Genomic DNA, 140,227 nt, shown 5'->3' on the forward strand with positions numbered 1-140,227 from the left:
ATGTCGGGTTGACTGGGCTAAGGGATGCCCAGAGAGCTGATAAAACATCCTTTCTGGGTGTGTCTGTGATGATTAGCATTTGATTCACTGAGAGATTAGGATTTGGTACAGTAGACTAAGGAGCTGCCTTACCAGTGTGGTCAGGCATCATGCAATCCATGGAGGGCCAAATGGATCAAATGAGAGAAAGGGTAAATTCAGCTTTCTCTCTTCTTGAGCCAGGATGTCTATCTTTTCCTGCTCTCAGACCCACAGCCCCTTATTTGCAGGCCTGCAGATTCCAGCGGAATCACACCAGTGGCCCCCCTGGTTCTCCAGCTTGCAGACAGCAGATTATAGGACTTCTCAGCCTCCATAAAATGCCTGAGCCAATTCCTCTAACAAATCTCGTCCTACATCTATTTCTATATACCCTGTTGGTTCTGTTTCTCTGGAGAACCCTAATGTAATCATACTAAATGAAAGGAGCCAGACCTGAAAGGTCACACATTAGTATCATTTCATGTATATGGCCCATTCAGAATAGATAAATCCGTAGAGGCAGAAAAGCAGATTGGTGGTTTCCAGGGGTTGGGTGCCGGGAGGATGCAGCGTACTTGCTTAATGGGTTCGGGGTTTCTTTTAGGTAGATGAAACTGGTTTGGAACTATGCAGGAGGGGTGGTTAGATAAGGATGTGAATGTACTAAATGTCACTGAATCGTTCACTTTAAAATGGTTAATTTTCTGTGATGTGAATTTTACCCCCAAAGAAAGAAAACAAGTGGCATGACCCTCCTCTACTCAGCACTCTGCAACAGCTTCCCAAATGCCTCAGAGTAAAAAACCAAGTCCTTACAAGGACCCACAAACCCCCTTCCCCACCCCCATTTGATCTGGTCCCTCCTTATCTCTGTTTTCCCTGTACTCCCCTCCCTCTCACTCCACTCCAGCCACACAGGCCTCCTTACAGCCCTGCTCCCCCCTCTGCCTCGGCTCTGAGCATTTGTTCCAGCTGTTTCCTCTAGCTGAGATGCTCTTCCTACAGCTTGGCGACCGTCCTTACCTCTTCCACATTGTTGTTCCAGTCTCCCCCTCTCTTAGAGCAAGGAGTCTTACCCTGCAGATGATCTCATCTTTCTTTGGAGGGCTCCAACAGCAGATTCATTGGCACTGATTGAAAAATTCCTAATTGACCAGTTAAGACGACATTTCTGGGGGAGGTTGAAACAGATTAAGGATTAATCCCCAAGCCACTGTTTATGAATTCAGTCTCAATGACACTATTTCGGGCCAGCGGTTTCATTTTTAACAGATCTCATCATAAGGTAATTATGTTAACTTCTTCTTAGTCTCCTACTAGATTCCATTCATCTTTCTGGTTACAACTTAACATCACTCGCATTTGGATGGGCTGGGCTGGGTTCATCTGCTGTGAGCCAGCATTGCACCTTATAGATTACGACTATCCAGACTGGATTGTAACAATGACCTAACCATCTGTCTTCTGTGAGAGTGAACATGAGACCGATTAACAGGAGAAAATCAAATTTAGTTTCATACTTAAGGGGAATCCATACAGACATGGAAATTCCGAAGACACTGAGGAACATGACACTTCAATGAGCTAGGGGGTAGGGTAGGGCTCTGAGGAAGACTATTAGCAGGAAGGTGAGAGATGTCTGGAAAATAAAATTTGCCATGTTATGAGGATAAGTTTAGGTAAATTGGAATGTCTTATTAAAAGTTCTCTTCTTGTTGGGATTGGGAGGGAGACAAACCATAAGAGACTCTTCATCTCATGAAAAAAACTGAGGGTTGCTGGGGGGGGCGGTAGGGAGAGGATGGTTGGGTTATGGACGTTGGGGAGGTACGTGCTATGGTGAGTGCTGTGAAATGTGTAAGTTTGATGATTCACAGACCTGTACCTCTGGGGCAAATAATACATTATATGTTAATAAAAAAAAAAAAGTTATCTTCTTGGATGCCTGGGTGGTGGGTCCATTGAGCATCCAACTCTTTAAAACAAAAAATTTTATTCATTTATTTGACAGAGAGAGAGAGCACAAGCAGGGGAAGCGGCAAGGGAGAAGGTGAAGCAGGCTCCCCACTGAGCAGGCAGCCTGATCGACTGGGGACTCAATCCCAGGACCCTGGGATCATGACCTGAGCCGAAGGCAGAAGCTTAACTGACAGGGCCACTCAGGTGCCCCTGAGCATCCAACTCTTGATTTTGGCTTAGATCATCATCTTAGGGGTCCTGAGATTGACCCCCTGTTGGTCTGCACACTCAGTGGGGAGTCTGCTTGAGGATTCTCTTCATCTCCCTCTGCTCTTTCCCTCGTGCAAGCATGTGCTCTCGTGCCCTCTCTCACTCTCTCCCTCTCTCAAATAAATAAATAAATCCTTAAAAAAAAGAGAGAGAGAGAGAGTTCTCTTCTTGGTACAGGCTCTTTCCACTGTACATTTAGGAGATAAAGAGCTTTTCCTGAATCTGGTTTTATTTTTTTTTAAGACTTTATTTATTTATTTGACAGAGAGAGATCACAAGTAGACAGAGAGGCAGGCAGAGAGAGAGAGGGAAGCAGGCTCCCTGCTGAGCAGAGAGCCCGATGCGGGCCTCGATCCCAGGACCCTGAGATCATGACCTGAGCCGAAGGCAGTGGCTTAACCCACTGAGCCACCCAGGCACCCCTGAAACTGGTTTTAATTCAAAATAATCTTCATGCCAAAGTGGTCCATCTTGGAGCAGCCTGCTCTTGGTCCTTCCAAACAGATGAAAGGACATGCTTTCCAACCAGGTCTCCTTGAGGGAGGCTTAGAGGACTCTGAACTAGTGACAGATTGAGGACAGCCCTTGGACAAGGCTTTGATTGTCACTATCTCTTGGATGAGCAAATTTATAATCAAAGCAGTTAAGTGTCTTGCCCATGCAAACAGCACGTGAGTGGCAGCCCCGGGTTGTCATCAGTCTACCTTTTCACCAAAGCAGAGCTTCTGTGGAGGTATAGGGGATGGAAGATACTACTGACCTTCACTGTGGGGCCACCTCCCCCAGGAAGTCTCAACAAATACCCTGGGGGACAACCATTCTGTTCCCTCTGGATTCCCAAATAGTTTATCATTTTCTGTGTTGTAGCATTTTCCACGCAGCCCTGGCTTTAAGTGCTGTTCTCTGCCTTTCCTCTGAACTACACACTTCCCAGAGCCAAGCCTCAGTGAGCATCCCTGGGGAGTCACTAGGCCCAGGTTAGAATCCCAGCTCCACAAATGACTAGCCGCGTCACATTGGTCAAATAACTGGACGTCTCTGGGCTCTCCCGCTCCCCAAAGTGGGTAAGTAATGTCACCAGTCTGGCGGGGCTATTGTGGAATGAAATCCATCAGGCAAATAAAGTGCTCAGCCTCAATTTTGTCTCGATGTTCTGTTTCTCAACAAAGCTTTGGCGACTGGTTGGAATTTGGGGGGAAATGTCCAGATCAGGGAATTGGAAGCTCTGACTTCTGGCCCTGAGTGGCCGTGTGACCTTGGCCAAATCCCCCTACATTCTCTAGATCTCGGCCGGGGTCTGAGCACTGCCCTAGGTTCTCCTGGCTAGGCCCTTCTTGGCCCGTGACATTCTAAGTTCCAGGAGCGAATGAACTTGGGGGGTGGGGTTGGAGGAGGGAAGGCGGGGCGAGTCGGATTGGCCTCTGCGCGCCACGTGTCCCGCTGGGGAGCCGCCCGCTGTCCTCCCGGCCAGCCCAGTTCTGCGGCTGCTGCTACCGCTGGGCTAACGGGCTCTCACCCTACGAGCTCCTCGTCGGCGCCCGCGTCTGCCGGTTCGCTACAGGAAGCCTCCGCCGCGCGGTGAGTGGGTTGAGGCGGGAGAGGGGACCGCATCAGGGGACCCTCCCCCCTCCTGGGGGCTGCAGGGAACGTGGGGACCAGCGATAAACGCCCAGTCATCGCCGACCTGTGCCTCCCGCGGGACTCCGGGGTGGGGCGCAGGCAGGTGGCTGGCGCGGGCAGGTGGGGGACCGCAGGGGCGGGAACCCGAGAGGGTCGCTGGCTGCACGTGTCTGGGGGAGCGCAGTGGAACCAATCTAGGGCGGCGGGAGCTGAAGAGAAGGCTGGGGGGATGGGAGGGGAACGGGGAAGGGGAGTGGAAGGGAGGGCACGGGGGGACGGGGCTGACTCTGGCGCGGGTGTGGTCCAGGGGCCGGGGGCATTCGGGCGGAGGCAGCGCTGGATGCTGGCCGCGCTTTGGCTGGGGTGGGAGGCTGGAGAGACTTCGAAGACCTGGGGTTGGGGGCAACCGGACTAGTGCGGGGTGGGGGGGGGGAGTGGGGGCGGGTCTAAGGACCGCAGGGAAGGGTGTGGGTGAGGCCTAAGACTGAGGCATGCAGGAAGAGGCAGACCCTCCACAGTGGCTTGTGTGTGTTGGGAGTGGGGCTCTCGGAGTGCAGACCCTTGGGGGACTGGCTTGTTCACACCCCAGGAGACCACCTCTCCCCTTTGAACCACTGCGGGCCTGATCAGGGACTCGCAGCTGGGCGCTCAGGGCATATGCCCCACCCTTCTTCCTGCTCCCCGGAAGCCCAGTTTAGGCCTTCCCGAAGCTTAGGTCTTCAGATAACTCCCAAAATACCAGCAATAGACTGAAGTGCCCCGAATGCAATCCCAGCTCCTCCATCAACCTGCAGCTGTGACCTTGAATCAGTTTTCCTTCTCCCTGTCTCAGCGTATTCCAAGTCCGGAGCTGATAAACCCAGCCCCTCTCCGTGGAAATGATGGCTGTCGTTAACATTGATTTACTTGTCAGCTGCAAGGAATGATTACAGATTTGGGAGGTCTTCATTACAGACTTGCCAAGCCTGGGCTATGCTGGTAGGCCCTGTAAGGGGAGTGGAGGGGTCCTTTGGGAAGAGAATCTAGCCTCTGCTTCCTTCCTAGCCCCTCCTTTTCTCTAAAGCCCCGCGGGTCTTCTCTGACTATTCCAAATTTGGACATATGGCTCCGGGGTTGGCCAAAGGACTCGGGTTTCCTCAGCCTGCCATTTTTTTCACTCACTTCCCCCTTCTGCCGCACCCAAAGCGCACCTGAAATTGCTGACCCCACTGACCCAGAAGGGATATCCTGCCCTGCTTTGCCCTTCCAGGTGAATGACCCTTCCAGCTGCAGCTCCCACAGACCGTGCCCTTCTGGCTGGCAGGCCCTGTGCCATGCAAAAGGGCACTGGCCTGCGAGTCCTTGGAAAGCAGAGTTACTGTTCCCGGTGCTGGAGGGGTCCTGGGGCAAGGTTCTTCCCTGCCTGGGCCTTGGTTAACCATCTGTATTAGCAAAGGCTGCTGAACCGCCTGCCCCTTCCAGCACTGGCACTCTAGGATTCAGCTGTTCTAAGACTTAGGATTCTGGGAGTTGGGTGGGGCTGGGGAGGGAGGCCGAGGCCTGCATCCCCCTCTGCAGCTGTGGCAGTCACTCATCCATCTTCCTCTGCCTTCCACCCTTTGTTCCCAAAGTACTGGCTGCTTGGATTCAGAAACTATTTGAGGTTTCTGGGTAAGGGCAATAGCTCTTGCTGGGGCAGAATGTGGATACCAGTGTGCAGAGGAGGGGGTTGTCCTGGGGAAGGGCGGGGCCTCACCTGTGGGAGCGGACCCCGGGAAGGGGTGGAAGAGGCTCTGCAGAGTTGGGGAGCTGCCAGCGCTGGGAGCATCCGCACTGCAGCACCCAGCAGGAGCCTTGGGCCACCTGGCTCCAACCCCCCTGCCCCGCCCGGCGTGGGTGGGTGGGCACACCCACTCCCTCTAGGCCTTGGTTCCTTCCTCCCTAGAGGGGCAAGAGATGTGCCCAGGTGCACAGCTGGTAAAATGAGTTGGGGCTGCATGACTCCTCATGTTGCATTATTCTAGGACTTTCTGGGGAGGCCCAGGGGTATCACTTACCCTCACCCCACCCAGCTTCTCCAAGATACTTCCTGGGTGGGGACAAAGTGCAGGATGTGGTCTGTACCCTGATTTCTAAGCATGCAAGTCCGAGTCTTGTCTGCACCCCTGCCACCCCCACCATGGTGGAGAGGAAGTCTGGGGGGAGGGGGGCGAGTCCTCTATGCTTGTAAACTTCTTGGCTTGGAATCCTGCCGCACTGCATTTCCTTTCTGCCTGGGGTTGAGAAGCTCCCACAGGGACTGGCTGTGGAGGAATGACTGTCTTTGGGTTCTTTGAGCCTCAGATAACCCGTCTGTAGAAAAGAGGATGAGGCTGGTCCCCACGTCGTAAGATTGTAAGAAGGCAGATGTGAGAGTGCCTTGTGAACTGCAGAGTGCAGGGCACCGAGAAGCAAGGGCTGCTCTTGTCCTCTCGGAAGGGTGTGGTGCTTGAGAAGGCAGGTGACCTGAGCCTTGGGTTCCTCATCTGTAAAATGGGTGTCCTGGGACCTCTTAAGTTATAATTAAATCGTAACGTCCGTTATTTACTGAACCTTGCAACTTGCCAGGCTGAACCCTTCATAGATTGGACACTGCTGCTGTGCCCATTTTGCAGATGTGGAAAGTCAGCCCTCTGAAGTTTAGGGGAGAAATACTACTAAATGCACGTGTGTTTCCCATGAGTCATGGCCAATTCCTCAGCTCTTGGTGTGTCTTCTTTTCATCTTCACCATGACTCCTCTGAGACAAGCGCTATCTTTATCTTGTTTTACATATGAGGCTGAGTACTTGCCCAAGGCCACACAGCTCCTGAAGAGCGGGTCAGGCTTCAGTCCCAGGAGGGGCGGTTCCAGCCCCTGTCCTGTTAGACATTACGCTTCTCTGTCTCTCACAAAAGTCACCGGAACAGGGATTCAAACCCCGGGCCCATCCACTTCCAAGCCTGGGGCAGCCTCTGATGATCTAACTGGGGCCTTGCCCAGCCCTGAGATCAATGGTTCTGGGTCAGGAGTGGGAAAGACATTGCTCTCTAAGAAACCCGAGTGTCTCCTGTCTCGAGCTGGAGGGGGTGTGCCCAGGCTCAGGGCCAGGAATGGCTTTTACCCGGGCTTCATCAGAGGCTAACTCCCCGAGGCCAGTGGGGCTGGTCCTGGTATCTTCCCGCAGGCTGGGGGAGGAGCCATCAGGAAAGGGGGAGGGAAGGATCCCCAACTTACAGGCCTGGGGCCTCTGAAGTCCAGTGCACACGTCCTGGGAGGGACTAAGATCATTTTCTGGGGTACAGGAAGAAATTATTAGGCCTCTTACTACATATGCTTTTAATCTCATGCTTATAAAATATATTTTTATCATGACGAATACTCACTATTTTTTCCGTGGTTACTGGTGGCACATAGGATCAAAAAGATGACAGATTACAGCAGCAGATTGCCAGCTTTGTGTGTGTGGGAGACTCAGCTGTCTCATTTTTTTATTCTATCCCCATCTTCTACCAATGAACATGCTCAGTAAGGATTTTGTTGAAAATTGAGCTCCTGCTTAATCACTAATTTTCTTTACCACATTGGGTAAATTGTACTTAAACCTCAAGTCATTGCCTCTCCTGGCTATAGAATGAGGAATAAAGCACAGTTTGAAGACCCCTAGACTGGATGTCCTTTTATTGTGTGATTCCCGGCCCCCCCCCACCGCAAGGGGTTCACTAAAGGAGCATTAAAACAACTCAGTGCATTTCACCCAACAATCCTTATGAGCCACACCCTGTAGTAAGGGGTGCAGCAAAGAAGCAGACACAGTAATCTTTAAGGAACAGTAAAGTCGGGGGCACCTGGGTAGCTCAGTGGGTTAAAGCCTCTGCCTTCGGCTCAGGTCATGATCTCAGGGTCCTGGGATATCATCGGGCTCTCTGCTCAGCGGGGAGCCTGCTTCCACCTCTCTCTCTGCCTGCCTCTCTGCCAACTTGTGATCTCTGTCAAATAAATAAATAAAATCTTAAAAAAAAAAAAAAGAAAGAAATAGTAAAGTCATGATTCAGAAGATAGAAAAGTGATCACGTGCCAAAAATTTTATTCTAGTCACTGACTAATGACTGGACAGCCAGATGTTCTGACCAGCTTGAAAGAGGATCAGTGGACACTTTTATTAAAAGGAATGTACAAATGGAGGCAAACTGGTTTTTCTGGTGGAAGGGGAGGGAGATTAATTGGACCTTCACCAAATAGAACACTGAGCACGTCTGTAAGAATTATTTTGCATTACCATCATTTACCTACAAATTACTGAGCTGTAAAATTGCTCAGACTGAAATCATAACCTGGAGAGGTTGAAGTCGAGATTTTTTTCCTAGAATACTTTGGAGGCAGGCAGCCTCCATCTACTCAAGGGATGATGAAATCCACAATGGTTGAATCCAAGCCAGTCAAAAGTGGGTGGTTTCTGAGTGCTCTGGGGGTTCAAAGGAGAGAGAAATCCCTTTTGGCTTCCTGGAAGAGTTGAAAGAATCACCTAGGAAAATTTTTAAAAATTGCCAAAGTCCAGGCCTCACCCCAGAACTGATGAATCAGAATCTCAGGGAGTTGACCTTATGCTTTGGTAGATTGGAAAAACTCCCCAGGTGGGATTCATGAAGCCAGGATGGAAAGCTTGATGCTGGATAGGCAATGCTGGTAGAAGAGGTTCTTGGCTTGGTGGGGCAGGGAAGGGGTGAAAAGGAAAGAGGGGAAGGCAGATAAATCAGGAAGGATGTCGCAGGCCTTCAGTGCTGAGCAACAAGGGCCTGCATTAAAGGGGGTCTCGGGACACGTGGGCAAGCAGTGACACAGCTCAAGTTAGAGTTCCCAGGGCTCCCCTGGGGTACAGAGGTCTGGGGGGGGTTTTGCATGACCTTCCATGTTATTTTTGATTTTTCTCAAATTGCCTTCCTGCACAGTCTGGTTTCACCCCCTTATACCCAGCATTTCCTCCCACCCTAAAAGCACGCTTTTCCTCCAATGCATGCAAGACACCTTCAGAGGACAAAAATGCTTCTTCTTAGGCTGGTGTTTTTGTTCTGTCTGATATTCCCTCTCTCCTCCATCGGCTTCATTCTATGACATCCAGACTCTTGCTTGTGCCCACCTATCGGCCTGAACCCCTAACATGTGTCTTTAACTTGATACACGCATCACACATTCAATGGGAAAGGACAAGGTTAAAAAAAACATTTAGAAAGTTGTAATGTTGGGGCGCCTGGGTGGCTCGGTGGGTTAGACCGCTGCCTTCGGCTCAGGTCATGATCTCAGGGTCCTGGGATCGAGTCCCGTATCGGGCTCTCTGCTCAGCAGGGAGCCTGCTTCCTTCTCTCTCTCTCTCTCTCTCTGCCTGCCTCTCAGTGTACTTGTGATTTCTCTCTGTCAAATAAATAAATAAAATCTTTAAAAAAAAAAAAAAAAAAAAAAAAAGTTGTAATGTTTTTGTCCTGCACACCCATGTCTCATTGTGCCCAGAACCCCACTAATCACAAGTGACTGGGATGACAGACGCCACCCCATATTAAACATTAAATGTGTTCCTGGACCAGATGAGTATTTTACCTGCATTAGCCCATTGAATTTTCACAGAAAACCTTATGAGATTAGCATTTTCTAGATGAAGAAACTGAGTTGAGAGAAATGACAGAACTTGCCCTAGGTCACGAACTAGGAATTTTCTGGAATTTTCAAATTCAAATTTGAACTCAGGCCCGGACTGTAAAGCCTACATTCTTTATTATGATGCCATGCTGCCTCCCTTGTAAATGTTTGGGTTTATCATAATAAAAACTACCATTTCCTGAGCCTTTACTTTATAATAGGCACTGGGCTTAGGGCTTTTCATCTGCTGTTTCATTTATTTCTCAGTGTTTTGGGATAATTTTTATGTGCATTTTGCAGGTGTGGGTACTAAGATTCAGTACCTAAATCACAAATGGGAGGGGGTGGTGCAGAGCTGTGACTCACAGTAAGGTTCAACCTCAAAGCCCATACCTCTTGCATGAATTAGCAAGACCTTTCCCCTGTCCAGTTCTCGGTTTCCCTAACTCTTTTTTTTTTTTCCTTTCCTTTTTTTAAATTTTTTTTTTTTTAAGACAAGGGAGTGGTTTTTTTTGTTGTTGTTTTTTTTAAAGATTTCATTTATTTATTTGACAGAGAGAGACAGTGAAAGGAGGAACACAAGCAGGGGGAGTGAGAGGAGGAAGAAGCAGACCTCCCTCCAAGCAGGGAGCCCGATGTGGGACTCGATCCCAGGACCTTGGGATCACGGCCTAGGCTGAAGCACAGATACTGAACGACTGAGCTACCCAGGTGCCCAGTTTCCCCATATCTTGCACTTGGCCAGCGGCAAGCCACATGTCCTGCCAGCTCTGGTGTTTTCTCTCCCCCAGAGCTTTCCTCCTGGGATCAATCTGGAGCTCCCAAAGGGGAAGGAAGGAAACATGATTGCTTGTGGGCTAAAGGGCTAAGGCAGGGGCAAGCCATGGTAGCATAAAGCTAGGAGACTCTACCCTAAAATGGATTTCTGGAATGATCAGCCACGATGAGCCCTCCTGGATAGGCAGGTCAGAAGAGGTTCAGGGTTTCTTGGAGGAGAGAGGCACAGGTTTAGAGTGGCCATGGCTGCCAGTCTTGAGAAGCTATTTCAGCCAGGATGATAAAACTTGCATATTGGATAGGGGGAGGTTTGGGGGAAGAACCCTCCTGGGACTGATATCCTGAGATTCTGCTGTGAAAATCCATGGTTAGAATCTATAAAAAACTTTCTCATCCACTCTGGATATGCCTGAAGAGATAGTGATATTATCCCCATTTTATAGATGAAGAAACTGAGGTCCAGAGAGAGAACCTGACTTGTCTGAGGTTACAGACAGATTGGGAACCACACCTAGGTCTTTTTCTTTGGCCTCTCCCTAATGTCCTTCCTGTTGCAGCCAATGTCCACAGTTGCGTGGGGGCTTTGGACCTGGGGCTCGGAGGCACAGATACTGGCCATGGTCTGGGCCTTGGCAAGTCACTTACCCTCCCTGAGATGTCTTTACCTCATCCAGAAAGTGAGGGGCCTGATGTAGTAGTGGTTGCTTAAAGGGACGCCTGGGTGGCTCAGTTGGTTAAGTAGTGGATGCTTAAGAAACCCTGGGATTCTGAAACATTGTACATTAAACTTTTATTCAGCCAATTTGAGAGGTAGGGTCTAGGTTGCTCTGAGAGAGAACAGAGATCCTTGTTAAGCCAGGTAAACAGCACCGCTATGATTAGTTCCAGAGTTTTCCTGAGTCCACAGAGCCTACAGAGGTCCCCTTCCCTCCCCCCCACACCCCTAAACTGCAGTCTCCACATCTAGTTCTGGAAGAAGCTTGCTTTCTGTGTATATACAAGACTGTACTTACATGAGGCACATATAAACCGCTCTCTGAGCTGAGAATATTTTCCCAAAGACTCAGAGGCCCTTCCTCCAAGCTGTCTCTCCTTGAAAAGGAGCTCTTGTCCAGACAGACCTGGGCTGCAGCCAGCAGCTGAAGTTTCCAGCAACAAGGCCAAAGGAAAACGCTTCCAGTGTGGAGGTGCAGGAGACAGGCCTCAGCCCTCCCTGCCCATGGGACTTCCTGGGCCTCCTTTGGTCCTTGTTGCTGTGCTGGACTTGGGGGTCTCTCACAGCCGGCCCACACCGTGCCCCAGGCAGGGAAAGCCGGAGCTGGCTCCTGGCCAGACCCTGTGGTAGATGTGGTTCCCCATCCCCTGCAGGGGGAGTTTCCACTTTCTGGTGAGAGTTGCACATTTATACAGAGGGGCCCCTGGTTGTCAGGGAAATAGCAGTGTTTCCTCCAGCTCTGCTGGGGTTGCAGGCAGATCTCTGTCCTCTGCTATTCCTCCTCAGCCCCACCTCCTGTCTGTCTGTCTGCTGACCACGATATGGGGACTCACCATCAGGCACTGGAGCTACGGGCAAACACAACAAAGCCGGGTCAGAACTTCCCACCAATACAGTGAATGCCTAGTGTCCTGGGCTCTGCCCTTGGCATAAGTTAATGTCTCATCCTCCAACAGCCCTACAAAGCAGGAAAGGGCAAGCCCCAGTTTTGTCCATGAGGTGACCTTGAACTCAGAGATGAGCAATGTGTTCAAGGTCATGGAGCTAATAAGTAACAAAATGTATTTGAATCTAGTCCTGTCCATCTGACTCCAAAACCTGTCTTCTCCTTACTGTGTTGCACCGTCCCCAGCAGGATTATGGGCTGAGGTCAGGAAGGGCCAAGTTCACCTAAGTTGTTTTTTTTGTTTTTTGTTTTTTGGTAGTGGGATATGTGGGGAATGGAAAGCATTGAGCTGAAATGCCACCCTGGTTTTCTTCTAGTTCAACTCCTTGTAGGTCTTACTGAATAAGCCAGATAGAGTTCATTATTCTCATTTTTAAAAAGTAATACAGAGACATGGTTTAAAAAGATCAAATGGTACCATCCCGACTGAAATGGAAAGGACTGGCCCGTCTTTCTCCTCTTGTCTCAGGAGAATGGCTTCACTTATACCTTTGCCTTCCTGCTGGGCGTGCTCACCCGTCTGGGCCCCTTTTCTTCCCATTTCCAAGCCAGTGACAGCCCTTTCTCCATTTCTTTTTAGGTGTAAGACACTTGTTTATTTCTTCCCTCTAGATCCTGTCTCCAACAACAACCCACCCCCTTTTTTTTTTTCTTAAGATTTTATTTCTTTGACAGAGAGACACAGCGAGAGAGGAAACACAAGCAGGAAGACAAGGAGAGGGAAAGCAGGCTTCCCGCTGAGCAGGGAGCCCAAAGTGGGACTCGATCCCACAACCTGGGATCATTACCTGAGCTGAAGACAGACGCTTAATGACTGAGCCACCCAGGCATCCCTTCAACATCCTCTTTGAAAGCTCTTATCTCCTGTTTGTCCTCACAGGGAAGAATCCAGAGCCTTTACCATGGCCTCAGGCACTGGTCCCATGCCCCCATTCCCTGCTGCCCCACTAGCCATACTGAGTCCCTTGACCACCCCCCGCCCCAGTAGCCACGTGGTTCGTGATCCTCTGACCACTTGGCCTAGGCTACTACTCCTTGTCACTCTCTTCTGACCAAGCGTTATCTTTTTCCCTTACTTTTTGCCATTTGTATTTGTTATTCTTCCCCATTATAGAGTAAGCTGCAGAAAAGCAGGCTTTTAAAAATCTCTTTTATTGATTTCTCTACCTCAGTGCCAGAGCAATGCCTAATCAGAGCAAATGCTCAGGAAATGCGCACTGACTTACCCGGAACCGGAAGCTAGTCCTTCAGATATTTGCAGCAGGTGGCCCAGAGCCCTTGGAGCATTCTCGTCTGTAGAAAGTTAAGCCCAGGCTTCTGGAACCCTTCCTGGTGACTTAGCATAGAGCATGTGTGGTGCAGATAGCTTGGACTCTGGAATCTGCACTTCGTTGAATTCAGTTTTAAGCTGTGTGACTTTGGGTAAATGCACAACCTCCCTGACTTCCCATCCTCCATTTCCTCCTCTAGGGAAAGGAGAAATCTGATGCTGGGAAAGATCACCGTGTGGATTAAGTGGGACATGTGGGAAAGTGCCCTGCATGGCCTGGAAGAGTCATGTGCTCAGTGGCCATGCCCTGTCTCCCTCTCAGTTCCCAGTCCCTCTCTCATAGTGGTGTGAGTGTCTGGACCAGGCCAGTCTCTCCATTGTCTTCAGAAAAATGCATCTAGCCCCAAGGCAGGTCTGGGTGTAATTTAACCTAAAGGGCTCGGTGCAGCTGGAAAGCAGCAGGGGGAGCATACCTTCCCTTGGGAGGTAAGAAGGATGAGGAAATTGGGGGAAATCATGGAGGGAACCAGATCTCATGGGTCTCTTTCTTCCCCACAGTGTTCCCTGCTGCAGAACCTGAGACCATGGCCAAACCAGCACAGGTAAGGAGCATCTCCCCTCCTGGAGGCTGTGGTCTGCCTTTCCTGGGCTCTTATAGTCCCTAGGTCTGCTCTGCAGATCTCTGGTACCTTTCTCTAGAAAGGAGCAGGACAGGTTCTTAGGCTTTGTTTGCTCCCGTTACAAGTCACACCCTTTTCTGTTGCAAGTGCCCAGTGACCACACACAACATCCTAAGCAGAAGAAAGAGATGTGTACTGGCTTACGTGACTGACAGTCCAGGGCTTCAGGTTTGGCTGGTTCCAGGGACCCAGTTGATATTGTCAGGATTCTGCCTCTGTGAATGGAACTTACTCTGGGTGGCTTCCTTTGTGGGTGGTCCTTCCCTGATTTGGGACCCCAGCCAGCAGCCACCATGGAGGAAACAATATAATTTATGTACTTTATATCACTTTATAAAGTGATTCCAGGGCAAATCCTAGGTTTCGTTCTCATTGGCTGGACTGGTGGTGACCTGGATTCAGGTGGTAGAGTTGGTCCTACCTGAACTGCATGGCCTAGAAGTGGTTCCCCAGCATGAGAGGGTTCTCTCTGCTTTGGAGCTGGAGGTGTTCCTTGTCACATGCATCTGGAATTAAGTTTCCCTGCTTAGGACACCCCCGTCTTTCATGCTGCAGGACCACTTTGCTAGGCAGTAGAAATGGAGATGTGACAGAGCTTTTACTTTTGGGTGTGGCCAGGATCAGGTTCTGTCCTTGCGCAGAGCTGGGTGTCCTGTGCCAAGCTTCACCTGAGACTGACCCCTGTTGGCTTGCATTAGAAAAGGAGATCCGGCTGCTACAATGCTGGGATGGCGAAGGGAGAATGAAACCAAGGGACGCCTGACTAGGCCCCTTTTGCTCCTCGCTTCAGTCACAGAGCTACTGGCCATGGACGTAATAGAAATACTGTGTGATCTTGGGAGAGTTCATTACCCTCTCTGGGCCTCTGTTTTCATGACTCGTCACCCAGTGAACAAGGGCCTTAAGGATATCAATCCACAATTTTTGAAGAGCACAGTGTGTCACGTGACGCAGGATCGGTACTCAAGAGTCCCCTCCCTATCACCCTCTGAGGAGTGTCCTTTGCACAAGTGGCCTCTCTGACCGGGAGGAGAAAGTGTTAGTGGTTACGGGCAAAGGTCCAAGCCATAGCTTGCTGTTCCCCATTTTCCGTATGTAGTCATACCGCAGCTACTTCCTGGGAGGACTTCAAAGTGCAGGGTTCTGCAAGACCTGAGTGGCCAGAGCAGATCCTGGGAGAGCAGAGGGGCCCGGACCCAGGGTGTGGGTCTTTGCAATCCTGCTCCAGTGTTCCCAGCCATACTCAGGCCTGGCTGACCCGTGGTTTCTTGTTGCCACGGACCAGGGGCCTGCAGGCAGTCTGCAAGCAAGAGTCCCACGGTGGCAGGGCCTTGGGGTTCCCTCATCCCATGAGATGAGCTGGAATCCCCCACACACGGCACCCCACCCGTGCCCTGGCGGAGGCTATAAGGGAGCTACGTGGGCATGCGGGTGGAGGAAACGGGGAAAGGGTCCTGGAGAGTTACTGGGGGAGAATAGGGAGCTGATGTGCTCTGGGGGGAAGGGGATGCTGGAACAGATGGCCAGAGAGGAGAGGGTGTGTTGCGGGGGGGGGGGGCAACAAAGGTAATTTGGCACGCTGGGAGTGCAAGGGTTTGGGCAAGAGAGGAGTTTCCCAAGCCAGGGAGTCTGAGCAAGGTCTTCCTTCCATTCTTGAGCTGAAGTTGGTATCCATTGCTTCCAATTATGGACACCCCAGTTCTGCATCTTGTGCGCCCCTTTCCCAACACGTCCCCATGCACACATGCACAGAATAAGGCACTCCCTCTTTTCTCTGCTCCAGATCACCCCCCAGTTAGTTCTGCTGTGTTAATGGTGCTCTTCTCCCTGTCTTTCCTTCTAGAAGAAGGGAACTGGGGACCCACAGTTGTGACAAAATAGTGTGGGGACAGAAAGGTCCCAGATGCATGGCTCTGCGGCGTTCATGCCACAGGGATGGTCTGGGGTGGAACTTGCTGGGGGCATGAGAACACTGGGGACCGGGCAAAGGGGCAGGCGCTGGTGCCCAGAACTCCAGCCGCTGCAGAGATGAGGGCCCAGTCAGGTGTGATCACAGGAGCTCTGAGGAGGCATCCTGGCCTGGCAGCCAGCTCTCAGGAGAGGCCAAGGCTTCCACTCCCGCAACAGCTGGGATGGGTCCCAAGACCTCAGAGCCCCAGGGCCCAGGCCGCTCACCAGCTGGCAGCAGGACCTGCTGAATATTTCAGGGTGGAAAGTCCCTTCTGTGCTCTCCCATCCCCGGGGCCATGGCCATGGTGTCTAATGCCGGGATCCTGCCTGCGGGAGGAGCACAGGCCATCTAGGTGAGGTGGAGAAGTGGGGACACAGACTTCATCAGGTTGGCGTGAGGATGACTGATCGTGGGAACCCAGGCCTGGGTGATTTGAGGGCCTGTCTCTGTGCCTCTGAATGTGACCAGTGCTAAGGCCCCCCCATGTCCGCCTCTTCTAGTAGCTGTGATCCCGAGGGCCCCTGGGAGAGTTGATTATCCTTATGCAAAGACACACCTGGGAACCTGGCCTCGCTCCTCACTAAACCGGTCTCGAAGGGAACATTTGGCTCCAGCTCCCTGTCAGTCATTCCCTTCCCCCTGGAGGACATGGCCTCATCTTTCAGTGGCAGTCCTGGCCCGGCTGCCCGCTGTGGAAGGAGGGGCCGGCTGAGGTGGAGGAGCAGCAGTTGTTGGGGGGGGAGCTGGCAGGGAGCTTGGCCGGCTGCTGAGGCCTCGGCCCTTCCACCTTCTCCTCTTCTCGTTCCTTCCTGGCAACTTGGAGTCCCACGGTCTTGGCGACCTGGGGTGTCTGCACCGAGCGCTGAAGAATCTGCGCTGAAGAATCTGGGCGGCCTCCCCGATGTTCTCGCCTGCTCTTGCCTCCAGGGCTTGACTGTGCTGTTCTCTGCATGAAGCCTTCCCCCTCTCTGCTGTTCTGTCCACTGCCCCCTCCTTCGGGGCCCCCCGCTGTCACTCGTCCTTTAGGACTCAGTGTAGACGTCCCAGCCAGGAAATCTAATTCATTCTGCTCAGAATATACTTGGTCATTCATCCATCCCTGTGCCTGTCCCTCTGGGAAACATATTCAGTGGGGGCTTGGTTGTGCCAGGCTTTGTGCCAGGAGTTGGGAGGCATCCGTGAGCAAGACAGACAATCCTAGGGCTTTCTAAAGGGACTGACTCTTTTCTGGTCTGGGTGTTTGGCCTGCGTTTCTCCTGTGTCCAAGGGTGCGATCGGGTTGCAGGGGACTCACGGATGGCGGGAAGAGGGCCGTGTCCTTTTTGGTCACCCGCCCTGTCAGAACTTTAAATAGCCACCCTGCACCCACGCATGCATACCTCAGAGGAGCAGCAGCTGCAGACAAACCGGGGGGCAGCCACACGTCTGGCCAGGTCCTTCAGTGTGCGCACCGGGAGACTCAGGAGGTGGTTGGAGGCTCATCTTTGCACTTGCTTCTTACCCCTTTAAGGTGCACTGTATGTGGGCCACCCCAGTCCTGGCCCCCTCCCCTAGCCAGAATCGGCCACTGTTTTCCCAAATCACCCTGCCTCCATCTTAGGGTATCAGTGATGAGTTCTATGCTGATTTGTGTGCTTGTCTCTCTCCTCTGGGTTCAAAGCTCATGAAAGACAGGGGCAGGTCTTCTTTCTTCCTGAATCTTCTGCCCTTTGCATTGGAGCTGGCCCAGGCTGAGCACCCTTCCACCGTGCCATGGGTTCTGGCATCCCCAGCCCTCCTAGCTCTCAGCCCCTCTCCCAGCCCCTTGCTTCTCTGGGGTCATGTAGCTGACCCACATCTGACTTCTCTGTGAACCAGCCCATTGTGCATTCAGATTCAATGTCTGAGATACTCTTGCCCTGCCTCTCCTCCCTTTCACCCTGAAGACCCAGCCAGCTTGTCCTCAGATGCCAGCTGCCAGCTCAGTTTACCAGGCCCAAGGGGCATTATCTTTTCTTGGCACTGATTCTGAGGGTGGCTCCGGGCTTCCCTTGGGCCATGACCTCACCCTCAGATGCCAGTGGCTGGAAGGTTGCTGGAGCTGGAGAGCAGAGGGGACTGGGCCAGAGATCTGGGCTCTGTGGGGCCCTCAGCAAGACGCTTTCCTTCTTTGGGCTCAGTTTCTGTGTTTTTGTGATACAGATAATATTAAGTGCTTCTGCAAGTTGGAATCCCAGTAAAGGAGGCAAAAGGGCTTTGTAGACTGTAAAGTGCCATAAAAATATGAGGAGCTCCTGTAACTCTTACAGGGATCATTCCTACCCCTTGCACTCAGCCTGGCTTTCTCCTCCCTCCTGGGTCCTGGGAAGCTTGTACTGTGCTGTGGGCTGGACAGAGCCACCGTCCCACAGGGCAAGGGTGCAGTCCTCGGGATGGGCTGTGGCAGGAGGTCCAGGGAGAGCTGTCCCTACCCTTGCCTGGGCTTCCTGTAGTCAGGGCTTAATTTCGGTGGAAGGGAACTCAGCCTAGACTCTGCCTATTGCCAGGGCTGAGAGTGTGATCGGGGGGTTGGGGCTGGGAACCCCGTTTAAGGCCATGGTCAGCGGCTTACCTTCTGCTTTTTCTCTCCCCAGGGTGCTAAGTACCGTGGCTCCATTCACGATTTCCCAGACTTTGACCCCGGCCAGGATGCTGAGGCCCTGTACACCGCCATGAAGGGCTTTGGTGGGTGCTCAGTCACCAGCGTGGGGGCGTTCCCCCATGGGGGCCCAGCCCAGAGCCCGTCTGGGGGCGAGGGTGGGGATAAGGTGTGGAGATGGGCTCACTCATTCTTTTGTCTCCCGTTTTTACTATTTTTCATCATTTTCTAATGAAATATTCCAGACCAACCCAAAGGTCTAAGGAATAATAGAAGCTTCCCCTGCAGGCCTGCCACGCAACTTGACAACTAGCCCATGCTTCCTCATGGAGTTGAAAGCTCCTTGGAAGGTCCCCTCCGGAAGCTTCAGTCCTGCCTTCCCCTTGGGGGGAACTGTTAACCCGAGCTTGATGCTGATGATTCTCTTTTATTTTTCTTGTTGTTGAAAGAACCCTATCTTGGGTGTTAAGATGCCTGGGGTTTTCTAAGCCAAGTCTCACTGTGAAAGTTGGAGTGAGTCCTTGCTGCTCTCTGGGACTCATTTTCCTAACAGGTCTGATGAGGGGCTGGATCACAGGCCCTCTGAGCCCAAATGCTGTGGGTGCTGTGATCCTTCTCAGTCGGGGCTTGACCGGTCTCCATAGATCCTCCGCCACCGACATCCCTGCCTGATGAACAGAGAAGGCTGGTGCTGAGGACGGCAGGGAGCAGCCCTGGTGGGCTTCCTGGAGGCTGGTTGGGGGAGGGTCACCAGTGCCCTCCTGTCTTCCAGGCAGTGACAAGGAGGCCATCCTGGAGCTCATCACTTCTCGGAGCAACAGACAGCGCCAGGAGATCTGTCAGAGCTACAAGTCCCTCTATGGCAAGGTAACCATGGCGACCCCGGGGCAGGTGGGGCGGGCCTGTGCATTCATTCAGGGTCTCTCCTGTTGTATCCTCATTCAGCCTCTGTGCTAGCCAGGCCCCATTCAGCCACAGATACATCCATGGTACTTGCTGCGTCCTTGGGCACTGGCTGGGTGCTGGTGCCCACAGGTGAATGGGACCTGCGAGGTGTGCACCCGTGGATTTCCAGATGGTGGGAGAGACACCCCATAAGCAAGGGAACAAACAGTGCTGTGGGGAGAGGCCCGGTGCCATAGGCTTGCTCCTGCACCGCCCTCTGCTCATTACATAGCTTTGGGCAATTTCCCTGACGTCTCTACGCCCATTTCTTAGGGTTAATGAGAGCCCATACCTCCCAGACTGACACTGCCATGGGCTTATGTAGCCTGGTGCCTTATAGAGCAGGTGCTCTTTAAATGTAATTCTTATCCTAAGTGCTCCTCCTCTTTCTCCTCCATCTCCTTCTCCCTCCCCACCCCTGACCCCCGACCCAGGACCTCATTGCTGACTTGAAGTATGAGCTAACAGGAAAGTTTGAACGACTGATTGTGGGTCTCATGAGGCCACTTGCCTATTGTGATGCCAAGGAAATTAAAGATGCCATCTCGGTAAGGAAGCATGGGTCTGCGTGTGTGTTGAGTGGGGGTGTGATGTGTGGGGCAGATTCTGGTCTCTGCAGCAAGTACTCACAGAGCGCTGCTGTAAGAGGCTCAAACCCTGTCCCAGAGGAGTGCCACGGTCTCCTTCAGATGGCCAGATGTGGGACAGATGTTGGCGGGAGACAGACCTCAACGCAGCAGCTTCCAGCCCTGAGGAAGCAGGATATAGGGGCATAAAGACAAGTTGTGCCCAACACCCCAAGGCCAAGGGCATACTAAAGGAGGGCAGGAGGGCAGGCTCAGGGTGTCTTGAGAGGCGTCACAGAAGATGAGAGATCAAGTCACACCCAGAAGCCCCGGGAAGGATTTGGTTGATCAGAGTGGGAGGGTCCTTCCAGCTGGGTAAGAGGTCAGCAGAGGTGGTGGAGTGTGTTCAGGTCAGGAAGCATGGCTAGCTCTGGTTGAAGGAGAGGGTGGCTCCCTAGCAAGTGGGGAAAAAGCAAAGCCCTTCAGTGCATCTGCACTTTATTGTCTGTAAAGTGCCTTGAGCTTTGTCCCAGATGACTGTTCAACATGAATTTACTTGCCATATTGGTAAGTTTAATGATGTGAGAGATCGCCTTTTCAATCTCCTTGTGATTTTGGCAGAGCCACTGGCATCATTTCCATTTCACGGATGAGAAAACAGGGGCCCAGAAAGACATTTTTTTTTTTAAGATTTTATTTATTTATTTGAGAGAGAGACAGTGAGAGAGAGCATGAGCATGGAGAAGGTCAGAGGGAGAAGCGGACTTCCCATGGAGCTGGGAGCCTGATATGGGACTCGATCCTGGGACTCCAGGATCATGACCTGAGCCGAAGGCAGTCGTCCAACCAACTGAGCCACCCAGGCGCCCCAGACATTTTTCTGATTGTATTTATTTATTTGAGAGAGAGACAGTGAGAGAGAGCATGAGTGAGGAGAAGGTCAGAGAGAGAAGCAGTCTCCCCGTGGAGCTGAGAGCCCAATGCGGGACTCGATCCTGAGACTCCAGGATTATGACCCAAGTCGAAGGTAGTTGTCCAATCAACTGAGCCACCCTGGCGTCCCCAGAAAGACGTTTCTTAATGAAAGGTCAAAGCAAGCTGCTGGCAGAGGCAGGACTAGAACCTATGTCTTCTGAGTCTCAGGGCAGCAGCTCCAGTCTGGTGCCCGAGAGCTGTGGTAGGGGCACCCTGAGTGTTGGGAGTGTCATAGCTCTGGCCACTCTAGGAAGGCAACCCATGGTTGCTGGTGGCCTCCCATCCCAGCCCTGATTCCGATGTCCCTTCTGTTCTCCCAGGGTATTGGCACCGATGAGAAGTGTCTCATTGAAATCTTGGCTTCTCGGACCAATGAGCAGATCCACCAGCTGGTGGCAGCATACAAAGATGGTGAGATGGGCAGGAGGGGCCATTCAGGACTTAGCTATGAAATGAGGGTAATTCCAAGAGTAGGGACGCTAAGGCTACCCATCCGCCATCTTTCCTCTTGCCCTCTGATCTGTCATTTCTCCTTGTCAGAAATAGCTGCTCTGTGCAATGTTCTAGGTTCTCAGAATATGGTGGTGGGCAGAACCCATGTAGTCCCTGCCTCTTCGAATGTACAGATTAGTGAGGTAACAAGGGATACAGACAATACGCAGGTCAACACAATGATAACGCATTGTTACACAATGAAGTAACAAGAATCAGACTTTAATTCTGGAGGACGTTCTCCAGATAAGTGTGTTGGGAGGGAATGAGGAGTCCGTTGTGTAAGGAATAGGGAGAAGATCCTGGCAGGCAGAGGGAATGGCAAGCCCAAAGGCCCTGGGGCAGAAATTAGCCTAGTAGCTAGTGTGAGGCCAGAGTGGTAAAGGGCAAGGCAGGATCACACAGGGCTTTGCAGCCCAAGAGCAAGAGGCGATGCTTGATTCCAAGTCTAGCGGGAAGCAGGGGAGCCTGTGATCGGAGAGGGCTTTAAAAGTCACCCTTGTTGCTGTGGATTGGAGAGGGAGGGGGAACAGAAGCAGGGGAAATAGTTAGAAGGCTCTAGCCACTGTCCAGGTAGGTGACCACAGTACCTGGAGTAGGATGGCACAGGTGTGGATGGAGGAAGTAGACAGGTTCCATCTCAGTGTGTCAGGGGTCAGTGCAGAAACCTGTGAGAGTACATGTTGGGTCTTTCCGTGACAGCCCGGAGCCTGGATGCTGGGATCATACTGGGGACAACAGGGACCTTTATCCTGGATCCCTGAGGTCTCACGGGGATGGGACTAGAGCTTGTGTTCCTTTCCTGCAGCCTATGAGAGAGACCTGGAGGCTGACATCATTGGTGACACCTCTGGCCACTTCCAGAAGATGCTTGTGGTCCTGCTCCAGGTTGGTCCACATTGGGATCCTCCCGGAAGTTCCCTACCAGAGTGCGGGCAGAGGGCCATGGGTACCATCTGCCTCTTGTCCCAGACAGGGTGGCCTGTGAGAGGTTCCTTGGTGGCTCCTCGGGTATAAAGTCCTCCTCAGCTGTGGCTACTCCCCAACTGCCCATTTATCCTTGAACTTGAGATGTTTTCTCTCTCTCACCTGGGTGTGGAATCCGAGCATGGAGGGGTTTGCTGTGTCGCCTCTGGTTTGTGCAGGCAGGTGATCCACATATCCCTTTGCACACATCTCTGCTCTCTTGTGCCCAGGAAAATCTTCCCGTGACCTCCATCCTCTCTTCACACCCACCCCTCCCCCTCCTCTCCAGGCCTCCCTCCCACCATTGCTTCCCCAGCCACGGCTGCCACGGCTGCCACGGCTGCCACGGCTGGCACGTCCACGAGTCACCCGCAGGGATGTGACATTTCTGGGGCTGCCTGCACTGCGTCTCCCACAGCCAAGCCCTGCGGCTCCTCCCTCCCATCCCCAGAGACATAAGAAGGACCATGAAGTCAGGGCTGCAGACTGGTTTCCATTTGCCAAGCTGGTTTTTTTTTCTCCCTGGTTTTCCTACACAATGTTTTTTTTAAATATTTGAGTTAGTTACTAACATTTAAAAATGGGGAATTTTTACTCAAAAGCCAGATTTCTACATTCTTTAGAATAATGGAAAGTTCCGGCACCCGCAGGCCTGCATTTTGTATGGCTGCAGAGCGTTGGAAAACATGACCCACCCTGCTGCTTCCCCTTCACCTGCCCGGCTCCCCGGAAATTCTCGCACTGAGCAGTTTCAAGCCCAGGTCCAAGGACCACGCTTGTGGGAAGCTTTATATAGGAATTAAGCCACTTCTCTGTTTCTTTCACTTCCTCTGCTCCCATACACAGTTGACCCCAGCTGCTCCCAGGTAGTTTTCTCCATTGCCATAGCAACCCATATCCCACAGTAAGCAGCTGGGGGATTACTGGAAACAGCAGGAATGGGCAAGTGTGACCTTTGCCCCCAAGTTCAAAGTTTTGGAGAGTTCCAGCTCCTTTTCAACATCTAACACCAGGGCGGCAGTGCCACAGCATGGATTGTGAATGTGCGGGCTCTGTCTTCTGAAGCTGTGTCCCCAGGAGAGCCCAGGGGATTCATAGTCCAGAGGAGGAGGAGAGAAGCGTAGGCCTGACCCGTGCCCACGGAAGCACGATGCCCGCTTGGGCTGGCCCCATCCTTTGCGAGTTCCTTTGTTGGATGGGGCACTGAGCCTGGGCGGAGCAGCAGAAACACCAATAGCATTGTGTGCCTTCACTGCTTGTGAGCTCGGATCTCAGGGCCCAAGTCTCAGATCCTCCCTGCTGAGTTTTCTGGGTCAAGGTCTGTGAGCCCTCAGTGGAACGCCGGTGTGCAATCTTTTTAGCCCTGTAGTATCATTTTCCATGGGCATCGTGAGCCATACCAGGACCTGTATGGGGTCCTGTTCTCAGTACGGGCTCTGGCTGGCTCTGGGATGGGGCACCTAGAGGGACCTTGGTCATTCTCAGGACTCTCCCCTTTGTTCTCAACTCCAAGGATGAAGGGAAAAGCCAACAAACCCCATGATTCCCCACAAAATAGATGCTTCAGTCTTGATGTAGTGGCAGCTGAAGTCACTGCTCCAAGACCCGCCTGGGCCACCATACTTTCTCTACTGTCCTGTTTTCTCCCTGGTATCCACACCACTCCCATCTCCCTGGCCCTGGTATGTGAATCCCGTGTCCCTGTGTTTCTGCTCAGGGAACCAGGGAGGCGGATGATGTTGTGAGCGAGGACTTGGTACAGCAGGACGTCCAGGTAAACCAGCACTGACCAGGGGCTCTTGGGGCACAGCAAGGGAACCCCGAGAGCTAGTTGCTTGGGGATCCGGGGAAGGGCTGGGGGCCGAGTAATTTGCATCAAATACCAGAAATAACTGACTCATGGCCAGCGTTTTATACAGTGCTTTGTTGAAGAAAGGACTTAAATTGTCTTTCAAAGGTACGCAACATATATAAAGTTGGTGAGATATATTTTGGAGCTTTTGTCATTTGTTCCTTTATTCATTCAGTTAACTAATATGTGTTGAATACCTACTATGTGCCGGGCACTCTGCCAAGCACTGGGGGATCACTACTGATGAAAATCACACAGTACCAGGAGAGAAAGGCATATATTAGTCATACAAACACCGTCTCTAGGGATATAGCATTACATTCAAGGTGTTTTGAGCCCCACTGTGTGCATGCAACACTGCAAGGGTAGATACAGAGAATGCTAAGACATAGTCCCTGTCTTTGAGGAGCCCATGCCATAGTGGGAAGACAGGCTTATAAAGAAGTTGTTATAACATACAGTGGAGCAAAGCAATAGAGAAGTAGAAACCTATGGGAGCCTAGAAGAGGGAAGGAGGGGAAGAAAGAGGACTCCACCTTGGGGACATCAGGAAATGCTTCAAGAACAAACGGGACATTTAATCTGGGCCTTGAACGTTGAGTTGGAGTTTCCCCAGAAAGAAAGGAGGGTATACAGGTGTATGCAGAGGTCCTGAGGCTACCAGTTACTCGTATGTTCAGGGATTCAGCAGCAGCTGATTCGCTTGGCCAGCAAGTTCTGTCTCCTTTCCATGAAGTCCTTCCTCTTCCCCTTCAGGACCTGTACGAGGCAGGGGAACTGAAATGGGGAACAGATGAAGCCCAGTTCATTTACATTTTGGGAAATCGCAGCAAGCAGCATCTTCGGTTGGGTAAGTTCCAGAGAACAAGGACCTACAGCTGCTCCCCTGGAGTTGTGCCAACGATTCCATTCTTTTTTTCCTTTGCTACTAATAGAGCAGGGTAGTTACTTCACCTACAATGCAAGTACTAGTCCTGATTTTATTAGATAGTGGTTTGTGTAGTCCCTCAGGAAAGTCATTGACAGGATGCTCAACCTTCCCAGCTGAATACCTGCTTCCTGTTGGAGTGTGATGTACACATAAGTCCCTCACGTCATACATGGCCTAGCTGCATGGTGACTGGTGGTGTGCTTGACCTCCCTGCTGGCCAGCTCCTCAAAGACCAGCCCTGACTTCATGGTGGGCACTCTGGTCCTGGCCTCCCCTTCTGAAGTCCTGGCTTCTCCTGCCTTCTGGGGCACTCTCAACACCCCTGTCTCTCTGACTCAGTGTTTGATGAGTATCTGAAGACCACTGGGAAGCCAATCGAAGCCAGCATCCGAGGAGAGCTGTCTGGGGACTTCGAGAAGCTGATGCTGGCTGTGGGTATGTCCTGACCTTGCATTCCCAGGGGCTTTGGGGGATTCTGGGATTCTGGCCCAGGAACAAGAGCCCAAGAATGGGAAAGAGGGATTACATGATCTGGAGGCAAGAAGGAGAAAATCGGATGTGCAGTGAGTTCTGCGGGTTGGCCAAGGCCACATGAAGTCAGGGAGGCAGGGAGTGGAGCCTTGGGGGGCTGACTTCCTGTCACTCCCTCCTGTGAGATAGAGCAGGCGGGGCAAGATAGAGCTGTGAGCCCGGGCCCAGAGGAAGAACCAGCAGGACAGCAGACTTGTGTGGGGCCCATACCACATGCGGGGTGCTGTGTGGAGTGTTTAATCTTGAAAAAAGACCCAGGAGAGGGGCATGATCTCCACTTCACAGATAAGGAGACCGTATCTCGCAGAGGCTATGTCACTTGCCAAGGGGTAGTTCAGTCATGACTTGGGGTATCATAGGCACAGGGCACACCAGGATCTAACTAGTCGGTTGGTCGACCCAAGATTCCAACCCAGGACTTCTCCCAAATCTGCTCTTGACTTGGGACAAGTCTCCTGTCTTCTCTGGGCTTCAGTTCCCTCATCTGATAAATGGGGGTGGGGGTGAGGCCCTGCCTGACCCAGAGGCCCTCAGAAGCTCGACATGGCAAGAGGCAGTCTGTCCGAGTCTGGGGAGGGTTGTGTGCGTGTTTCCTGGGGGAGAGCTCTAGCCCCAGCCTCCTCCTCCTTCCCGGAGCTGTCCCCAACCCACTCTGCTTTAGGCAGTCAGGTTCTGGCCTGCTCTCCTAGCAGGATCCAAAGTGACGTAGCTGCCGATACCCTTGTGGCCGCAGCAGGACGAACAGAAACACCCCTCCCAGCTCTACCGCAGGTGCTGCCCCCCACCTGGGCCTGCTCCCTGCCAGCCCCCCAGCCGACTAGAAAGACGAAGTGGGTCTTTAAGAGGCACAGCCCACATTTCACCAGCCCAGTTCCTGATTTCTCGAAGTTCTGGATTTGTGTTAAAGGGGGTGGCGCCTTGGGTTATCAGGAGCCTGGATCCATCCTGGGTTTGCCCTTCGTGGTCCCTAAGGGGTAGGAATAAAGAAGGGGTCAGGCCACCCCAACCCATTCCGAGACAGCTGGAGTAACTCCGCCTCTCCTTCCCTCTTCCCAGTGAAATGTATCCGGAGCACTCCAGAATATTTTGCGGAAAGGCTCTTCAAAGCGATGAAGGTGTGTGTGGGGGGGGGGGGGGGGATCAGTGGGAAAGAGCTGTGGAGGGGGTCTCTGCCCATCCCCATGGGACTGTAGAGACATTCTGACAAGTCTGTAGGGCCCACTGGCCAAAGAGAGCCCTCAGGGGATTGACTACAGGAGAGAGTGACAGCCCTTTTTCCAGGCGAGCTCCTGGGCTTGGGTCACTGTCCGGGCGCACGCCTGCCCACCCAGATACCTGCTCCCGCCTCGTGATTGATAACAGGGTGTTATGACAGCTCTCACTGAACCCATCCAGCCAGAGGAGCTAGAAACCCACATGTTTCAAAAATATTAATTGACCAGAATGTTTCTGTACAGTGGATGTAGATTAGACCACTTTGGAAGATACTTGTCGTTGTCGGCTAAGACTCGCAATGTTTACCCCTGTGACCCAGCGATTCTACCCTAAGCATGTACATGAGAACAGTGATTCCCACTGTTTTGCCCACAGGACACACAGAAACTGATGATAGTTCTGTAGCACAACAGGACCCATGAATGCAGAGGCCACAGACCCAAGGCCCAGGAGCTCAGGCCTTCGTGGCGTCAGTCGGCCATCCCAAGGGCAAGGGAAATATGGCCCATTCTCTTTCAGAGGGAGGTCGGGCAGCTCAGCCCAGGAGAGAAGGTTCCTGTGTGCATGCATTCCAAAGAATGTGGCAGTTTCTTCTAAATTTTTTACAACCCAGTGTCCATCAGGCGTAGCAAAAGAAATAAATGCAAAGTGGTTTGTTTACAGTGTTCCAAGATATCTAACCATAAACAATCTGTACTTAGAGTTATACAGTTATGGTAAAATTGTCAAGGAAACCAAGGATGGACCTGACGTATGAAAGGAGGAAGGAAATTAAAGCAAGAGGGACACAGGGAGCTTCAGGGGAAAGGCAATGTTTTGTTTCTTTTGTTCTTAATTTTAATGTGCTAGCACAAAAATTGTATTTTTCAACCAGCTGGGGGCTGTCAGCCGTCTGGCCTCCTCTCAGGTTCCTGTCCCCCAAACCCACTTGTCTTCCAGGGCCTGGGGACTCGGGATAACACCCTGATCCGCATCATGGTCACCCGCAGTGAGCTGGACATGCTTGACATTCGGGAGATATTCCGGACCAAGTATGAGAAGTCCCTGTATAGCATGATCAAGGTGAGCGGAGCCAACAGGGTACGGAGAGGAGCGGAGGGCTTGGGAACCACGCCTAGGAGAAAAGAACAGTCCTGAGGAGCTGGGAGCCTCTTGGGAACCCCAGGAGCCCCTGCCTCATGGCACGTTCAGGGCACGTGAGACAACTCAACAGAGAAGCAAATGTCTGGTGGTGCTTATGAGTCAAGAAGCTCAAAAGGAAGGCGGACCTGGGTCAGGAAGGGCACGCGGGCGGAGTTAAGGATGAGGACTCCATCCCAAGGGCAGTGAGCTCAGGCTGCAGAAGTCAGGGTAGAACTCTTGGCCCCGGGCCACGTGATCTGTGATGACTACGATGTCCAGCCTCTGACACTCGGCCAAGAGACACATAGAGGGTTGGGTATTTTTCTTTTTGGGGGTGGTGAGTGAGATAAAGCTGTCTGAGTTCAAGCTATGTTCCTCGAGTATTATAGATATTAAATGCAACAATGGTTCATGGGAAGTGTTTGGAAAAAGCTAGTGAAAGTAAAGACAAGGCAGCCTGTTGCCTTCAGAATTTCTCACAGCCTTTAATTGGTTAAATCCATCATGAAGCTCTGAGAGAGGCATAAAATACGCTACATCCATTGGTCTGGGTTTGGCGTTTCCTGGTGTTTTGGTTCATGGAACCCTATTTCCATGGACTATTTCACATGGGGGTGCTGGGCTGGGGATGGTCAGAGAGTAGAAGTGTGCTGGGGCCGGCTCCCATGGGCTCCACGTTCAGTGAAATCCTATGGGTAGCTTGAAAGTATCCCTGTTGGATGTGTTTACACCACGGAAATTGGCAGATATTAGAAATTAGGGCTTTTTAACCTTCTCCCCTCCCCGAGAGCTGGTTGTTCAGGACTTGCCAGCACACCACTGCTTGGTGGTCTCTGCCACCCCAGACCAGAGGAGAGTCAGGATAGCCTTCCCCTATTTTGGGCTCTGCGCAACCTCCCCTTATCCGAGGGGAGCGCAAGGGTGAGAGGTTCCATTTCTCTGTCTCACTTTCTCCCCAGAATGACACATCCGGTGATTACAAGAAGGCTCTGCTGAAACTCTGTGGGGGTGATGATGAGTAAGTGGCTCCTGGACCCTGGGCTGGAGGGGGTGGCCTGAGTGGGGGGAGCGGTAGCAGGCCAGGCTCCCCTGGCCCTCATCCTGATGGATGCATGGACTGGATGAGCTTGGGGATTCCTCAGTGCCTGGTGAAAGTCTGTGAGTGTGTGTGATGGGAATGGGCTCTCCCAGACTGGGGGAGGGGTGGGGGTGTCTGCTCCCATGTGGGTGTGGACTGGGAATCCAGAACAGGGGTGTCCAAGCCCCGCTACCTCATAACTGCTTCCCATTTCATCATCTGTTCGATGGAAAAAATACAGGTGCCCGGTCTGCCTGCTCCTTTATTCAGCACATTCGTGCCCAGTATGTTCTGGGACAGGCCTCTTGGCAGGGAAGCCCTAGTGAAGCCCCCAGCCCGGTGGGACTTCCGGACCAGGGCCTACATGTGGGGTCATCACGGGATAGGGAAAGTCTCTGTGCCTGGGAACGCACAGATCTGGGCACTCTTTCAGACTGCGGGTAGAGAAGCAGAGGCCTGAGGGAGACCTTAAGGAGGAGGAGGTGAAGAGAGACTCTGAAGGAGAGTGGGTGGAGGAAAGACCTAGAGACGACCACGTTCAGCCTGGTTCATTTCTGTACCTGATGCTGCACTTTTGCTGGGGCCGAGAAGAAAAGAGGGTGAGAGGTGGGCAGGGCCTGGGGGCCTCCTGCTGGCAGAAGAACCTCTCCTGGGATAGGGGGAGCCGTGGGAGAGACGACACTGGGCGTGACTTGACCAGATTTGTGGACTAGGAGGGGAGCCATAGGTCCTTTGACTTCCTCTCCCAGAGCTTATAAGGATCCAGTGAAGTAAGGGATACGAGAACCTTCTGTTAACCTTTGACAGTGCCTTGGGGGCTGATTTCAGTTCCGCACACATTTACTCAGCATCTTGTAAGCCCAGGTGGTTTGCAGGAGGAGAAAGCGAGGGGACATGGCCGTAAGCTGGTAACTGAGCTTGTTTGAGAGGGGAGAGTTGGGTAGAAATCACTCAAATCACGAGGGAGAAAGGGGAGGACAGAGTATTCAAGAAATCCTCTCCTGCTGGGAACATAGAGCCTAGAAGGCAGCTGGGCAGACCGAGCGTTGCAGGGGGTCTCAGGAGAAGGTAGAAGGTTTCTAAAAATGGAGGGGAGGCTCTGGATGGATGAGGCTTGATAGGAGGTAAAGCAAGATGGATTTACTTCAAGTGTGTGGCTGTGTGTGTGTGTGTGTGTGTGTCCTTGTCCGTGTGCATACATGGCTGTTGCTGTGTGTGTGGTCTTGCCCACGATGACCTTCCCTTCTATCCTCTCCCCAACCCCCTCCATTCCAGTGCTGCTGGCCAGTTCTTCCCGGAGGCAGCGCAGGTGGCCTATCAGATGTGGGAGCTTAGTGCAGTGGCCCGAGTAGAGGTCAGACCCTCCCCACCTCCTGCTTGACCTCTTGACCACAAGCTTCCGGTCTTCTGCTCGCACCTTCCCGCTGCTCCGGTTGGCACCCAGCTGCCCCCTGGCGGCCAACCTGAGACATCGGTTCTCACATCTGAAGCTTCTTTGTCTTCCAGGAGTGATGAGTTTGGTGGGCGGGCACTCTGCTGTGGGCCTCTGATTCCCGCCCTAACTTCTAACACGCAGGGGAGCGTTGGGGGCCCGCTGAGTACTAACAGGGCTTGCTGAACGGAGACATGTCTGGTTCTGTGGATGGGCCTGTGTCATCCTGGGTCAGACAGTTGGCCTCTGGAGGCTTCCAGATGATCTGTCACCCCTCAGGGCGCTGGGTGACTCGAGGTTGTTCTGACCATCCTGAGACCCAGGGTCCACGGACGTACTGGGGGCTAACCATTCCAGGGACTAGTAGCCCTTGGTCTACGTGAAAATGATTTGGCACGTTGCATTCTCTCTGTTACTCATGGAGCCATTTTTGGCAGGTCCCTACCTCTCCCGGCCTCTGTCTCCATCTTTCGAGCGAGGTGTTAGACACGGCAAACTTAGTGCCTTCCAAGGGCTCTTGAGCACTGATATTCTAGAACAGCATTTCCCAAATTGCAAGCCAAGAAGTGTCATTGCAGGTGACTTCAAATTACTTAAGAAATGAATTCTTTCGGGTGAGGGGAATCTTGGGGGCATTTGGTAACACCAAACCTCACATAGTGAGAGAGCGACTTTTCAATCCCAACCTCCTTCCTCATTCTGTCAGAGGGAGAGTCTGGCTCCATGCCACCCTCACTGGCTTTCCTTTTTTCACAAACTGAGCTGAGAGAGCTAGCTTCAAGTTCAGAGCTTTTGACAAGCAACAGCATCTGGTTAAATTTGGTGATATTTGACAAGACGGTATTTTCTCTTTATTACATTTATTTTCATGGGTTATCATCCGTCGATGGCACTTAAGACCAATTTTCTCTTTATGATAGTGATTCAAAATTCTTTTCATTCATTAATCCACATAGCAAATATATTTTGAGTGCTTACTTCTGTTGTAGGCACTCGGGATCCATCCAAGAACGAAATGAACAAAGCTCCTTGCCCTTCAGGAGTATTTAAATACACTTAAAAGTGAATGCATTTAAGTAAAACAGAAAAGAGGTTGAATTCAGTAGAATTGAGAAATAGAACAGGGCATATGCAAATAAGGAAACACTGAGAACCCCACTTAGGAGAGACTGAATTTGGGAGATTCTGTTCTGGGATTTCAGACATTTTGGTTGCCTTTTCAGGGGATGGGGATCTTAAAGAGGCAGGAGGGCCTTGGGGATAGGGCAGGATTCTGACAGGGACTGGGGAGGCCCCCGCGCAGCTAGGGCAGGGCTGACTCCTGGGGCAGGAAGCTGGCTTGACCAGCATTTGCCCTGCTCCCAGGTCTGGGTCTGTCTCTTGCCCCCTCTCCCTTTCTCAGCTCTAGGGCAGGGGTCTGTCTGCTGTGCCTTCACCCCTGCCTCTTTCCCCCGAAGCTGCTTGGTTTGGAGCTCATGGGGAAAGCTTCCCCTCTCTTGCATGCTCCTCTCTTGGCCTGGCCCCCAGGGGGGCCTCCAGACACCTGCTGAGGCTCTTTCTGCTTCTCGCAGCTGAAGGGAACCGTGCGTCCAGTCGACAACTTCAACCCTGATGCTGACGCCAAAGCACTGCGGAAGGCCATGAAGGGACTTGGTAAGGGGACCAGGAAGGCGTGGGTGGATTTCTGGGGCAGCAGGTGTGGCAGGCTGGGCAGTGGGCTGGGCAGGAGTGAGAGCGGAGGCCTAAACTAGGGTCCACAGAATGAGGAGGGTCCTGGCTCCATGAGTCTAAGCAGGAGTGAGGGGGGTTGTAAGGACCTGGGAATGAGCCCTTCCTAGAGACCAAGGTGTCCCCCACAGGAGCAGTGTCCTGGACTAGAAGGAAGTACTAAGTCTTAAGGCCTGGGTTCTCCCCCTGGCTTTGCTTTCAACTCACTGTGACTTTGGGCAGGTCCTTCAATGCCTCCAAAGCATCCATTTCCCGCACTATAAAGTAAGAGCTGCAGACCCAATTCTGGGATGGGAGTGCCCCCTACTAGTTCCCCCTTCAGAGCCCCTGTTTGGAACTAGTGGGAAGAACTACTCTGTGGGTGGATGGCCTATTCTCAGAAAGGCCATCGGGGACAGGATCCGGGTTTGGCCTCCAACACTTTGCCCACCCCTGACCCTGCCCATCTAACAGCACCTCCCAGAGACCTTGGCTTAAATCCTCCCCATCTGGGCCTCCTCTCCATTTGTCTCTTGGGAATGATAATAGCCCCCGAGCATGTCTAGGACTGAGATGACAGGTGCAAGAGTCCTTCTGAAAGGTGGAGTCCTGTGTGGAGTCCGAGGTTGAAGGCATTCATCCAGGAGTTCAGAGGTGGTATCCTGATGTTCTCAGAGTCAACATGCACTGGTTACAAGGACTTGGGCTCCAGCTCCCGGGAGCTGAAGAGAAAGGACACGGGGTCCCCATGGGATTTAGATGGGCAGGTTGGAAGGATCCCTTAGTAGCTACTCGGCCCCTTTGTGGCGTAGAGGGGACGGGGGAAGTGGGCTGTGGGTCTTCCTCTGAACCATGCAGCTTTGATGATTCAGGAACTGACGAGGACACCATCATCGACATCATCACGCACCGCAGCAACGCCCAGCGCCAGCAGATCCGCCAGACCTTCAAGTCCCACTTCGGCCGGGTGAGGCCTCAGCCAGGCCCGGGGGGCTTGGCTCTCACAGCCAGCGCCCAAGTATGGGCGGTCCTGGGGCCCCTGTGGTCATGTGTTCTTGGAGTATCTCCCTCATTGGTTTTGGGCTGCCTGCAGCACATTCTGTCCGTCCCCCAGTTCCCCAGGATCAGCACCCGTGGGGATGGCTCAGTGTGGGGCTGAGATGAGTTGCTTTCACACAGCATTTTCTAGATCTCGAGTTCCAGAGGCTTCAAGGCCCCAAGGCTGAATGAGATTATTGTGCCTTTGCAGCTGGCGAGCTTCCCCCACAGTGGGAATGATGTCCTTCTGCCCTCCCCGCTTTCCTGTTTTCCCTCCTTGCCTCCAAGGAGAGCCAGTCTTCCCTCTGCTTGGGGTTTTTGCCATCCTTTAAATAGTAAACCTCAGCAAAGACAGGGGTGGGTTCCCACTATCGCTATCCCCTGCATTCACCTGGAGCCCCTGATTCCTCATTCCATATCTCCTCCCTGTCCTGGGTCACTCGGGAACACGTGGTAATGCCTGCGTGACCTGGGCCCCCGTCCTTCGTAGGACTTGATGGCAGATCTGAAGTCTGAGATCTCTGGAGACCTGGCGAGGCTGATTCTAGGGCTCATGATGCCACCGGCCCATTATGATGCCAAGCAGTTGAAGAAGGCCATGGAGGTATGGTGGGGGCACCAAAGGGATGTCCAGTATGCGGGTGTTGGGGGGACCCGGGGGCTCCCCACAAGCACAGGTGTGGATTGGCCATAGCTCCTTGGCAGAGCCCTTCCCACGCCCAATTCCAACTAGTGTGAACTACAAAGGGGATAACAGAGGTACAGGACTCCATCTGGTTTTAGACATGGCTGAATCCAGGGACTCAAATAATGTTACGTGGACTCTTGTCTCTCCCCTACCAAGGTTGTCTGTCTTCTGTGGTGGCTTTGCTCTCAGAAAGCCTTTCTCCTTCTTGTGGTAGGATGGCTTGTGCATGTATGTCCTTCTTCCCAGAAGTTCCACCAAAGTCCTGGCTTCCGCTCTGGCTGAAGTGAGGTCACATGCCCAGTAATCAGTGGTGTCAGGGGATCTCAAGGAGCAGCTAGAGAAAGCAGGATGGATCTGGAAGGGAAACAACAGCAGTCAGAGCCTGTATTCGAACTCACTGTGATGTTGGGCCCCTTATACTTTCTAAACTTCCATGCCTTCACCTGTGAAACAGCAGCGATCATCCCTGCCCTTCAAGCATGGAGTGGGCCAGGCAAGGTCATGGGTGTGAAGGACACTGTTAACTCTGAAGACCTGCCCTTGCGGTTGATTAGCAAGAAAGGATGTGATATCCCAGCCCAGCTGTTGCTAGAGCTGCTTGATTTCCCAAGGGACCAGCTGTATGGGGCTCCTCTCTGTCATCAGAGCATTTAGCGACCCGTCCTGGGCTCAGCTCCTTGTCTCACCAACTCACAAGGCAAGGATATTGTCTTATCCCCATTTTACAGATGGGAAAGTCTGGCTCTGAGCCTCAGTCCCTTGATCAAAGTCACAGCGTTACAAGGTAACAGCTGGGATTCAGACCAAGTCTGTCTGGCTCTGGAGCCTGAGACCACGAGGACTTTGGGCCCCTGGAGGATTCAGAGAAGATCAGACATTTTCCTGGGCAAAGAAAATTGAGGTTCTCGTCCTTTTAAAATGCCTAGACAAGAAAAGCAAAGGATTTGAAAACGCGGAGTTTAGAGGTTGAAGGGAGCAGTGAGATAACCTGACCCGACCCTTCCCTTTCCCACAATGGGAAACCGAGGGAGGCTGAGCACACCCAGCTAGCGGTCCGGCTAGCAGACCCTGCCCTAGGGAAGGGGCTAGACCCTGGGTCTTAGGATGCTCTGGGAATCAGGCTGTCCTCCCCCATATGTCTGCTTTGAATAAAGCACTTGTGAAGATCTCCATCAGCCTGGGAATCAGGCTGTCCTCCCCCACATGCCTGCTTTGAATAAAGCACTTGTGAAGATCTTCGTCAGCCTCAGTCTCCTTCAGGTCAGGGCCCCAATGGACTGGCCACCCCACGGGAAGTAACCTCTAAGGGCAGTGAACGTGCCTTTCCTGTTTCTTACAGTTGTGGCTGCAGCGGCTTGTGCGGCGACTGGCACGTTGCAGGTGTTTAACAGATACTTGAATCTATCGATCTATCCATCTCCTTTGCCTCCCTCCCCTCCCCCAGCATGAGGACATTTGAGTAGCTGTTTCAGTCCAAAGAACCTAACGGGTCTGTCCCTAGATCACTCCTCAAAGGCAAATAACAACTCCAGCATGTTTTTCCCTTGAGGCACGGAACCTTTTTTCTTCTGACAAAATAGTATGTGAGACAATCTACCCAGAGGAAAAAAAAAGAAATGAGAAATCGCCTGTGATCCTTCACCCATCCAGAGACCACAGTCACAGTTATACTGTGAAGCATGAGCTCTGTTGTTTTTATACATTTACACATAAATATGTGCAGAGACATATGTGTGTGTGCCTTTTTATATACACGTGCCTATAGGCCATATTCTTTGCTTTTTAATTTTGGTCCAAAGCAGTTCTCATGGGAGGTTCTGGAAATCTTGACAAGTCGGCATGTTCTGCCCTGATTGTGCTGTCTCTGGTCTGGGGGTGAAGAGAAAATCCAGGAAGGCCTGGTGATCCGAGCATTTGCCCCCTGGATGGTTGCTTAAACAGGGGCCTTCTTGGCCAGGGCCTCTCGAGTCTCTGCATGGGGTCAGGGCTGTGGTTAAGTCTTCTTGGTCTTGACCTTGTAGGGAGCTGGCACAGATGAAAAGGCTCTCATAGAAATCCTCGCTACTCGGACCAATGCAGAAATCCGGGCCATCTGTGAGGCCTATAAGGAAGGTGAGTGTGGGAGGCCTTGGGGTCAGCACCGCTGGGAGGCAGTGGGAGAAGCACCACCTCACCCCGCAGCTCTGCCGTTCTCCCCTCTCTTGGCCACGACGCTCTGCTAAGCCCATGGGTATGCCCAGCCCTGTGTCTGAGGAAAGGGCGCCACAGGCAGAGAGTCCCAGCTGGAGGCGGGGAGTGAGGAGAACGTGTCCAGGCTGCTGGGGAGCAGGCAGGCAGCCTCCTGGATGGGCAGAAGGTCAGAACGTTATTGTGAAGAATCTTCAGTATTAGTCAGAAATGTTTAAACTTTTCTCCTTGTCAGCAGCTCTAAAGTGGCTGAAATTTTGAGCGGGGGACTGACAGGGCTAGAGCTGTGGCCAGAGCGGGTGGGTCCAGCCCCTGTCCGATGGGTGGGAAGGTAAGAGAGGGAAGATAGAATGACCATGAAGCAGGAGAGGCAGGGTTCCAAGAGCCCTCAGCTGGGATGGGGGCAGAGGCGATGGACTGGGGTGTCAGTGTGTCGCGACCCATAGTGGCATGGCCGAATGCTGCTAAAAACCAACCGCAAACGCCTTCATCCCCACCACCCCAGCCAACATGCTCTGGCTCAAGTCTTGAGCTTCTAGAAGCACGCCCCATCCTTAGCCAGCAGCTGCCCACAACTCCATTTCTCTGTTTCAGACTATCACAAGTCCCTAGAGGATGCTCTGAGCTCAGACACATCTGGCCACTTCAAGAGGATCCTTATCTCTCTGGCCACGGTGAGTGAGTTCATGGCCCCAGGTCCCACCTGTTCCCCCAGGGGCCCTGAAGGGGGGGCAGGGAGCTAGGAGCCCACCCCTGATGAAGAAAGGGTGTCCTCTCTACTTGCCTTCTCCGTCCCACCGCTGAGGCTGTGACTGGCTCGTGTGAGGCCTTCTCCCGCTGTTTACTTTTCAAAGCTGGCTTGGGGCCACCTTCTCCAGGCAGCCCTCCCTGGTGGCCCTCAGCCTGGCTTTCTGGGTCCCCAGTTGACAGGACGAGGCCATGTGGGCAACCCACGTTACCTGCAAGTATCCTTCACCATTGCTTGCATTCCTCCAGCCCAGACCCCAGGGCCTGACGCATGGTATTGAAGCTGCCTGTGTTTAAGTCGCCTTGGGCTGAGTGCCTTCAAATGTAATGTTTACCACAGCCTTCCCTCTGAGGGCAGGATCCCTGTCCCCATGTTATAGCTCGGGAAGAGGGTTCTGAGAGGCAGAGAGGCTGAGTCAAGGGTCCTGTGGCTGCTGAGGGCCAAAGAGGGTGGATGTTTGGCAACTGACCTTTCTCACGGGTCCTGTTGCAGGGGAACCGTGAGGAGGCAGGAGAAGACCGGGACCAGGCCCGGGAAGATGCCCAGGTGAGAACCGTCCCCTCCCCCTCCAAGTGTCTCCAGCTGATATCCGTCTTGCCAGGCCTTGGCTGTTCGGGAGCGGGGAAGGCTGTTTTAATTGGTGGATCCTTAAACTCAGGGACCCCTTGCCCCTTTCTACCCTTAGAAGTGAGACTTTGAGTATTTCCACAACTTTCGGAAGGATTCTCATGAGTGTGATGCTGGTCTTATGACATCCTGTGTGAAGAGTAGGCTGAGAGACCCCAGATCTTCAGAGCTAGAAGGGACTTACAGATCAGCCAGGTCAAACTCCTTATGTTACAGTGGGGGAAAATGGAGGCCCAGAGCGGGGGAGTAACTTCTGGAAGTCACACAGCAAATCAGTGGCCTAGGTAGAATTGAGCCGGAGGGAGCAGGTCTGGGGGCCTGCTGGAAGGGGGCCTGGGTGCTAAAGGTCTCAGTTTCTTACCTATGAAATGGGACCAAGGTTGAGGGACATGTTCTGAGAGAGCCTAGAAAGTGAGTTCATCAAGGGCTGGGATCTTTGTTTTGTTCACTGATGTATCCCAAGTGGTCATATGGTCAGAACTCAGCCAATATTTGTTATTAAATGAATAGGGAGTCAGGGGTTCTCTTGGGTCACTTGGCTGCTCTGTTTCTGCCATGCCCCTTAGGCTGGGAAGCTTGAGGTCTGGAGATGGTTTCTCATGGAGGGTAGACAAGCCCAAATCCCCTAAGGGTCATTATGGTTGGGCAGTCCCTCCTAAGGCCATATGCACTGTCCCCACTCACCTGTGCCTTGCTCTATCCAAGGGTATGGTTTCTAGGTGGCTGGGGTGTGATTTGAACCCAAGCCCACCAAAGCCTATGTTAATACAATTTGATACCTTCCCAGACCCAGTACGGCAATTTCCCCGCAGCCTCCAGACCAGGGGGCTGCTGCTTTCCAGTTGTACAGCCCCCAGTTCAGAATGCAGCTGTCCGAAGCTACAGGGCTGCATTTAAGTGTGGTTTTCCAGCTGCATATGGGTGTGTTTACAAGGACTAGCCTGGAACCCAGACCCTAGGGAGGCCCTTGAGGCCACGTTTCATTCGCTTATTCAACATGTATGTATTAAGTACTACTACAGACTGTCCCATTGCACCCTGGAGGGCCTTTGAACCTGGCTTCCTCCTTAGAGCTCCCCCCAAATCCATCCTCTACCCTGAAATTCATCCTCTAGGGAACGCTTCCGCCTGGGGCCTACCTATGGGGCTGTGCTTCCAGTTGTTGCCAGCAGGGGGCAGTGGTGGGCTGCATCCACACCTTGCAGGCGCGGAGGGGTGAGAGAGAACCTGGGGAGCAGAAGCAAGGGAACCCTGCCCAACTCAGCTGCCCATCCAGATTCACAGGTGCTGGACCCGGATTAGTCTTAGTGTGGACTCATTTTCTCGGAGTCAGAATATTTGGTTTCTAAAGTAAGACCTATCCTTTGTAGAAACTCTAGAAAACAGATAAGCTTAAACAAATACATACATACATACATAAATTCATAGCCTACTAGTGACAGCCCTTGTTAATATTTTGGAAAAGACAACTTGTCTTTTTCTGTGTACATAGAAAAGTGGATCTCTGATTTAGAACAGTTAGAAATTAATATTCCGCGAATACCATTCATATTATTTTTAAAAACCAACGTCACTTAATGGCCATGTCCTATTCCACTTAAGAAGCTACTATCAAGCTTTATTTGGGCAGCGCTCTTCCCAGTCACCAACTCTCCCCTCATATGCAGGAACGTTTTCCTTAGCTAGGTTTCTAGAGGTGAAACACGGACGCCTGAGGAGAATGTACACAGAAATGGAAGGCGTTCGATCTGCAGAACACAGGGGGACCTGGTCCTTTCTGTGTCATGCCTCCTCCTTCCCACACTCTCCGCTAGGCGTCTAGCATACCCCGAGGTCTTGGAGGTCTGGGTCTGCGACCACTGTGCGAACGAGTGTGCCGAGTTCACCTTCCATCCCATGGGGATCGCTGACTGCTTCCCTTCCACCCTCCGTGTTCCAGACAATAACACAGACAATCTAAACCAGAGGGAAGTGAAGACCTGTGGCCAGTTTGGGATGATTCGATCCCCGGGCTGTTATTTTTGAATATACAGTTTTGTTGAACTAGAACCCAAACACGATGCTTTCAGCCCATTGAAAGCCTCCACCTTAGTGGCTCATGGCATCATCACGGACGTGCACAACCATCACCAGTCCATTTTAAACCATCTCATCACCCCCAAAGGGACCCTGAACACGTTCCTTGTTTCCTCCCTGCCCTCCAGTCCTGCATAACCACTAACCTACTTCCTCTCTCTGTAGGCTCACCTATTTCATATAAATTGTGTCATACGATACATGGCCCTTCATGACTGGTTTCCTTCCCTTAGTGTGTCCAACATTCGTATTTAGCCTATATCGGTACTTCATCCCTTCCCGCTGCCAAATAATACCTCATTGCATGGCCGCATCACCTTTTTTTTGTCCATGCATCAGCTACTTGACATTGGACTACTTCTCAAGAACAGCGCTGCTTGCTGTCAACACGCGTGTCCATGTTCTGCGTGTACGTATATTTTCATGTCTCTCGGGTAGATAGAAGTGGAATTGCCGGGTCATAGGATAACTCTGTGTTTAGATTTTGGAGGAACTTCCCAGGTTACTTTTTGTAGCCTATTAGCTAGGCTAATAGGGAAAAGCCTTTGTGTTATTTGAAAAATTGTTTTGTTTTGTTTTGTTTGTTTATTTATTTATTTATTTATTTGACAGACAGAGATCACAAGTAGACAAAGAGGCAGGCAGAGAGAGAGGAGGAAGCAGGCTCCCTGCTGAGCAGAGAGCCCGATGTGGGGCTCGATCCCAGGACCCTGGGATCATGATCTAGCCAAAGGCAGAGGCCTTAACCCACTGAGCCACCCAGGCGCCCCTTAAAAATTGTTTTAATAGCCTACTGCGTTTATCATATTGCACATATCATTACAGATGCTCTGACAAAACAAATATGTCTGGGGTCCTCTGACCCAAAGAAATGATGGATGGCACTTTAGATTCCTATTTATTTGCCTTTTTTTTTTTTTTTTAGAGAGCGAGAGAGAGAAGGTGGGGAGGGGCAGAGAGAGAGAATCTTAAGCTGGCTCCATGCCCAGTGTAGAACCCTACGCAGGGCTCCATCTCATGACCCTGAGATCATGACCTGAGCCGAAATCAGGAGTCAGACACTTCACCAACTCAGCCACTCAAGTGCCCCCTTTTGTTTGATTTTTAAAATATCTCCCTCGGGGCGCCTGGGTGGCTCAGTGGGTTAAGGCCTCTGCCTTTGGCTAGATCATGATCCCAGGGTCCTGGGATCGAGCCCCGCATCGGGCTCTCTGCTCAGCAGGGAGCCTGCTTCCTCCTCTCTCTCTGCCTGCCTCTCTGCCTACTTGTGATCTGTCAAATAAATAATCTTTAAAAAAAATAAAAATAGAAAAATAACATATCTCCCTCTCTTTAAAAAACGAACAAACAAAAAACAGGTATTTTTTAGCATCACTTTTTATAAATGGTGGTAAAATGCACATAACACATAATAAGGCATGACACATCGTAAAATGTGCCATCTCCACCATTTTCAAGTGTACAGTTTAGTGACTGTAGTGCATGTCCCCCTTGCTATGCAACCATCACCACCATCCGTCTCCACAACTCGTTTTCTCTTGTAAAACTAAAACTGTGTCCTCATTAAACAGTAACTGCCCCTCCCCTTCCCCCAGCCCCTGACAACAACCAACCGCTTCTACCTTGTCTCTCTGAATCTGACTATAGGGACCGTGTGTAATTGCAGTCCTGCAGTATCTACCCATTTATCACTGGCTTATTTCACAGACCATAACGTCCTCAAGTTTCAGCTAGGTTTTTAATACAGAAAGGGATGAAAAAAGTCCAGAAGAATCCCGTGATCCCCATGGCCCCGATAACTTCTATTGAACATTAAAATAAAACATCGAAAGGACACATTTGCTTGTTGAGAAAATGGAAACATAGAATTTCAGGAAAAATCAAATGCAAAAGCTTTCCCAGTCCTTCTCCTCAAAGGTAACCACCTTTGACCATGCCTATAGCATGACTTCCCAGCAAATATGTAAGAGTGAGGGTGCCTTTACCTTTTCTTATCCAGATAAAAGAAACACTGTTGCAAACAATGTGCTCTGCTTTTGTTTGGCTTAATTTAAGGGGAAACTCTCCTTCTCAGTACTGTAGACTCATTCTTTTGAATAGCTTTGTGGATTTCCATTATTGGATAACCATAGTTTGTTTAACAAATCATCTATTGGTAGTTTCCAGTTTTTCCTCTATTACAAAGAATGCTGCGGTGAACACCCTTTCCTGCTATCTTGAAAGGCTTTGGCCCGTGTGTCAGTAAAGGCACATTCCTAGTGATGTCATTGCTTGATCAGATGTCATGTGCATTTAAAATTTTGAAAGTCGTTGCCAACATATATAATGAGAAGAGCTTTCTAAAGTGTAAGGCTATTGTGAAGTTTATAAGGAGGATGGTTGGGGTCTGCCCAATAGAATCAAGGGCTCAGCAGAGTTTCAGGGAGACAGGCAAGAGCAAAACCCAGTCTGGGGCCCCCAGGGGGTGCTGTATTTTTTTCCCCAGACACTCCAAGGCACTACTGCTTGCCTAACAGCGTCATGTTCTAAGGACTCAGCATAACGCAGTGACCAAGTCACCCTTGTGAGATGACTGGACCGCTGGCATTTCCCCCACCTGGTTTTGGCTGTGCCCCGCACCAGTCTCCTGCCCTCCCAGCCTCAGCTTCCCTGTCTCTCCTGACTGTAACACGAGGGGGTAAAATGATGGGTCTCAGACCCCTGGTGGTAAAGGATGTGGGGGATTCAGGGCTTCTCTTCTCACTTCTGGGCCGCTCTGCGGAGACAAGCAGGCTGAGGGCTGGAGTCACCCTCGGTGGCCGGGAGTGACAGTTAGAGTGCCCTATTCTGTATCCTCCCCAGCCCCTCAGGCAAACACTTTAAAATTAATTCCCAGGCCTGTCCCCATTTGGGACTCCAGCCCAAAGATCAAGGAAAGGTGTTTTCCCTCTTCCCTGCCCACCCCCCCCCCCGTCCCCAGGGCCCCAGAGCCACCTCTCCCGGCCTCCTCTGACTCAGCCTTCCCTCTCTCCCTCCTCTCTCTCCTCCCTGCTCTCAGGTGGCTGCTGAGATCTTGGTGAGTGACCTGTTCTTCACGGGGATGTTCGTGGCTTCTTGAGTGAGGGCTGAGTGGCTGTGTCTCTGGGTGGGCTGAGCGGCCAGTCAGGCAGTGGTTGGGGACCTGCCCGTAGGTTCTCTCTCTCCCTTTCACAGCCTCTTAAGAGCCCCACTGGGTAAAAAATGGGCCAGGCAAGTGTTTCCCAAATTTTAGCCACTTACCTCCCACATGATTTGTGCTATATACCACCAGCTTTTGAGTATTTTTCTTTAAATGTATCCTTTTTAATCTGAAATGAATTATTTTAATGTCAATTAAAATTTAATGTCGATATGAACGGGACTAGTGGATGGCTGGAAGGTCCTCGTGGAAACATATATATGCAGCGTGTTATATGTTTGCCCATCTAGACTCTTAGGGAAACACTTGGCTAGGCCATTTTCCTTGCAATGAACAAACCCACTTCCCCAGAGGGCCTTTCTGGAGGGCTTGAGAACAGAAGGACTCTGCGTCCCCATGCCCAGTGCTTGTTTGCGCTCCCTTGGGCCCCAGTCTTAAGGCCCTGAGGCCAAAGCAGAAGTACCCGGTGCAGAGCACCCCCGTGTCAGTCCAGAAGGCTCCTGAGAACTGGACAAGGGGATGGAGGGTTAGGGAGGAAGGGGCCAATGTCAGCCTCCTTAGTTGGGATGACCCAGTTTCTGACCATCCTCACCCCAGGCAAAGACATGAAAGTGAATAATAACCAAGGCTTTCTGGTGTCTTCTCCCAACCTGGGATCCGCAGGAAATAGCAGACAGACCCAGCGGAGACAAGACTTCCCTGGAGACCCGTTTCATGACGATCCTGTGCACGCGGAGCTATCCGCACCTCCGGAGAGGTGAGGCCTCAACCCCTCCCCTTCCCGATGCTGCAGGAAGGCCCCCAAATCTGATGGGAGCCTCTCCGCTCTCTGTGGCGAGAAGAACCAGGTGTCCACACACCCATTCCTTACCCAGCACCGGAATGTTGTGGCTGGTAGGGAGTCTGGCCCTGGCTCTGCTCCTGACCCTCAGCCTCGGGCCAGCACCCATTACCTCCTTAGGGAAGCAGGTGGGATGCCTGGGATACAGAATGGCTGGTGCCTGTCAACCCCAAGGCCACTCCAGTAGACTGTGGTGGCTGCCTCCAGAGGTTCAGGGTCATGACCCTCTGGCAATGTCTCCCAGGAATAAGGCCACAAGGCGTGCTGATGGCACCAGGACCAGCCACATGTCTCGGGGCCCCAGGCGGCCACATGCACAGGGCGCACCTGACATTAGTTCATGAAATGCCCTGGCCACTAGGACATTTATGGCTTAATATGGATTTGCCTGGCACTTTTCAGTAAAATACATAAGGTACATTAGCATAGTGGCTGGAAGAATGGACTTGGGAGCCCAATTGCCTTGATTTGAATCTCCCCCTTATCAGCTGTGTGACCTTGGACAAGTTAGTGAATATCTGGGCCCTCACTCCCTTATCTGCCAATTAGGATTTTAGTTCTACCTCACATGATTCCTAATAAAGATACAGAAAATATAATGCATGAAAAGCACTTAGCATAATGCCTGGCAGGTGGTTGACTTCCTCCGTGTTTTCATTATGATTACTTACATTAATCTCGATCCCAGCTTGACACAGGAGGAAGGGGAGGCCCAGAAGGGGGTAGGGGTTCTCCCAAGGCCATTCAGTGGGAGGCAGAGCCTTTACCAGGACCCCAGCTCCTTTTGCTACCCCAGCCCACATTCCTAGAACTCGTCCGTTCCTAGAACAGCGTCTGATTTGACACAGATTTGGCTCTGAGCCCAAGGCAGCCTCGAGGTCAGAATTTCCCTCCCAACCCGATCGTGCCCAGCGCACTTGGGCCTGGGCTGCAGCCGCACCTGCTGTCCCTTTCCCCTTCCCTGGGACATGGCCTGGGAGGGGAGCTGGGTGGGCGGGGCAAGGGTGATCTCCCCCAACCCTCTGAATTGAAGCTCACCCCCCACCTGTGGGGCTTCTCTTGGGGCCAGTCTTCCAGGAGTTTGTCAAGATGACCAACTATGACGTGGAGCACATCATCAAGAAAGAGATGTCCGGGGACGTCAGGGACGTGTTTGTGGCCATCGGTAACTGATGGATGTCCCGGGAAAGGGCTGGGGGTGCTGGGAACTTGGCCAGATTCCCTGGACAGGTGGCCTTGGCGGCTTCCAGAGCTCCTCTTACTGGAGAGTAAACCCCAGCATTGTGGGGGTCCTGTCAGCATGTGGTAGGGGGTGTTAGTGTGAAGACTTGTTCCAGGCTGCAGGGCAGGATGATGGAACAGGCTCTCCCAGGGGAGGTCATGGGGAGGGCAGGGAGAGACCCTGTGTTCTGCAGGACCAGGGTGTGCACACCCACGCATGCATGTGCACTTACACACACACACATGTGCATACCATACCTGGAGAGTTAGGAAGGTTGGTGTGTGGCTTCCTGAGCCAGTACATGACACACCCCAGGTGACTGTGTCCTCACAGACACACTTTTATATCCAGAGTCATTCTGGATTTCAGATACTGGTATCTGACTCCTGTTCCTTAAGCTTCCTGAGACACCCCTGTGTAGGCACTGGAGCCTTGAAATCCAGCAGCTGCAGAGGGCTAGAGCCCCCCAGGCCTTGGGAAGGGGCTGGGACTGGTACAGCCAGGCAGCGTTATGTGGGGGGTGGGGGTGGTGCATGGGGCGCAGGGCTGCCAGTGCAAGCTGGAGTGGGCAGGCTCTGGAGGAACACAGCCCCGGGGTGGGAACAGTGTTTTAAATCACACCAACAGACAGTCATCCGCAGGCCTGGTCTTCCTGTCCATCAGTTGCTCTCCAACATGAGGCTGCCCCAGAGTAGGCAGACCCAACCATGCTGGTTTGTACTAAAACCAGGAGCATCCCTGGCGGAGTGGGACAGGTTGGTCACCTCCCTTCAGAGTTGCAGTCTGAGCGCATCTGGTATGGGCCATTCGAGTTTGCATTTCTACCAAGTTCCCAGATGCTGCTGCTAGAGCCATCCAGGAACCACGCTTTGCGAGCCAGTGCTCAAAATATTTCTGGGGTCTGAATCTGGGGGGTGGCACCTAAAACCCAAGTTTTCAACAGGTTCTCCAGTGAGTCTCAGGCCCTTTGAAGTTTGAGGCCCTGTGCCTTGGGTTTCTTCCCTTTGAGTCCTGACTGATCTCTGTTAGCTGCAAGCCCTGTAGCAAGAAGGGAGTTGTAAGCCAGTGAGAGCCAAGCTGAGGGATGGGCCAGAGGAGGAGGAATCGGGAAGGGGGAGTAAAGGTATCAGGCCTTGGGTAAGACCCTGGGACTGGCCGTGACCTTCCCAGTCCCAGGCTGGAGGGAGAGGGGGTGGGAGAGGCCAGCTCAGCCCATGGTCTAGGCACACCGCCTCTGACCAAGTTCCCTGCATTTCTCTCGTCCTACCAGTCCAAAGTGTCAAGAACAAGCCTCTCTTCTTTGCTGACAAACTTTACAAGTCCATGAAGGTAAACAAACTTGCTTGTTTGTTCCCTTCCCTTCAGGTCCTTCTGCCCACCCACAAACACAGCTGTGTGCGGTCCCCCCAGCCCCAGCCAGGACTTCTGGCCACTGTTTCTGCCCCCTTGATGCTTAGCAGCATCTGCCCCATGTCTGACTCTAGGATAGTGATTTTGTCCCCTGGGGAACCTTTGGCCATGTTCAGATGCATTTTGGTCACCACCACTTGGAGAGTGTCACTGCTGACATTTGGTGGGACGAGAGCGGAGGGTGGGGGATGCTATTAAACATGCTACGATGTACAGGATGGGTCCCCCAGCAAAGAGCGACCTGGCCCCAAAGGCCCAGGCTGAGAAACTCACTCCGGGGACACTGGGCTGAGTCAGACCCAGTCTCTGCCCTCATGGAGCGCACAGTCAAGCAGGTGACAGTGTCTCCTGTGACCGATGATTAATTACAGAGGCAGCCAGTGCTGGGTGCTGGGACTAGCCCTGGCTTCCTGAAAACCCAGGCTGCTGTGGCTACCTTCTCAGCCCAGCGAGGGGTATCTCAGCTGCTAACAGAATCTGGGCAGGCTGTTCGGTGGCCTGAAACCCTCCTCCACCTACAGCCTCAGACATGATGGCCATGTATTGAGCACCCACCAAGCTGGTGTCCTGGAGCTCCCTCAGGGCTGAAGTGGGTCCTGACTGCCCACACATTCCATGTCCTGCGCCTGATCCGTGGGCCCCCTCTTCGTTTCCCTTTAACTGCTTTATCAAATTACCACAGACTGAGTTATTTTCTCATGGTTCAAGAGGCCAGACATCAAAATTGAAGGCATTAGGTTCCTCCTGGAGGCTCTGAGGGGTAAACTCCCATGGGTCTCTCCTAGCTCCTGGTGGTTGCCAGGAATCCTGGTGTTTCCTGGCTTGTGGGCACGTCCATCAGGCTTTACCTTTATCCTCACTCAGCCTTCTCTGTGTGTGTACCCATGTGTCCCCTTCTTACAAGGACACGAGTTGTTGAATTTGGGGCTCACCCTAATCCAGTATGCCCTCAACTCATTACATGTGTGAAGACCCTATTTCCAAATTAGGCCCCGTCGTAAGGTTCCAATTGGATGTGAATTTGGGGGGCACGCCATTCTACTCTAACAGCTTGTTTTTGCCAGTCTAGCCAGTCCCTGGGGGAGTCTGGGTCAGCACTACTTGCAGAAGACTGAGGCAGAATGCCTCACAGGGTTTGGGAGGGAAAAGGAAGGGAAGCAGAAGGACACCTAGGAGTTCTTGCCTAACCCGACCCTGTTTCCCCTCCTGCCCTCTGTCTCCCTCTCCCCTGGTCCCACCAGGGTGCTGGCACAGATGAGAAGACCCTCACCAGGATCATGATCTCCCGGAGTGAGATCGACCTGCTCAACATCCGACGGGAGTTCATTGAGAAATACGACAAGTCTCTCCACCAAGCCATTGAAGTAAGGGGGAGGGGCTGGACATCGGTAGGGGAGGGCGGGAGGAGCATCACATTCCTGAGCGTGGGATTACAAATCCCTCCTATTCCCAGTCTTTTTCTGAGTTCTCTCTGACAGCAGAGATTACTGATTCATGAAAGACCTACTTCACTGTGTATACAAAAATAAATTCCAGGTGGCTCAAAGGGTTATAATGGGGGGCTGCTTTCTAAAGACAACTTTGTTGGGATGCCTGGGTGGTGCCGTCGGTTAAGCGTCTGCCTTCAGCTCAGGTCATGATCCCAGGGTCCTGGGATGGAGTCCCACATCAGGCTCCCTGCTTGGTGGGGAGCCTGCTTCTCCTTCTGCCTGCTGCTCTTTCTGTTTGTGTACACTCTTTCTCTCTCTCACACAAATGAAAAAAATCGTTTTTGGTTTTTTTTTTTTTTTTTTTTTTTAAGATTTATTTATTTATTTATTTGACAGAGTGAGGGGGAACACAAGCAGGGGGAGTGGAAGAGGGAGAAGCAGGCACCCCACTAAGTAGGCAGTCCAATGCGGGGCTCCCAGGACCCTGGGGATCATGACCTGAGCTGAAGGCCGATGCTTAATGACTGAGCCACCCAGGCACCCCTAAAATGAAAAAAAATCTTAAAAAAATAAAGATGACTTTATTGACACATAACTTATATACCATAGAGTGCACTTATTTTAGTTAAGGTGCATTTAATATTTTTTAGGAAATTGAAGGAGTCATGCATCATCTCCACAATGCAGTTCTGAAACATTTCCAGATATCACACCCCTTATACCCGCTTACTTATTTCCACCCCTGCTGTAGGCACCCATCAGGTGACTTTCTATCTCTATAGATTTGCCTTTTCTGGGTATTTCATAGAAATAGAGTCACGTGGTATGTGATCTTTGGTATCTGACTTCTCTCACTTACACAGCCTTTTTTTTTTTTTTGTCTTCGATGTTGGCCAAGATCTTAAAAGTTTGATACTGGCCTTGGCTGACAGCCTGTGGGAAATGTTATAGCAGCTTCACCCAGACTTGGTGGGGGTATACACTGCTAGCACATTTTTGAAGGGTAGTTGGGCAGTTTTCAGAATTTTAAACACATACGCTTTGAACTTGGTGATTTTCGTGTGGGAATTGATCCTACACGTGTTCCCAACGATGTGGAGGAGAGTGTTTATGCCAGCATTGTTCACAGGAACAAAAGACTAGAAGCCTTCCAGATAGAATTGGTTAGAGAAGGTGTGGTAATTCCATAAGATAGGATATAATACAACCATGAAAAAGCATGAGCAGCTCCATCTGCTGATTTGGGATCTTCTCTAAGTCAGAAGGGTATGAATGCTGTGTGTCCATGTGTGTAGAAAAGGGACATTCTGTACCTATACTTGTTAGCACATGCACAGACTGTTGCTAGAAAGCCAGACACCAGTCACCGTGCCTCTCTCTTGATTTGGGGAAAAAGGTGTCAGGGGTGGGAAGTTTTTTATTGTGAAATCTTTCCTTTAACTTACCTTGTTTATAATAGTGATTTTTGAAATAAAAAATTATAAAAGAAAAGAAAAACAACATGTATCATAAAAATGACAGGAGACAATAACAGGAGGGAGAGTCTGGGCTCCCAGCACTCTGCTGTAGGCCTGACATTATGATGCATCCTAAACGCAACGATGTTCCTGTAAATTCCTGCAAGGACCTGGTGTTCAGTAAGGGCTCCATAGTGTTGGTTCAAATGAGATGTCTCGTTCACATGTGTCAATGGATGTGGGAGGAGGAAAGCAAGAATCAAGGGCAGGAACACTTCATAGAGGAGGGGGCATCCAAGGGCAGGCAGGATTTGGGGGTGGTGCAGAGGGCCGGCTGGTCAGAGGAATGATAGATATTAACGTAGGAAAATGAACCAGGGTGCCCCCACAAGGGAGGGGGGAGGTGAAGCCAGCCCACAAAAGGCCTTGAAGCCAAGCTGAGAGCTTGGACCTTTTCCTGAGGGTAGCGAGGACCCGTAGAAGGGATGTAGTCATATTTATGTGTTCGGGAGACATTAAGCTGATAGCCACTGGGAGGAAGGGGCGTTGAGGCCATCAGGACTGCTTTCTCTCACTGCTTTTCCTCTGCTCCTGCCAGGGTGACACCTCTGGAGACTTCCTGAAGGCCTTGCTCGCTGTCTGTGGGGGCGAGGACTAGAGCCACCGGCTTTGGCCAGCACCTCTGCCGAGAAACAGTCAGCAGCACCAGCCGCCATGACCAAGCCTGATTGCTCCAGCTCCCGGGATGAAGGAAGGGACAGGGGTGGGGGGAGGGGGTCATGAGTGGGCTCTTATCTTCAGCCGGGGTTTAGGGAAGGTTCCCATTCCCACGGGCCACTGAAGGCCCAGCACGGTCACTCCTGCTCCCGTGTGAGCAGCTGAAGATCCGTAGCCACAAATCCCGTTCATCTCCACTCCCCGTCTTCCTCCTCTGCCTTTCCTGGCTTCCGTCCCTCGCTGCGGCCACTGCCCTGGTTTGGGCTTTGTCAAATCCAAAAACATACTGAGCCTCTGCCTGTGAAATGAGTGGAGTGTGTGCTTTGAGCCGTGGGGTATGGTGGCCAGTGCCAGCTGAGTGTTCCAGGGGAGGGGACAGACAGTCCATGTCTTCCTGCCAATTGCCAGACCTCCCACTGTTTCACCACCCACCCTCATTCAGGTTTTTGTGTGAAAGACAGAACCAGGCATCTGGATACCTTCAAATTTGTGTCACCACACATGTGCTTTCTAGCTTCTGGCCAATTTCTTTCCCTCCCCGAGTCTCTACTTTCTTATCTACAAAATGAGAGAGTTGGACAAAAGAATGTTGACTTTCTCTTCTAACATTGACATTGTAGGATGTGCCCCCAAATCATTCCCTTTCCACTGGCCTCTTTAAATAAAAATAGACCTATAGACACATAAACACATTTCATTTGGGGATCTGTGTTTTTGTCCTAGCCCTGCAGCCTGAGGTAGGCACCTGCCCAGGAGTAAGTCCTAACCTCATCCTCTTGCCTGGGAATCCCAGGTGAGAGTGACCAACATCCCGCCTGGGCAGGCCGGCCCCACCCCCCTCCAGCTCTCGGCTCCCCTCTCCTCCCTCTGCTGCCTGCACGTGGCTCTGTGCGTTCTTCATCCATTACAGCCAAACCCAGACTTCCTCCTTAGAGCTGTTCAAGGGCACCAGATGCAATCGTGATCTGGGGAGGCCTGTGGAAAGTTTCTACTTTGTGCAGATCACTGATAAGCAGCAGGCTCAGCTGCAACTTCTCTGTCTCCCTCCCAAGAGCTGTGTTTCTGCTCTGAGACTTGGGCGTGAAGCGGTCCCTCAAGTGCCGTGAGGGCCCTGCTCCCTGTCCCGACTGGCCTGACCTATTTTGGCAGTTCAGAGCCTGTTTGCTACAGTAGATGTGCAGGGATCACAGGGTTTGGGCCAGCCACTGCCCTCACCGGGCATCTCTAGTGAGCGGATGGCCCCCCCAGTTGTAAAGAGCCCCATCTTCATCTCTGCCATAATGATGCTGAAAGCAAGACTGTCCCTCCACTTCCTTCCCTCCACCTGGCTGTGAACCCAAGCAATAGGAGGGTCCGCTGATAGCTTTTTGGGGGGATTTGCCCAACTTCACACAACTGTTACCAAAAGATAAATTAACAAGCAATTAAGAGCTGTGGAGTCAGACCTTTGCTGCTAACCAACTGTGAGCCTTTGAGGAGGAAATGAGGTGACACCTGTGAGCACTCAGCAGGGGCGGGCCCTGCCTGGGGTCGGCTGTCAGCACCACCAGCTCAGACGCAGGCCTCACTGTAGGAGATGATGAGTGGACCCCGAGGTTTTCTGAGCTCTCTTGTCAAGAACTCAGCAGCAGATCACAGAGGCATCCAAAGACAAACAGAAAAGTGCCTTAAAAATGTGTGCTAAAGGAGAAAAAAAAAGCTCTGGAGAAGCAGGAGGCTCCCTGAGGCGAAGGGGAACACACAAGCAGAGAGACCAGGAATTTCTAGAATCCCCAGAAACCAGGAATGAGGAGAGCTCACAGAGCGCTTATAATGTACGAGACCCTTCTAATTCCTCACCGTGCAGCTTTCACTTACTTTTCAGTGTAAGTGGGCTGTAGTCTGGGGCTGGTCTCTTGTAGGAGGGAGACCCTCAGGGTTTGGGGGGGGCAAGGCTGATGAGATTAGAAATGGGAGTTTACATCCAATGACAGAGGCCATCAGCGTTTTCTCTTACAAGGTTGGTGGGGGAGAGGTCCTTTGGAGGGAAGGCTAACCTCGTGCTTGAGAGCACTTCAGAAAAACCTGTGAAGGAGGGGTGGCCGGATGGGAGGCTGTTGCAGTGATCCCACTTAAGACCCAGGTGCCTGCAGAACAAACCGCATTTTCCCTTGGAGCTGTGGCAGAGGAGGGAGTGGCTGCTGTCCGCTATTACCGCTATCCGAAACCCAACACCTCCCTCCGTCATTCAGTCATTCACTGGAGCAGCTTCTACTTGCTGAAGGCCTCCCCTGGGCCCCTCCGTGGCACGTGCCTGATGCTAAAGCTACAACACGGAAAACTGTGGAGTCCTGATCCCTAAGAGCTGACCTGAGTGTCCCTCCCACCCAGCCTTCTCCAAAGTACGGTGTTGAGGGACACCGGAGGTCGTTTCCCTGGCCAAAGTTTAAAGGACACAAGTGGCAGGAACTAAATTAAAACTAAAAGGAAAGAGAAAGCAGAAGCCCAAACCACTGCTGTCTCAAAGCGGGAGAAAAGGAGGATGGTGGTGATGTATTCGGTGTGGAAGGGGCCCTCGGAAAGTCTCACCTCCCTCTCCCACTTCTAGACAACTGTCACTCCCACAGAGGAAGCGACTGGCCCCAGGGCACTTGGCACTTCAGCGGAGGACCGAGGTGGAGCCTCCCAGTCCTGCCAGGTCCCAACTTTCTGGCACTGACCTTCCTCTCGCCCTGGACCCTGGCCTCTCTCTCCCGCGGCCACGCCCCCGCCCCGCCTCTAGCTCCTTGCTCCGCCTCCTGCCTCCACGCCTGCATTTTCCCCTCCGAGGGAACGCTTCTCAGAACCCCTAAACCAGGGTGCTCCAACCTCAGTCTTTGGGGCCACAAGGAACTGTCTCAAGTGACCGGCGGGGAGGGGGTTTCCGGGCACCGCTGGGGCCACACTTCAGCTGTCGGAGAGCAGCGTGAGGACAGCTGGCTGTTGGAAGCCCCATGAAGAGTTCCCCCGCTTTGCGGAGCCACCAGTCACCTAGGGAGGAGCAGCTTCTCCTCCGCAGCCCAGACTTCCTTTGAGGTAGTGCTCGGGATCACCCCTGTTCTCCTAATGAGGAAACTGAGGGACCAAGCGGTGAAGCAAACTGGCCAAAGGTACAGGCGACACACCAGGGACTGAGCCGGAAGTGGGCTGAGAGCTCATCCAAACCAACGCTCCTGTTTCACGAGTTTGAAAATCAAGGCCCAGTGACCATGGTATTGCTGGGGGACGGCACTTGGGTCTCCTGATTCCTGCTCTGCTCACTATAGACATGCCATTGTCCTCCTCCTCTTGATTAATGGAAGCCAAACTTCGCTGAGAATGGGAGGGAGAAGTGTCAAGTTGCCCAATTCGAATTTCAGAACCCAAAAGTAGCAAATCGGTGTTTCTAACAGACCTGGGAGACCTCAGGTTTCCCCAGGCAGAATTCCCCACTTTACAGCTGAGTTAGGCAAGCAGTTCCTAACTGAGCCCTCTGCTCTGCAGTTAATCTATGAAAGCAGGCAGGCCGGCTAGATTGGAAACCCCGTCAACCACTTAGAAGTAGCTAAGTCACTTGGCCTTTCTATGCCTTGGTTTCCTTACCTGTAGAGTGGCAATCACAAAAATTTCTACTGCACCAGATTTTGTGAAGATTAAATAAGGCAATGCATGGATACCTCTGAGCACACTATCTGGGACATAATAAGGGCCCTGTATTGGGTCTTTGGTATTAATACATAGGCTGGATTCCATTTCCTAGAGGAGGACTTGGAGGAGGAATCTCTTTCAACAACCTCTGATGAGTCCCTGCACTGTGCCTGCTTCTTACCCCTGAAGAGCTCAATGGAGAAAAGAAGAGAAAATACAACCAAGGCAGAGCAAGAAGTACCTCGTGCAGAGGCCACAGATAACCACAGAAGGACGGACACAGGATCCTTAGAAAAGGGGCATGTGAGAGGCACCTCAAAAGATGAGGAGAGATGTCTTCAACAATAAAAGATATCTAAGATGAAAGGGAATTCCAGGCCCAGGCAACAGTAGGAGCAAAGGCCCAGAGGTGGGAAGTGGAGACCATGGGAAGTGGCCTTGGGTGTCTTGGATCGCATATCCAGTGTGTGAAGACACAGTGTGGCCCTTACCCTCCAGGCCCTGGCCAGCCCCCAAAGGTGCCAGGGACAGGGGTAGTGAGAGTAGAGGTATCCTTTAGAAAGAGGTCTCTGCGGCCAGCGTGGAGAAGGAAACTGGCTGAGAGACCATCAGACAGGCTTGCAGTGTTTCCCAGAAATGGAGGGATGGGGACATGAACCAGGGCAGAAGAAGCTGACATGGAGAAAAGAAAAGAAAGATGTGGTGGTGCGGGAAACCAAGGAACCTGCTGTGGAGAATCAGAGACAGAGGCAGATAGATACACAAAGCCAGATGTCACTATCTGGGAACCCAGAGGCAGGAAGTGCTTTTAAAAGCAGGATGTGGGCGCATCTGGGTGGCTCAGTGGGATAAAGCCTCTGCCTTCGGCTCAGGGTCCTGGGATCGAGCCCCACATCGGGATCTTTGCTTGGCGGGGAGCCTGCTTTTTCCTCTCTCTTTCTCTGCCTGCCTCTCTGTCTACTTGTGATCTCTGTCTATCAAATAAATAAATAAAATCTTTAAAATAAATAAATAATAAAAGCAGGATGTGAGGCCAGAGGCTTCTTGTACCCACCTCTCAGATAAGGAAGAAGACCTAAACCAGAGCCATCTGGGAATGAGCCCTGCCCATGAGCCCAGCTGTTCTAGCAGTTTCCAGAACATGTATTTCCTTCTGTGGGATGGTCTCACCCCTCCCAGTTACCACCATCTGCCTATTGTTCTGTCAACTGAAATCAGAACAACCTAGTGCCCCTCCACACTGGGATGGCCACGGACCTTGACCTGGAGATAGCCATAGGCGGGAACAGGAAGGCCTGATAGGCAAGCCAGGAGGGCGGGGAGTGGAACTAGAGATCCCATGCCTATGCTGGGCTGGTAATTACTGTTCTCCCACACAGCTGTTGTCCTCTCAAAGTCCATAAATACTATTTATCACACACCCAGAATTCCAAATCACTGCCTGTCATACCCACAGGGACATACTATGTATATCCAGAATCAGAAAGAAGCCCATGGCTGTTAACACATGCACAGAAACACACACGGCAGACCATGTGGGGGAAAACCAAATGGTTGGGTCCCAAACACACTGCTTAGAAGTACAGATATTGTCATCTCTACATGAACTACCGGCCATACAGGAAACTCTTTGCACAAGTACCCAGACTTGCCTTTCACACACACTCCCTAGGGCATGTAGGCACTCGTAGTTTGCTTGGCACACAGCCTTAGTGTGTAGCACACAACTCCAGAAATCAGTGACCTGCCTGCTCTCATGTACGTTCTTTCACAGGACAACAAACCACAAAACCACCGGAATCTACGGAGGGCAGACTTTGCACCCGACTGCTCTGACTTGAGCCTGCTCCTACTGGCATCCCTGCTCAGAGGAAGCAGAAGCAGCTCCTCAGAGAACCAGGCTATAAGTGGGATCAGCCTTCCGGAAAGAACAAAATCCCTGCAGAGGTCTTCCTGGGGTAGTGAGGCTCCATGTGAGTGAGATGTAAAGAGGTAAGAGGGAGAAATATCCCTTCAGAAACCCCCATCCCATTCTGTTCCCTTCTCTAGGAGTATTCTAGAAGCTAGCAGTGGAAGGGTTAACAGTGCCCAGGCCACACACACCCCACCTTTGGGCTTTGGAAAACCTGAGTGCAGGGATTTGCCCAAGGGAAGTCAGAGTCACTACCTCCCTATCTGCCTTTTAGCTGTCCCCAGGATAAAACCCCCCAGGTGAGTGAGATGGAAACCCAAAATGAAACTTCACTGGAGTTCTCTGACTCTAGCCTTGTTGCTGTCACTCTGGCCAGCAGCAACAGCAGCTCCAAATCCACCCCCATCACGGCTCTCCCAGGCCTGCTCTCCTCTCGGGGTGGTGCTGCGTTCTCTTGGGCAAATGTACCTTCCCCTCACTGGGCCTCAGCCTCCTAGCTCTCCTAGGGAGGAGGCTGTTGCAGGGACCAACGGAGATACAGCATACAAGGGGCCTGGCACAGGGCTCTATTGTCAGGCTCTGTCACTTCCCAATTCCCCTGTCTCCCGGTCCTCTCTCCCCAGACCCCTCTCCCATCCTGGGGTCCAGGTTCATTGGCATGCATTATTTGCATAGACATGAGACCTCACCCCCCGGGGAAATTCCCCCTGGTGACCAGGCTTCCTTTCTGAGGTCAGGCCACATCATCAGATGCAGCACCTTCCTCTCCAGCTTGCCCCAGCCTCCTGCTGGTTTGGGCCCCTGTTATCTGGCAGGTGGAGACCCAGCTTCACAGATTTAGTCCATCATGTGATCTGGGGACCTGGGGTGCTGTCCAGGAATGTGAGTGTAGAGGGTGGGCTGGGGGCCTGGAGCAAAGCCAGAAATGACAGACACCGGAGGACTAGAGAAAAAGTCAGCAGGCAGGGGGTGGTTGAGAAGACTAGTAATACTAGCTCTGTCAGCAACTCCCTGCCTGACCTTAGGGACATGCCTTCCCTTCCCCGGGCCTTAGTTTCCCTTTCTGTCCAGCCAAGGGAGTGGTCAAGATAATCTCTAAGTTCTGTTCCAGATCGAATGAGCTAAAAAAAAACCACTTCCTTTAGCAGCACAGTCTTGCAACATTTGTCCTTGGATCTTCTTCCTTTGAAAAGAACCTTGCAACATACTGCCCTGAGTCCATTTCCTTTCCTTTCCTTGGAAAGCACAATTTTGCAAAATGCATTCCTGAATCCCATTTTTTCAGATGCTCCAGAATGACATGTACCTCCTCTCCGTGCAGTGACTTGGTTTGAGGTTGAATATTGCCTTTCTTATCCACTGTGTATAATGCCCAGTGACCCACAGTGCATGGACTTGAGCTCTCTTCTCTCCCGATTCTTTTTTTTTTTTTTTAAGATTTTATTTATTTATTTGACAGAGAGAAATTACAAGTACACTGAGAGGCAGGCAGAGAGAGAGAGAGAGAAGGAAGCAGGCTCCTTGCTGAGCAGAGAGCCCGATGCGGGACTCGATCCCAGGACCCTGAGATCATGACCTGAGCCGAAGGCAGCGGCTTAACCCACTGAGCCACCCAGGCGCCCCCTCCCGATTCTAAGATCTGTTGTCTTCTTGGTCTCTGATGCTGGTACTGAGAAGGCACTTTTCCTGGAACAAAAAGGGGAGCAGTGAAGTCCCAGGACCACCCGCATCAGAACCAAAGATTTGAAAGGCAGCTTTGAGAGCATGAGTCCCAAATTTGAATCACCTGGGGGAGCCTTTCTTTCTTTCTTTCTTTTTTTTTTTTTTTTAAAGATTTTATTTATTTATTTCACAGAGATCACAAGTAGCCAGAGAGGCAGGCAGAGAGTGACAGAGAGAGAGGAGGAAGCAGGCTTCCTGCTGAGCAGAGAGCCTGATGCAGGGCTCGATCCCAGGACCCTGGGATCCTGAACCGAGCCAAAGGCAGAGGCTTCAACCCACTGAGCCACCCAGGGGCCCCGTGGGGGAGCCTTTCAATGCCAATCCCAGGCCACACCCTCCACCCTGCAAGATCTTGATATAATTAGTCTGCGGTGAGGCCTGCCCATCTGTATTTTTACAAAGCTCCTCTGGTGATTCTAACACGCAGTCAGGATTGAGAACCACTGACCTGAGATCAGCCTAACCCAGACACATAGATCAGATGATGCTGGCAAACGCTCAAATGGATGACCCCCTGACCTATAATATTCCTAATGAAATGACCTCAGTGGGCACTTCTTCTGTGCACATAGGTATTCCCAGGATTATAGATGGGCGAAGAGCATTGACCCCCTTTCCCAGATGAGGAAGGTGAGGGACAGAGAAGGGAATGGCTGCTCACATCACACAGAGAGTTAGTAACAGCAGTGGGACTTGCCCCTAGTGGAAGCTGGTAGACCCAAAGCATTTTTGCAAAAGTCATGGATTTGATGCATGGGTGACCCAGAGAAGTACTAGCACGCTAGGTACTGCCCACTAGTCCATGACACTGAGTTCTTGGCTGCCTTTATAGGAGAAGATGATGCTCATTTTGGAGCTGGAAGATCCAGTTAGGGAGCTTGGGCCTCTCAAACTACTAAGTACTAAGATAAACGCGGGAGCTTACTGAGAATGCCACCTCTCAGGCCCTAACCCCCAGAGAGTATGATTTCTTAGGTCTATGGTGGGATCCAGAAATCTGCCCAGAGTCCTGGACTAGGTCCCCATGGCATGAGGAATTCCCATCCTTGGGAAACGTCGGGCAGACTTGGTGAATCAGGAAACCCATGGGGTCAAGTCCATTCATTTGTTAAATAAATGTTGATCGACTAGGATGAGACTGGCCCAGTGCTGTTCCCCAAAATGTCAACGAGACCAGAGATGTCAGGACAGGAGAGGTGGGCCTGAGCGATTAGGTGTCAGAGGGGTGGGCCAGTGAGAGGTTCCCCGTGTGTATCCAAATTCAGCCATCTTTTGAGGTCTGGCATGGATCTTGTCTCCCCCAGGTGAGCTCTGTAGACATGACCTGAGTCTGAACTCCCCTGTGCTACTCATTAGGTGTTGGCTTAAGCCCCATCATCTGCAAAGCAGGGGTACCAATCTCCAAGAGTTCTGATGAGGAATCCACGAGTATCATGCCCAGTACATGTTAATCTTAAATATTAGCTATTAGTGGGCGCCTGGGTGGTTCCATTGGTTAAGTGTCTGCCTTCGGCTCAGGTCATGATTCCAGGATCCTGGGATCCAGTTCTGCACTGGCTCCCTCCTCAGTGGGGAGTCTGCTTCTCCCTCTCCCTCTGCCTCTCCTCCCTGCTCTCCTTCTCCCTCTCTTTCTCTCTCAGATAAATAGATACAATCTTTTTAAAACATTAGCTATTAGTGTTATTATTTCCTGATCATCTTGGCCTGCCCTGATTTCTCCTTTTTCTGAACTTCTGGACTTCCTTACAGTATCAGAATGGAAGGTCCCTTAGTGATCATCTGGTCTGATTCCTTCACATTACAGAAAGGGAAGCTGAGGACCAGAGAGGCAAAGGGACTTGCCCCAGGCCACACAGCAGAGCCAGGACTCAAGCTCAGCTCCTCTGATGCGCAGTCCAAGGGTCCCTTCCTCCTTGACATCCATCCCACAGCCTGAACAAGGAAGGCAATTTCAGGGAATCCATGGCTGGATGAAGAAGAGGTGTGAGAGAAGGTGGGAGAAGCTAGTTGTGCTCAGCACTCCAGCACGGAGAGTCCAGAGTCGGTTGTCCCCCAGGAACTGCAAGCCAAGTGCTCCTGCCTGGAGATTCTGGTTCACGTGGGGCCAGCTCCTTGAGCCTCCCTAGCCCTTCAAGGTCCTTCCATCATCTAAGACGCCCTGAGCAGGAACCAGCCCAAGCAAGGCTTTGTGAAGTCACAGATGATCTATGATCACCGAGGCCTGCGGAAAGATGTCAGGTTTAAAGGAAACACTGCAATCCAGGCACATCAGGGCTGAATTACACACTATACTGATGAGGAATCTGAAACCCAGTTTCCTCAAGGAAGGGACATTCCTCAATTTCATAGAAGGTACTGGCTGACCCAGATGGCTAGTCACAGGCCACCAGGAGGCTTCCCAGAGAGAGCCAGGGATAATATTGCTCTCCCTGATGCTGAGTCCTGCCACCATCCTGAGTGCCTGTTCCTGCCCAGCTGGGGACATGGGTGAGGAAGGACCTGCAAGCAGGTAGCAGAGGGCAGAGAGGGGAGCATGTGATGCTGTCAGCATGAGGTATAATTTATTCCTTGCAGAGAAAAGGGTGTATGTGCAGGGAAGTGAATCATCCTTTGCACTTGATCTAGCTCAAGGATTGGTGCTGTTAGTCCTGTAGAACTTTCTGTGTGGATGGAAATGCCTGTACCATACGGTATGGTAGGCACTTGCCCCATGTGGCTATTGAACATTTAAAAATTGGCCAGTGTCACCAAGGGTCTGAGTGCAGTATGGGAAAGAGCACTGGACTAGGAGTCAGGAAGTCCCTTCATTTAGTCACTAGGAAAGTCACTTCCCCTGTCTGGCCTTCACTTCCTCCTCTGTTGGGCCAGAAGCTCTCTCTAGTGTTCCTCATGGAATCCCAATCCGGAGGACACAGAAGCAGGAGAGGAGGACACAGAAGCAGGAGAGGAGTGGATTCGGTGCACTCTCCCCATCTCTCACCTCCTATCCTCTGCCTCCCAACCCCCTGCTTAAGCTGAGTGTGGCCCCTTGTGACTTGACCTTCCTTATTTCTCCAGGTCCACCTCTTTACTTCCCCCTTGCTTCAAACTCCATGTTCCACTCCGAGTGAACAATTTTCAGTTCCCTGAATGTATTCTCTCTTTGCATATTCTATTCCCCTTGCTAAGAACACTGTTCCTTGTGCTCTTGCTTCGCTGCTTTCAGGTCTTAGCTGATGTGTCACTTCCTCCAGGAAGGCTTCCCAGATCCCCGAATCCTAACTAAATGCTCCCCGTCCATGATCCTGTAGCTCCCTGTATTTTCCTGTCATAACACATCTCTACCATTCTTGATTATAACTACCTATTAGCCCACAGCGCCCAGAGCAATGCTATCTAATAGAACTTTCTGTAATGATGGAAATGTTCTATATATGTGCAGCCTACTCGGACAGCCTCATGTGGTTACTGAGCATTTGAAATATGGCGAGCTGTACCGAGGAACTGAGTTATTAATTTATTTAATTTTAATAATGTATAATTAAATAGCCATGGGTGGCTTATGGCTACCATACTGGACAGGGCAGGAAGTGGGTCTGACTTGTCCATCCCTGTATCCTCATCAGTCTGTAATGTTGCTGTTAAGAACAAAGTTCCAGAACCTGAAGTTCCAGAACCTGAAATGATCAAGAAAGGCCAGTTCATCCACAGCCAACTCTTGTCCTCCCCAAGCATCTTGCGGTGGATAATGAACTAAGACCTTATGTTTGTAAAGTACTCAAACGTTCAGAATCATTCTCTTTTAATCACCTCATCACAAGAGCCAGACCCAGCAGGACTCCTTATACCCATTTTACAGCTGGGGATCACCAAGACTCCATCTGGATGGGAAAGTGAGGAGCAGCAGAAACGGCTGGTTAGTGTAGAGCTGGATGGCTCTTTGCTAAGGAGCTTAGCCTGCTAAGGCCCCACTTGACCTGGAAATGAGCACGGAGGGAAGCAGGGGGCTTTTCCTTCCCTCTGGAGAGTCCACAGACACTAAATGGAAACAGATGGAACAGGGATGGGGAAGGACGGTGTGGGCTGGGCATCTGGCCCTTTCCTGAGGGTCCCGGGCACTGGAATCCCCCACCTCAGGCAAAGGAGGCATTAGCGGTCTTCAGAAGAAGTCAAAGGCTGGGGTAGGGTGGGCAGACCAGGCTGCCCCCGCGCCAGTTCCTGGTCCGGCCACAGAACCCTCAGGCTTCCAGCTCCTCCCCAGAACGCCCTCCCCTCCCCAGAACGCTTGGCAAGTGATAGCCAGTCTGGGAAGTGACAGGTGGGGAACTGACAAAGAAGGGCCCTGTGCTCTGCCGGGGGGGCAGGATGGGGCCTCAGCTGGGCCTTGTGGGGTTGCCTGGCGGCTGGCTCCTCCATCTCGGGGAATTCCCCTCCTGCCTAAAAGTCAGCCCAGCCCAGCCCTCCTTCCTGCAGAAGCACAGTGAGCTGACGAGCCTTCACAGGGTGCCAGCCCCCACTGCGCCCCCGGTCCTCTTCTCCTGCCCCAGGTAAGTGACCGAGAGCAGGGGGCGGCGGGTCAGGACATGGCTAGGAGCTCACTGCATGAGGGGTCAGGGCCACCAGGCCACCCCCCAGCTCTGCCAAGAGCCACCTGGCCTCCTACTTTCCTGCCAGCTGGGGTCGGCTGCTCCCCTGGGCCAGCTCCCTCTTCTCCTACCAGGGCTTGGGTTCTGGGCCTCTCTACCTCCTTGCCTCGTCTCATTCTCCTCTTGCTTCTCTCCCTCCATTTCTTACTTCCTCTTCCTGCCCTCCTCAGCCCGTGTGTTTCTTTCTAGCCGCTTCTAGTTCTTCCCAAGGGAAGGAAAAAGCAGAGTCTATTTTTGTCTTATCCTTCCCTGGAGGAAAGGGATTGGGGTCACAAGTATGAACGTAGATTTGTGTTGGTGTGTGAATGTGCATCTCTGTTGGTGAGTTTCGTCTGTGTCAGATCTGTTGAGGTATACGTGTGAGTGCAAGTTCGCAAGCGTGTCTAAGTGCGTGTGTATCTGGAAGTGTCTGGGTCATTATATGAACCTGTGTGCGTCTCTGGGTGAATGTGAATTTTTGAGGGTGGGCGAGTGTGTGTGTGTGTGTTGCCCACGTCAGTGGTCTATACAGTGAGGTAGGAAGAGCCCGGGTGGGAGTCTAGCTCTGCCTCCCTCGGGAACGCAATGGAGAGCTAAGACCCTCCTCAGCGCTGGAGCAAATGGCTCTCCGGAAGGTTCGCTCACCTGCTTCCCTCCTAGGGCTGGCTGGACCCTGCTGTGGTTGAACATTTCATACGGGGTCTGAGGCACAGGGAGAGGGTGAGAGCTGGCAGACGGTGGTGATAATGGCCTCCTCTTTAATCACAAACAGTCCAGATTTTCCAGAGCCTGTCGGAGGCCCAGCCCTGGGAAGTCCCTGGCTAGGAGGGGCAAGGAGTAGAGACCAAGTCATTGTCACAGCAGCTTCTGGGCTGGATAAGAATGGAGGGAGCAGTGGGAGGGACCCTGAAAGGAGGAGTATGAGGTGGGGTGAGGTGGTAGGAGGATTGCTCCCTGGGCCCTGGTAGGGCTTCCCAGGATTAGGAAATGTCTGGTTCCCATGGGGCTGCCTCCCTCAGGGGCTGGGCTGGGCTGACCTCTCTGCCCTCCCAGGAGGATCACGAGGAGCAAGCTTGGATCCAAACTCAGATCTGGCTTGACACCCTGACCTGAAGACAGGGAGGCCAGAGGGAGAGGACGTGGACTAGGGGAAGCCTGGGGCTCCCAGCAACTGTGGGAGGTGCCTGGCCACATAGGCTCTGAGGCCGGGAATTTCCCCCAGAGTCACTGGCTCTTTCCTTTCCGCAGCGGTGTCCTAGAAACCCTAGCACAAACGGCAGGCCCAGGGCTGCAGCGGAAACAGCTGGGAGGGAGAAGGAGGAAAACAGGGAAGACCCTGGAGAAAAAGTCAGGGAAATGCCATCTAGGCCTGGTGCTTCTGAGGACACTTTGTGAGGTCTTGGGCAAGTTCCTCCGTAGCTCTGGGCCCTGGGCTTTGCTGCCTTTAACTTCACCCCAGGCCCTATGGCACCTCATTCTTTCGCTACCCTATGCACTGGACCCTGCCCTTCACATTCTCTGTGAGGAAACCGGCAGAGAGTGATCACAAGGTGTAAGGGCAAGGCTGTGACCTAAACCCAGATCTGACTCCAGAGCCCATACCCTTGCATGACCTACATGCTCTTGGAGGAGGGGCAAATTGTGAGTCTGGTATGGCTTAATTCACCTTAAGGTGCCTAAGGAACATGAAAAGTTATGGAAATCTTAGAGCCATCCATCCATCCCTCATGCAGTGATCTGGGAGGTAGATAGAATTAAAATGCTTCTGAGGCTGAGGATGGGAAACAGGGGACCATTGCTTCTGCTTACTTATTTCTTACCAAAAAATATAGTTACCTACAATTTCAGCCAACAGCATGTGCTTGACTTGCATTTCTCATTTAACTATCACTAAAATCTCTCTCTCGTGTGCACACACCCAGTACCAGAAAGCACCTAGAATTCACCAAGGGTTTTATATTCCCCAGATTGCCTCAGGCTATGGGACCAGGAGACTGGATAGAAGGAAGGGACCCAGAGCCAGGATTGCTCTTTTCCTAGTGCATTAGCCGCTCACCTTGAGTTTCATTCCCCTGCAGCCAAGACCCTAACTCACAAATTCACCTCCTAGAGTAAGGCTGAGCTTAGTGGTTTTAGAAGCTCCTCTTCCCATCTGTGGGGTGTACAGATGGCCCTCAGTGGTTGTATCCATGTGAGAGAAAGGTTGGATCTAATCCTTCCTAAACGAGCCATAATGACTAGTATTTTGAGCTCTTACTGGCTGGCAGGACTCTATAGTCTAATACTTAAGAGCAGAAAGAATTTAGGACTTGTTGCTGTATAAGACCTTGGGCGAGTCATCTAACACCTCAAAGCCCCAGTTTCATCTGTGAAATGGGCATGACAGTGGTAATGGCCTCAGGGTGGTTGGGAGATATCCTGTTAGGTCAGAGAGCAGAGCCACTACATGGTGAAAACAACTTTTTTGCATGGCAAAAACACTCCTTTTCAGGCACTTGATTTAAAGCTTGGTTGGTGACAGGTGAGGTTTTTGGTAGGTCTTTTATTTCTATCAAGTGTGGACTTCAGTTCTTCTTTGGAGCATCCTTAGTGGAGGTAGTAGAGAGAGAAGGACTGGTGGGAAGTTGCATGCTTTAAAACAAAAACCAAAACAAACCAAACACAGGCCTTTGATTCTCCTCCCAGGTGGGGCTCTATGCAGGTGCTTGTCATCACTCTGGAAGAGCAAGAAGTTTCCAGCTGCCTGAGTCACTCGGCTCTCGGCTTGGACATCTCCTTCCAGATCTAGGGATGGCAGGGGATGCCAGGCTGGGGGACCCATTTCCCACCCTGCCAGGGGTCTCAGGGTCCATAGAGGATGTGGATGGTGACATGGAACTTGGGGAGAGTGCATTCCTGGGTTTAACAGTGAAGTTCTGTCAGTGCTGGCAATCCGTGTCTATATGCCACTACTGTTTCTCAGATGCCTACTGTGTGCCAAGCTTTGGGCTCTCCTTGCATTTACTCATTTATCCCCATGATCCCGTGAGGGGTAAGATGCAATTTCCTCCATTTTTCAGAGAGGAACTGAGGCTTAGAGAGACCACCCAGGTAGCAAGTGGTCGAGTAGGAGTTAGAACCCAGCCTTGATCCTAATGAGTGTTGAGTTTCTATAGGGAAAATCATGACACTGGAAAGATAACAGGATGCAGTGAAAAGAGCACATATTACTGGAAACCAAGGTCCTGGCTTCTAACCGTGGTGGCATCATTTAATGGGTGTGGCCCTGAACAAGTCCTTTATTATTCTGAGGACTCAGTTTACTTATCTATCAAATAGGGGATTGCGAACAGTGGTCTCCATGGCTTCTAACATGGTGGGAAGTTCTGAATTCAGATGAAGTTTTAAAAAGGTGGGAAGGGGTGGGTGTGTTCACGACTTTGAAGAGGATTTTCTCACACATTATAAGTGTTAGGAAAAAGTACCCCAAAACAGGGAATCAGTCCAAAAAAAAAGAAAAGACCACGTAACCTTTTTGTCATACCAGAGCACTGTCCAACAAGTCCTCCTAGTGGTCATCAAGCAATTTAAGGGATGAAGCTATTTGCCTAAATCTCGAAGGTCAGACATTTTACAAAGACAGCTGAAATAGTCTGGAAGCAAAATGCAAATAGGTGGAGACTCTTCATTTTTTTTTTTTTTTTAAAGTAAATTTCAGCGTTCACAAGAAGAGTTGGGTTGAGATTAGGAAGACAGCATTCCGGGAGGAGGCAAATTGGGAACTGTAGACAAAGAGCAGGAAGAAAACCCCGCTTTGGGGGAAGCCTACTGGGTAGAGGTGATGCTTACGGAGCTTCTGGTGAACCAGCCCGATTCTAACCCCTCCGTCCCCTCCCCTGTTGGTGATGGTCAAATGTGCTTGGGTTGGCCTTTGTATCCTGTTCTCCCCACCCTCTTTAAAATCAGAGTTTATGAGTACTTCTTTTCCTAGTTAAAAATGAACCAGAATTACTATTGTTTTGAGAATGTGGTAACACTTTTGAAGTAACCAAAGGCATCCCAGAATTTGAAGACACCTTTGAAGTAAATGAAGTCACAGGCCTGACAGGAGAATCTTCCAATTAGGTTCCTACTTGGGTAGAGGGGTGTATGTGTGTTCACAGTCACAGTTGATGGACAAATCTCCACTTCTGTAAAATCAGGACTTGTACAAAATAGCTCACCAAGTCCTTTCTGAGGACCAGGACCTGTCAATGACTAAGGTTTCATCAGTTCTGGGGAAATGAGTCTTTTGCAATAGGTTTTTCATAAAGCTGTATTTACCCCCATTTAAAGAGCTGTCCTTTATTCCCAGTTTAGGTCCTTCCACTTTTTGAAACCAAAACCCTCTTAAATAAAATGATGAAACCAAAGACAGCGTTCCCACCATTAAACCAAGCTGCTCCTTAAGGGTCTGGGAAATCCCACAGCTGTTTGGATGATCTGACCCACAAATACGTAGACAGGGTGGGAGGAGGGCTCTGGATTTGCCCATTAGGGTTTAAATGCTGGTTCAGCCACTTACTGTCAACCAACCTCCTCTCAGTGCCTGTTTTTAAATTTATTTACAGTAAACAAGGGGTAAACCCATATCACTAGGGTGGCTCAGTGAAAGAAATAATGCATACAAAATGCTTACAATGTCTGGGGCTGTAAGTTTATGCAAAAAAAAAAAAAAAAAAGTTATTTAGGGGTCCTTTCAGCTTAAATGTCTGGGAGTTCCGCGAAGTCGTTCAGGAGCGCCCTGGACCCCCACTCTGCGGCCCCGAGCTCTAGCCCTGGCCCAGCTCCAGATGCTTACGTGCCTTTCTGCAAGTTCCCTCCCCGCTGTGGTCCTCCAGCCCCTGGCATCAAAGAAGGGAAGGGGTTGTCTCTGCGGTTCATCTCTGCTCTGAGATTCCGGACTCAGCCCGGGGTCCGGGGCTTCCGGCGCGGGGAGTGACACGGGGGGCTGCCCAAGCTCCGGAGGTCACCGCCCGAAGGGCTGGCCCACGGGCGGGGGTAACCGCTACAGCTCAACTGCTCCCGGCCCGGACCTCCCCGGGCGGTTGCTGTTTACTTCGCTCCGTCCCGCCCCCACGGTCGCTGGCCCGCCCCGAGGGCGCAGCGCGATTGGGCGAGCGGCCTGTCAGTCGCCGGGGACTTTCCCAGGGGTAGGGCGGCCCTGCCCCCAACACTTCCTCGTCCGCAGCGCGGTCCCCCTACCCGGCCCGGGAACCCGCAGAGTGCTGAAGGGCCGGACAGTGGCCGCGGCCGATAACCCGTCCCTGCATCCGTGGCTGGACGCAGAGGGGGAGGACGGTGTGTCCCCGGGCCCCCAACCTCAGGTAAGCCGGCCGTGCTGAGCGGGGATGGGGCGGAAGGGAGCCCGCGACTTGGGTGTTCAGAGCCTCGGCAGTGACCGTGCGCGGAGGAAAGGGTTGGTCGGGCCCGGCCCGGTGACCTAGGCTCCTCGGCTCCTGGGCCCAGGCACCTGAGGTCCCGGCGGCGGCAAGGGTCGGGCCGCGGCGAATCCCTGCCCCTCGCCGAGGGCCGGGGGCGCGCCTGCGCACTGTGTGGGCGAGCGCGTCTGGGAACGGCGTGCAGGCGGAGTGTGCAATGCGTGCGGACCAGCCGGGTGGGGGGAGTGAGCCGGCGCGGGTCTGTGTATAGTGTGCGGGTCCGGCCTGGAAGCAGTGTGCACATGTAATGGAAAGGAAAATAATTTATTGGGCGCTTTCCAAGTGCTCATCTAAACCCTTTTGGTGTATTAAACTTGTAATTGTCGCATCTTTCTTTAAAATGAATATTATTATTATCACCCCCATTTTACAGTTTAGGAAACCGGAGCATCTGGAGATTGGGTTCACACAGCTAGGGAGTTGCAAAGGCAGGATTCAAACCTTGGCCTTTGGCTCCAGAGTTCAGCTATCCAGTTTCTTTTGAACATACTTTGCACACTGTTGGAGGCAACATTTGTGTGCATGTGTAGTGCAGGGTAGCTGTAGTGAGTCTGGGAGTGATTTTCGGTGTGTTTTTACGAATGGGTGAGTTTTCCACTGTAGAACATTTGTGTGTGTGTGTGTGTGTGTGTGTGTGTTAGAGAGAGAGAGAGAGATAGGGCAATACGGAAGTGATTACATTGTACATTCATTAATTGTTTGTATGGAGGTGGGCGTGAATTTTGTGCCCCAGGGTGAGAGATTGTGTTTTGGTTGGGGTGGTTTGTGGATGATGCAGAAGAATAGGCAACGTCCATCCCCACCCCCTTGCAGAATGACAGTACAGAAAAATCTGTGGATTCCTAATGCATCATTTTAATTTCACAGTATCATGAAAATAGAATTTAATCAGCACGTATTTTCCAGGTTATGGTAGAGGGGAATTCAGCATCGAATGAGAGGTCAGAGAGGATGATTCTCAGTTATTTTTTCTTTGTTCTTGAGCATGCAGGAGACTGGAATATTTAGTAGTACAAAAGTTTAGGAATCTTGTGATGTTATATTAATATCCTTACAGCAAACAGAACTGAGGCACTGAAAAACCAAGAGCAGTAATGAAGACAGTGTACATTTATGAACACTTAACCTCTGCCAGGCACACTGCTTTATTTTCAGTGTATCATTTAATCTTTTCAACAACCTTGGGAGATAGTCACTAATAGTAGCCTCAGTTTTCAAATGAGGAAATTGAGGCCCACAAAGGTTAAGATTTGGCCAAGACCAGTAAGCCTTGCATAGTATTGCCCTGTTCCATTTCCACTGACCAAGGTTGCTGTCTTCTCTGTGTCCTGGGAAAAGAGTGTAATCAGGAACTGGCTTTTCATGGAACCACTTGATCATGACCCCCTGGGAGCTGCATTTGAGTGTCTTGTATTCTACATACTTCTGTGATTCTGTTTTCCCCCACCCGTGGGTGTCCTGGAGCTATGGTGAGGCTCTCATGAGGAGGGGCGCTACCTGCCTCTATGCCCACACCAGGTCTTGGGGGGTCCCAGGAAGCCATGGGGTCTGACTCATACCCTTACCCCTAATGCTGCCTGTGAGCTGGGTCCCGGATGTTCTGGGGTGGCTTGGGTTGCACTGGTTTGAGCACCTCACCATTGAAGGAGGTCGTCTGTCTATCACTCTGAGTACCCTGGGTACTGCTGCCGTTTTCCCTGCAGTTTAGCCACGGCAGCTGCTTTTTTTCCCCTCCAAGGTGCCAAGCTTGTTCTTGACTTTCTGTGTGCTGTTCCTTCTGCCTGGAACACCTTTCCCCATTTCTTCACACGGCTGGTTCCTATCTGTCAAGTCTCAGCTCAAATGTCACCTTCTTAGAGAGGCCTTCCCTGACCTTTCTATGCAAAGTGGCACCCTTTTTTCACTTTCTGTCATATTACTATTGTGTTTTTGTACGCTCATCATACTCTGCAATAATCTTGTTTATTTGTGAATGAGAAAGTATATATATGGAACTTAGTGTCTGGAATGTAATAATGTTTCGTGTTTCCTTGTTTTTGCCTTTCTCTGTTTCCTGGAGCAGAAGGGTGAGAGCAGGGACCAGTCCCTGATCCTGGATCAGAGTGTTGGGGGGTAAGGCTCTGCTGCATTCGCTCAGTGGACGAGTAGAATAGAAGAAACTAGAATAATGGTGCATTTCACAGATGAGGGAACTGAGGCCAGGAGATGGGAAGGCACTTATCCCAGAAAAGTAGTGGCAGCATCAGGATGAGAACCAGAACATGCTTCCCAAGGGGACATTTTCCTTTCTTTCTTACAGTCAGCCAGTTTTTCCTGAACTGTCTTGTGCCCATTGTTTGGCAAGGAGCGTGGTGGCTCAGGTACATAAGGAATGAGCCTGGCCCTCCAGGCACGTGTAGCGGAATGGGGAGAGATGTGCTCTGAGTGTGATCTGGAAGACGTTGCACACCGGCAAGTGCCCGGTAGAAGTCTTACTGGAGTGCAGAGCAGTTCGGGGGCCCCAGGTCATTGGGGTGTGGGGTGGGTACCTCTCCGGGCAGGCAGCTTCAAGGCCAGGCTCTAGAAAGATGATGAGTGCAGAGTGGGGCCTGAGCACCTTCTGGAACTTAGTCGACTGGGTAGAGGATTTGGGGTAAGGCTCTGCTGGGTTGGGGGAGCTGGCCAGCTGGACCAGGAAAAACCCTAAGGTCTTGACTACCAGGCAGAGAAGTTGTGGTTTCTCCCTGTGGGCAGCATCAGGAAGTGATTAGAGCGGTTGGTTGGCAAACGTAAGTGTGCCTGTGCAGCACCTGTGTGGCTTGCTGAACACACCAGGCTGTGTCCCCCCAAGAGGGGCTGATCCAGTGAGCAGTGGCCATGCTGCTGCCACAGTTGTGACTTACTTTGTCCCTGGTCGAGAGTTTGGCACACCTACATGAGTGTGGCCCCTGCTCCCTGCTTGTGAGGTCCTCTGATGCCAGGGCTGGCTTCTCCAGTGCTGCAAATTAAGGGGACAGACTGTACAAGGCTGGTGTATGCTAAGCAGTCACTCGGTGCTAGCTGCTGGTCTTGTGAGTGAGGATAATCATGAGTGTGCTGATGGCATTTCAGTAGGAGATGGTAGGAATGGTCCGATTTTTCATGGTTTGGGATAACTCGCTTTTAACCCCTCTGCCACCTGTGGACTATGCTGTGTCTTCTCTGGATGGGTCATCCTTTGCTCTGGGTCTGATGTCTGTCTGTCTTTTTTAAGATTTTATGTATTTATTTGAAAGGGAGAGAGAGTGAGCGAGAGGGCACAAGCCAGGGTAAAGTCAGAGGGGGAAGCAGATTCCCCACCGAGCAGGGAGCCTGTTGCAGGACTTGATCCCAGGACCCTGGGATCATAACCTGAGCTGAAGGCAGTTGCCTAACCATCTGAGTTACCCAGAGTCTGATGCCTTTCTATCCCTGGGGCACAGAGGACCTCTGGCCCAAGTTCCCTCAAAAAGCCTTTAGCACCCCAGCCGGTGATCATCTAGTCTTGGCTTGACTCCCGCCCCCAGAGTCAGGGGGTGCTGTACCTTGTAGGTAGCCTCTTCCCGTATCACGGCTGGGGCGCCCTGGGTGCAACTTCGTCCTATCTCACCTCCCTTTTCCCTCCTTGCCCACCTGACCACTTGGGGGGAGGAAGGGCATGGTGCCAGGCAGTAAGAGAGTGCCTCACTGGCCCCCAGAGGCCTGGGTTTGCCTCCTCTCTGTGTCACTGCCATCCTCTGCTGCCTCGGGCAGGTCTTTGTCCTTCTCTGGCTTTGGTGTGCCCAGTGCAGCATGAAGGGATTGCACTGGCTGCTGTCTTAAAATGTTCTTTTAGCTCTAAAAACTCTGTGGCCCAGTGCCCTGGATCCATCCATTCCTGAGCTCTTCCCGCGGGGCCAGGCCTCTCTGTGCCTGTCCTTCCTCCCCACTTCTTGCTGCTGCACCCTTGCCTGCCTACAGTGCCCACTTCTCTTTTTGCTGTCCCTCTTTGAATGGAGGGTGTCCAAGGCCCTCTGGAGAGTTGCCAAAAAGGAGGCGCAGGGAAGCAGGGGGAAGCTCCCTTTGCTCTATGGAGCAGAGCTCCCCAACCTCCAGAGGCCGACCTTGGCAGTCACCGTGGCCTATTAGTTGCAGGAAGTTTTTGGTGTTTTTCCCCCATGACTGGCCAAGGACAGTCACTCTTCCAAAAGGAACAGATGACTGGCCCGAGGAGCAGCTGAGCTCTTCTCTCCCTGGGACCTCCCCCTGAAGCTGTTCCTCGTGCCCTTGAACACCTACAGGGTGGACAAACCGGGTGGCCCTGCAGATGTATGTGTGGGGGAGGGCGGGGGCGCGGTGGGAGTTGTGTCACCAAGGAGTCATACCCAGAGGCCGGAGCTGGTATTTTTAGGGCGGGTGTGGGGGGTGTCCCATGAGTCAGGGGCCTGGGGTTTGGTCTCCACCCACACTGGAGAGTGCTTGCTCTGTTTTCCGCTGTCGGGCAGGCCATCGTCCTGGGCCTTTGTCGTGGCCAGCTTTATCAGTGGTCTGAGGAACCCCAGTCCCTCCACGTCCCCACTTCTGCCTCGGCAAGGGCTCTCCCCTCCCCTGCCCCAACCCCTGGGAAGAACAGAGGTTGAAGGATAGCAGCACTAACTCTTTGAAAATATGAAGGAATCTTTCAGACGTAGAGGGTAACAGGCACACCCCATACACCCAGCCGTCTGGCTTCAGCAATAACACGTGTGTACACCTGAAATATCTCCTTGACCATCCCCTTTCCCCTCATGTGGAAGTAGCAAGTATTCTGAATTTAAAATTTATTTCCTCATATCTATGGTTTTAGTATAAATATAGGCCTCCTTACACAATATGTAGTACTGTTGTGTAGGTTTAAGAATGCTGTTTAAGAGCCATCATACTGCCCGTGTTCTGCAACTTCCTTGTTTGCTTAATACTATGTTTATGAAATGCAGTTGTGTTCATATCTCTAGCTGTAGCTCATTCCTTTTCACGGCTATATCATATTCTGTGGTATGACCGCGCCCCAATGTATTTCTTTTTTTTCATCCTCATCAGGTAGTTTCCAGCCTTTACTGCTAGAACAAGATATCTTTGGCTTTTTTCTGAGTGGTCTTAACACCCCTGTCCTGTTGTCCCCTTCCTAGCCATTATGACTCCTGCTGGGGTCTGTAGAGAGCTCTGTGTTTCCTAGTCGATTCTCCCAGCATTTCCATTGGGAGGAACAAGGAAAGTGAGGCCAGCTCAGGGTCACATGGCAAGGAGCAGAGCCAGGATTTGAACACGATGGACCCTCCTTCCACCATATTTAGAGAAGGGGAATTCTTAAAAGTTGTCCTCTTCCCCCTTAGAGGGGGTAGTTACAGGGTTGGAGAAACCCTTCATTGGGTAAGCCAGCTTTAGCATACTGGGGACTGGGAGACAGAAGGACAACTAAGTCCTTCATGCCTTCTGTGTAAGGGTGGACCTAGTGCCCTTTGTTTCCATAGCTGATAGTCGAGGCATCCCTTCTGGGCTAAGTGAGGTCCCAGGTGCTGGGAGGAAAGCCAGCTCCTAGGTGTGGAATGTGTGTATCTGTGAATCCCAGAAGCTGAGCGGAGTCGTGTATGGGGTAGAAGGAAAGTGGGCTGGGGTTGCCGGGGCTGTCTTCTCAGGGAGCTTTTGGCGGCAAAGAGTACAGGGCAGGACCAGTGATGTGATGATCAGATGTGGGTTCTGCTTCGTCCCTTGGGAACTGTGTGGCCTTGAGCCAAGTCATGTACCTATCTGGGCTTGGCTTCCTCTCCAGCAAAATGGGTGTACCTGGTGTGAGGACCCACAAGCAGTGGGTAGGGAGCTCTGTACTGGTTCCAGTTCAGGGTGGTTATCCAGAGTCTGCCGCTTCTCTTCCCATCTTTAGCTCCTCAAGGCCAGCCTTGGCCTTCCTGAATCCAGATCCTTTCTGGTAGATTCTAGGTTGAAACTCTCCCCAGCAGTTGCCAGCTTTCCATCCACTGACTAGAAAACTCGTTCCTGGGTTTTCCTCCTTATTGATGATCAAATCCCTCAGCCTTATGTGTCCATATGAGGCAGGTACGTAATGAGCTGTCACCCCTGCCGGTGGCCCCCCCAGCCTCATTTGATGCCAGAACAATGGGCCTTCCCCTATTATTCTGACCTTGTCAAGGCACTTATATTTGTGTGTATATATCTATATCTATATCTAATTTTTAATTTATTTGGCAGACAGACCACAAGTAGGCAGAGAGGCAAACAGAGAGAGAGAGCGAGAGAGGAGGAAGCAGGCTCCCCGCTGAGCAGAGAGCCAAACATGGGGCTCCATTCCAGGACCCTGAGATCATGACCTGAGCCGAAGGCACAGGCTTTAACCCACTGAGCCACCCAGGCACCCCAAGGCACTTATATTTTTAAAACGTATTTTAAAAAGTTACAAAATAACATTATCATTGAAGGAACTCCCCCAAACTCAACCAATACCAAAGGTATAAAGTAAAAAGCGCAAGCTGTCTTCTCCTTCTGCACTGCCCCTGTTCCCACTATATTTTTGAATGAATTTTTTTCAGTAGAACAGGTGTAGATTTCCCTTGTAAAGAGTATAAATTTTGTAGGTAAAATAAACGTTTCTTTGGTTTCTGGTCCCTATCCTAGGTCCCTTTCTAGAGCTGTGTACCAATAGCAGTTTGGTATGTAACTTTCCAAACCTTTTCCTGTGCACATTTAAGATTTTATGCACAAATATGTATATATACATATAGATGTACATATATACATATAGACATGTATGTAGTTGTATGTTAAAAAAAATAGTATCTTAGGGTACCTGGCTGGCTCAGTTGGAAGAGCATATGACTCTTGGTCTCCAGGTCATAAGTACTAAAAAATATTAAATAAACTTAAAAAAAGTATTATACTTTGCTTTTTATTCTTAATGATGTTTTATGGACATCTTTTTATGTCCTTGCAAAGCAGTGTGCCCCATTCTTTTGATGGCTGTATAGTTTTCCAGTGGTTCAATGCACCGTGGCTCATTATACCTGGTGGACATGTAGGACATTTTTGCTGTTACAAAGCAGGTCACAATGCACCTCTTTGTTCGGCCCCTGTGGGCAGTGATGCAGAGATTTCTAGATTCTTAGATAGAGGATTACTGATTCAGGCAGTAACTTCTGGCTGTATAGATAACTAAACCTCAAGGCATACATTTCTATAAGAGCACTTTGTTCTCAGCTAATCAGACATGCAAGCAGGTATTGATATCATTGAGAAAGGACATTCTTTGCTGCGGGGGGCCCAAGGCTGCATCAATAGAAACATAATACCTAAAAAGGTGGAGGTGAAAGTTCCTCTGTTTGGTCAGGTAAACCACACCTGGGTGTTGTATCCAGTTTCAAGACTTGCTACAGATAGGCTAGTGGGAGAAGGTTGAGGGGAATGGATAGGGAAGGGTCTGCAGGCCAGTCCCTCAAGGAACAGCACAGGAAACAGGGTCCGATTAGCTTCAAGAGAATGCTGCAGTCTTCAGGACTGGACTGGAGAAGAGGAATATGGTGTTCCTGGTTCCAGAACCTCAGAGGGCAGCGTGTAAGGACTGGTGGGGGGAGAACTGGGAGTAGTCTAACTACAGCCAATGTTGGCTACCGGGGTGGGGTGGAGGGTCCTTAGGGAGGAAGTGGGGTCACTAAAGATGGTTCTCGAGTCCCTTGGCTCCCCTGGTGACTGAATAAGGACAGGACTGCGTTTCCCCCGAAGCTTCCTTGCAGCCTGAGATTCTAAGCCTCAGTGACTGCAGGGGATCAGGGGCAGACTGGGACCTGACTGTATACAAAATTAGAGGTACGTAGAGGCAGGGGCTGGGAACTTGGGAGTCTGTTCCGGCCAGATGCAGGACTGGTTTTCTCCTACTGAGCTTCAGCCCCTTGTCTTTTAGGCTGTGCGGGCCAGCGGAGAGGGTATCAGTGCTGGAGCCTGAACACATAGAGCCCGAATTATTTGTTCTGCTGCTTACCAGCTGTGTGTTCTTAGGCAAGTGACTTCACCTCTCTGAGTCTGCTTCCTTACCTGAAAACTAGAGATACTACTATTTAGCCAAAAAGGGTTTCCTTGTTGGAAAACAGTGATAAGTTTTCTCTCTGTGCAGTGAGAAGAACACAAGGTGGTGAGCCTCAAGCGGCAGCCCAGCGCCTGATCTGCGGTGGACTTAACTGTAGGCACTCTCCCAGCCCTCAGCAGAGCCTCCTTGTCCTTCTTTCTCAGTGGCTCCGACCAGCTGTTGGCTCTAGTCCAGCCCCTCATCCCTAGGCTGTGCTATGGAGCCTGGGTGTTGGAGGCTGGGTGGGGGCAGTGGGGCTCCCTGGGCAGGGGAGGGGAGGAAGGGAGGACACAGAGGAGATGCGGGGAAACAGTCCTCAAGCTGGGCTGAAACCGGGGTGCCTGCTAGGGTGGAGGGGAGGACCCCGCGAAGGGCTGCAGACATCATCTGTGGGTTTCCGACTGCCCTTGGTGGAGGGGAAGGCACCCGGAGAGCGCTTGAAGGAGGACTCTTGGTTCAGGGAAATCCACATGGGCGTTAGGAGGGATTGGAGCTGAGGAGAGCAGCCTTCTCCAGGTCAGACGGTTGTAGGAGGGGGTGAAAATAAATTGCAAGTTCCAGAATGTCAGAACCAGAAAGGGCCTTACACATTGCCTAGTGGATCCCTTGTGTTGTGTTATTGCTAGTGTTGCAAATACAAACCCCTTCTTTTGGGAAACCGAGGATCAGTAAGGGGCACATGTTCGCTTTGGCGGACCTTGACTTGCTCCCACAGCTTCTGGGCCCAGTTCCCTGTATTACATGCTACGCCTGCAGCCTCTTTATTACCGAATTGTCGCAAAGACCGAGTAAGTCCTTGGCTCATGGCGAGGAGCCAGGACGGGCACCCTGATGGGTGTCCCTGGGTTCATAGTTCCCCTGACAATGAAATGGGAGGTTGGGGAACGACCGGAGGTCATCATGAAGTATGAATACGGAGAGATTTTTGCTTTAGTTTGCACGGTGCTTTCATGCCTTCCTGTCACATCCTTGGGGGGTGTTGTAGGATAGTCCCACCTACCGTTGAGGAAGAGGAACCTCAGATGCTTCCCAGTCTTTTGTGAACGTGTTTTCTCAGTCCATCGGCTTTTGGGAGCCACATCTTCATTGGCTGTGGTTGGACCAGCGTCCCTACTTAACAGCCTTTCGGAGTTACCAGAAATTAAGTGGGTGTCACAACCTAGCTTACTGAGCTGGCAGAGGAACCTAAAAACTCCATTAAAAAGGGGAGTAGATTGGGAGTGGGGGAGACTTGGCCCTAAATTGGTGGGGCAGAGTTATGGGGCTGCCCCAACCTTTTACTGAGAACCCACTGCGTGCCAGACATTTAACTAGGTGCTATACACACATCATTATTACTTTGGAAATTTTATTACTATAAAATGAATGTGTTTCTTGTTGAGTAAATCAAGTAATCAGGAAGTAAGAAGTAGAAAGTGAGAACTCCCTTCCCACCGTACACGTATCGTTGCATTTAATTTCATCAGTCCGACAATCTCTTACTTTCCTTGTTTTGCCACAGAGGCAGCCCAGGCTCAGAAAAGGCATGCAGCCTCCAGGGTGGACGGGGCAGATGGGGCTGGGATGAGGGAGCAGCAGACACCGATGAGGCCCCCAGGGGGCAGGCAGACCAGGAGTGGGGCTCCTGCTCAGGAGCGTGTGCCTGGCCTCCAGAGCCCCTTTCAGTGTTGTGCTGCGTGCCCAGCTTCACCCCACCCCCACATCATGTCGGGACCCTTTCTTCCTGACTCCATGGCTGTGCCATCCTGAGTATGTCGGATCGCCTCTTTTTACTTGCCTTGCTGCTGCCTCGGAGCTAGGCTTGGGTCTGCGTGGATCCTTAGGCCAGCTCGACACCATCCCCTGCTTTCTCTCTAGTCCAGGCTCCTCCCTTTGCACACGAGGGAACCGACATGCAGAGAGTGGACAGACTTGCCCACGGCCGTGAAAGGCAGCAGAGTAGATGTGAGCAGAGTAGATGTCTGGAGCCTCCTTTCCTAGAGGTCGCTTCCCTTCAGCCCTCTGTGATTCCCTCCCTCAGGCATCCCAGGCAGCCCCTGCCTCTGCCCAAGGAGGTGGCCTGGGAGACCTTCTGGGACCTCCTAGCTTCTGGTACCAAAAATCTGCTTGGACTTTTCCTCTGGGGGCAAGGGGAACTTCATTTCCTCCAATCTTCAGCCGGTGCCCGGTGGCTTTAACCCACTGAGCCACCCGGGTGCCAGTTCCCGATGCCTTTAGTCTGAGCTTATTCATGTTCCCAAGTGGGCCTCAGTTTCCTCATCTGTCAAACAGACATCCTGCCTTCTTCCCAGACTGTTAGGACAATCAGACGGGAAAACAAAGCCTGGGAAAATACCAGGCGTTTTGCAGATGTTACAGGCTATGCAGACTCATCTCTTTTGGAGGGCCTGGGAGCGCCCCGCACCCCCCCCCACCCCACCCCCGCCGGCACCAGCACATGTATGATCACACAAGACAGTCTCTGATGGGCCAAAGCTCTGCAGTGCAAGAGCTGAAACACAGGCCGAGGGCAATGGGAAGACTAGAGAGAGAGCAAGGATCCTCTGGTCCCAGCTCTGTCCTGACATGTCGGGTGGCCTTGGTCTTCATGTCTGGGCCCCGACTTGTTGCCCTCACATCATGAGGGAGAGAGTCAGATGAGCTGAAGCCCAGGATGCCTGGGCACTGACCTCCGGTACTGCCCTGCACGGGGCCTTGGGTCTGCTCCTCTTGCTGCCTCCACACACATTCTGCCGTCTGTGGTGAGCGGAAACCAGCTGTCCAAGGAGGCAGGAGAGCAGCTCAGCCCCTCCCTCAGAAGGCCTCTGGATGCCTGCTAAAGGGTCATCCTGTTGCCCTTGGAGATTCCCTTCCAGTTCTGTCATCCTGGGAATGATTCCCCTTTTCAGGAAACGTTCTAGAAACAACACTGAAAGGAGGAGAGTTCCTGTCTGCCCGGCAGTCATCCTGGAACTGCCGCTGACCATCTGGGCATGAGGTCAGCAGGACATGGAAATTCCCCATTTCTCTTTTTGTGTTTCTTCCCTCCAGAAGTCCAGCCCTCCCCTGGGTGGCTCCCCTGAGCTCCAGAGAGGGTTTTCTCACATCGGGCTGCTTTGTGTGGGTTCTGTTGGCCTACTGCCTGCCAGCCTGTTCTCGTGCCCTGCCCCGGAGCTCTGCCTGCAAGGCCACAATTTGGGGGGGGGGTAGCCCTGCTTGCTCCTCGCTTGGCTTCCCTGAACCCCCTTCCGTGTCAGCTCCCCAATGCTGAGGGAGAACCTGAGCATCACACAGTGTGGAGGACGTGGAGATGGGGTTTCAATTCCTGTGTCCCACACCCTGCTCCGTCACTTGGCCATATGTCTGGGCATCTCTGAGGCAGCACAGTGGTGCTCCGCCTGGTTCCAGAAGTGTCCAGAGTTCTGCTGGTTGGCGGGTCACAGTCGTGCTCTGAGAACGCTTTCTCACGGCCTCTTGGCACAGAGGCAGGTCCCAGGCCCCTTTGGTCCTTCAGTGTCTCTGACTAGAGGCTTACTGAAGGTCTGTTCTGGGCCGCTTTGAAGAAACCCTGGCAGACAGGGTGGGCTTGGCCCTGCTCTCAGGGAGCCCCTGGTCAGCTGGGCTGGAGTAGAGTAGAGAACATGCCCACATCATGACGTCAGCTATGAGTTTTGTTCAGGGCGAGTGCAGAGGGGAGAGCAGGATCCAGAAGAGCCTCCAGGCCTCCTCTAGCCCTCTGTTTCCCCCCTTGGGAACTCCGTTCTGTTCTCGGTCATGGCTCACCATCCAGGCACTAGATCTGTGCTGGTAACAGATGAGCATTCGCGCTCCCCCTCCAGGACCTTCTCCGTCGGGTGCACAGCTGCTTACACCAGCCCTGTACCCTGCATCCTGGGCTGTGAGTGTGTCGCGGGAGAGGCCCCTGAGGAGAGGGGAGCACAGAGGAAGGACTCTGCGCCCCCCATGTCTGCCAGCATCTTGAGCAGCTTGTGATGTGCCAGTCATGGTGCTAAGTGCTTTATCCGCACCGTCTCGTACCTCAGTGAACACTTGCCTGCTTGAACTGCTCTGCGCTGTAACTTTGACCTTTTCAAGTCGAAAACAAGTCCCCCCTAAACTAAGTGATGACTATTGTGTTGGCTGTGTGGGCAGCTGTCCTTTGCTTCTGTGGGGCCCAGCTGGGCGTGGGTTGCCTCTCGAAGTGTGTCTTCGTCTTCTGCTTCTCAGTCTTTCAGGAAGGGGTCCCACTCACCAGAACGCTGTTTTTCTTTCTGGCCCGTGTCATTCCATGGTAATAGGGACCCTTGGGGCAAAATCTTTATTATTTCTTCTGCATGAGGTAGGGGAAACAGCCCAGAGGGTACCTGATGGCTGGGCAAGTGTCCTTCCCTGAGTTCCCCAGGCTGGAACTCGCTGTCCGTCCCTTGGGTCTGAGTCTTGTTGGGGATGTGGAGCCCGTGTAGCAGGGAATTAATTTAACTCACTTGCTGAGGCAGCAAGTTATGCCCCCAAAGCCGTAAGTGCGGTGCCTGGCGAGGGGGCTGTCATGATCAGTCCTGATGAGTGAATGGGGCCGTCATTATTAGTCCTTGTTCCCTCTTTTCTTTCAGTGAGCCCTGTGTGGGTGCTCAAAGGGCCTTTGCGGATTCCTGACTGAAGCAGTTTTTGCTCTGGGGGTGGTGACCTTGGAAGGGAGGTTTTAGGGCCCCACGTCCTTCTGAGGGCCCCAGTGAAGCCCTTTGGAGCTCTTTCCTGTTGGCTAGCTCTTTGCAGGGCTGGAAGCCAGGTCAATTTTTCAGCCTCAGGGCCTTTGTACTTAACTCTTCTCTCTGCCTAGAATATTCTTCCCCCAGATAGCTAGTTCCCTCAACCCCTTTGGGTCTTGGCTAAAATGCCTCCTTCTCTGTGAGGTCTTTCCTGACAGCTCCACTGAAAATTTAAGTCCCTGCCTCATACTTCCCTGCTTGACTTTTGTTCATAGGTAGGTCAAGGTCACCTCCAATACCCTGTTTATCTCTCTTTCTATCATCTTTCTGTCTTGGCCACTAGAATGCGAGCTCCAGGAGGGCTTTTTGTCTGTCTTATTAGCTGGTCCTTTCCCAGCACCCAGTCTGGTACCTACCACAAAGTAGATAATACATGAAGGAATGAATGGAAGGAGGGCGTTTCTCTACTAAGTTCCAGAACTGGGATTCTGAGACCACTTCCCACAGCGGTATCAAATGAAATAAAGCAGATGAAACTGAACACACTGATACAAAACCCTGGCTGGCATGAGTAGATAGCGGTTGGATGGAAAATTCGTCTGTTCATTAGAACTGTAAGGGGCAGACCGTACGCGATATGGACTGAAGGATGAGGGTGACCGTGTCAGTTAGTATATGAAATATTAGTCAGGGTTTTTTCTTCTTCTTCTTTCTTTTAGAGAAGAGGACGTACCTATAAATGAAACCTGGGATTAGGTTGACTTGCTTATCCCTTAGGGCCCCGGGCGTCTTAGTCTAAAGATCACTGATTTAGTATAAGACTTTCATTTCCCCTCAGAGTGGGGAAGGGACTGTCCGCCATCACGCAGTGAGCCAATGGCGAGGTTGTTGATTCATTCACTGAATGTTCACTAGGCACTCACTTGATAGCTCTACGGAGCTGGGTGCTGGGGCTGTAGGGTCCCTTTCCTTCTGGATCCTGCCGACAGGACAGGAACTAGGTGGTTTGACTCCCAAGTGCATTGCTCTTTCTTGTAGCCCCCACTGGTACCTCGGGTGGGTTGCTGCTCCGAATGAACCAGCAGGGCAGTGAGGCCGCTTGAAGAAACTGGTGGCACTCTGGGGTTGTCTCTTCATAGAGACACGGTGTCTGGCTCAAAGGGGGTGACTCTGCTGTTCTGGTGTCCTATGTCCAGGCTAGCCTCGAGCGCTGTGCTCTCTCCTGGGTGATGGGGACCACCTTGCGGGGGCGCTGATGGACTAGGGTGTGTCAATGGCCTGGCCAGCCCCCTCACATGCTGTGTTGTCCTTACAGCCCCGTGGGCGCCACGGCAGGGCTTGAGCCACCCTCATGGAAGGGAGAGGACCATACCGGATCTACGACCCCGGGGGCGGCCTGCCTCTGGGAGAGGCTTCCGCAACTTTTGAGCGCCTAGTGGAGGAGAATTCCCGCCTGAAGGAAAAAATGCAAGGGATAAAGATGTTAGGTAAAACAGAGCCTGCTGCCGCCCCCTACAAGCCACCTCCTGCAGCCTGCCATGCCTGCTGGCCTGTGCCTCGCTGAGCCGTCCCTCTGCCTCTCCTGGCCCAGCGCTGACTCCTGCCTTACAGCTCTGTCTTTGCACACTCCTGTAGCATGTTGGCAGTGTCCCCGGCCCTGGTTCCCTGGCCCCGATTCTGCAGCGCCATGGGGGCTGGACTCAGGACACCCTAGTGACCTAGAAGGAGGTGTGGGTGGGGAAGGGGGGAGGAGCTAGAAGGTCCAGTTTGTGCACATGGAAACAGAATGGCCTCATCTTCTTGGAAGCAGCAGAAATGGGAGAGCTGGCCTCACCAGGCCAACAAGGGCACAGTCCCCAAGTGTTGGAGCAGGGAGCTGAGCTCGGCTTGAAGCAAAGCAGGGATAGGTCCTTTGGTTTCTTTTTTCCTGGCTTTTGCTCAAGCTGTCCCCTTTGCCTGGAGCAAGTCTGCTTATGTCCCTATGACTGAACCAGTCCAGATGCTATCTCTTCCTCCGTGTGAAGGATTCACTGATGCCCTGTCCAGAGGAGTCTCTTTGCTCTCCGTACCCCCGAAACTCTTCCTTTCCTTTGCTGCCACCTTTTCTGGCCGTAGGCCTTGAGGGGTGAGCATAGGTCCCCAGTTTTCCAACTGCTTACCCCTTGCTTGGCAGATCTCTGCTTAGAATGGCAGATTCGGCAAGGGGGAGGAGAGTTCCCCATTTTCCACTTGTAGAAAGAAAACTGAGGCCCAGAGGAGTAGTGGTATTACCAAAGATCTCCCTTCAGGCAGCCCCTGACTGGCAGGTGTAGGCTGTGGGTAGGCCCCAGGGCCCATGATCGCTGCTCTCAGAAAGCCCCTGGCTTTCTGTAGAGTCCCTCGCCAGGTATGGCAGGAATGGGTCAGCAAGACAGTGCCTGGAGGCCAGGAGTTTGTTTTCAGTTCCCCTCAACTTCATTTCCCCTGATTGCCGGGTCCCTTCTTTCCCTACCCATCTCTGCTTGGGGGGCGGGAATGATGTGTGTCGCACTCAGCCCACAGGGTGATGGTTGGGGCACAGCCCAGGGCCCGCAGCATCAGACGCTACACAGAAGCAGGCTTGGGGTGTGGAGCCGGGAGAACGGGTACACTGATCTGAGTAACTCTCCCCAGGGGAGCTTTTGGAAGAGTCCCAGATGGAAGCATCCAGACTGCGGCAGAAGGCAGAGGAGCTGGTCAAGGACAGCGAGCTGCTCCCAACGCCGTCTCCCTCGCTGGCTTCCTATGACCACCTGGCTGAGCTCGCAAGTATGAGGGGGGCCCGGTGGGCCGCTGCCTTTCCCCAGACTCCTAACTCTAGATCTGAGCAGTGGTCTCATTCATTCAGAATTCATTCAGAAACCCACATCGCCTCCACTGGTCCTGAGGCCACAGACTCTCCTCCTCATTGTGTTTTGTCTCCAGTATCCTTCAGAAGGTCAGGCATGGAAGGGACCTCAAAATCATTCTGTCCAAAAGTGGCTGGGGACTCAGCACTCCAGAGGCCCTGGCACACTTTAGTGATGGGTCACAGTGCACCCAGGATGTGGCCTTAGGGTCTGTGGCAGCATATTTGTTCTGCACATCTTTAATGAGCAGCTACTGTGTACCAGGCATCGAGTTCCAGGCAGCCACTTCAAGCCACTCAAGAGTTGGTACATGGGTGGAAAGCTCTCTGGGCTGGCCCCACTTGTTCCATTTTACCACGGGGGAGTCTGAGGCCTGTGGAGGAATCTGGATTTCCTGTTAGCCTGATGCAGTGTATTTCAGGTGTCAGGTACCTACACACCTATTAAAGGGGAAACACTGACTAGGGGGAAGGCTTGTAGTCCTGAGTGGGGTCACTACACTTTCCTTGGTGTGTCTCCGAATATAGGGCAAGGTCAGGGACCAGGAAAGCAAAGGTCCCCTCATGTGAGGCTCAAGTGCCTTCTGCTGCAACCTGCCTCTGGTCTTGGCCCAGGCCCGTGTGCCGGCCTTCTGCTGACTAGGGGTTACCTTCGCTGAACGGACTAGTGAAGAAAGTGATGATCCCAGAGTCCACTGCGCTACAGTCAGCGGGAGCTTCCAGCCTCCACTGGTCTGCTCAGCAGTGAATTCGGAGTCCCAGCTCGGCATCGGGCCCACCCTCTGAGGGGACATGCAGCCACCCTCCAGCAGCTGCAGGAGATCAGGGAGAGCCGTCTGAGTCCTGGTTTTGCCATTGCTGGCCGTGTGACTGTGGGCCGGTTGGTGACCTTTCCTGGCTTCCCCTTTCGTTACTTGAAAGTGGAGATACAGAGCTGTCCCGAGTACTGGCTGAGATGATAAATACTTGGTTAATCATGCAGTGTCCCCTTTGTCATCAGGGAGGCATGTCCAGGGTAGTGAGGAGCAGAGGCCACCTTGGGATTTTTCCCAGCAAGTGCAGAGGGGATGTCTCTCCACCCAGGTTCTGTCCCCATTATTCCAGTCATTTTCCTAGGCTGCCTGCCCCCGGTGGGACCACCTCCTGTTTTCCCAGACTCATGTAGGGAATGCTGAGAACGCTTCTGGCCCAGGCTGTCCTCAAGGGCATGGAACATGGGTTTTCCCCCTTTCCCTGCTGCTTATCCATGTGCTCTCAATTCTCCAGGAAAGGATGCAGGTGGTCCAGCACCGCCCGCTGACCCTGCACACCCCAGCGACAAACCTGAGCCGGTCCAAAAACCTCCATCCAGCGTAAGTTACATTTGGAACCATGGCTGAAAGTTGCCTGGACTTCAAGGGCCCTGTGGTAGATACAGGAATTTGGAGAGAGAAGGTTGAAGTCAAAATGCATGGGTTTTGACTTATTAGGTGATACTGGGCAAGTTGATCTCTGTCTCCTTGGGGCCTCACTTTCCCTGTTTTCAGATGAAGGTCATAGTTAACACTTAACCAGGAAGACCCCGGGGTGCACAGGGCATTCTTCCCATCCACTGAGTTGCATAATGCTGAGTGGGTGTTGACTGTACACAGTGCTGGGACACTGAATAGATGTGACCTGGAACTCTTCTTCTCCGGGGGGCTCAGACAGTACTTTCTCCAGATATGCCTTGAGAAGTTCTTCTTGGTATCTTATGACTGGAAGGGGCCATAGTGGTCATATGGTGTAGGGTCTTCATCCTACAAATGAGGTTCAGACAGGGAAGAACATTCTGTAAGGTCGTGCAGACCACTCGGGAAGTGGAGGTGAAAGGGATGCTTAGGAAGGTGGGGCTGAGATCCCGAGCTGGATTCTTGGTGGTGGGGAGGCTCAGCCGAAGCTGAGTGCAGAGACCCTTCTGCCTGTCTGCCCGTTCCTGGGATGAGTGAAGGGCTGGAATAGGCCTTGGAGACCAGATTCAACTGCAGTCCCAGAGCCAGTTCCTAGTTGAGGGGAGCCATTGGCCTGTCGGTTACACAACCATGCATCCTGCGTGGTATGGCTGCAGGTATGATCGTCTGAAAGTCCTTGGCCACCCACCCTGCAGTTGGGTGACTCCTGAAAGGCTCTCCATATTTGTTGACGTATCCTTGAGCCTTACTGCAGATTGGTCCACAACTCCGGTCTCTGGGACTGGGTCAGCAAGGCCAGCCCGGGACTGCCCTGGTATGGGCCCTGCTAACTGCGATCTGTGCTGCCCGCCTTTGCGTGAACTAATGACGTGCTCTCAGTTTCCTCATCTGTCCAAAGGGGATAGGGCCCTCTGATCTCTCTGTAGGTTGCTTTGAGAAACACTGGAATTTGCAAACATTCTAAACGTGCAAGGCCTAACGAGCTAGTTAACAGTTCAAGATCACTAGCCCCACATCCCCGTTTTACAGATGAGGAAACTGGCCGTGGAGGGGAAAGTGACCTCACATCACACAGTGGGGTGCGGGCAGACCTGCTGGGAATCCTGCTGTGGGGGCTCACAGGAAGCCATGTGGAATTGCCCTGTGGGCGCAGCCTGTGCGTGGAGGGGCTGCCCGGAGGAACTCCTGCTCTGTCACGAGGCCCCAGAGGGGGGAGGTGGTATTCTCTCAGACAGTCCCTAACTCCCTTTCTGTGCAGGGCACCTCCTCCGAATTTGAAGTGGTCCCCGCCGATGACCAGACTTCTCCCCCAGCAAGCGGCGGCCACGCCAGAAACACAAAGGTGAGTGGATGGCGGGTCTTGGCTCATCCCGCGTCTCCTCTCTGTTTCGGTCACCTGGCACTGGCAGAGAGGCACAGGATCGCTCACATCTCTGGGGCACTCTGGAGTCACTTGGGGTTCCACAAGGGGCTGGGGCAGGGGGCGCTTCTCGCTCACATATGCAAATTCCTGACGGATGACTTCCCCGACTGGGGCCGCATATGCACCCGACCATTGAGAAAGCCTGGGCAGGCTGCCAGCCCCGCTGGTCTTGGCCTTGTGCTGGGCACCTCCACATACTGTGAGTCAGCTTCTGGGCCTGTGGGCTCCTAGCCTGGGGGGAGGAGAAAGGGCCAGAGAAGCCCCGAACAGCTCAAGGCAGGTGATTTACCCTTTTGTGCAGGCTCAGTGCTCCTCCCGGGTCCCCTTCTAGGGCGTTTATGCACACACACGCGCGCACACACACTCCTCCAGCTCTGGGGGTGTCTCCCAGCACCCTCTTTCCATACTTCACCCTGCTTGCTGCCTTTACGCCAACTCTGTCCCCCTCTGCTCTCTCTTAAAATGGCAGACTTAGTGGAAAACCATTGCGGAAGGTCTAGAGCATTCTTCATGAGTTTTGAAAGTCCTGTCCTCTCCTCCTTCTGCCTCTGTGTCCACTTTGAGATTTTTTTCAGTGCTGATAATAAGGCAGGAAGTGGCGTGACTCTTCCCCATGGTTCCTGTTTCCTCCTCCCACTGAGGTCTAAGGGACAGGTGTTGCTCCTTGATTCACTGGTGGCGTGTTGTGTCTGTCAGGCCCCCCACATTGCAGGGTCCCCATCAAGTGGTCATCTGGCTTACACTAGCACGCCCTCAGTGACAAGTGGCTCCTCACTGTATTGGGCAGGTCTGAGCATCAGAACCTTTCTGATGCCTGGAGGCTCTTGAGATGCTGGCTGAGGAGGAAAGATAGCACCCGCCCTCCACCCCCCCTGCCCCGCCCCTGCTCAGAGAGTATGTCACTCTATGACCTTGGCCCAGTAGTTGCATCGTGCTGTCCCGCCATGTGCCTCGTCTGCACCAAGCAAAGGCAAGACAGCCTCTGTGCTCCCAGGGAGCTTGCAGGCTGGTGGGAGAGATCATGGAGATGAAGTGGTCCACGAGCCTTAAATAGAGCAGCAGTCAGCACCTCCGATCCTCTGTGGGAGGAGGCAGTGGGAGATCGGAGGCCCAGCAGAAGCAGCAGCCTCAGCTCCTGGGTGGATAAGGTGCTACCAGTATCGCGGAGCCATTCGCCGACGCCATGCAGTGGCCATGGGGCACCTCCAGGGCAGCCGAGTGTAGAGACGAGGGAGCTCAGCATGGCAGGTGCCGGATCAAGAGTCAGAAGCTGACGTTCCAGTCCTGGCTCTGCCACTGAGTCACTGGGCAACTTCGGGCAAGTTCCTTCTGCCCGTACTGTGGCTTCTCAGCCTGAGCCCTGAGGCTCCGCACGGCACTGATGTCTGTGACTTCCATAAGTGTTTAGGGGAGGCTGCTGGAGGAGCTGAAGTGTGGGCCCAGCTGGGAAGGATGGGCAGAGGGAGCACTGTGGGAATGAAGACCGAGGAGGCGTGGGGCCTGGTGTGTGGAGGTCCAGGCAGGGGATGGTGGGGAATCAGATACCCAGCAGGGGAGCTGGGCTCGACGCAGTGAGCTCTAAGGGGCCAGTGAGGATCCTTGGGCTTGGTGTTGGCATAACTAAATACCATTGTTTGGTAAGAATGTTCTAGACAGGAGAGTGGCCTAAAGAGAGAAAGAGACTGATTACTGAGATTAGACCCACAGTTTGCTTCATTTCTTCCATGCACTACTAGATTGGGTCTATTTGAACCTTCTGAGTGCTTGGACCATTCCCAAGAAGGGATACACCTACAGACACAAAAGTAGTGTAGGTTTCTGCATGGCTCCCTAGTCGAGAGTCCCTGAACCAAAGAAGCAGTGCTGTTTATAAAGGGACACCCCTCTCCTGGGCTTGCAGCTTTCATATCTCGTTAATCCTCCTGAGAACCCTGTGAGGCAGAAGGGAAGAGGGGAGTGTGGGTACATTTATTAGGGGACTCGGAGGCCTGGTGGACAAGCGGTTTACCAGCAGGCACCCAGTGAAGCCCAGAGTGTGGGAGGAAGGTGGACCCAATGCTGGCGAACCAGCCTGGAGCCTAGGAGTCCCAAGTCCTGCCTCGTGAGTCAGCCTCATACAGGGAACCTTTGTAACTAGAGAATTTCCCTGGGGTGTGTGGGGCTTGGGGGGAAACTGAGTCATGAGGCATGGGGTGGGGGAAGCTGAGGGAGAATGGCTGGTGGTGAGTGGTCCATGTGCCCCCCTCCCCCCACCAGGTGTTGGGTCCCCTGCCTCACGAGGACAGCAACCTGATGCTGCATTTGCAGCGCCTGGAGAGCACACTGAGCGTGTGTGCCGAGGAGCCGGACCACAGCCAGCTCTTCACGCACCTGGGCCGCATGGCCCTAGAGTTCAACCGGCTGGCCTCCAAGGTGCACAAGAATGAGCAGCGCACCTCCATCCTGCAGGTGAGGCCGACTACGGGGCGTGGGGTGTGGGGCGGGGATGGCAGGTGTGTTCCCTCTCTGCCTCCCCCAACCCGCTCTTCCTGGGGAGCCAGGGGTCTTAGGGGCCCCTCCGAGGGTGATGTTGGGGGCTGACCGCGGGCTTACTGTTCAGGGTGGCAAGCAAGGTCAGGAAGTTGTGGGAAGGCCGGAGGAAGAGGCAGGAAATTGGAAAACATGTGTGGGTAATGCGAACGTCACAGTCGGGGGTGCCGCCTGGGAGTGGGCCTGGGCACTTGGCGGCAGCCCCGCCTCTAGTGGTGGAAGAGTTGGGATTCGGCCTGCAGTCCATCATGCTCTGAATCCCATGCCCAAAGCGCCCTTCCCGCCTCCCAACCCTCCCTGCGCTGTGGCCATGACGTCAGGTTCCCTCCTAGGCCGGGCCGGGCCTTGGAGTAGAATGGTCCTTGCTTCCAGTAGGGACTTTTTGGTTTATTCGGCTGTATGAGGATGGACAGGTCACTTACCCTCGTCCTGCACTGTCCCTCTCAGTAACACGGAGTCGGGAATGCCTCCCTCGTGGGATTGCTGTCCCGGTGGAGCACCCAGGGCAGCCTCAGACGCAGCATGTGGTCACTGTTGGTGTTTTATGGGGCTCGGTCATCCGTACCAGGCTGGGCATCTTAGCCTCAAGGGCCTGGGGCAGAAAAGGATTCCCAGATGGCGAAACTGAGGCACTAAGGGAACCCGAGGCCTCCTTCCTGCCTTCATGCCAGTCACTGTTCAGTCACTCGTCTGTGGTCTCATTGATGTCAGCAGACATTCAAGACGCTCCAGTTGTTGTGGGCCGGGGGGAAGGGGGAGTCGGCTGTGTGTGACCTTGAGAAGGGCTGGGCTGACAAGAGCAGGGGTGGAGTCCAGGCTGCAGACACATGTGAGGACAGAGGTGAGGGGCAGAGGACCCCAGGGAGAACGCAGGACTCCCATCCCCCCATGAGGGAGGCGTGTGTTGAGGGGAGTGACCAGAGCACACCATGAGGGTCTCGGGGTCGGGGGGAGTGGTGGCCAGGCTGAGAGTGAGGTCTTTTCCGCCATCACAGAGGCTTAGCAGTGTCCAAGTCGAGCTCCGGGGAGGTGAACGTGGTGTGCTATGTGCAGTGAGATCTCAGAGTGCTGACGTTTTGGCTTTGAAATGGGGATCAATACCAGGCCTCATAAGAGAGGGTCCTGCTAACCTCCTTTTTTATGCATCGAGCTCTTGTGTGTTGCCTTCTTGGTTCTTAGTCATGTTGGTACGAATTTTATCTTATTTGGCGGCTTATCCACTTTGTGTTTGATTTTGTTGCCTTGCACTCCCTGCTGGACTATAAGCCTCTTGCGGCAGGGCAGCTCCTTACCTGGCATGGTCACTGCTGTGTCCTAGGGGCCAGCACACAGCAGGTGTTTCATGCACGTTTTTGAGTGAGTGAGTTAGTGATCAAATGACCTTACAGGTCTGCTCTTTTGGCTTCTTCGATGGAAGGTGATGACCTTGGTGACATCCTCCGTTGGCTGTTCTGTGCCCAAGGCATTTGCCCAAAGATGCGGAGGAAGCAGCCCTCTGGACTGGCAGGTAGACAGCACACGAGTACTCGTCCCGGCCTTCCCTTCATGACCAGAAGCAGGATACTCTCTTCCCGCCCAGGGCCATGGCATCCTGGGCATTTGCCTAGCCTGTGGGTAGAGGCACATTAATTCGGTTTCTCCTCATTTATTCATTGATTCGTTTCTTGGTTCACTCCACAAACACTGTCAAAGGCAGTTATGGTGCAAGGCTTCTGCTAGGCACTGGAACCGGTCAGGGTAGTCTTCCGCCCCCTCGGCCTCGGATCCCTTGTGTCCTGCCAGCCTCTGTTTCCAGGCTGTCTCCTCCACGCAGCCTTCCTGGGTCTCCCCTGTGTTAGTCAGAAAGGGCTAGGTTTTGCTGTGGAAACAGACAACTCTGAAGTCTCCCTGGTTACCGTACAGGTTTCCCACAGATCCTGTGGGGCAGTGGCTTGTTTCCGCTCCTCAGTTACTGAGAGGCCCAGGCTGACAGACACCCCGGCCTCGCATGCCCTTTGGGCTGTGAGGCAGCCTCAGCCACCGGGAAGAGAGACCAGAGGATTGTGCCTGGGCCAGCCCAGCAGCAAACACAGGTCGCTCCTGCTCACTTTCATGGGCCAGAAATAGGCAGGTGATGGCAGAGAGCCCGGGACTTAGAAACAGAAGGGAACAGATGGTAGGCTGTGACCACCACCAGCTGTGCGCTGGCCCAGCTACAGGCCTTCCCTCCCCTCTCTGTGCAGGGGGCAGGGGGGTGGGGAGGACACCCCAGTTTCCATCTGTCACATGGAGTGGAATCCCAGCCGTGATTCTTAGCAGCTGTGCAACCTCATGCAAATCACTTCACCTGCACCGGCCGGGCTTTTAAAACGGAGAGTTCAGTAGCTTTGGGGAAGCCGTGCGGCTCCCACAAGGCAGTGAGTGGAAGAGCACCCGGCCGTGGACGTGATGCGTACTAGGTGCTCACTGAGTATGTGTCTAAAGAGTGAGCACCTCTGTACGGACATGCGCATCACGCACGTCCCGCCCTCCAGGTCTGTCCCTGCCATCTTCCATGCCCCACCCCCCGCCTCCCAGCAGGAGTCCACAGATAGCATGGGGGACTGGCCAGCTCCAGAGGGTCTTGTTTGTAAAGGAGGCAGAGGAGGTACTGTTGTCCCCGTGTGGAGAGGAGGGAGCTGTGTGTCTGAAGTGAAGCAAGCCTGAGCGGCACCTGAGACCTTGCTGAGGTCTTGAGCAAATGCCCTCTCTCGCCATCTGACCACACCAGAAGGTTCTGACCTTCCCTGGGTTGACTAGCTCATGGGCCTCCTGGGACATCGCTCTTCACTTGTTTGTTCCTTCATGGGGCCACTCAGTCATGTGGTCGGGCATTCCCTCAGCAGAGTTGAGTGTTGGCTGCGCTAGGTCCCGAGCTGGGCTGGGGATTTGACGGAGGACAGGAGAGTGGGGAGGGGCTCTCGGGCCTCTGGGTGCTCACAGACTGTGGCTCTTCGGCTGTCCTTGTCACAGGTCCTAAGCAGGGGGACCGCAGGGGTTATGAGCAAGGATAAAGGCAGTGACCTCACTCCCCCAAGGTGTGAGAGTCAGGGAGGACTTCTCTGACAAAGGGACGTTTAGGCTAAGAGCTGAAGCGGGAGAAAAAGTCAGCTGGGGGAGGGCTGGTGAGGAAGAGTGTTCAGTGCTGTGGGAACAGCAGTGGAAGAGAAGGAGGGATGGAGCTCTCTGCCTAGTAAGACCTGAAGGGCCTGTGGCTGATTCTTGGTTATGCATGCTTATGGCTGGCTCCCGAGGGAGAGGATGCATAGAGGAGCCAGTATGGGCCTAGCGCCTGGATTCCCAGCCGTCCTGAGAGGGGCTTGCTGAGGCCACACAAAGGGGATCATGTGTTGGGACCTGGTGTGGCTGTGGCCCTCCCCTGGTCTCCATTGTCAGCCTGCACTTGGGAGGCACCCCTGCCCTCACCTTACCCCCCGTCTACCTCTCTGCTTGCAGACCCTGTGTGAGCAGCTTCGGAAGGAGAACGAGGCCCTAAAGGCCAAGCTGGACAAAGGCCTGGAACAGCGGGATCAGGCTGCTGAGAGGCTGCGGTAAGTCCTGGCTCCTCAGGAGCGAGGAGTCAGATGGGCAGGAGGAGAGGGTAGTGCCTGGCATTGATTTTTCTGGGCTGTGGGCTGAGGGCTCTGAGGCTTTTGATGTCGGGTCTTCTGGTCCTTCTCCCTGGGTGCCCTCTCTGGCCCTTTTAATACTGTTCTCAAGGGCCTTGAGAGCTTCAGAAGAAGGTCTGCACAAATTGGGCTCCTTCCTTAGGAACTTGCCCCCTTAGCCTGTTAACAGCAGCCGGCCCGCCTGCTGTTGGGACAGCTGGGAGAGGGCTTGGGACTTTGCTGCCCTCTGCTGGTCACCATCATGTCCTGCCGTTTTCCTGCCTATCTTCAGGAAAGATCCCTCATTTGCCTCAGGGGTCCCTCATTTGCCTCCTGGCTCTCCATTGTGCCTCAGAGTCACTGCGGGTCTGGAAGAGTTCGCACTTCCAGCCCTCCCTCCTCAGCTGAGCTCCTGATGCAGTGGATGTGAGGCAGGCCTAGGCATTTTCCCGAGGGCCTCTGGGATTACGATGTGGGTAGACCCGGGATCACACTTGAGAAACAGTGCTCTTGTCAGAGTTCGAAGGGCCCTTCGAGATTACACAGGTCAGACCTCGCATTGTGCAGAGGGGAGACTGGGGCCCAGGGAGTGCAACAGGTAACTGCTGAGTCCCTGTGCCATTTTGGGTGATTTCCTGGCCGAACACTTGGACGTTTAAGAGCCATAATACTTCATCCATGGATCCGAGACCCCAGGTGGAGGAAAGACTCAGGACTAGAAAGCAAGAGTGCAGGTCCCTGCTGTGTGACCTGTGGAAAGCCACTTTACTTCTCTGTTTTTCTCTTATTACATGAAAGTTTGGCTGGCAAATACAACGTAAATATTTTCCCAATTTTACTCATACCTGAACCCACGTCAACACTTTCTATTATGTTCTATGTCACCTACTTTCTCGGTTTAAGAATTGGCTTTGATTTGAATCATGTTTTTCCTGAAAATTATGATTTAAAAAACTTGCCATTAACAGAATAAATAAAACTCCGAGTTAATAGAAAACCGTATTCCCTATGAATAGAAGACAAGCCCAACAAGAAATACAGCAAACATGGAAGGGTGTTACTAAGTTCTGGCAAAGTGCCATGGCCCTCGGGAGGCTCTGAGCCTGAAGCCTGCCCTTTCCTGCAAATAAGGCAGAATAGCACGTCCTGGAGGAGAGCGCCAGACCTGTTGGCCTCAGCTGAGAATGTTCCCTGCTCTACACAGGAGGTTTGAAGCCGACTGGAAAGAGTGTAACTTGCTCTCTGGAGTGTGATCAGAGTCATTTAATGAAGGTTTTGAGTGACATCCTAGAGATGTCATGTGCGCAGAGCCCCCACCATTGGGAAACCCTGCTGTTGATGACCAGAGACTTATAGAGAAGCCCAGATTGCCAGCAAAGGGGCCTAGGGATTCCTTCTTTGGTTTGGGTTCCCACCTTCTCCAGGACTCAGCTATGCTTCGGAAGAGTAGTAGGTCTAGGAACCCCAGCCTCCTTAACACAGGGCCAGCAACGTGACCTCTGTGTTTGCCTCTGACCCAGGGAGGAAAACCTGGAGCTCAAGAAGTTGTTGATGAGCTGCGGCAAAGAGGACACCTATGGGCAGCCAGGCTCACCAAAGACGGAAGGCGGAGGCAAGAAGGGGGTGGCCGGACACCAGCAGGTATGTGCCCAGAAACTCCTTCCACGGCATCCTCGATCATCAGGGCCTGGCCTCCGCGGCCACCTCCCGTGGCAGTAAGCTCCCCACCTCCTGCCGCAGCCAGCATCCCTGGGTCAAGGTTCTTGTTAGATGGCATCTCCTCAGCTCAGCTTGACAGTCCGTACTTCTGGAGCTTCCATTCCTCGGCCCTCATTCAGCATCCCATCCCCTGGTGTATACACTCGGGAGTTTGGCCGTGACCCTGGCTCGGTGGTCCCCAAAGGCCATCTTTTCTCCAGGCCGAGTAGCTCCAGTTCCTTCAGCCACTGCTCACAGAGAGTGGTGTCGAGTCCTTCGCTCATTCTGGGCACATTCCCTAAATGTGGTCCCATTTGTGAAGGTCTCTGATGGGTGGGTCTCAGATATTCCTGGCAGAATGGGGTGTTGGGTTGAGAAAGCTCCTCAGGGGACCCAGGTGAGCTCCTGGGATTGCGTCCTGGGACCTCTGACCTGGAGAGAAGTGGGGGTTAGCTGACGTTGCCATGGCCTGGCCCCCCCTTCCCATGGCCGCTCCCAGCTGTGGCTCACATCCAGTTCCCAGGCAGGAGCTGGTACTCCTCCCTTGCCTGCTCTGTGTCTTTCCCCCTTCCCACAGAGCTGAGTCTCAGCTTTTTCCTGACACGTTTTCCCCTTTTAATGGGCCTTAATGGCTGCACAACAGGACTCAACATCTTTAACAAACCCCACACCTATGTAATAGCAGTAATTATCTTAATAACTTAATACCTTGTTACTATGTGGCAATGTGGAACTCACCGGGGACTTGCAAATCTGTCATCCTATTTGATCTCCACTCCACACATATGCTAGGCAGGGAGGGGATGATGACTCCATGACAGCCTTGGCAGGCGGTGTGGAAAGGTCACATGACTTCCTGTCACCAAGCTCCCTGCATCACCTGCTAGCAGGCTGGCCAGCAGGGCAGCAGAGACGCACGCTGATAAGTGGCGAACTTCAGCCCATGACGCCCCTCCCCTCCTCCATTCACCCCTTAGGGCAGAGCCCTCCTGGGCTGTCCTTTTATGGAAGTGACCCATGGAGCCCCCTCCTGAGCCACGATGTTGGGGGATTCTGTGGGCAGGCCTCTTCACTTTCCCCAGCCCTTCGGTGTCAACTCATGTCGCTCGACTCCCTGGAGGTGCAGCTCTTAGCATCCTGCTGGGGAGGAAGGTCCCATGGGGGGCGTGTGTTAGAGGCAGTGGCCCCTGGAGCCGCATGCAGCTTGAGTGCTCACCCACCTCTTGCCAGCATAGTCACCTTGGATGAGTTACACAAACCAGCTGTGTGGCTCCAGCTTCTTCTTTTGTAAAATGGAAGCGATAACACTGGCCTCAGAGGATGTTGGGAGGATTCGGTGGCGTGATACCTGTGAAGTAGGTTAAGCGCCGGGAGCGTATGGTAACCTGTGACCTTAGCTATTGCTTCTCATGGCAGCTTTGGTGCTGGCAGCCAGGCAGGCTGACCCTTCTCTTCTTCATGGAGGTTAAGGGTGTACCCCCAGGAGCCCCCATCCTCTCTTCCTCCTTGCCCTGTAAGGAGGCAGTGGGCTTCTAGGGGCAGGCCCATCTCTTGCCTTCCTTAAAGGCCAGGGTCTCTGGAGGGCTGCCCCAGCCCACTCCCCTTCGTAGCTGGTTCTGTGGTGTGCTGACAGGCCTCAGCCTGCAGGGGGCACTGGAGCCTCACGAATGCTGCCCTCATGGCCCAGGCCCGCCCACTCCCACCCAAGCCCTGGGGGAAATGCAGGGAGTTGGGGGGCCAGGGGATACAGAGTGTGTGGGCAGTGACCCCAGGACAAATGCTGACAAGCCCACAGGATATCAGAGGTTGGGGCCTTCGGAGCCCACCTTGTTTGGTCTCCTTGGCGGAGAGCCAGCACTCCACCGCCAGCCTCCTAAGCTGATTCTGCTCTTTCACCTCAACGTCTCCTAGTCCAAAAAATTTTTTTCAAACTTTATTTTGAGATAACTTTAGATTTACAGAAGAGTTGCAAAAGTAGTCCAGAGACTTCCCGTACCCCCTTGACAAGTTACATAACTGCAGTTCAATAATCGAAACTAGAAAATAAACAGTGCTATTAAGTAAAACTATAGACTTTGTTCAGATTTCGCTGGTTTCTCACTGCATCCTCCTCCAGCATTTTCTGTCCAGGACCCCTCATTTCCTTAGATTCTAACGGTCTGTGACCTGTCCCAGCTGCCTCTTCTCTTTCACGAGCTTACGCTTGGGAGTTCTACCGGCCAGTGATTTTGTAGCGTGTCCTTCAGTGTGGGTCTGACTGGTGTTCCCTCATGATCAGATGAAGGGTGTGCCCTTGAACTTGGATGGGAGCACAGTAGGAGTGACGCCATGCACTTCCTGGTGCATCCTGGCAAGGGTACATGACGTCACTGTGTCTTATGACCGTCCACACTGATTGCTGGCCAAGGGGGTATGTGTCAGTTTCTCTGTAATAAAGGAACTAGCTTTCCCCTTATGGTTAATAAATACTTAGTTCTGAGGAGAAACTTTAAGACTACGCAAATGTCCTGTTTCTCCTTACACTTCTTATTTTAGTATCCATGATGGATCTTTACCTGCAGAGATCATGACCGTAGTAGATTCTGAATTTCCCTCGCTCCTTCTCTGTTAGTAATGGGAATTCTTCTGTAAGGGAGAGTTAGCCCTTCTCCCCCACTTACTTATCTATTCAGTTAGTCTTTTCTACCAGTTATGGACTCAAGGATATTTATTTTGTTCTTTGGGTCATCATCTACTACGACCATGATCTATATTTTTGTTCACATTGTTCCAGCTTAGGCCAGAGGAAGCTCTTCAAGTTGTCCCCTGTGCCCATGAGACATGCCTTGCTTCTTCATATTATTATTGAGCACTTTCTTACTTTTCCTTTTCTTTTCTTTTCTTTTTTTTTTTTTTAAGATTTTATTTATTTGTTTGAGAGAGAGCATGAGAGAGGAGATGGTCAGGGGGAGAAGCGGTCTCCCCAAGGAGCTGGGAGCCTGATGCGGGACTCGATCCTGAAAGTCCGGGATCATGACCTGAGTTGAAGGCAGTCGCACAACCAATTGAGCCACCCAGGCGCCCATTTCTTACTTTTTCTTTTAAAGATTAGTTTATTTTAGAGATGTAGGGAAAGGGGCAGAGGGCAAGAACCTCAACAAGCTTCATACCCAGTGCAGAGCCCGGCGTGAAGCTTGATCTCACGACCCCAAGATCATGACCTGAGCCAAAGCCAAGTGTCACACGTCTAACTGACAGAGCCACTCAGGCACCCCAGCGCTTTCTTACTTCCTGGCACAAGTTGTTCCCAACTCTGCTTCTGTTTTACCTGCCCCTGGAATCAACAATCCTTCTCTAAGGAGCCCTGCCTCATTTTGTTGGAGAATAGCATTTAGAAACAAAGATCTGGGCATAGGATGTGCTCACTGCTCCTGGAGTGTCACTGGGTTAAGCTCTCTCAAAGGACAGAGCACATGTACATGTACTCATCACACATACCTATCTTTATGCCATATCTTTCTAAACAGGTTTGTAGTAAACATTTTATAAATTGTTTTTTTTAAAAGCCATAACTCTTACCTTCTAGTGAAGGATTTTTGGTTGATGTTGAGTGGGGGACGGTGGCAGTGCCTTATAGAGTCTGAGCAGGGGAAGAAGTGGCCATGGGAAGGGGAGCAGAGAGCAGGAGGGCAGGCGGGCAGGGGAGGAGGAATAACGATCTGGATAGACTTTCCAGAGCAGGCTTAGTCATGTCTGGGATGTAGAGTGGTGTCCTGGCTGGTGGGCAGATTAGAGAAGTGGGGGGGTGAGGCCTGGGTCCCTGGGTAAAGGCCCTCAGGAGCCTTGTTCTTTGAGGCTTTGCTGAGGGTCCTTCTGTGGTTCTCTCTAGGCTTGTGCGGCAGCAGGGAAGAGCCCAGAGGTGGGGGCCTTGGGTGCAGCTGAGAAGAAGGTAAAGATGTTGGAGCAGCAGCGCACTGAGGTAGGTGGTGGGGGTGGAGGGGTGGAATTCAGGGAAGAACCTCCTTCCCTCCTGGGCCTGGCAGGACGAAGGCCCTCCCTGGCCCCCTCCCTGTCTCCTCCTCATCGGTCACCATGGTGGTCACCATGGTGACCACAGAACCATCTGTCCATGGGAGAGAGACCTGCCACCTCATTCTGGGCTCTTGTTTCTTAATCAGTTCCCCTGCCTACAAGGGTCACTCAGAAGACGTGCCATTTGGGGCCTGGCCTAAAATTGTTGGCAGGGGATAGTTTAGGAAGGCTCCTCTGGCACACCCTGGATGGTGGAAGGTAGGCAGGTGGCAGCATCAGAGGTGGGGAGCCCGGAGCTCCTTTGTCACCATGCTGCTGGGTCAGAGAGGGACTGTCACAGAAGAGGAGGATCAGATGCCTTCTCACAGCACTGCTTCTCACCAGCTGGAAGTCTCCAGAATTGAGGCTATGCCCATGTGCCCCCACCGTCTCCCACCCCAGGCCAGTGTTTCCAGACTGGAGGCGGAAGCCCAGTCCTGTCTGTTGGCTTCGCCGTTTCACCCCCCCCACCCCCACAGCTCAGCTTTTCCTCTGGATTCCTGGGCCTTGCTGCCCTCCCTGGGCCCCCAGCCCGGGAGCAGGTCAGGCTTCCATCAGTCTTCTGCTTACGTGTTCATCAGTTTCAGTTTTCTTTTGGTTTTGCTGTAAGGTCTTCGTTCTGATGACAAAAGTAATATAATGCTCATTAGAGAAATATTGAGAATCTTTCCACCTAGAGATGCCCACAAGTTGGCAACAGTCCCGAGTTTTATTATGTACTTAATTAATGCATAATCTGTTTTTTTAAAATAAGCAGAAAAAAATTATATCCTCCATACTGCATGATTGCAGATCACAGGTTTTTCTTTTCTCCTCCAAAATCAACTATATCCTTGAGGGTCACTGTTTATGTATCAGACACACACTCTATTTCTTCACTTTTGAATACTCTTCATCATGTGCTAATGTGTCTGAAATGGGGATAGCTTTTCCTATCGTTTTATGTATTTAACAGTGTAGGATTGTTTTTCTTCCCTGAGGAAGTGGTGTGTCACGGAGGGCAAATAATTCGGGTTGTCCTAGAAATGTACCAGTGTATGAGGGGCCTGATTTTCTTACTAACTGCACAGCTTCTCATTTTTAGTTTCTAGTATAATTTTCTTAACCCACGTCCTAGGCATCAGTAGTCCTCTAGATTTTGCCATCACGCAGACGTTGCTGAGACGGCCAGCCTGGTACTGGGTACTTACGCACACTCGTGCGAGGGCTCCTTCAGGTTTCCTTTTCAGACACCAGCAATGAGTTAAGGAAAATGAAAATGGGAAGCTTTCATACGCAACCCCAGGTTGCACGTGTGTTGTGTAACCATACTCCAAAATTACATAATTTTACGTAAATTACATAAATTTATGTAAATTACATAAAGTTTACAGAATTACATAATTTTACTGCTCCTTTGGTGTTAGTCTTGCTTCCCTGGTGAAGATAAAATATAGCGCTTGATAAAGGTTCCGCCTTGGGGAACATGGAGTCTTCAAGAAGGGGAGGGTTCAAGGCAGAGCATCCGTGACCACCGTTCTCCCATACACACCGCACACACTGTGACAGCCAGTCCGTGTGGAGTTGTCCCTCTTTGTGCCTTCGTTGCCTGTCTCCTGCTAACCCCAGTCTCTCCCCACAGTTGCTCGAAGTGAACAAGCAGTGGGACCAGCATTTCCGGTCTATGAAGCAGCAGTACGAGCAGAAGGTAGTGTGGGGTGATGGGGACTCACGGCTGAGCCCCAGGTGCATGGCTGTCCTCTCGAGACCTCCCCGGTCTCCACCCTCTGCTTCCTTCTCAGGAGCCTTAAACGTTGCAGGTTCACCCCTTCCCTCACGCACTCCCCGTCTCTGCCTTTGAACCTAGATCACTGAGCTGCGCCAGAAGCTGGCGGACCTCCAGAAGCAGGTGACTGACCTGGAGGCCGAGCGAGAACAGAAGCAGCGTGACTTTGACCGAAAGCTCCTCCTGGCCAAGTCTAAGATCGAAATGGAGGAGGCAAGTTGACTGCTGGCCCTGCAGGTTCAGCTTGTGAGACCTCTCTCCCCAACCTCAGTAGCCAAGAGCTCAGTGTAGTAAACAGACAGTGCGGGGTGGGTGTGGGGGGCGTGGCCAGAGTCAGGAGGCCTGGGGGTCCCAGCTCTGGCTCTGGCGCTAAGGGCTGTGTGGCCACAGGCAAAAAGCACTTTCTTTCCCTGTACCTCAGTTTCCCATCTGAAAATTGAGGAGATTGGATTAGCTATTGCTTCCCCTATTTTCATGTTTGCATGTAGGAGAGCTTTTTGTTTAATTAAATGATTTGTTTAATTAAGATGTTACAGACTGGGGAACCATACAGGGAAGCACAGAGTATAAAAGAGACACATGCAGGCTGCTCCAGCGCTTGCTGGGAGTGGGCGGCAGCTGAGTGTTTAGAGTAGTGGTGGCTGTTTAGAGTGGGTTGGGAGGGGGGCCCTAAAATATCAGACAGAGCTCCCTTTCTTCACTGTCTAGCCGCTGTTCAGCAGAGCGTGCACTTGGCGCCGTGCTGGGCACCAAGACTCAGCGGGGAACAGATCAGCGGGTGGGGAAGAAATGGGAAACAAGTCATTACAGAAGCAAATAGGAACAAATGTGTTCAAGTATCACAGGAGAAGTTCCAGGGAGTGAGGGGAGGGCATAAAGGGGAGCCAGGTCTGGTCTGAGCCGGGCTGGGAGCAGGTCCTCTGAAGAAATCGAGTCTGAGCCCTCAGTGTGTGACTGATAACAGCCAAGGCTTTCCAGGGCCCTGGGACAGCTTAAAGAGGAAAGGCCACTGGGAGCCCCAGATTCTTGGAAGATTGTATTTAAGTCGTTGTATCTTTCCCTTCATGGGAACTGGGCACAGGCCACTTGTACCTAGCTTAAAAATGGCCATTTTCAACACGGATTGCATTGCACAGTTCCCTCTTTCAACATGTGACCCCAGGGGCTTTATCTGAGGGTTTGGCCTGCCTCAGTGACCACCTCGTGCCTTGAATGTGTGTGTTAGGGAGGACACTGCCTGTCTGTTCCCCAAGGGCAGTCACATCTGTGACTGTCTACCAGACCCCTGGCTCTTTGGCCCCTTCCCCTAGCTTACATGGGTGGGTGAGACAAGTCCATGGGATGGGACAGGTCCTCCCTGTTAGCTGGGAGGAGGTGGCCCTGTGTTAAGGACACATGGTGACAAGAGACCATGCTAATCCTGGAGCCTCCCAGTGGGAGTCCAGACCCCTCCCACAAGTTCTGCCCAAGGCTGCCCTCCCCAATCTCTGGCTGACCTCCCTTATTTGAAACACTTCCTTTGACTTGCAAGGGGAGAGGGAGCACCAACCAGAATTAGGAGACCTGGCTTCTAGCCCCAGCTCACTGTGCGGGCTTAGGTAAGTCACCTCCACTCTCTGAACAGTCATTTCCCATCACATTAAAGTATATGTGCTGCCGAAGCGAGCACTCCCATCACATTAAAGGATTAGGACTTGATGCTCCCCAAAGGCCAGTCCAGCTGTGGCCTTCTGCAGTGAAGGAGTCCTGCCTGTCCCATAGTGGGTGTGGGAGCGGGGCTTCCACCTGGAAGCCCTCCCTGGTTTCTTCTCAGCTGTGGTGCCCTTTCTTTTCACCTCACAGTAGTTTGTTTCTCTGTGGAGGAACACTCTACCTTTTATGCTGCATTTATTTCTCTAAGTGTCTTCTCTTCTAGGCTTAGAGACTGTAAGAGCTAAGAGATCGTTTAGATAGTCTCAGTGGTTTGACCACTCTGTGCATCACAGAAGACGTCAGTGTGAATCTGGAGGAAACTATGGCTCTTCTCCCTAGAAAATTACACAGGCAAAATATTGCATCCCATTTTGGGGCTCATAGACCTCCTGACACCCATCCGTGGCTCGTGTGAAGAGCCCCCATCCGGTGGCAGATAGGGGAGCATAGACCAGAGAGTGAGTGACAGTGGCCAAGGTCTCAGCTCATTGGCAAAGTTGCTGGGATCAGAATCCAGAGTCTTTCACTGAACCGAGCTGCCTTTTCCTTGAGGACGGGATGTTCGGGCATTAGGGCTCTGAAGCCCTGCATGATGTCTTCACGCGAGCACTGGGGACTGCTGAGGGAGAGGCAGAGAGGAGGCCTGGCTGACCAAGGCGGGGGCAGGTGGGGCACGGAGTTCAGGCCTCCGGAAGGGGCCCCTGCTGATCAGCCCTGTGTTCCCCGCAGACTGACAAGGAGCAGCTGACAGCAGAGGCCAAGGAGCTGCGCCAGAAGGTCAAGCACCTGCAGGATCAGCTGAGCCCGCTCACACGGCAGCGGGAATACCAGGAAAAGGAGATCCAGAGGCTCAACAAGGTGGGCGCCTTGTATCTCCTTTGGTGGCCTGTTTGCTGCTCCGTCTTCCCCTCCAGCAGGGGGAGGTGCTCCTCTTCACTGGCCTGTGTGCCCCCAGCACTCAGCACAGTGCCTGGCAATCAAGCCCATGCTCTGGAAACGCCTGCTGAAGGGAGGCGTGAGCAGAGGCCCCAGGGTTCCTGCCCTTGAGAATCGGAACCCAGGGAGACGGGGCATCTGGGTGGAGGCTGGATTTTAAAGCTGAGGCCCGCTGCTTTGAGCCCAGGCAAGTGGGTAGGGGTGAGGCTGGCTCTGGGGCTGGTTTTAGTCCCAGCTTAGCCACTACAGCCTCTCCCAAGCCTCCGTTTTGCCATCTGAACCCTGGATGGACACCTTCCAGCCCTGCCCACCTTCCAGCATGGGGGTTAAAGGAGCAAGCTGAAGGAGGAAGCTTTGAAAGGAAACATTCTCCGAAAGCCTGGAGTTGTCTGTGGTTCATCTTTGCCTCCTTTCTTATCTGTCTGCCTTCCCCGCTGCCTCCTGACCTTGCCCACAGCAGGGTCTGGCCTGAGTTTGGCATATTTGGGCCCCAACCCTGCTAGGGGAGCCCTTTCTGTTTGGTTTTGGGATTTGATAAGCATTGATTTTGCCATTGATTTTGGGGAACCGTGGGACCTGTTCTCAGGGAAAAAATGACCTGTCCCAAGTTGGGGACCTTGGGGACCTAAATCAGAGTGTGGTATTGTGCATGGTGCTGGACCCTAGAGGTCATTCAGGCTGGGTCACTGCCCTCTGGGTTTCCCTGGCATAGCGGGAGACACACGTGTGGGTGACCGATGCAAGGCAAGTAACCTGCTTTGCTTGTGACCTCCAGCAAGTCTCTCCCTGTGCCTGGACCTCAGTCTTCTCATCTGAAAAATGGGCAGACAGAACAAGAGGATAGAGTGGCTCCATAACTTGCCCTTGCAGCGGCCTGGGCTCACTCTCAGTTCAGCACTTGCCATGGGTTTCTGGGAGAGTCAAGGAGACTAAGCAGGGCCCAGGTCCACATGGGGGGAGGTTTTCTTCATGCCCCCCCACTGCATAGGGAGGCACTGTGGGCGCTGCCGACGCATGGCGAGCAGAAGCCCCGCCGTGCTGGGGGCTAAAGCCCATGTGGCAACGAGCATGGCAGGTCCTGAGCGGGGTTCCAGAGTCCTCAAGTAACACGCTAACTGCACTGAAGGGGAACCCCATTAACAGAGATCTTTCAAGAAGCTCTGAGCACACTGCTTCCGTAAAAGGAAAGGATTTTATGAGTGTGGTGGAAGAAGGGTGCTTTTCTGTTTTCAGAATGTTATTTGGTCATGTTTCAGCCCATTTTCAGGCTTATAAAGACAAAATATTAAATAAGTCAGAATTATGTAATCTAACTACAGAAGAGCTGGGGACAGAGAGCTCAGCTTGGGAGCCACGGTTTTGGAAAGCTGAAGAATCTGAGGGCAAGGCGAGTTGAGGACATGGAACCTTTCCCGAAAGGCTTAATATTCTCTCTAGGTCTGGGTGTTGGGAAGTGAGCTACCCCTGCTCAGGGAAAGGGACATTTTCCCTTCTGGGTGAGGACCCCCCACTTAGCCTGCTTCTAAGCTGTGTGACTTTGGACACGTCACAGTTTTCTGAACCTCAGTTTTTACATCTGTCAAATGGGGGTGATGGTCATAGTCTTTCCTTCATAGGACTGTGGAGAGGATCCAATGAAATGATGTGTGTCATGTAAATAAATAGGGTAGCCCTTAGTAGATAGCACTGGTGGTGGCAGTTATTATTGTCACTCATGGCAGGAAGGTCCCTGAAGGTGACCTTGCCAATGGGGCCGGACTTCCAGGGCTTCTGCTGATGGGCCTGTCTCCTTTCTTCCCAATCCCAGGCCCTGGAGGAAGCCCTGAGCATCCAGGCCTCCCCTTCCTCTCCGCCAGCAGCATTTGGGGGCCCAGAAGGAGCTGGCGGCCTCCTACGGAAACAGGAGCTGGTCACGCAGAACGAATTGCTAAAACAGCAGGTGAGTCCAAGAAGAGGAGGTCGGGTAGGAGGTGCTGAGTCCGGAGCTGGAGCATTCCTGAGGACCCGCAATGGGCTTGGAATCCCGTGGAAGTTCTAATTAGTAGTCCACATTCTGACTACTGGCCAGGACCCCTGTCTGGTAATAGGTTTATCCTTTCCAGCACTATGTCCCTAACTAGGTCATTTTCTCTGCCACCTTTTTGAGTTAACCGTCTCTATACCCCGGCTGTGCTATTATTTACTTAGTATTTTAAAAATAACTTTTAGGGGCACCTGGGTGGCTCAGTTAAGCATCTGCCTTCAGCTCAGATCATCATCCCAGGGTCCTGGGATCAAGCCCCACATCAGGCTCTCTGCTCAGTGGGGTGTCTTCTTTTCCCTCTCCCTCTGCCTTTCCCCTGCTTGTGCATCTGCATGTCCTCTCTCTCTGTCTCTATCTGTCAAATAAATAAATACAAATCGTTTAAAAAATAAATTTAAAATACATCGTTTTCAATCAATGTATTTAAAAAGGGACTTTATGTCACTGCTATAAATGAAAAACACTTTATTTCTTGCTAAGCAAGAAATACAGTAAAAGAAAAATAGTTTTTTTTTTGTTTTGTTTTACCAGGATTTTATAAGTTCTAACATTATAAGAAAATTTATCATATTTACTAATGTTCTAAGTAAACTTATGTGAGATGTTCATTCACTCAAAAAAATATTTAGAGATTGTTCAGTTCCATGGAAAAGATTATGAATAAAATAGCTTTCACTAAAATATTTTATCACATTATAGAAGGTAATGACAAAACACACACATTTAGGCAACACTTTAATCAGGTATGTTATAGATCAAGTTATGTGCTATGAGAAAGAGATAAAATAGAATCCTGAAACAAAAAGTGAGTGGGGATGATGGGACCGTTCACAGATCTTTCCAACATAGCATTTAGCTGAAACCTGAATGATGAGAGTAGAATAAGCCCAGAAAATACTAAGGGAAAGCATTCCAGCCAAGAACAGTAAGTGACAACTTTCTGTTTGTCGGTCCTGCCCCATGCTCAAAGGTTCCAGGACCTTACCATACATTTATAGCCTGCCAGTACTAGGAGATCTTCAACATCTCCCTGAACAGTGAACACTCAGGCCTCATAGACTTTCTGAATTTCTTTTTAAGAAAAATAGTTTTTTAAAGATTTTATTTATTTATTTGACAGAGAGACGTCACAAGTAGGCAGAGAGGCAGGCAGACAGAGAAGGGGAAGCAGGCTCCCTGCTGAGTAGAGAGCCCTATGCGGGGCTCTATCCCAGGACCCTGAGACTGTGACCTGAGCTGAAGGCAGAGACTTAACCCACTGAGCCACTCAGGCACCCCAAAAAACAGTGTTATTAAACTCTAACTGGATACGCTTGCCTGATGAAGACTCAGAACTTGAGTCCTCTTTGAGGCAAGGGAAGGTAAATTCATAAGTACTGGAAAGATACTAAAGACATGCCAGCATAAATGGAGACTTGCTCCTTGAGGGGCACAGAAGGACTGAAAGGAAGTTGGCAAGTCTAGGGCTGTCCCATGTGTTTCTATCTGATGCTATGCTTTGGAACCCCCTAAACCATGTCTAACCTGGCCAGCGTCTCACTGGTCTCCGTGGGAGGTGAAAGTGTGGGCTCAGGGAGCCCACGAGGCACCCGTGAAGCCTTGGGAGAGTTCTGTAGGTCCCCTGGGAGACAGGAGACGACCCCCAGTCTTGCCCCCACGCTCCAGGCCTTAGCAGATGAAGGGATGGGACTGGTGGGGGGCTTCTGAACCCCTCTTTTTTTAAGCCACGGATACCTTGTTTAAATAAAGCCCTATGTTGAAGCCCAGATTATGAAATAGAGGGAACCAGAAACTTCTCTGTTTGCAGGTGGGAGCCAGAGTCCTCACAATGGCTGTGAGGATGGGGTGACAGCAGCAGGAGGCCAGAGCAGTCTGAGCCCCTCCTCCCTCACCCTCCCTTTCCGTCCCCTCCCCTCCGTTCCCCTCCAGGTGAAGATCTTTGAGGAGGACTTCCAGAGGGAGCGCAGCGATCGAGAACGCATGAATGAGGAGAAGGAAGAGCTGAAGAAGCAGGTGGAGAGACTACAGGCCCAGGTCACCTTGTCCAATGCCCAGGTGAGAGCAGCTGACCAGGGAAGGGGCACCCGGCTGCCCTCACAAGGTAGGGGTGCGGCTTGGCGGGGCCCTGGTGAAACTGGAGGTCAGGATGCACGTGGTGCTTCCAGCTCTGCCTACCTCTGCAAGTCCCGTCTCCTCTCTGACCCCGCCTCCATGGTTGGAGTCCCCCACTCTCTCTCAGAAGTGAACTGAAGGATGTTAATAGGGACCTAGGGCAATAGGAGGCTTGTGTGAACCCTCCTGATCTCTGTTCAGACCACGCCCGGTGAGCAGGCCTCCCCTGCAGCCACCAGCCAGAGCTGGACTCTGCTCCTTGGGGGCCTTCCTTCCCCGGGGCTGGGCCACGAGGGCCGCCAGGAGTGCTGGCCCTTTGCCGCAGCCCATCAGCCCGCAGGGCTTCTTACGGCCTGAGTGCAGGCCTGGCCAGGAAGCACCTGGGCCAACAGTCTTCTCCCCCTCCCTTCTCCTCTCAGCTAAAAGCATTCAAAGATGAGGAGAAGACAAAAGAAGCCCTCAAACAGCAGAAGAGGAAAGCAAAGGTGAGGAGGTTTGAGGGAGGAAGCAGCACTTACCTCATCTTACCTTACTCAGGGAGCTAAAGTCTGAGTGGGGGAGGCAGCATCTTCTCAGGTGTCCAACTAATTAATGAGGTAGTGCAGGGCAAGCACTTCGAACAATACTTGGTACAGACTAGGTGCTCAGAACACGTCAGCTTCATCGGTGGATATTTTGTGCCCTTGTATCAGCCTCCTGTGCACCTACCTGTACCCAGCCACCTGTGTCCCGGTACCCAGCCACCTGTGTCCCGGTACCCAGCCACCTGTGTCCCAGTACCCAGCCACCTGTGTCCCAGTACCCAGCCACCTTTGTCCCTTGTACCCAGCCACCTGTGTCCCGGTACCAGCCTCCTGTGCACCTGTACCCAGCCACCTGTGTCCCTTGTACCCAGCCACCTGTGTCCCAGTACCCAGCCACCTGTGTCCCTTGTACCCAGCCACCTGTGTCCCGGTACCCAGCCACCTGTGTCCCTTGTACCCAGCCACCTGTGTCCTGGTACCTGCCACCTGTGCCCCTGTTCCAGCCACCAGTGTCCCGGTACAAGCCACCTGTGTCCCAGTACCCAGCCACCTGTGTCCCTTGTACCCAGCCACCTGTGTCCCGGTACCTGCCACCTGTACCCCTGTTCCAGCTATCAGTGTCCCGGTACAAGCCACCTGTGTCCCAGTACCCAGCCACCTGTGTCCCTGTACCAGCTTTCAGAGAACTAAGATACCAAGTAGAGAAAGAGCAGCGAGACAGGCATCACTGGGGATGGCCTGTCACAGACTAGAGCCAGACACCAACATTTCTTGCAGGCCTCGGCGGAGCACTACCACATGGAGCCCCACCCAGAGCACCTGTGCGGGGCCTACCCCTACGCCTATGCGCCCATGCCAGCCATGGTGCCGCACCATGGCTATGAGGACTGGTCCCAGATCCGCTACCCCCCGCCCCCCATGGCCATGGAGCACCAACCCCCACTCCCAAACTCACGCCTCTTCCACTTGGTGAGTCTGTGTGCCCCCCCCCCCCACTCTAGGACACACGAGAGGCCCACCCATGCACTTTGCAGAGGGCAAGGTCAAGGGAGGGGGTCTGAGACTGCATTCTTAGCTCTTGGCTGAACAGCACTGTGGTGTGCAGGCAGACGTCCAGAGCCAGGCAGGACTCCAGCCCAAAGCTACTCAGGGTCTCTTGTGTAGGACAGGAAAGGCTCAGAGGGAGGGCGGGAAGCAGGCCAGGGGCTCAGAGTTTGGGTTTGCCTTATTCGTGGAACCTGCACTTGTAACCAGGTACAGGCCTTCAGCTGTGCAGTCTCTCCTTTGCTTTCCTTTTCTTTCCCCTTTCCAGTTTCCCTTCCACTCCCTTCTTTCTTTCCTTTTATTTTGCTGTTCATTCTTTCTCCAAAGAGCTGCTGCCACCTGTCCCACCCTCTCCATCCTTCTGCCATTGTCCTGGTTTGGCATCCCTGCTCCCACCTGGACAATGGCACTGTCTTCTGCCTGGTCCTCTCGTCTGGCATCTCCTGCTCTGCCCTGTCCTTACACACGTCTTCTTGGTAGTCTACACCGGAGCAGAGGCGGGGCTTAAGAGATTGGCTTGGGGGATTGTAGAGACCTAGAACCGAGCTTGGCCACCTTCTTAGCTAGATCTCCTTCAGCGAGTTTCTTAACCCCTCTGAGCCTCAGTTTCCTTACCTGTAAAATGGGGATGGCAGCCCAAGTTGTAAGGATTCAGGTGTGCTGGATTAGCGTGTATTGAGTCCTGTGCTGGCATGGTAGCTGCTCCTGGGATTTTTGAGGACCGTGATTGGCTACTAAGCCCCACTTCTGTTGCAGCCAGAATACACCTGGCGGCCGCCCTGCGGCGGGATGCGCAACCAGAGCTCCCAAGTGATGGACCCACCCCCAGCCAGGCCTGTAGAGCCAGGTGAGAGTGGCCTTGTCCTGGGTCTCTCCTTTCCCTGGGGGGGATAACTTCTTACCTGCCAGGAACGCCCCAATCTGGGGATGAGGTCACTGCCTTCTGCTCTTGGTGCCAGAGAGGCCTCACATTCCAAAACAGGGTGAAGAGGATGGGGAGGTGACCGCGGAGCAAGGGGGTTAAAGTCATTCATTCATTCTTCCGAGCTTGGTGTCTGAATGGCAGGTACTCTGCTGGGTGCTGGGAAAGCCACGTGGGTAGAAACAGTCGATGATTCCTGCCCTCGAGGAGCTTACTGCCTCGTGCGGGAGGAAGAAATGAGTAAAAGGCACACACAGGCATCACACAGACAGGCGTTCGAGTGCACTTAGGTGCCCTGAAGAAAGGAGAGCAGATAGCAGAGGATCCTGTTGGAGTCCGGACCCTCAGTGCCTGAGGGACAGTAGAAAATGTCCTTGCAGAGAAGTAACATGTACAAAGGCCTTGATGGGAGGGAGGAAAGAAGGAAAGCCAACTGGAGGGTTGAGAGAAGGCCAAAGAAGACTGGAGAAGCCGAGGGCGAGGTGGGGAAGGAGAGCCGGGCGAGGCAAGAGCAGGGAGGTAGGCGAGTCCAGGCTCCACAGGGACCTGCAGACGATGGCGGGGCCTGGTCTTTATCCCAAAGATGATGGGCCATCCTCGGACATGTTTAAAGCAGAGTGGCATGACAGATCAGATCTGCATTTTGAAAAGCTCTATCTGGTCATAGTGCTGGCCAGCCACAGCTGGGGACCGGAGGTCGGTTTGCTAGTCACAGGGGGACTCCAGGACCCCGGTGACTTCCTTTGCTTCCTGCAGGGCTCTGCAGGGCAGAGGGCACTGCCTTGCCTTGGGGGTGGGGGACAGGGAGCTGAGTCCTTCTCTGCACAAAGAGGTGTTTCCTGCGGACTGTGGCTTTGCCGAGCTAGAGCCGGCTCTGCCGGGAGGTCAAGGGCCCCTCACGGAAGGTGTGCGAGCAGACACTGTGGGATGATGGGAGCCAGTGTGGTTTGGAGGAGCTGGTGGTTGGCAGGAGGCACTGGGCTGGTCGGCCATTTTCTCCTGGCTCCTGACAGAGCCCTGAAGGTTGTGTGGAGCCCCTGGGATGCTGCGGGGATAAGGGGCTAGTGGGCGGGGCTCTCTCCTCCCCCAGATATGCTCCCACTCTGGGATCTGGAGTCAAATGGGGTAAGCTCCAACACTTGTAGATCTGGAACTCTGGGCAAATACTTAAAAATCTCTCTATGCCCTTATTCCCTCCTCCATAAAGGAAAAATAATCTGCCGGCTTCATAGGACTAGGGAAGGACTGAACGACACCGAACGTCCTAGCCCAGGACCTGACACTCCACAGCCCTCAACTCTGGGATTTCCGCTATTCCTTTCTGGTTCCCATAAGCCTTTGAAACCTACTGTACTTCATCATTTCTAAAGTCCTCAATATTTTTCTTTATTTAGAATCTACGAAAAATGACCGTGAGGGGCCTCAGTGAGACCAGATTCTGTCACTTGGCTCCACCCCGTCTTGCAGGATCTCCTGATCTCAGATGCTGAAAAACTGGAGGCCGTGTTCCCTGTGTGGCCAGAGCCTTCACTGGATGGGAGGCTGAGGGGCTCCTGGGTTGTGCCCCAGACCAGCCTAAGCCGTTTCCAGACTAGAGAGGCTCCACACAGAAGGCTTCCATTTGGCCCATCCTTTGGAGCCACGAGGAGAAACTCACCGCCTAGCGTGGACCAAGTGGAGAGAGGCCTCATCCGACCTGCCATGCTCTGTGGAATCACTGGGGGACTTCAGTCTGAAGAGTGGGGTACAGCTGAGACCCTTCCCTTTCAAAACTTCCCCGGAAGTGGTCCCAGCCCCTCTGTGGAACATGTTCAATTCACACGTGTGTTGAATTTTTGCTTCAAGCCCTGTAGTAGCAGGACCTGCCCCATGCCCAAGCCTTCCCCCACCGAGGAGCTCCAAGAAGAATGGGTTTGCTCTCAGAAGCAGAAGACAAATGTTCTGTCACAGGGCCCTCCACTTCCACCCACAGCAGCCTTGCCAGCACCGTGGCAGCCTGGGATGAAGGCCACGCCAGCCACCCATGCCGAGGCGCCCACCATGAGGCTGGCAGACCCTCGGCCCTCCATTGAAGGCTTGGGGTGCCAGAGGACCAGATCAAGGTGGCTGGCTGTCCCTGGCCAGCTGTTTGCACGAATCTTGGACATAAATCCAAGTTGAAGATCAGTATTCTGTGATTTGTATTTTTTTATGGCCTGGCTAGTGTTCCCTCCGCAGTCGATGAGAGTGCTGCTTTCTGTGCCCCATTCCCCTCTAGTCTCGAGACCATCACCAGGGCTCTTGGCAGATTTCCCCGGGCTCTGCTCCGAGCCCCTCCAAGGGCGGGGCACTCAGGGGCAGTGGAAGAAGTCTGGGCTGAGAGTCAGGCGACTTCACATGTTGGGAGGCAGTGGGCAAGGCCGGCCCTTCTGTAAGGCGGTTTCCTCACCCATCACATGAACTACCTCGTCTCAGCCCCAGCTTCCTGGAGAATTGTGGGAGGGAATGAGTGTGGATGGGAACTGCTTTTGTAAACTCCAAATGCCAAGTTAGAGAAGCACAGTGGGTCTAGGTAGAAACCAAATAGCAGGGGCCCAAAGCACTCCCTCCATTTCTCTTCTCCCTCCAACTCCCTCCCTACCCAGCCCAGTGAGGACAACCCCAAGGAGGAAGCACCACAGTAGGCTCAGCTGTTGCAGAAAGGCCTTTACTGGGCAGACAGGGAGGGAGGAGTCTAATGCCAGGGACCAGGGTGAGGGGAAAGGGCACGTCCTACAGAAAAGCAGGGGTGGCATCCCTGCCCTGGGGCCTCAGCCTGAATGCACTAAGGGCCGGCCCTTCAGACAGGCTCAGGGGAGGTCCGCCCATGAGGGCTTCGGGCCCCTCCTTCATGGAGATGCCATTCCTGACACGAGGACGTGGCCCTGGCCCTCAACATCTGCCTTGGCTGCTCTAGGGGAACACTACAGTGGGGGTGGAGGGTAGGGGACTCGAGAGGGCCCCTCAGGAAGGAGAAGAGGCTGCATGGTGGAGAGGAGGGAGATCAGGCAGTGTGGTAGACCCAGAAAGTTCTGGGCACTTAAGTGGTGGTGGTATCTGGAGGCAAAGGGAGGTGCTGGCCCCCAAGTTGAGGTCTAGGTCAGAACAGAACAGTTGGAGCTTGAGCTGGTTTTAATGTGGGCTCAGCTGAAAGTGAATGGTTCTCGTCCGAACAGAACTGGAGAGAAGGGGGAGGTGTTCTCCCGCACTCCCGCACTCCCAGCACAGAGCTGTGCGTACACATATGGTACACGTTCCCCGTATTCACGCAGGTACACACAGGTGGTGGTCCCTCCTGCACACACACCGTCACACACACCTGTAGGCACGTGTGCAGACGCCCACATGCACAGCAGTACAGACACAACTGTTTGCATGTGTTTGGGTCAGGTTGGGGCCTTGTGTAATAGTGAGGGGTCTATGGTGGGAGTGTGGCGTAGTTGGAGAAATGGATTCCTTCCTGAACGGAGTCCCTCCCCAGCCCCCGCACAGAGGACAGGGGGTGGGGCAGGCCTGATTTACTTCCCCTGGACCGCCAGAGCTGCCTGCCGCCTCATGTAGGCCAGGATGTCCATCTTGACGGTGCTGACCGTGGTCCGGTGGTACCAGCGCATGATGGGTATGCCGTCTGGCCCCACCAGGAACTTCTCAAAGTTCCAGCGGATGTCATGGACCTTCATGGGTTCCCAGAAGAGGCGGCCAGGTGAGCCCAGGAGCTCTGAGGTGGGGGGGCAGGAGTTCTGCAGCGGGAATGAGAAGCGTGTCAGCCCTGCTTGGGGCCCTTCCCACCCTCCCTCCCCAGGCCTTCCGCGAGGGCTTAGAGGGGAAGGTAGGAGAAGCCTGGCACTGAGCAAAGAGCACCAGTTTCGGAGTTGAAAATGGAATCCCAGGACCAGCTTAGACTCTAGTGGATTGTAGGACTCTAGCAGCTTTTCCCTTCCGGGGCCCTGCTTGGGCCTTTTTATACAATGGGCTGTTGTGATCCTAGGGTCTGCCAAGCTTGACGGTTAGAATGATAAATGCCAGGAAATCCCCCCAGGGGCCCAGAGGTGGGGGAGGGTGGCATGGGCTGTGTCTCCCCAAGGGTGGGAGCTGGGAGTGGCTGTAGCTCTGTCCAGAGCCAGGTCAGCGGGTCAGTTGTGGCTACGCACTCACCTTCAGGAACGTGTAGAACTTCTGCTCTTTCTCCCCGTTCACATCCCCTTTCTCAAAGAGTTGGAAATTGGGGACAAAGCCCCCGCCTGGTCGGACATGCCTACAAGGAATGTTCTTATGTGGGTCCCAAGGAGATGGGCCTAGGGCTCAGAAATGACAAGAAGGGACTGAGCAGGGAGGGGCTGTTGGGAATCTGGAACTTTTCCCACACCAGGCAGTGGGAGTTGATGAAAATTGAATGGACACAGGCATAGTGTGGATGTGCAAGCTTCTTTTTCCGGTTTGGTACCTTCTCAGTAACCCTGTCCCCTGCCTACACTCCCCCCAACACACCCCCCAGCCCTGCCACCATCCCATCATGCACACACAGGCAGTCATCCCTGTGTCCGACCTCTCTTTGTTCATGCCAGCGAACGGGGTTCCTGGAAGGGGAGCATTGTTCTTGGTGGCTAAGTACCCATCAAGAGCAGGGGCCAATGCAAGAGATCCCCGGCACCTCGGCTGGGGCACAGGGGACTGTACTTTCTCAGGACACCAAGCAAGCAAGCACTCACTTGAGGCTGGGTAAGATTTCCGAGTTCTCTCCTGGCTCCTGTTTTCCGAATTGGTTGCAGGGGAAGCCCAGAATGACTAGACCAAATGGTTCAAGCTCTTCCTGTAGTGCATTCAGTTCTGGGCCAGGGTGAAAGAGAGCAGAGATGAAGGGAGACTATCAAGGACCCCTGTCTTGTCTGCACCCCTCCACCTGCTCACCCATTGTGAGCTGAAACCAACCGAGGCCTGACTGGGGAAGATTGCTCAGCAAGCGTGACAATGCTGGGCTACAAGCCTCATTCTCCTGACTTCAGTATGGTTGTATTGGAGATCTGGAGAGAAAGCAATATGCTTTCTCAAACCAGAAACCAGTCAACTGCTCACTGCCACTGGGCCTGTAGGCTAATGGCTCCTCCAGGACTCTCAGGATTGAGTCCCTTAGAGCAAGAGCCATACATCCCTGGGCAGAAGACTTCCTGGCAGTTCGGGAATCGAATGGAGGCCATGGCCCAGCTTCCCAGCTCCCTCAGTGCCAGCACCCAGCCCATCTCTTGCACAAACACACTCTGCTCTATTCCAAAGTCTGGAAAGAAGGATTCTAGAGAAGAGCCCACTGGGCCATCCAGCCCACTGTCACTCTGCTTCTGGGAATTTGCCTGAGATGGCCAGGCAGACATTCAGGGTCAGGTTCCTTGCTTCCCCCAAAACCCTGCCAGCGGACTGTGCTCAGCCCCATGGCATTTTCCTGTGGGTGGGGTCAGATAGCCTCTGGTCAGCCTGTTCCCTCAGGCTGTTTCCTCTGCCCTGGCTAAACAGAGGGGAGTGAGGATACCAGGATCACAAAACCTAGCACAAACACCTGGGATTGCCACTGACACGTGTCCTCGGGGCCTCAATCTAACTGCCCAGTTTCCAGGTAGGAGCCAAGAGAAGCACTAGGGCCGATGGAGCTGAGGGCAGATGGGAGATTCTCACCAGGATAAAGATACCATTTCTTACTCCCCTGGAAGAACACCCCAGGCACAGACCCAATGTCCTCCATCCCTCTGTTTTCGGGGCAGTTGGGTCCCCAGAGATGAAGAGTTACTGGGAATCTTCTAGAACATGTCTGAAGGCAGTCAGACCTCAGGCTTATATAGTCATCTTCTCTGATATATGGAAGACAGTAGAGTTGGGATACAGGACTTGAAATCTTGGGATCTTGGTCACCCCTTCCTGCTTGCACCGAAAAAACTCCTGTGATTAGAATGTGCCTAACTGGCAGAAATAGCCTCACAGCAGGGGGCGGGGGTGGGCTCTTACCAACGTACTGGCCCGTCAAGCCTCAGTAGCTGGCCACGTTGACAAAGAGGATGTATTTGCCAGCGAACTGCTTGAAGGGGATGTACTCCTGCCCATCGATGGTGAGGGCTCCGTAATCATAGATGGTGCCGCTCACATCAGCATGGCAGTCCGTCTGGAACAGAGGAAGACCAGTCCCGGGGAGTGGTTAGGGCTGGAAGGGAACCCGGGCATCTCCGTTTTCAAGATCATGAAAGATATCAACAGGGCGAGTGACTTACCCAAGACCAATCTAAGAACTAGAACTGGACCAGAACCAAGGTCTACTTCCTTAGGCAAGGGAATGCTTATGAAAGCACTTAATCAGCAGCTGGGTGTGTGGAACCCTGCTGTCCTACTTCCATGGCCATTCCGTCGCCTCCCGTGCCCAATGCCTAAACACTGGCCAGGCCCGGAGAGACACCATGCTGGTGCAGGAGGTTGCCTTACTCCGGGTTGCTCCTGGAGGCTGCCGGGGCCGCTGCTGCAGACAGCCAGGCAGGGGACAGTGTGGGCCAGCTGATCGCATTGCCAAGGACGAACTGAACAGAAAGGAGGAAGTGGCTGTGTGCAGAGGGGTGATTCAGATATGGAAGACTGGAGGACTGGAAAGCTGAGGCTGTTGCTACAATATAAGGAAGTAGGAGGAGCCAGGAAGGGGAGAGGCCTGCCTGGAGGATTCCATGTGCCGGCAAAGGGAAACCAACAGGGCCTCGCCCATGGGAGATGTTCCCTGTAAGTGTGTAGCTGGGATGACCGGTATGCCTTCCTCTGTGCCCGGCTGCTGCGCACCCCACCCCCACCCGCCGACAAGTGACCTTCTAGAACAAGTAGTGGACAATGGACTCAGGTGGGGATGCGGATTCCATGTCCAGCTCTGCCGCTAACTCCCTGTGTGGTCTGGGGCTAGCTCCTTCTCTTCTCTGGGCCTCAGTTTCCTCTTATAAGATGAGAACCTTGAACTGGATCAGCCACGCTCAACCATGACGGCTTGCCAGCATCACCAGCAGTGGGCAGGGGAAGGAGTGGGCCCAGTGCCAACCAGCAGGGCATTGCCTGGACGCCACTCTCCACCTACCCCAGCTCCGGCACAGGCGACGAAAACCTGGGTCTATTTTTTTTTTTCTGGGTCTACTATTGAAAGGGTGTTTTGGCGTCAGTCACACAATCAGCAGCAGTGCTGGTCATGAGGGGAAAGGAAAGTGTTGGCCAGCATTATACTGGGTCATCTCTGGCCATGATGGGAGAGGAGACAGGTACCCAGACAATAAACAAATGTAGTACGAACTAGCATTACAGATCAGGAGAGACCAGCGGTAGCAGTGAGAGAAGCAAATCCACACCCTCTCCTCCCCATCGTATTGGAAGGCTTGCTGTTAAGGTGAGGCATCTGGGCCCAGCCAGATGAAGGGAGTCATCTGGTTGGCAGGGTGTGGCCCCAGGAGGGTATAGAAAAGTCACCTCAGCCTGGAAAATGTCGCAGGTCTGCTGAGCCTGGCGAGGCAGGGCTCCCTCCGGGAAGCCATTCCCAGAGAGCTGCGAGCTCTCTTCTCGGCCTCAGTGCCGATTCCCTGTTTTCCGTGAAACTGGCAGCCCATGCCCCGTGACTTCCAGCGGGTGCCAGAGACAGGTCCGAAACCTAAGCTCCACATTCCTCTAGCCCCAGCTGGGTCAGTTCCACCACTGAACACTAACAACCAGGGTACAGCACACCCGGCCCAGAGCTGGCCGAGGAGGTCTAGCAAGCCAGAAGGCAAAGACTCCCCACTCGCCCCTCTAGCTCTTCCCCTCCACCCTCATCCAAAGGCAAATTCTGGGAATTGAGGAGAACAAAAGCCTTCAACAGGTTGTCCAAATAACAGAAGCTTGTAAATAGGACAATCTGCTTCTGAGCACAGCTTCAGGATGGGGGTGGGGTGAGGGGACTCTCCTCTCACTAGGCTAGGCTTTTTAGTCTTTGCTGGCTCTGTGGCCCTGAGGGTGTGAGTCACTTTCACTCTGGGAGCCTCAGGTGGCTGACAGGCAAGGATAATGCCACCTGTCCCCAAACAGCTGTGCGAATCTCTGCGCAGATCAGAACAGTCTTGAAAGCCTCAAGGAGAGAAATCCCCATACCAGGAGATAGTGATTATTCTGCCAGCAGCTAGGGGGAAAGGCCCTGAGGGTCCTCCGTTATTGTGAAGAGGGCTTTGAGGCTCTCCAGCCAGGGGAAAGAGGAGGCTGCTGCAAGGTGTCTCTGGGGAGAAGCCATGAGGACAGAGCCTCCAAGCTGTCTGCCACTGAGCCCAAAGCTGTGGGTTCAGACACCATCCATGGTGACTCTGACCGGGACCCCTCCTTTCCTTTCTGCGGGGCTCTGGCGGCTCGCCTGTCAGATGGGCTCAGAGTCAGTGTTGTCTTAAGGGCTCTTCATCTCTGTCAGCCTGTGGTTCCATGATTCTCTCTGCCTGGTTGAGTCACCTAGAAACCAGCGGTTACTAGGATCTCGTGCACGTCAGCGGTCATTACCCTCTCCAGCTTCTGCAGAGTCCTTCTGCACAGCAAGGACAGGGAGCCTGGATAGCTTAAAGCTGGGCTGGAGATGGGACACAGCAAGGAAAGGAGGATTTCCTTCATTATCTGGCTCCTCCCTTTGAACTGGGAGGAGGCAGACATCCCTCCGAGAAGGTCACCTACTGCCCATCCCATTCCTCACGTGCCTCACCATCCTATCCCTTGGCCCTGGAGTTGGAGGTAAGGTAGGTGGTTGAGTCTTAGAATCCGGAGCTAGGACATCTCGACTCTCAGGCCCTGGGAGGAGAGATGGGCATGCCCAGACTGTCGTTAGTCAGCAAGTCCTAATAGGCTGCCTCTGATAGGATCATACCTCACCCTAAGACTTTTCTAGACATACCCATCCTGTTCTCTTTGAATCCACCTATTCCTTCCCCAGAGTTCTGCAAATAACACAGAGCTATGATGAGTTATTCATGGGGTCTACCTTCTTACCTCCAGCCTTCTCGAGTCAGAGCCCGATCTTCTCTGGCTTTCCCTAGACTGAGATTAAAGGCTGACTCCATGCTGCTGGCCTGCCCACCGCCAGCTCTATCCCACACCACAATCTTGACACTCTATCCCATCCCTCACCTGGAAAATGTCTTTTGAGTTGAGGATAATGAACAGGGCTGAATACAAAGGAGGAGGCGTAGAAATGCCTTTATAATCATCTACTCCAAAGAGAAACAGACTGAATAGGATTTAGCAGAGGACAGGACAGGATGGAGGGATAGACACATACAGAAGGAACCCTGTGCTTGGAATGTGCTAATTGGACAGTGGATAGAACTTTGGAAATAGGATTATGGACCCTAAGATCTTAAAGACCCAGAAGATTTTAGAAAGACAGAAGCTCAAAGCTTCTCTTGAGCTTATACAAGCATGTAGGGTGTGTATGTGTGTGTATGTGTCTGTGTCTGTGTGTGTTATGTGTGTTGGGAGAGTGGAGACAAAATCTCTCTCTTTGGATCTTTACCCAAAGGCTTCTGCCTCCCACCCTGGGGAAGAAGAGAGGTCTACTGGGCCCATTCTGGCTTGTACTATCCTAGGAGATGAGCAGGCTGGGTCACCCCACTCCTGGCTTCAGCATCCCCACTCTAGCTAAGGGTCACACACTCTGCTGGGAATAGACAGAGGTTCAGGAGAACTCCGCCTCTCCTGTGAGCTGGCAGTCCCCAACTTTCTCCAGCTACCAGGTCTGCTCAGGCCACTATGGACAGTGGGTGGTGGGTGGAGAAGCTGCCCCAGAACACACCTTCACAGAGCAGCAGGTGGATTTTGCAGCTTCCCCAAGCATTCCCCCGGGAAACCATCAGCTTCCTTGTGCCCCCCACCTTCACTTCCCTCCCCTCGCCGCCCCGCCCCGCCCCCACCCCACCCCGCCCCCACCCCAGCCCACCACAGATGAACAACCTGAGGCCCATAAAGGATTGAGAGTCTAGCCAGTGTCCTGGGGACTGTGCACTGTCAATCCAGAGTGCTTTCGGTCACGGATGTCTGCCTCTTCTACCAACGCCCTGGAATCCTAGCGGGCATTTCTACCTGCGTTAATGCTTGGGCTAGAAGAGCCCTCGCCGCCGTAAATTCTCCAAGACCGGGACCACCCAGCTCCTTGCCTTTCTCCTTGCCTATCAGTCTCCCCTGGGAACCTCCGCAGCCAGCCGAGATGCGGAGTCTCTAGGCCTTTTTCTGTGCCCCCGCCCACTTCAGGCCCGCCTGAAGGGGAGTAGCTGGGGACCGGCTTGGCATGCTCGTAACAAGGCGACCCTGAGGCAGCTGTGGGGCAGACGGGGTCAACTCGGCGAGGGGGACTCTCCTCCCTATTCATTCTGCTCACCCAGGGCACTCAGATCTCCCATAGATAAAACTGCAAAGATAGAGGCGCGCCGGGCGGGGGTCCCGGAGGCGGAGAGGGAGGAACCGGGGTTAAGGTCCTCGCACCAGGTGTTGCCCCTCCTGGAGGGGAGCCCGGGAAGATGGGTGCCTCGCCACCGACAGACGGACACCTGGGGGCTGTTCGTCCCGCCGGGGCCCCACCCCTAAGGCTCACTCACCTTCGACTTTTCCTGCCCCCGGCTCGGCGGGACGAAGCCAGCCAGGAGCAGGGAGAGAAGGCAGGACGCCCGCAACAGCCGGGCCATGGCTGGCACGGGGCGCGTCTCGGGCTCCACCGAGACGCTGTCTGATCCCGGGCCACCGCCGTCTGAGGGGTCCGATGCCCTCAGCCACCTTTCAAGCCCTCAGCGATGACCAATCCGCGGCCGGCCCGGAGTCCCTGTAGCCAATTGCAGGGCGGCTGGCATTTCAGGGGCGGGCGTAGTTTACCCTCCTTCTCCTCCCTAGGCTCAGGGCGACAGTGACATAAGCAAGTCTGGGCAAAAATGGGAGCGGGTCCTTGTGGACTTATGAGGCTGCCCCCTCTTCTTTAGGCACTAAAGTGCAGGTGGAGGCACGCATAATGTCCTCCAGCATAGCCAGGGGAGAGGGCTTTAAACTCCGATGGAAGGCTCAATCCTAGGAGACATTTCTTACTCCTAGGTGTTTTGTTTTTTTTTTTAAACACCCTGTGGTGCTCCCTCTTTCCTCTTTCTTCCTTCCTCCATTCCAGTTGAAGGATGTTAAGGATTGAAAATGACAGCAAGATCTGCGGTGAGACTGCTAGGAACATTTGTTCCACACAGGTTTACCGCTTAAGCAGCAAAGAGTGGGGGCACCTGGGTGGCTCAGTTATTTGAACGTGGGACTCTTGTTTTCCGCTCAGGTCATGATCTCCGAGCTCAGGGAGGCAAATGCTTTGGATTCTCACCCCCTCTTCCCCTCTCCCTGTGCATGCATGCTCTCTAAAATAAATAAATAAAATCCTTTAAAAAAAAAAAAAAAAAAGGTGGAAGGGAAGCAAAAAGTGGATGCCCACAGATTTTGAAAGCAGTCCCCTACTGGAGAGAACACTGGGATATCTCAGCCCATTTGTGAGCAGAAAATACATTGCTCACTGTGTTGTCTTGAAAGTATTGCTTTCCCCCTCTGGGTCTTGGTTTCCCCCAACTGTGTAATGATGGATTAGCTGATGACCTCCTGAAGCCTTTCTGGTTTGGCCTAGATGGCTTGCTTCTAAAATAAGAGAAAGGCCTAGAACAGAAGTTCCTTGAGAGTAGGGACCATGATCATGACCTGGCCCAGAGCCTAGAGCACAGGTGTTAAATACTTGTTGCATTAATCAACCAAAAAATTCATTTCTCTGCTTGGAGATACCGTTGATTAGGTAGGCAGTTCTAGGTCTGGGCTGTCTTGGTACAATCGTGTTCATAGAGAGAGGAATGTGTTGGGATCAGTACTTCCCAAAACTGCCCAACTACCAGAGTCACCTGGGAAGCTTCTAGTCGATTCCCAGACCCCAGTCCAGAATCACTGCATTAGAATTTCGAGGGGCAGAGGCTGAGAATCTGCTTTCAAATATGTCCCAAAGGTGATTCTGAGGCAGGCAATCCTGTCTTCTGGCAGAGAGGTGCCTTGAGATAGCATGCCTTTCCTCTGATTGGCGATTTTGTCCTTGTGGGAGTTTGGAAGTTCTGTTTCAAGTCCCATATTCTCCATAAAGCCTTTATTACTTCAAACCACAGCCTGTTGAAGGGAATATTGAAGTCCAGAAAGTCTTTAAATGAGTTAAAGTGCAGAAGCATTTGAACAGCGGCTGACACAAAGTATGTTTTCAATAAATGTTATTTGAAGATTTTATTTATTTATGTGACAGACAGAGATCACAAGTAGGCAGAGAGGTAGGCAGAGAGAGAGGAAGGGAAGCAGGCTTCCTGCTGAGCAGAGAGCCCGATGTGGGGCTCAATCCCAGGACCCTGAGATCATGACCTGAGCCGAAGGCAGAGGCTTTAACCCACTGAGCCACCCAGGTACCCCTTCAATAAATGTTATTTAACCACCCATTTCACTGAGGCTTAGAGATGGGGAACGGTCTGCCACATTCCCACAGTAAATTGGTGGCAGAGTGGGGACCAGAATCAAGATCTCTAGACTCTAATCTCAGGCAGTCCTCGCTTTGCTCCTTGTGTTTTGAAGGTTGTGTTTACCCACAGATACAAATGTCTGTACACCTATCAGTCTGTCAGAAATCCATTGTTCATTATGAGTAGGCATCTAGTGACCCTCAAAATATGTGTCTGGCACCATGTAAACACCATGAGAGACATCAGAGAGTTTTCCGGAAGTTTCAGTCTCTGTCCTCAATGTGTGTCCTATAGAGCCAGAAGTAGAATGAGGCCAGTAAGCCCCTAGGGTCTAACAAGTGCACAGCCAACCCCCAAGAGTGAGGGCCTCCTTCATTTTGGCACCCTCTGTGGTGACTTGCCTCATGTTGGTCCCAGCCCTGGTGTTCAGTTTCTTTGGGGGAAATAAGAAGGAGTCAGAAGCCTAAGGCTTGTGGTGGGGCCACACACATGTCACTTTCCTTCTCTGGGTCTCAACTGATCCAATGGTTGAACAAGAGTCTTTGGCAGTCTTTCAGTGATGGTCTCTGTGACTCTCCAGTTCCAAGGGTCTAAGGAAAGCATGGGCTTCCAGAAACTCCGGAGTGCTGGCATCACGGACCGTGGCTGTGGTCGGTGGAGCATGGTAGGCACTGCGGACCACCTATACTACTACTTTCAAGAGGGCTGAGCCTTCACACCGGGAACATGAAGACAAACATGGAAACAGCATGCCCCAGTCTTTTCACCACCCACCTTTTGAGCTCATTTAGTTGATTTGCTCCCAGAACCCTGTGTTTTGAAAGATGTTATTCTCCACCAGGCTGTTTCCTCTTGGCCTCAGGTTGAAGTCCAAATTCCTTAGTGCTTTAGACAATGTCCTCAAAGCCCAGCCACACTCCTCTCATTCTCTCTACCTCAGCTGTACTGGGTCTTTTTTCCTTTCTTCCAACATGCCATTCTCTCTTACCTCCAGGTTTTTGTCTCAGCTGTTCCCTCTGCCTGGAGCACTCCACATTCTCTCCTTAATTCATTTACTTCTACCCTGTTTCAGGTCTCCACTTCTGTTCAGGTCCCGCTTGTTTTAGTATTGTTTTTAGAATGTCTGATAGTTTCTATATCAACCCTTTGTTTTCCTTTATCATCATTTCTTGTTTACTTTCTACATCAAGTCACAGGGTCCACAAAGGCTTCATTCCCAAAACTTTGCCCAGGGCTTAACACACAGAAGATGCTCAGTAGATATTACATAAATAATTGTCAAATAAAACACTATTCAGAATAAGGGGAGCTTCAGGTCAGCATGTACTAACAGTTTAAGCCCACAAAACTGGTCTGATTCTCGCAGCTAGTAAGATATGAGACATGTGCACGATGCTAAGTGAGCTTATCACAGGAGAGTAAATGATTTGCATTGGGTTTCAAGAAAGGAAGGGTAGAGACAGACGCTGTAGGGGAATCAGAAGCCAGTGTGCTTCCAGCCTGAGGCTGTGCTCTACAGAGTCCCAGGCAAGTGGGCAATCAATGCCTCTTCACCATTTATTTAGGGAGCTTACTACTTACCTGTTTGGAGGGTAGGTAGGGACTACTGATGACTTGAAGGTTTTCTAAAAAGTGCTGATGCTCTGTGTCTTTGAGGAAGATAGAACACGAGGTAATAAATAAGGCGGGCTGTAAAAAATCAGAACAATGGAAGCCAGCCCTATCACTGCTGAGTAAGCGCTGGACTTGACGATGGGGTCAGCCAGCCCAACTGATGGGTTCAGATGGGGGCAGGAGAAGGGAGGCCCAGCCCCCATCAGCGCAGTGCCAATCTCAAACAGTAGCCCTATTTTGCAATCAAGAAGGGATTGCAGAACCCAGGGGCAACCTGTTGCTACTGGTTTTCTGACCAATCGGCCAATCCAATCTGAGAGTCAGCCAGGAGACAGGGAGTCCATCAAAAGGAGACATAGCTAGAGCCTTTACTTTCGAAACCAGGGCCTTTCAAACTCTGGGCCTTAGTTTTTCATCTGTGGAATGAGGAGTTGGACAAGTTGATCTCAAGGGCAAAACTGTTGGACAGTAAGAGTAACAGCCAGCATTCACCCAAAATCCTATATGGACCAGATATTGCTTTAGATTTGTTCATTTTTAGAAAACCCCTGCAACCTCATGAAGTAACTAACATTACTCTTCCCATTTTGTAGGTAAAGAAACTAATACATAGAGAGGTTAAGGTCATGCAGTTGGTAGATGGTAGAACCAGAATTCTCATGCGGATGCTCTGTCTCCAGAGCCCTTGCCATTAATCTCTAAGCCCGTGTTGTCCAAGTGGCAGCTATGAGCCAGCTGTGGCTAGTGCGTGTTTGGAATGTGCCTAGTCCAAATTGAGATGTGCCACTTGTGTAAAATCCACACTGGTTTTTGAAGACTTAGTATGAAAAAGAGAATGTAAAATACCCCAATATTTATATCATTTACATGTTGAAATGTTCATAGTTATATATTGGGTTTAAAAATATATTATTTTTTTTTTAAAAAGACTTTATTTATTTACTTTAGAGCTAGAGAGAGAGAGAGAGCCTACGAGTGGTGGGAGGAGCAGAAGGAGAGGAACAAGCAGACTCTGCACTGAATGCAGAGTCCAACGTGGGGGCTGATCCACGACCCTGGGATCATGACCTAAGCCGAAATCAAGAGTCAGACAATCAACTGAACGAGCCACCCAGTCGCCCTGAAAATATGTTCTTGAAATTAATTTCACTTATTTCTTTTTACATTTCAGAATGTGACTGCTAGAAAATTTAAAATTACGCATATGACTGATGTTCAATTTCTACTGGACACCACTAGTTTTTTTTTTTTTTTTTTTTAAAGATTTTATTTATATATTTGACAGAGAGAGATCACAAGTAGGCAGAGAGGCAGGCAGAGTGAGAGAGAGGAGGAAGCAGGCTCCCCGCTGAGCAGAGAGCCCGATGCGGGACTCGATCCCAGGACCCCGAGATCATGACCTGAGCCGAAGGCAGCGGCTTAACCCACTGAGCCACCCAGGCGCCCCTGGACACCACTAGTTTAAGCTATATAATCTTAAAACATTGGTAAAGGATTATGGTTGCCTGCTTATCGCCTGTCTGAGGTCCCCAAGACCGCTTCTGGGTTCAGTGATTCACAAGGAGGACTCCTAGATCTCAGCATATAGTCATCCTCATGCTATGACTTCTTATAGTGAAAGCTCACAAAGCAAAATCAGCAAAGGGAAAAGGTGGATGAGACAAGGTCTGGAGGAAACCAGGAGCAAGCTTCCAAGAGTCCTCTCCCAGCTGAGTCACATAGGATGTGCTTAATTCCTCTACCAATGAACTGTGACAACACATGTTGTCAAAAATGCCATCTGCCAGGGAGGCTCAAGAGACACTCAGTGCCCAGGGCTTTTCCTGGGAGCTAGCCAAGTAGGCATCCTCTGTTTTGTATGTACCAAAATTCTGGACTTCCAGAAGGAGAGCAGGTAGGTGTTCAGCATAAACCACATTACCTGTATCAACAGTTTGGGCACAGTGACCCACTCTTATCAGTTCTGGGAATGGTGGAAATTCTCCTGAAACTGAAGTTCCCAAATGCCAAACAAGGGCCAACTGCAAGTTGATCTTTCCAAGCATTGAGGTCCCCTATGTTTAGTCTTTTCTGCAGATCTCCCAGTTAAACTTCACCAGGATCTGGCCTGGCAAGTTGGACCAGGTTTGTTGAGTTTACGTGACATGAAGTTAATGAATCCCACTTGCTCCAAAGCCTGCTTAGTGAGAGGGAGACTTATAAAAAGTGGAAGGGCCTCTCTTAGAGACTATCTCATTCAACCCTCTCATCTGAGAAGCTGAGTGATTTGTTTAAGGTCCCGCAGCAAACACAGGCATCTATAAGGGTGACACGTAGAGTAAACGCAGTGGCAAGCTTTCAGCCAAAATGCCACTTCTGTTCTCTTGGATGCCCTTATATGTTGCTAGAACCCAAAACCTTTCCCCCATTTCTTAGTAGTAGGAAGCCCTATGTCTCTGCTGACCTCACCCCGCCCCCTACCTCCATCCTTTCTAGGTTATTGTTGGGCTGGAAGATTGTAGTGCTGGAGGAGCACTATGTAACAACCTTCATAAATCAGCACTTAACAATGAACAACCCACATCCTACTTCCAGTGAGTTAACTAACAATGCATCAAATTGCATCAAACCAATGAGGACTAGAAGGAACTGATAAACTCTAGAGCAGAAGAACAAGATGGGGTAGGTATCTTATCACTGCCCGTCCCCGACTCGCTTCTCCCAGTACCACTACAGCTAACAAATAGGTCAGTTCCATATCACTCCTACCCCTTCCCTGACTCAGAAGGTTCATGTCAAATGGGCTTGCGAAGTCTCTTTGAGAAGGTTTTGGAGTCCTGGTCCTATCTCAGTATGTGCCATAGCCTAGTCCCTTTTGCAGTCCCTCCAATTCGGAAATGAGGAAATCAGAATTCTGGCCAGTCTGAGAGGGCACAGCTTCTCATTAACCAACCCCAGGGGAGGAGTCCATGAGGACAAATGGGGTTGTGCCCAGGAGAATCTGGGTTGGGTTAAGGGCGATGGGGGAATGAAGGTAAATCATAGTAAATCATGTGGTTTCCTCCTTCATGGCTCTTGTCACTTTTCAGATGGCTGTTTTGGTTTGAAATGAGCAAGGACATGAAGTTCAGAGTCTGCGTATTACCATGCCCATGCACATTCCCCATGAGGTCAAGAGGCTGGGATGACCTCTCTGGGGCCCTAACCTTATTCAGACATACTCTACCACCACCTGCCTGGGTAGCTTCAGCCAAAGCAGATTCATCCTTCTGGGCCATGACCCTCCTGGTGGGAGGTGTTAAATAGGGTCAATGGCCTTCTGCCCTGCTGGCTCAGGAAGCCTTTCAGAGGGCTCTGATAGAGTGTTGGAGCAGAAAGATGCTAGAACATGAACTTCAATGAGAACTGAGGATATTTTCCCCCTTCCAGTTCATTCTTTCTCTCCAAAGCCATGCCTTGTCAGTGCCTTTTCCTCATGTTACTGAGGTCATAAACTTACTAAGCCTACTGGTGCTACGCGCTGTCCCAGCTGCTGAGGGTTCAAGGACTCAGAGTGGATAAGGAGTGAGTCCTGCCCATAAGAGGCTTGCAGTCTGGTAGGAGGTGACCATAAACCGGCTACGCAGGGTGATGGTTACTCTCGGAGGGGAAAATGGCAATACGGAGCAGGAAACCTAGCTTCGCTCAGTGGCTGCAGGGCCGGCTTCCAGGTGGAAGTAACTGGCAATCTGGGAAGGAGTAGGAAGAGACACAAGGGAGATGTTTGGAGCGGAAGAAACAATTTCATCAAAGGCTGAGTGGCCTCTTCCAGTTTTAATACTCTGCATTCTTCATGGCTGAAGCAGAGAGTTCAAGGTGAAAAGTGACAAGAGGTAAGCCTGGAGAGGTAAACAAGGGCAGATGGAGATGGCTTTGATGACCTTGGACTTCACCCTGAGGACAGCAGACAGAAGCAACCTCTTTCCCCACATCACTTTGTTTTGTTATTCTTTTATTACTTTTCACAATTTTAAGTGATCTCATTCTTTTTTAATTTATCTACCTATCTAAGGTCTATCCCCTTCTTCCAACTCGAATGTAAACAACAGGGGGTGGGACCAGGATGAGGGAGAGGGGATGGAGTGGAGGGGGGAAGGGAAAGGCAAACATGTTTTTAATAGCCATTGTGCGTGTGAGTGCGCGTGCGTGCGCGCGCGCATGCGCAACACAGTGCCAGGCATCTTTCAGATAGTCTTTGAGCAGGGCCCCCTTACTACCCCCATTTTACAAGGGAGGAAACAGACTCCGAGGGATGAAGTACCTGCCCAAAGTTATTAAATGTGTCAAATGCGGAAATGGATCTTCTCTCCATTACGGAAGAAGGGATATAGAAGGGGATAGGAGAAGAGAAAAGGAAGAGGAGGAGAGCCATGGTGGGGAGAAAGGGGCAGGAAGTAAGGTGTGGGGGCCCTGGTACGCTGCCAGGCAAGGGCAATGGGCCCAGAGTTGTTCTTACATCCCAGAAGGCTGATGGGGGATGTTTATGAGAAATCTCAACATTCAGAAGGAGCATGACCTCCCAGCCTGCCTGTTCCTGCCCCGTGACTGCTCCTGGCTATAAACAGCCTGTTTATTAACCCCAGGAAACTGGCTCCTTTACCACTTAGCTTTATCTCCCGGGATGGGCGGGCTTGAAGAGCAGGGGGTGCCTGGCCAAGAGGAGGAGCGGCTACTGGAAACCCAGTGATCCTTAAAGAGCGGGGTCAAAAGAAGCCACCGAGAGCACACATTCTGTTTGCCTCCACCCCCTTGCAGAACTGTCAGCATGGTGGGTTAATGGGCCCTAAAAACCCTTGACCCAATGGTTACCACTTTAAGGAAATTAAAGTTTGACTCATCTCATTATTCTTCCTAATGACCACCATCATTAGAGCTCTAATGCTGAAATCAAATAAAATGGTGGTGAAATCAAATGAAATAATGGTTATAAAGGCACTTGGCAAACTGAACCCCCCTGAGCCCTTGAGAATTTGTTCCCAGTCCAGTCCCTCATGCCTCCCCAATTACCACCCCCCCACACACACACTTAATCCCTTAGGCCAACTAACACAGGGAGACACACACACATACAACACACACACACACACACTCTCACCAACCACATGCTTACCACCACACATCAGGTCTCAGCTGTGAAATGAGGGGTTATTATTTTTTTTAAGATTTTATTTACTTATTTTTGCAAGAGAGAGAGAACACAGGGGCCGGCGGGGGTGGGGGTGGGGGGAAGCAAGGAAGAAGCAGACTCCCAGCTGAGCAGGGAGCCTGATGTGGGACTCAATCCAAGGACCCTGGGATCATGACCTGAGCCAAAGGCAGACACCCAACGACTGAGCCATCCAGGCACCCCTGAAATGAGGGTTATAATAGTACTCACCTACTAGGTTGTTGGAAGGATTAAATAAGATACTTACATGAAGTTTAGCCCCATGTGTGGAACCTCCATGGGCTCAAGAGTTAGCTACATCTGTGCCGGGTGTCCCTTGAGAAATCCCATTAGAAACCTCCCACAGCAATAGGATTAGAAATATTTTTGAACGGGGAAAAGAGACGTGGCAAGTGTTTACTGGGATTTCATAGACAGTCTGAAAGACTGGAATGAGAACACCAAGAACCGTGTGAAATTTCTGGGAAAGTAGGGGATGTCCAAACACAAGAACTGGATGAAATGTTTTAGGACATTTACAGCTCAAAGAGGACAGAAAAACATAATCTCGTTCCAAGGCAAGTGGTAGGACACGGTGACCTTTCAAGGACACAGGAGCTGTGGCTATAATTGAAAGGTGTTGAAAACTAGCTAAGCTCAAAGGGCTCATCCTGCTGGTTGCCCTGCAGAGCTGGTGAGTGCAGAGGACCCCCCACCCCTCAACCTGCACTTCCAGAAACTTCTCCCAGTATTCCCATTAATAGTGCCTTACCTTGAGTCTTGGAATATGTCTCTGTCACTTCCAATCTCTCTTATTCTCATTGGACCTACATTTAATAGTTTGAGAATTTTCATTCGCACTCTATATGATTACATTCTTCTTGTAAAATTAAAACTTGATAACTAAGGTGAAAATCCCATTTGCCTCGTGAGAAGAGTTCTTCATGAGAAGAGTCACAACTCTTCTCCTCTAGCATAGTTAGCAGACTGTTTATCCCTCCAGAATATTGTCTATGCACACATGCACTTAAAACATACATGTGTGACAGCATTTTTATTGTTTGGCTTTTTTTTTCTCCGTTTTTTTTTCATGACACATTATTGTGCTACAATTTGCCTTCTTCATCCACTGTATGTTTTCAAAACTCGTCCATGTGAGCATTTTAAGTCTCCTTAATTATTAACCACTACACAACGTGGATGTTTTATGGTTTGTTTGCTGATTTCACCCCCCACCTGTCTTTTCACTGCCACAGACAATGCTGCCTGAACATTCTTCACACATCTTGTCACATGTGATTTTATTTCTCTAGGACAGAAGAATTACAGGTAATCAGGGTATGAACGTCCCCTGTTAAATCTTAAGTATAGATTCTCCCTAGCCAGTTCCTGGGGTCATTTCTTGGGATTCCCAGGTACCATATCTAAAGCACCAGCTTCCTACTTCCAGCTCCCCAGGGAACATCTCCACACAGAGCTCCCTCAGGCCCCTCAGTCTCACATAAGAAAAGTGACATCATCTCTCTTTCCCTCCCCTTGGCCTTTCCTCTGGAATACATGTTCACATTCTCCCTGTTACCCAAATGTGGAAACTTAACCATAGCTTTCCCTTCTCTCTCCCCAGCATCTGACGAGATGTCAAATCCTATGGATTTTCTCTCAGAAATGTCTTTCAGTTCTCGTTCCCTCTCTGGTTATCTTTGGCCAAGATTATTTTAACAATCCCCCTAACTAGTCTCCTTGTTCCCTTATGCAACGCTACAACTTCATCTTCATAAAGCACAAGTCATGTCATTCTCTTTGGTTGGTTCCCCCCGAATACCAAATCCAGTAGGGTCTCCTTGGCCTGCCATTCCCAGACTTCTCCAATCTGGCTCAGTCTTTTTCTAGTTTTGATCTCTTCAGATTCCTCCTCTCTCACCCTCCGGGAACACTGATCCCCTTGCATTTGCAAATGTACTGGTATTTCTTGACTCCAAGACTTTATTTCCATGTTTCCTCTCCTAGAAGTCTCTTTCTGAGCTCTGCCTGTTGAAGGTCTACCATCCTGATTAGATCCTGTCAAACTGACATGAAGGATGTGGATTCCAGTGTTCTACGAGTAGTCAGTTTCCTAACTCTCTGACCATTAATTTTCTTTCCTATAAAAAGGATATAATACCTTCCAGGTCTATGGGGGAACTTTGTCCTTTTTCTTTCTTTTTTTAAAAAAGATTTTATTTATTTGAGGGGGAAAGAAGAGGGAACACAAGCAGAGGGAGTGGGAGAGGGAGAAGCAGGCTTCCTGCTGAGCAGGGAGCTGGATGTGGGGCTCCATCCCAGGACCCTGGGATCATGACCTGAACCGAAGGCAGATGCTTAATGACTGAGCTACCCAGGTGCCCCCACTTTTTTCTTTCTTTTTTTTTGTCTTTAAAGATTTTTATTTATTTGAGAGAGAGATAGAGAGAGAGAGAGCAAGAGCAGACAAGCAAGGAGAAGGGTAGAGGGAGAAGGAGAAGCAGACCCCCCCCCCCACTGGGCAGGGAGCCCAATAATGGGGCGGGAAGTGGGGGCAGGAGGTGCTCAGTCCCAGGACCCTGAGATCATGACCTGAGCTGAAGGCAGACACTCAACTGACTGAACCACCCAGGCGCCCTACGCGGGTCAATTTCTAATAAGTGCATATAAAGCCCTTAGCGCTTTTTTACAGAATAAATGCTAAATAAACCTTAGCTCTTACTCTTATCAAGTCTCTTTTATACCTAGTCTCACTGCCAAGTGACTTATCAGTGTACTTGGGCTCTCACTATTCTAGTGGGTTAGTCATTCATTTATTTACGTGTAAGTCTGTCCTCACACCGGACAATACTCCCTGAGGGGCAGGGATCCTCCTATTTATTTCTGCATAGTTTGCCAGCACAGTGCCTAGAAATGAACTGAATGTGGGGAGAAGTTTTCCTGCTGTCAACTTTGGAAGCACAGGGAAATGAAGCAAGCCAGCTGAATGGCATCAGAAGACAGGTTTGACTCCCACCTCAGCACTCACTGGTTAGTGAGAATCTGTACATGTCACTTGCTCTCCTAACACCCACTTTCCTTATGTAGAAAATAGGGAAAATATTAATATCCACCTGCCAAGCTTGGGGTGAGCTTATGTATGCCAAAGAACTTTCTAGTTGTTTTTTGCCTTTAAAGCTTAGCTTGTCTTCTCACAGTAGCCTGCTTCCCCCTTGTGGATAAAATTCAAACTGCATCTTAAGCTCCTCATCCATCTAGAAGCCAGAGGTTTCTCTTGGCATTGTTTAGATTACTGAAAAACTGAAAACAAACCAGGCCTCCAAACCGGAGTTTGGCTAAGTATATTGTGGCACATCCACAAAGAGGAAGATTATCAAGCCACTTTAATATAATGACATAGATGTCAATGGTGTACTGCCAAATAAAACTGTAGTTATAAACGTAAACACTATGTCCTGTTTTTTGTAAATATCTGTACATACATGAAAGGATACCCCATTAAATATTAACAGTGTTTACACTGGGTGATTGAATTCATCTGCTTTTCACTTCCTTCTTTACAGTCATATGTCTGATTCTCACAATGAGCACAAACTATTGTTATTAGAAAAATATAGCTCCTTTGCAGCACCTGGGTGGCTCAATTGGTTAGGCGTCTGCCTTCGGCTCAGGTCATGATCCCAGGGTCCTGGGATTGAGCCCCGCATCGGGATCCCTACTCAGCAAGGAGTCTGCGTCTCCCTCTGTCTCTGCCTGCTGCCATGCTTTCTTGTGATCTCTCTCTCTCTGTGTCAAATACATAAGTAAAATCTTAAAATTAAAAAAAAAAAAAGAAAAATACTGCTCCTTTAATCATGGGGGAACCTGTCAGTAAAATCAGATGCCTATGAGTTACCTGTTGTGATAAGCCACGCTGATTTGGGGAGTGTTGTGAATCATAGTTTTTTGAAAGAAGATTCCATGCTCCAGGACAGCACATAATGCACTGTAATCTAATGCTGGAGTCGCCCCGAGACACATGGGCCTCTGAGAGCGGCAGCTTCCACAGTCGTTTATCAGCTCCTTGGGCCTGCTCCAGGAGCTTCGGGGGACAGGAAGAACCTCCTGGCAGAGGGTTGGAAAAGTTCCTGGGGGAGGTGGCAAATAAATTAAACAGACATTCAGTGTTTACTCAGCATTTGTCGAATCTGTACCCAAGGGCCACTTCACAGACATCCAGAACATATGAAGACCCTATAGTTTAAGTTTTTAATAATCCTGACTTAAGACAAAATTTAAATAATAAAAAAAGTAATGTTCTCATATCTGCAGGAAGGGTGATGGTACCGTTTTCAGCTTTAACCAGGGCCTGTACATCTGGCTCTGAGGGAAGGTCCATTCTGCTTCCAGGTTTTTTTCCTTTTCTTTTTACCATTTTAGAAAGTCTGAAGTTAAAATTGTACCCCAGAAGTCACTGCAGAAAATAGTATGGTGGCTCTTCAAAAAATTAAACACAGAATTACCATACAACCAGAAAACTCCACTTCCAGGTACATACCTAACCAAACTAGAACCAGGGACTCAAAACGTGTGCTCTTAACCACTGAGCTATATTACTTCCCCAAGTGCCCAGAGAGTTTTTTTTTTTTTTTTTAAGATTTTATTTATTTATTTGACAGAGAGAAAGATCACAAGTAGGCAGAGAGGCAGGCAGAGAGAGGGGGGGGAAGCAGGCTCCCCGCTGAGCAGAAAGCCTGATGTGGGCCTCGATCCCAGGACCCTGAGATCATGACCTGAGCCAAAAGCAGAGGCTTAACCCACTGAGCCACTCAGGTGCCCCTGCCCAGCGAGTTTTTAAAACTCATGTGGCAGGGATGCCTGGGTGGCTCACTCCATTAAGCTGCTGCCTTCAGCTCAGTTCATGATCCCAGGGTCCTGGGATCGAGTCCTGCATCAGACTCCTTGCTCAGTGGGGAGTCTGCTTCCCTCTCTCTCTCTGCCTGCTTGTGCTCTCGCGCTCTCTCTCTCTGACAAATAAATAAATATCTTTAAATAAGCATCCTTAAATAAAAATCTTAAAAAAAAACTTATGTGACAAAAACTGACCCCATTAGTACCAGAGGGCAAGTAAAAATCTAAATGACCTTTGCAGGCAGTGGATCTGGGAAGAATAACCATTTAGAGAGTTATGAACACATGGGGCAAGCTTGGCACCTTTGGAGCAAACATCATTATGAATTTACAAGACTTCCGTGGCCTGCAGATAGTCTCTTTACTCTTCAAGGTTCTGACAGAAGAAGGGCAGGAGGACACTGCGGCACAAACTCTGGAGTGTAGGTCAAGTCTGCTGCTTACACAAGTCTGTGACTCAGAATTCCGAGATCACAGTCCCTGGTTAATGGAAACGAGGCTCTCCTTGTGCTCCTTCTCAAGTGTTCTGAAGGGAGCAGGAGTACAATACCTCCCTGAGCAGGGGAAAGCGGTGAGCTTTCCTGTGGGGATTCCCAAGCCACTTGAGCAGTGTGTGGAAGAGTTAGAAGGTGGACAAGGTCACTACAGACATAGCTTAGACCAGGCTATTGTCTGACCATTTCCAGATGGGGGCGAAATCTGGGGAAATACAGTGCTTGTTTGGTATCCTTCACCTGGGTTCAGAAGGTGAGTAAACCCTGTGGGGGAAGGGCACGTGGGTTCCCTGCAGCATGGCAGAGGGGTTCTTGGGGTAGAGGACAAATGGACCACGAGGCTATCAGAACACTCGTCTGAGGAGACACTAACGAAACCTGGTGGGTATCCTTCTAGGCTGTTCCCTGACATGCCTCTAAAGCCTGAATTTTGGAACCTGTTAGATGATCATCAAAATGGACACAACTTGAGGTTTCCTTTCAGGGGTCAGAAGGACATCAAGCCCTATCTATCGCCATCCACCTGCTCCCTTCCCATTACATTCTCACGTCGCGGCTCTTGTGACTCTTACGCACCCCTTCACTCTCAACAGCAGGAGCCCCTATTCCTAGTGCTTTACAGATGCTGTCTTGTATTTACCTGGTGGGACGGGTGCTTCTCCTAGTCTGCTCAGCAGGGAGCCTGCTTCCCACCCCCACCCCCACCCCCCGCCTGCCTCTCTGCCTACTTGTGATATCTGTCTGTCAAATAAATAAATAAAATCTTTAAAAAAAAATAACTGATACATCCATATGATGGAATATTATCCAGTGACAAAAAGAAATGAGTTATCAAGCCTCTCAAAAACATGGGTGCCTCCTCAGTGCACACTGCTAAGTGAAAGAAACCAAATGAAAAGGCCGTGTACTGTATGAGTCCACTGACGAGACCATGGAAAAGAAAACTACACAGGCAGTGAAAGTATCAGTGGTTTTCAGGAATTCAGAAAGGAGAAGGGAGTTGAACAGGGGAGGTGCAGGTGATTTTTAGGGTGTGAAACTATTCTGTATGACACCATAATGAAGAATATACATGACACTGTGAAATTCAAAACCCACAGAACTTTAAAGCACAAACCATGAACTTGAATGTAATCAATTAAAAGCAGAACTTGGGCAGTAGGAGGATCTCAGGCTGGACTTTAGACTTTGACAAAAGACTCTAACACATGTATGGACACATGTATGAAGCAACCTGTCTGCAGGGGGGGAGGGGAAAGTTATTGGCCTAAATTAACTTGGGAAATGAGTGGAACAGTAAGACTAGAGGCAAACGAACAGAAGCACCGTACCCTAGCTGCTAATGTTATTTTGCACAGAGGTACAGGATAATAATCCTGGACCACTACACATGTATACTGGAATCGAACAATTAAATAGATGGGTGGCAGATGGAGAAGCCTGGTGTCTCACTGTTGGAGCGACAGGTTATAGACAAGCATGTGGGGAAGCTTAGGATGGTCTACACGATATTGGAGTAGAGCTGGAAATGGTGCAAAATCATGTTTAGCAACTGTGGATGGAGATAGATACATACAGAGATGTGTATAGGTATGTGGATATATGGGATTTAGTATAAACCTATCTCTTTCCTCTCTCAGTGGAAAGGGCCTAGAAGTTGTGATGCTCCAGTAGCAGCAAGCATTCCTGGTCCCAGATCTGGGTTTCATTTTTATATGTAACAGTTTGAGATATAATTCAAATACATACAATTACCCATATAAAGTTATATTTACATGGTTTTATTGTGATACAACCAACACCATAATCATTTTTAGAATATTTTCGTCGCCGCCCCCCAAAATTCTGTACCCATTAGCAGTCACTCCCCATATCTCTGTAACCTTCCCATCTCTAGACCATCACCAATATACTTTGACCCTGAATTTTCCTAATCTAGACATTTCATATAAATGGAATATTGCAATGCATGGTTCTTGTTTCACTTGGCATAGCATTTTCAAGTTTCATGCTTGTAGTATTGTGTATTCATAATTTACCTCTTTTCATGGCCAAATGATATTCCATCACAGGGATATGCCAGATTTTATCATGTGGACAGTTAGGCTCTTTCCAGTCTTTGGCTATTATGTATAATGCTGCTATGAACATTTGTGTACAACTTTTGGGTGGGCATATGTTACCATTTTTTTTTTGATAGATACCTAGGAGTGCAATTAATCTTTTGAGGAACTATCAGACTGTTTTCCACAGCAGCTGCTTTTATACAGTTCCATTGGCAAAGAAGTATATGAGGGTACCAGTTTCTATACATCCCCACCAACATTTGCTCTTGTCTATTTTTTCAACTATGGACAGACCAGTGGTATGAGGTGGTATCTCATTGTGGTGTTGCCTGGTATTTTCCTGATGGCTAATGGTGTTCAGGATCTTTTGGGGGGCTTATTGGCCATCTGTATACCTTCTCTGGAAGAACATCTATTCAGATCCTGTGTCTACTTTTTTTTTTTTTTTTTTTTAAGAGAAAGAGAGCATATACATGAGTTGAGGGGACGGAAACAGAGGGAGAGGGAGAGAGATAATCTTAGGCAGGATCCATGCCCAGTGCAGAGCCTGATGCCGGGATTGATCTCACGACCCTGAGATTACAACCTGAGCCAAAATCAAGAGTTGGAAGCTTAACAAACTGAGCCATCCAGGTGCCCCTCTTTTTTTTTTCCCCAGGTGCCCCTCTTATATCTACTTTTTAAAATATTTTATTTTTTCAGTGTTCCAAGATTCATTGTTTATGCACCACACCCAGTGCTTCATACAATACATGCCCTCCTTAATACCCACCACCAGGCTCTCCCAACCCCCCAACCCTCTCCCCTTCAAAACCCTCAGTTTGTTTCTCAGAGTTCACAGTTTCTCATGGTTCATCTCCCTCTCCAATTTCTCCCAACTCACTTCTCTCCTTCTCCCGATGTCCTCCATGTTATTCCTTATGCTCCACAAGTAAGTGAAACCATTTGATAATCGACTCTCTCTGCTTGACCTATTCCACTCGGCATAATCTCCTCCAGTCCTGTCCATGTTGCTACAAAAGTTGGGTATTCATCCTTTCTGATGGAGGCATAATATTCCATTGCATATATGGACCCTATCTTCTTTATCCATCATCTGTTGAAGGGCATCTTGTCTCATTCCACAGTTTGGTGACTGTGGCCATTGCTGCTTTGAACACTGGGGTACAGATGGCCCTTCTTTTCACTACATCTGTATCTTTGGGATAAATACCCAATAGTGCAATTGCTAGGTCATAAAGTAGTTCTATTTTTAAAATCTTAAGGAATCTCCACACTGTTTTCCAAAGTGGCTGCACCAACTTGCATTCCCAGCAACAGTGTAAGAGGGTTCCCCTTTCTCCACATCCTCTCCAACACTTGTTGTTTACGGTCTTATTGATTTTGGCCATTCTAACTGGTGTAAGGTGGTATCTCAATGTGGTTTTGAATTGAATCTCCCTGATGGCTAATGATGATGAACACTTTTTCATGAGTCTGTTAGCCACTTGTATGTCTTCTTTGGAGAAATGTCTACTTTTAAGTTGGGTTATTTTTCTTTTCAGTAGGAACTCTATATATTCTAGTTATAAGTCCCTTATCATCTACATAATTTTCCAAAATTTTGTTCCATAACTACTTGGCTTCTTGATAGTGTCCTCTGAAGGACAAAGGTTTTTTTTTTAAATTTTTTATGATATCCAACTCATTTTTTTTAACTTTGTTGTTTATGCTTTTGGTGTCATATTTAAGTATCTATTGTCTTATGCAAGGTTATGAAGATATGCTAAGAGAACTGTCATTGACTGGGCATTTTAAGAACTTGATTTCAGAAGTAGCAGCATTCATATCTGTGTTAAAGTTTGTAACTTATATGTTAAAACCAAAGGCAGGTGAATGCAAGTCTTAATAATGAAGAATTTCAGAAGAAAAGATAAAGGAAGTAGCAGTCTCGATCTCCCCACTCCACCTCATGCACCTTCCATTCTCCACTTCAACCACCTTCAAACCCTGATCCAGTAAATGCTTCTGACTCTCCTTATCAAATAATCTTCCTTTTCCCCATAGCCTCTGGCACATCAGGGGTTTGGGTTTATTTGACGCTTTTATCAGGCAACCAAAAAGATATGACTATTCTTGTCTTGTGTGTTCAGGTTAAAAAAAAAAAAAGCCACATGGCCAAAAACTTCTAATCAGTAAATGATAATTTTTCTTGTTAAATTGTTAGATTACATGAGCTCTCTAGTACCACTGGATCCAAAATTCTGTGACTCTGTTTCCATGGTTCTATGGTTTTAAGATTTTAATCCATTGGTTGTTTAGTGGTCAAGGCAGTTATAGGCAGGCTCACCCTCTTCTCTGATCTCCTGTGTTTGGGATTTCATACATGGCTAGCTGGTATTCCCAAGCCAAGTGATATCTTCCTCTTCTTTTTTTAAAAAAATGATTTTATTTATTTATTTGACACAGAGAGATCACAAGTAGGCGGAGAGGCAGGCAGAGAGGGAGGGGGGGAAGCAGGATCCCTGCTGAGCAGAGAGTCCAATGTGGGGCTCAATCCCAGGACCCTGAGATCATAACCTGAGCTGAAGGCAGAGGCTTAACCCACTAAGCCACCCGTCTGTGAACCCAACAGAAATACATTGTAGAAAACCCTTTTCCCTCATGCATCTCACTTAGACACATCATCCTACACTTTGGACATCCCTCCTTCAGAGCATTACTCAGACTTCATGTCATTCATGTCATTCTTCTCGCCATCTTCTTCTCCAGGCAGACTGCACTCAAATCTTCATACACATGAAGTTTTCCCAATCCTTCCAACTCTGTCTTTTCCCATCATGTCCTGTGTAGGGGGAGGTGTCAGGATGCTCCCCAAGTAATTTCTATTAAAGAAAAAAGAAGGAGGCAGAAACCTCTTACTCTACCATGTTGGTTCTAAATTTTGTTCCACGTCATAGGGCTTTCTCAAGAACTTCTAGTGGATGATTCCATTTGTGGAGGATAGCATTTGTGGATTCTCTAGTATGTAGGATGATAGTCAGGATGTTATATTCTGTTGATTCCATTATCTGAAGTAGTTTAGAAAGAGAAATAGTCTATTGGCCCCTAGGTTCAAATTAAATTCTTATTAACATATTACATTCTATGGAACATTTGTTATAATAAATGAATGAAAGCTGATACATTATAATTAACTGAAGTCCATGCTTTACTCAAGCTTCTTCAGCTTTTATCGGATGTCCTTTTTCTCTTCTGGGATTCCCTCTAGGATACTACATTACATTTAGTCATCATGTCTACTTAAGCTCCTCTTGGCTGAGGCAGTTTCTCTGACTTGCCTTGTTTTTATAACCATGACAGATTTGAGAAGGACTGATCAGGTACTTTGCAGAATGTCCCTCTTGAGATTTTTCTGATACTTATCTCATGCTTAGACTGCAGTTCTGTGTTTTGGGGAGGAAGATGACAGAGGCTAAGAGCCATTTCATCATCTTACAGCAAGGGTACCTGGTATCAACATGGCTTAGCAGTGTTGTTATCAACATTGATCATGTGTCTGAGGTAGTGTTTGTCATGCTTCTCTGCTGTAAATTATTCGTTTCCCCTCTCTTTCTACACTATCCACTTTGGAGGTCACTATGCCCAGTGACCAGTATGCCCAGCACACACCTAAGGACTAAAAAGTTATGCTCTCCATTCTTGGGGGCAGATTTTCTATTGATTTTTTAAACTATTTGTTATTTCCTCAGTGTTTGCTCTAGGGCTTGGATAGTATCTCTTAATTTGTCATAATATCCTTCAGATTGATATTAATTCTAAGATATATGAAAAGTTTGCCACACTTGACCCACTTTATGCTATTGTTTTCACATGTCTCTATGTATTAAAACCCAACAACATAGTGTTGTAATTGTTGCTTTACATAATTTCACATCTTTTGAAGAAACCAAGAGAAGAAAGGACACACAAATACTTCCTTACTTCCTCATAAGTTTTCTTTGCTTCTACTTTGTATTGTAAAATATATCTCTTTATGTTACAGACCCAGCAGCTCAATTTTTAAAAGCAGATTTATGGAGATACAGTTGATATATCATACAATTCACCCATTCAAACTATATAACTCAAGGGTTTCAGTGCATGCACAGACACGGGTCACCATCCCCTCAGAAAGTTATACTATACTCCTTAGCCATCCTCCCCCATAACCTCCCAGTATCTGCCTTCCTTCCTGGCTAGTATTCACAGCAGTCCTTTGTCTTGTGACCTCAATTCTTTGCAAGATCAAGAGGAATCGTCAATTTCCAGTTTGTTGAGACTGTTTTCCTTGTTGTAAAAAATGGGACTGACAACTTCCCAGAGTTTTCTATGTCAGACAAGAAACCAGAAGGCTGCTCAGTTAATTATTCTTTGTTCTTTTTTTCCCCTTCTGTTCTCAGAATGTATACTAATGATCTAGCTTCAAACTTACTGATTCTTCTGCCAGCTTAAATTGACTGTTGAGCCCTTATAGTGAATCTCCATTTCAGGTACTGTTACCTTTCAATGCCAGAACTTCTACTTGGCTCTTTCAAATGGTGTTTACCTACTGATATTCTCTATTTGATGCATTCCTGTCATAAACATAATTTCCTTTAGCTTTTTGGAACTCTAAGAGCTTCTTTGGAGTCTTTGCCATATAAGTTCAAAGTTTGGGCCTCCTCAAAGTAGTTTCAATTGCCATTGTTTCTCTTGTATCGAGAGAGAGACTCTATTTCTCTGCATCTCTCAGTTTTTGAGATAACAAAGGTTGGTGTGGCAACTTTGGATTCTGATACATCCCTCTCAGGGCTCACTGATGTCACTTTGTTTTGTTAATTTTGTTAGTTGGCTTCATGGT

General features: G+C 51.4%; 3 protein-coding genes and 1 long non-coding RNA gene across 14 annotated transcripts; 2 read left to right on the plus strand and 2 right to left on the minus strand.

Moving 5' to 3' along the window:
* Positions 1-3,626: 3,626 nt before the first annotated feature.
* ANXA6 (annexin A6) lies at positions 3,627-50,556 on the plus strand. Of its 6 annotated transcripts, none has more exons than XM_082726208.1 (26): positions 3,690-3,828; positions 13,765-13,808; positions 18,450-18,540; positions 19,227-19,321; positions 19,834-19,947; positions 21,261-21,351; positions 22,241-22,320; positions 24,116-24,172; positions 25,007-25,100; positions 25,521-25,616; positions 26,769-26,827; positions 27,867-27,989; positions 29,009-29,067; positions 30,403-30,481; positions 32,131-32,212; positions 33,139-33,233; positions 33,795-33,908; positions 36,014-36,104; positions 36,774-36,853; positions 37,420-37,473; positions 42,668-42,685; positions 43,451-43,544; positions 44,698-44,793; positions 46,121-46,179; positions 47,502-47,624; positions 49,746-50,556. In XM_082726208.1, exons 2-26 carry the CDS (start codon positions 13,791-13,793, stop codon positions 49,803-49,805), a joined length of 2,022 nt encoding a protein of 673 aa, XP_082582334.1. In that variant the 5' UTR covers positions 3,690-3,828; positions 13,765-13,790; the 3' UTR covers positions 49,806-50,556. The 6 variants fall into 6 exon arrangements, with proteins under 6 accessions (XP_082582338.1, XP_082582336.1, XP_082582334.1 ...); XM_082726209.1 differs by lacking the exon at positions 3,690-3,828 and adding an exon at positions 13,412-13,553; XM_082726212.1 differs by lacking the exon at positions 42,668-42,685 and having other exon boundaries at positions 3,627-3,828.
* Positions 50,557-55,288: 4,732 nt separating this feature from the next.
* On the plus strand, positions 55,289-110,783 carry TNIP1 (TNFAIP3 interacting protein 1). 6 transcript variants are annotated; one of them, XM_082726220.1, is made up of 19 exons: positions 55,289-55,501; positions 61,596-61,669; positions 81,293-81,464; positions 82,630-82,764; positions 84,110-84,195; positions 85,532-85,615; positions 87,953-88,144; positions 91,700-91,794; positions 93,372-93,492; positions 97,418-97,507; positions 99,221-99,286; positions 99,446-99,577; positions 101,786-101,914; positions 103,800-103,931; positions 105,945-106,070; positions 106,547-106,612; positions 107,429-107,620; positions 108,456-108,542; positions 110,012-110,783. In XM_082726220.1, the coding sequence occupies exons 3-18, from the start codon at positions 81,329-81,331 to the stop codon at positions 108,507-108,509; spliced, it is 1,836 nt and encodes a 611-aa protein (XP_082582346.1). In that variant the 5' UTR covers positions 55,289-55,501; positions 61,596-61,669; positions 81,293-81,328; the 3' UTR covers positions 108,510-108,542; positions 110,012-110,783. The 6 variants fall into 6 exon arrangements, with proteins under 6 accessions (XP_082582346.1, XP_082582344.1, XP_082582343.1 ...); XM_082726218.1 differs by lacking the exon at positions 55,289-55,501 and having other exon boundaries at positions 61,601-61,669; positions 108,452-108,542; XM_082726217.1 differs by lacking the exons at positions 55,289-55,501; positions 61,596-61,669 and adding an exon at positions 66,615-67,092 and having other exon boundaries at positions 108,452-108,542.
* LOC309862409 lies at positions 93,499-97,411 on the minus strand. Its single transcript, XR_014310509.1, has 3 exons — positions 97,108-97,411; positions 94,288-94,897; positions 93,499-93,981 (listed from the first exon to the last, which is right to left on the minus strand). It is a non-coding gene; the product is annotated as an uncharacterized lncRNA (long non-coding RNA).
* Positions 110,784-111,287: 504 nt separating the features above from the next.
* Positions 111,288-119,401, minus strand: GPX3 (glutathione peroxidase 3). The gene is made up of 5 exons (XM_082726232.1): positions 119,234-119,401; positions 114,627-114,780; positions 113,345-113,462; positions 112,791-112,890; positions 111,288-112,375 (listed from the first exon to the last, which is right to left on the minus strand). The coding sequence occupies exons 1-5, from the start codon at positions 119,318-119,320 to the stop codon at positions 112,154-112,156; spliced, it is 681 nt and encodes a 226-aa protein (XP_082582358.1). The 5' UTR covers positions 119,321-119,401; the 3' UTR covers positions 111,288-112,153.
* Between the last annotated feature and the right edge of the window lie 20,826 nt (positions 119,402-140,227).

The sequence above is a fragment of the Mustela nivalis genome, assembly GCF_964662115.1.
Source record: "Mustela nivalis genome assembly, chromosome: 3".
Lineage (NCBI taxonomy): Eukaryota > Metazoa > Chordata > Mammalia > Carnivora > Mustelidae > Mustela > Mustela nivalis.

Coding starts and splice junctions, on each gene's coding strand:
- ANXA6 (XM_082726208.1), top strand. Junction 19,948..21,260: donor AAATTAAAGATGCCATCTCG/GTAAGGAAGCAT, acceptor CTGTTCTCCCAG/GGTATTGGCACCGATGAGAA. Junction 33,909..36,013: donor AGTTGAAGAAGGCCATGGAG/GTATGGTGGGGG, acceptor TTGACCTTGTAG/GGAGCTGGCACAGATGAAAA.
- TNIP1 (XM_082726218.1), top strand. CDS start 81,329: ATGGAAGGGAGAGGACCATACCGGATCTACGACCCCGGGGGCGGCCTG. Junction 85,616..87,952: donor GCCACGCCAGAAACACAAAG/GTGAGTGGATGG, acceptor TCCCCCCACCAG/GTGTTGGGTCCCCTGCCTCA. Junction 103,932..105,944: donor ACGAATTGCTAAAACAGCAG/GTGAGTCCAAGA, acceptor GTTCCCCTCCAG/GTGAAGATCTTTGAGGAGGA.